General features: G+C 45.7%; 3 protein-coding genes across 13 annotated transcripts in view; 2 read left to right on the top strand and 1 right to left on the bottom strand.

Moving 5' to 3' along the window:
• KIFAP3 (kinesin associated protein 3) overlaps positions 1 to 20,575 on the bottom strand; it is a 66,338-nt gene extending 45,763 nt beyond the window's left edge. For all 3 annotated transcript variants that reach the window (XR_001874974.1, XM_017815862.1, XM_017815863.1), the window contains exons 1-10: positions 20,475 to 20,575; positions 15,675 to 15,806; positions 14,320 to 14,474; positions 13,145 to 13,200; positions 12,511 to 12,652; positions 11,272 to 11,371; positions 10,384 to 10,508; positions 9,819 to 9,917; positions 8,939 to 9,117; positions 6,604 to 6,766 (exon numbers count right to left, since the gene is read on the bottom strand). Coding sequence is in view for 2 of the 3 variants with exons in the window: in XM_017815862.1 (XP_017671351.1) it covers positions 6,604 to 6,766; positions 8,939 to 9,117; positions 9,819 to 9,917; positions 10,384 to 10,508; positions 11,272 to 11,371; positions 12,511 to 12,652; positions 13,145 to 13,200; positions 14,320 to 14,474; positions 15,675 to 15,806; positions 20,475 to 20,506 (1,183 nt within the window). In the remaining variant the exon portion in view is untranslated. The remainder of the gene's footprint in view (positions 1 to 6,603; positions 6,767 to 8,938; positions 9,118 to 9,818; positions 9,918 to 10,383; positions 10,509 to 11,271; positions 11,372 to 12,510; positions 12,653 to 13,144; positions 13,201 to 14,319; positions 14,475 to 15,674; positions 15,807 to 20,474) is intronic.
• Positions 20,576 to 20,755: 180 nt separating this feature from the next.
• METTL11B (methyltransferase like 11B) lies at positions 20,756 to 51,242 on the top strand. Of its 4 annotated transcripts, none has more exons than XM_017815916.1 (5): positions 20,756 to 20,959; positions 22,993 to 23,065; positions 42,588 to 42,763; positions 48,155 to 48,404; positions 50,342 to 50,616. In XM_017815916.1, the coding sequence occupies exons 2-5, from the start codon at positions 23,011 to 23,013 to the stop codon at positions 50,614 to 50,616; spliced, it is 756 nt and encodes a 251-aa protein (XP_017671405.1). In that variant the 5' UTR covers positions 20,756 to 20,959; positions 22,993 to 23,010. The 4 variants fall into 4 exon arrangements, with proteins under 4 accessions (XP_017671405.1, XP_017671406.1, XP_017671404.1 ...); XM_017815917.1 differs by having other exon boundaries at positions 22,987 to 23,065; XM_017815915.1 differs by lacking the exon at positions 20,756 to 20,959 and adding an exon at positions 35,251 to 35,468 and having other exon boundaries at positions 23,000 to 23,065.
• Positions 51,243 to 59,918: 8,676 nt separating this feature from the next.
• GORAB (golgin, RAB6 interacting) lies at positions 59,919 to 139,096 on the top strand. 6 transcript variants are annotated; one of them, XM_017815888.1, is made up of 13 exons: positions 59,919 to 60,081; positions 61,371 to 61,484; positions 77,784 to 77,829; positions 78,316 to 78,456; positions 115,937 to 116,469; positions 116,874 to 117,005; positions 119,383 to 119,574; positions 122,903 to 123,103; positions 123,620 to 123,716; positions 130,722 to 131,076; positions 132,860 to 132,961; positions 134,683 to 134,823; positions 137,368 to 139,096. In XM_017815888.1, the coding sequence occupies exons 9-13, from the start codon at positions 123,650 to 123,652 to the stop codon at positions 137,828 to 137,830; spliced, it is 1,128 nt and encodes a 375-aa protein (XP_017671377.1). In that variant the 5' UTR covers positions 59,919 to 60,081; positions 61,371 to 61,484; positions 77,784 to 77,829; positions 78,316 to 78,456; positions 115,937 to 116,469; positions 116,874 to 117,005; positions 119,383 to 119,574; positions 122,903 to 123,103; positions 123,620 to 123,649; the 3' UTR covers positions 137,831 to 139,096. The 6 variants fall into 6 exon arrangements, with proteins under 6 accessions (XP_017671377.1, XP_017671378.1, XP_017671379.1 ...); XM_017815889.1 differs by lacking the exons at positions 59,919 to 60,081; positions 61,371 to 61,484 and adding an exon at positions 77,017 to 77,033; XM_017815890.1 differs by lacking the exons at positions 59,919 to 60,081; positions 61,371 to 61,484 and adding an exon at positions 77,633 to 77,650.
• The last annotated feature ends 3,164 nt before the right edge of the window (positions 139,097 to 142,260 follow it).

Genomic DNA, 142,260 nt, shown 5'->3' with positions numbered 1-142,260 from the left:
CTTTTTACTGTTAAGTATTAATTTGCCCTTGCAATATGCAAAGAAACAATTAAAAGCACTGAATTAATCAGTCACATATTGTAAGCTCCACAGTCGAAATACTGGCTCAGGGGATCCTTCCCATTCATCAGTTTAGCAAATTCCAACCACTTGGTTCCCTCATCTTTAAATTGCTGCCATCCCTCCACTCCTGTCCTTGCTGCTGCCACAAGCATTTTGATTTTCAGTCAACACGCATGAAGTTAGTTTCTTTTGTTACACCAAAGTTATCCTCTTCCTTAAAAAGGCTAATAACACAGCTGAACACACACATGCACTTGTGACCAGCACACCGCAGCAATGAGCTTTCACTCACCTGAACAGTCAGAGCCTGAGTGTTCAGATTAGCAAGGCTCCACCTGTAAGAGCTACAAAATGAAAAAACACTGTTTCCAATTTTGGACAGTGTTAAAAGAATCAGAAAAACTCAGATAACAGATTTCAAAAACTTGTAAGTTTATACAAAAGTATGTCATAAATTTCAGTTCTTCTTTCTGGATAATTCACTACAACTTACCAGGAGCAGAAGGTCATATAGTGAAGGCTTTTACCTGAAGGTTAGTTTGGCTTCTATTTCTGCTTCCAACACAGTATTAGCAATACTGATGTGTCTCTACTTTGAGTTCTATAGTTCTCAAAAGAAGAAATCAATTTTTCTTTAAAGTTTGCTGTCTAATCCACAGTGAAGGTATCTAAGTAAGTGCTGGGTTTTAAGACACATTGTGTACCCAATACTCTCCTTAAGTCACTCAGACATGCCAGGTCCATCTGCACTTCTAATAAGGATTTAGAAGTTGAATGTTAAAAGACGTTTTTGGTTTGTGTTTCTTTTGGTGTCAGGGTTTTTCTGTTTGTTTGTTTTTGAGGGTTTTTCTAAGCCTTGGCCATACTCACCACAAATGATAAAAAAACTACCATTAAAATAAATCCCTTAATAATTACTGCTTTCCAACAGACTGGTCCCTGTAGTTGAACTGTTACTTAATGTGCTTCAGCCAGCCTCTACTATAAAGGAATGGAGACACCCCAGGCAATATTCACACAAGTGGTATTGGAACCAGCTGCTGCAGAGCCACCTTAGGAAAAAAAAGTTTCTCAATTTAATTGGGAAAACAGGAGGAAGCATAAATTTTACTGCCATTAATAACTTCAAGCAATCCCGATATGACTTTACCTCACCCTGATGGCTGGACATGTGCTTTTTGTTAGGGTCTTTGCCACATCTGACCCTTATTGTTTGCTCACTTGATCAGGTAAGAAAATGTATGTTTCTTTATAGGATAAACGAGGCCTATTAAAGTCAGAAAAAACACTGCAGTAGCCTATAAGAAGCTCCATTTTTCAACAGATGTGTGAAGCTCCATAATAAGTTCATTACAAAAAGGCCAAGTGAACTCATAAAGAGAACACATCTACTTTAAGCCTTCTTAAAAGAAACTTTCATAAAAGGAATGGAACATTAAAAACACACAGCACTCCGTTAATTAGAGAGCAAAGTACTACTTGGCTCTTTAAACAGCAGTCAACATATAATCCAGCTTGGCTGCACACCATATCAAGACATGGTTGTTAAGAAGCCCAACATACAACTGTTTGGCAATTCTTTGATTGCTCATTAAACCTAACTTGTAAAGAATGGAAAAATATCAGAGGAATTTCAGCAGTTCTCAGAAAAGATTCTATCAATGAACCCAGTAAAGACAGACTCCTCAGTGAGGACTAACTCAGACTGTCAAAGTTACCCTCTGCTCTGGCCATCTCCAGCTTAATTAATGAACTGAGAGAAGTCTGACCTACTTTGGAGTTTGCAAACTATTGCACAGCCCTTGGATTTCTGTGTAAGATCAGGCAGCTACTGCTTCTTAGTGTGCTGGTATTAAGTCTTGGAACAGCAAGACATTAAAGACCACCAGGCTAGGGTGCTCTCATGAATAAAGCACATAGGCTGGGTATGTGTTGAGACTGGCAAAACTATGCTGTTGCTACCTGGGACTGACCACTCTTTATTTCAGAGTGTTGTATAACAAACACTCATCTACTTGGCTAAACACAAACCCACAAAGCCAATTTTTTTTCAGCCACTGTACTCTGTACTGGAAAACACCACTCGAGGTGTTCCTCATCACCTAAAATCTTTTTGAGATTGACCACCTTGGCCCTGTGTGGCACTTTCACAGCCAAATGCACAGCCCTTCTGCACCTGGGCACGATTCACAACTGGTACTGTTCTGTGACCTCTTTTCAGCTCACTAGTATCTGTGTTCACTCAGCCTTTCATTTTTAAAAGCAGCTGGTCATTTCAAGCAACCAAAAAGAGATACTCATGTCAAACTTCCAAACATAATGGGGTTTCAATCTTTCAGCATGGCTTGCACTGGAAGTGAATGAAAAGGAAATGGCATTTCAAGACAATATGCATTCAGTACACCTAAGAACTGTCCAGCAGCTCAGAGAGATGAACACACACATTAGAGAAATGATTGTTCACTGCATGGAACCAAATCTACTCCTCTTAGTCTTTGAGCAGCAGCACAGTGCCACAGTAAGAGCTTTTGCAACATTCCCTATCACCTCCATCCGTTTGTGAGGGATAACTGACTGATGAGTGGACACAGAAACACGGGTACTGCCCACCACACATGTGCTGCCAGGAGCTGCTTCTGAGCTGGGGTCCACCATGAAGAGTTTGCAGCCTGCCATGACACACACAGCAGCACTCAGCTGGTTCTGCTGGACAAACTGCCTGCTGTTGTCATGGAGAATGGGCAACTATTTGTCTCACTTCACAAAGGCTAAGAAACCATTCAGACACAGCACAAAATAGCACCCTTATTAGAAGAATGTGGATCACAAGCTGTGCATATATTTAAGAGAGCAGTACTAAAAAAATTTGTATTTGGTTTGGCCACTTAACTGAAAAACTAAGTGGATTTGGTCCAAACAAGAGTGAGGGCTTTTTATTCTTCCTTGCAGACAATGTTTTCTTCTGTTTGCTGCCAGGGCATTTACTTTAGAAACCAATCACACATCCAGGGGAAGAATAATGAAAAAGGGTAACATTTCCCTTGTGTCCAACAGTGGAAGAACATTTCCAGGGATTAAGAAAACAGATTCACATCTTTCTTTTAAGTTCAGCTCTATGTTTCCCCCTTTCAGTGAGAATATTTTCAACAAGCAGATACACTAACCACCAAACTCTATCGTATTTGAAGCAAGTCACTCCTCTACACCACTTCACTTGAATCAGGCTATGCAAAGCAAAATGAGAGTACTATGGAAGTGAAGCAAACCTCCACTGAAGAGTCCATAACGTGCTGCTGTGGTCTCTCCTTTCCAGGTGACGACTGGAGGGCACTGAATCTGTGTTTTCCACATTTCAGGCAAATGTCTAGTTTAAACCACTTGGTGAATTCACAAGAATTCTCTCACCTTAATCCACTAAAGCCATGCTTCACATATACTGGCACATAAAGCATTCACATGGATTATGTATAAAAAGGAAAGATCATTCTGTAAGCATGATTTCTAAGTATTAAAGCCATAGTACAAAAACCATTCTCTGCAAGGCCGTGGTGATTCAACACTTACAAGGTTTTCTCAAAGAACAGAAATCACACAAATCAACAAAATCTCTTTTCATACCTCCTCAAGCAGCTTACATATGGAAGAACCTGAATACAGCAGATTGTATCTCATAGGCCTCCAAAGCACTGCTCCAGCTTCTGATCCTAAGTCTGAAGCCAAATTTCCCTCAGCTGCACAAAGCTCTTTGAGATTTAGGGCATAACAAAGATCAGCTGTAGTTGATTCATTTGGGTGCCTGGAGGGCACAAGAGGAGTCTTGTCACATACAATACTTCAGACTTGTGAAGAGAAGCCACGAAAACTAGCAAGTGGTGTTGACTGGCAAAGCTACATGGGGAAGCAGGCATTGGCACTACTAAAAAGAAAAACCTAATTAAAACAGAAACCAAGACTAAGCAGAATTTCTCATGACCATCCTTTCAACAGCAGCCTCAACACTTTGGAGTGCAATGGAAAGAAGATGGTCCTTTTCCATTATATCCATGGCATACTTACTCCATTGCTAATAGCTCAGCAGAAGCCAGTCCATCCCCTCTGCCTCAGACTCCACCTACATTTAGGGCCTTCCTGCTCTTTTAAGAGCATTTAAGTGTCCCTTGGGAAAGCAGCACATCTTCCAGAACTGCAGCCACCTCAGTGCTGAGCCCTAAACCATTGCCTGACAAATCCTGACCTTTCATCTTTGCGATCCCAATTCTCCCCTTAAACACCCACTAGACTTAATTTACACTCATCTCAAACCCCAGTGCTAAAGACTCAAAGGCAAAGCTTGCACAAATGCTGAATTTCAGTAGGCTGAGTCAACAAACTTGGCCTCTTGGCATTAAGAGCTGTAGGGTGACTTGTCACAGCTGTTGTGCTGTGTCAGCACTTCGAGATGACCTGCAAATGTGAGCCGAAGGTACTGACTTAAACTTTCTTGTTTAAGACCCAAGAAACCTGTATAAATGGGGCATCTGGCACACGATTTTCTTAGTATTAAGGCTGCAGACCTCCCTCAGACAGGACACCAAAGTGATGCATTTGCGAATTGCTTGAATCACTGTATCAAGAAAAGTTTCACAAATCACACAGATGGCTTAAAGAAACAAGTAATAGACAATATTTCTACCTACACTTCCTCAGCACACCACAAAATAAGTATCAAGCAATTCTACAGGGAGAAGCTGGGGCAAACAGCACATGTCTCTGTGCAAGGAAAAAAAAAAAAAAGGATGAAAGACTTCCAAGTCAAGGAAAGAAAAAAAAAACCAGGAAGTGCACCTTGTGGAAGTACCAGTAGAACTTGCTGTAGATTGCCCCAACGGCCACTTCAGGAATAGATACAATTTTGGCAGCTGGTTCTTCTGAGCTCAACAGCCTTCCACAAAGGCCTACTTACAGCTCCAGGAGAATGGCATTTGAAAAGCAATTCTCCTCTCCCCATTAGAAACAAATAGTAGGAAGCAGATATTTAACTGATGAATTCAGACTGACTCTAATATTAAATGGGGAATGCTCATTGGAAGCAGGAACTTCAGTGATTTGTCTCCTGTCATTCCTGGGGTGACAAGCACCCAGAAGCCCCAGCCTTAGACCACAGCACTGGCTGCCATAGGTAAAAAACAAAGGGACAAATTCCTGCTCCAAGAACTTTACAACCCATGGTGAACCAAAACACCCAGTCAGATCCTCTCTTAAATGAGAGAAAATATATTTCCTCATCAGCTTCCAATTCTCAGTTCACTTACTACCAAATAACATTTTCTTGAGGATAAAAATCATTAAGAAGAGAGATTCCAAATGTCAATTTTCAACCTCCTAGCTCAGCCCAGAGGGGGTTATCAAGTGCAAAGATGGTTGTGGGGCAGAAAGCATAAAAAGATGTGAGGCATTTCAGGATGTATCAGGTAGGTGTTGTATTAATCACCAAGAGAAGTAAGGTTTCCAAAGCAGTGTAAGCTTTCATGGTATTCACTGAACAGCAATAAGGCCACGTTGAGGTTGAAGGTAGAACTGAGGAGGCAAACCATTTTAAAAGACTATACAAAGCTGGGGGAGAAAGCTCATCATAGATTCACTGTCGCATTCCCCTTGTTCCAAACAATATCTGGATCCACCATCTGCACTGGCTTTAGCACATGCCAAGCCCAACATATTTCAGAAAACGTCTTAGCAATGTCTTGCATCAGGGTTTCACACACTTAGGGCTCCAGAAAACAAGATCCTCTATTCCCACTCAGCAATCCTTAGAGCCAAATCCTGCTACAAATTTAGTATATCTACCAGAGTGGCCTCTAGGTAGTATCAGCCAAAGAACACACAAGGAGCAATAAAAACTCCCTCCTTAGAACTCCAGCATACAACAATGATCAAGCTGGACTATCCTCTGCTTCTTCCAAACTCCTTATTGTCTCCATGGCTTTCCCCTACAGACAACAGAAAGTTTCCCTTGTAACCAATATACTCACGTGATCTTAACACAAGTTACAGACTGCCAAGCTGTAAGTCTAAAAATCAGTACTGCTCAGAGGTGGAGCTGATAAGGCTGGGAAAGTTCTGATTTGTTCAGACAATTAAAGTTACAAGTATCAAGCTTCATTTAAAAAATTATGTGTATATATATACACACGTATATATAGCTTGTATCTCCATCAGCTAAGCTCTGTGAAGGTGCTGCCTATTTTTCCTGGGTGCTCCTTCAAAATTACAAACATCACACAGTTTTCAGGGAGCTACTGAAGTTTTTTTTAAAGACCAGAAGACTCATTCAACATTTTAAGAGAACCTAGGAATAAATCCACTGGAAATCACATTATTTTAAATTTCCCTTTAATCCTGCATCTGACAAGATGATGAGAATGCTAAAAAGTTGGGATTAGTGAGGAAGTGCCTTGGCAGACAAATGTGATGTAGCAACTTTTAGGCACAGCACATCATGATGTAAACAGCTTCACTGCCCCTGCTGGAATGTCTGTGTTAGATCAAAAGAAAACATACCTAGAAGTGCAGTGAGTTTGGGAAGCAAACCAACATGTACCATTTTACTTCTCAGGCCTGTGTCAAAGGAGAGGTTTAATAAGAGTCGAAGAGTGATATTCAGCAGGTCTTCATGTTCACAAGGTACCATTTTCACAAGTTTTTCAATAATATCCATTTCAACCTGTGTATCAAGAAAAAAAATCCATAATCCACCCAAACTTTGTCTTCAATATAAAAGCCCTCTCAGCATGTTATATATTCACAAGCATGTGTATGCAAATACAAATCCAATTTGTAGCCATAATAGTGACTGCCAGTGCATTTCCATCTGAAGTAGTTTTGCTTATGCCTTTGCGGTTGAAGTCTTCTAGATTGGGTTACTGGGAAATGTTGATTAAAAACGTTTTTTCAACCAAGCAGTTCAGATGTCTTGGAAATATTCCTCACAGTTGGAATACTGCAAGAATGTGGTGAAGACATCACTTGCAAAACTAGACTGGGGTGGGAGAACTCATTTAAATTTAAACACAAGCAACCCTGGAGCAACTGCCATTAGAGTCAAAGAGAGACCCAACTAAGAAAGACAGAAAATTGGCATCCAAAGAGAATCTGAGACTTTTCATTATGAATTTCAAATGAACCCCTAGACAGAAGTTTGCATGTGCTCTCAGAAGAGGCATGTTGCCCTGTGTGTTAATTTAATAAAAGCATGAAAGTCATCTTGAAACATGTATCACTCTCAAATTAAAAAGTGGAATCCAGGAACTGAGAAGTGGTATCAGTTCCTGAGATCATGTTCACTTTACCAGCCAGAAAAGACATCTGAGCATTGACTGGCAAGACTTCAGAAAGTTTTTATCGTGTTCTAAGCAACATTTCTCTGCTTTTTTTTTTGACATAATCTTTTAATGCATTCATTTTTTGTTTCCCAGACCCTTCTTTGGCCAGAAGGAAGCACATAAAATTACTTTGCTTTCTTCAGACTTCTGCACGTACGTAACTGGTCTTCCAGTTATAAATACGCACAGAATAACACTAAGAAAAGAAACTCAGCTCTCCCCACACAGCATAGTGCAATAACCAAACAACTGACTGGATGGCTTTGATCAAAGACAATCAGATAGCAACAACTCCTACCTCACTGCTTTGACTTTCATATGGCACTTGAATACCACAGGAAAGAATGTGCTATAAATACACATGGATTATTCAGTTTTACTCAGAATCAGGTGCTGCACAACTAATCTGTGTTCATTTGGCCTTTGACATCTTTGTATTACTGTCCAATATAAATATCAGAACACCTTCTCCTTCACTGGTAGCTTTCCTTAATAATACTGTGGAGAAAAATGTATCATCTTTATTATCAGTAAGGAATGCTCACACACCTGACCTAGAACATACAAACCTTTCCAAAACTATTAAAACTCTCTGCAATAAAATAAATTCAATGGAATGTAGAGAGTGGGCCAGCAAATCAGAGGGCTGCAGAGCTAATTCTTATTTTCTTAATACAGTCCCATATATAAACAAGGGAGATACCTCTTGTCTGCAGCGTTCAGCACACATGCATGCAAAGGACACTTACAGTAACAAAGATGCAATTAATTCACTATTCCTTTTAAACAGATCTTTTCATCTCACAATCCACATGTACCATTAATCTCAGATTACCTCTTGGATAAGGAAAATTTATCACTTTTGTGTAACTCCATTGGCATAAAGGCACACAAGTGAAATCGTGTATCTATTAAAAGATCAGTAAAGGAGATACTTGGCTAGAGCTTAAAGTCACAAAAAAAAAATCATGCTAGAGTTTCAGAAGTGTAAGACTTCTCTAAAAAAAGGCTTATGAAGAATACCACTGCCTCTGTTCTCAGAAATTACTGGTAGTATGAAGGAACAGCTGTGAGGGTGCCTTTGAAGACCAAACTGACCTAGGAAACAAGTGAACTCATCGAGCAAGCTCCATAAGGACAACCACCTCTCTTTCCAAGACAACACATGGCAGAGACAATAATATGTTGTCAAAAGAGCATAATTTGGGGGCAAGATCATTGGCATCACCACAAGTGGGGGTATTAGAAGACTTTGGGGTGTTGGCTTCAAAATTTGGAATTTCATGTATCATGTTCTGTGTTTGGGATGACAGTTCTTCAAAAATGTTTGCAGTATGACATGATTGGATGTTGTGCTGGTTTTCTTTTACTCATTTTACGTGTTACAAAATAGGATAAACAGTGTTAGAGATATTCAGGGTGAAGATAGAGATGTCTTCCTCTTCCCTCCACCCACACAAAGCTTTCAGAACCCCAACCTTTCCAGCATTGCAGTAGAGTGCCACAAGCCTTACCATATCATTTTTGTTCTCCATAAAAATGCTGAGTTTCTTCAGGAAAGTCACAACGAGGATAAGCAGCTCAAAATTATCACGATCCAGTGCTTTCACCAGCATATGGACAATGTTCTTGTTTCTCATCTTCAGCTCAATGCGAGTGTCCTCAGCAAGGTTTAGGAGCAGGTAAATGGCAACTAACAAAGGTCAATATAAATCATCCCAAGAGATCAAAGACAATAGAAGTAAACAAGTCTCTGTATACAAAGTAAGTGCTGAAAACAAGACCTTCAGCAGCATTCTGCTCCCTTCCCAACGTATTTTGAAGGAAACTACCATGAATGCCTTTTATTCCTGTTTAGAAAGCATTAGTTCTAATAGTGGCTTTGAAAAAAATAAAAATTAGGAGCACTAGAAGCTATTTTTTTTTTATTACCATTCTGATAGGAATCATTAAAAAGCCCTTCTCAGGAAAGGTTTGCCACTCAGATAATTTCAATCTAACATTAAGTGTATTTTAGTACAAAAACTGGGAATTAAATCCATTCAACTTGAGTCAGATACAGGCTAAGTTAGGCAAAGTCAAAAAACCCCAAATCAAACGTACAAAACCAAAATACTCAATTCCTGCCAAACTAACATCATGAGCAAAGAAAAGCTGAGTGGATCACTTTTGCTACTCTTCCTCTAAGACTGACAAACCACTTCTAAAACTGTTAACATAGTGTCAAACAATCTGATTTAGTGCTCATCTTCTCCCTGTTCTTTGGCAATGCTCTTTTCACATTCATCCCCACGTTCAGTATGTTTAAGGCATCCTGTTTATAAACAAGAATCCAACAGAATCCCTTAGCCATGTTTACCAATAAAAAAATAATTTGCTATTTGGATTTGGTACCTCTGAGGAGCTGTTCCTGCTTGACAACCAGCCCTTTGTATTTCTTATAAGTTTTCTCATAGTCCTTTTTCAGGGTTTGATTTTCAGGATCTTCATCAAGTGAATTGCAGAAGTTAAGGAGTTTAAAGAAAAGTTACACAGTCCAGATGATTAATGTCCTCTGAAGTGTTACTGAATCAAGTAAAAAGCAAGAGATGTATGCAATAGCCAGTGTCAAGACACTATCTCAGCAACAGCCTGCTACACCATAATCTAGGGCATGATTTTTCTTTCCTTCTAGCCCTGGATGTATTACATCTTAATAGGCAGCACAAGTGTTCCTAAGACATATTGCTGATAAAATAAAACATTATTTTTCTTGTGTTGCTTTAGTAACTTCAGCTTAACCTCTTCAGCATGCCAAACTCCTCACTCGTGGTCTTTTTTGTATCTGCATTTATATTTTGCACTTTCTAGTAAATTGTACTGTAACAGAAGTTGCAGTATATTCATCTCATATAATCCAATACCAGTAATCAAGACAAATTAGAAGCCATCAAGCTACCCCAGAACATCAAAAGGATATCAGCTTTCTTCTTTTTAGCAAGTTCTTCCTGCCAAAGTTCATGTCTCTTCAGTTCATGGTCTATGATATTCATACACAGAGCTCCAATTTTGTAGTGTGTGATAATTCCATGAAACTGAGAAAAACTACATTGAAGAAATAATACTTGTGAGGAGTAAATGCAAACAACCCCATTCCCGTTTTGACATCTGTGGTAGCAATGACCCAACACTGCAGCACATGAAATATTAAAAAAGGCATTTACTGTTTGCCCCATTATAATACTTCTCTATTGGAAAATTTTTTTAAAACAAGAACAATTCCTGAAAACACCAATATTTTTTCAGACTTGTAGAAGGGCAAGGAACAGTTTGTTGTTCCAAGTCAAAACAAAAACGCATTCCAGTTTTCACATGTAAAGGAAAATATTTTCCAATCAGCCCTGCTTTCCACACTGTAAGTGCTTCAGAACACCCTCTACTCACCAGATCCACAGCAGAGATCTAAAAATCAAGTTGCAATGAAAATTCCATTTGAATTATTTCTAGGCAGGGCATGCTGAAACACTGGCATAGCTGACTAGGAGCAAGCACTCACTTTGGTTTTGAATACCATTTCTGCCCTGGAGGAATGCTGATGGAAATCACAGGTGGCAGCTCAGCCACCTTTTATTTCTGACAGGAAACTATGGATCAGAATCCTTATTAGTTTCTTCCCAGCTCCCTCACACCCTGCCTGACCGTGAGGGTTCTTTTTGCTGGAAGTGATAAAATTGAGGCACAAGTGTGTTTTTGACTCAGCAAATGTTTTCCCTGTTTCAGTGAAGTTTTGCAGCACAGAAAACAAATGAAAAGCCACTAAGCAGAGCTAAGTTCCTTATGTCCCTATATACAGGGACTCTGCACTCACCTTGAAAAGCAGAAGAAAATATAAATTATATTGGTAGCCAGTTCGATGCTTTGTTTCCAGTCTTCTCTCAGCACTCTGGCCAATGCACCCAGGGCAGTTTCTGAAGGGAAACAGGATTTAGATGAGCATCAGCATTTCAGCTCCCTCTCCTTTTGTCTTGTGAGCCTCAGAATCTGAATACACCTTGTTCTACACCTATCAGTTTTCTAATGGAAGATTTTCACAGGTATCTCACTTTACCATGTACCACTGCTCACAAATTCTGTTTGGAGACAATACGAAAGTAGGGAGTACCCTGGCTGGTCATCCTGTCACAAACCCTGAGAGATGGCAACAGGCAAGGAAACTGCAACCAAACACTGAAGTCATCTGAGATACCACCAGCCTTCAGATCTTGTGGCCTCTGCCAGCTGTCTGTTCCATACTACATTGTATCCCCTGTCTGAAACACAATTTTCACTTCCAAATCCCCTTTACATTCTATCTTGACAGACAGTATTTCTTATCCACCTTCCTATTTATTTTTCCCCTTGAATCAACCTCATATTATGTAATAATTCAGTTTATATTTTTTCTTGTCTTATTTCATCTCACTTTTCCATTCACCTTCCCCATCTAGTCCCTCTTCACACATACCACGTTACATGATCAGAATGAGAAAAGCAGCAACTGGGAACATTAGGCACAAATATTTGCAACAACACAATGGGGATAAGCCATTATTTGATGGCTCACCATTCCCCTCCCATTCCATCTTGCTTGCTGACATTGCAGGATGGGCATGTACTGAAGTCATCATTTACTTGAGGAATGTGAGGGTATAAGGGCTCAGCAAAAGAGACAAAAGGGGCAAGGAAAAAAAATTGCAAAATTAACTTATGTCAGCAAGCAAATCCCCTTTTCAAAGCAAGTTTTCTGATCTACAGGATACAACAATACAGCCTCATCTCCAGCAGTAATGCCAGCTGAAGTTAATTTAGCATCAAAATAACTAAGATGAGAAAAAACAGCTGAAGTTTATTGAGGGCAGGAAGACCTCAGTGTTAGGCCCATCTAAGAACAATCTGAGCAGCACCCATTTGTAGAGATCCAACTGGGCTTTGACATGTATGGAGAAACAGAGCTTTTCAAACTAGAGAAAACCCAAACTAAAGGTGAACTACTTCTCCCTTGAAAAGAAAGCACCACAAAATTAACAGCACAGTATTAAGAGACGTTACCACTGGGTTTTAAAATTACCATTTATAAGCAGCTCTTCCAAATTATCAGGATTCCTGGCCAGCTGCAGGATGAGGGCAGAGCCACGCACCTTGTCAGGAATGTCCTCATACAGTAGCTCAATGTACTCATCCATGTCATTGATATTGGCAACTTCATCAATCTGAAAGCAGTCACAAGCAAGGGTTTCACAGAGAGAGATGGCAATTCAACACCATCAATCACAGCGTTACTCAATCACGAGACAAAAGAGCACACAGCTTGGAGTTAAGATCTTAGGAAAAAGTAAAATACAAGTTTAAAAAACCTCAACACATCCAGAATCACTGCCAATGAACACCAGGAAATCTGAGAAGATTTAATTACTAAAAACAAAGGATGCTCAGACACGACTCCCTGAGTCCTGTCCGATGTTCCAGACCCCACTCGCTGTCCCGCTGAGCGCTATACTTGGAGGGGCCAGTATGCAAGTCAAATATTTTACCCTTTATGGAGATAATTTTTTTCCATTGTGCATTATTTCCAAACCAAGCTCTTTGTTTAAAAAACAAGAAGCAAAAAACCCCCAAGAATTCAGCATTTCCTCTCCCCTTTCATAACTTTTTACTGACGCAGCACATGGGGTTTGCATTTCACTTTTAACACCAATATTTACCTCCGTTCCTTCAAATGGGGGTGGATCTTTTGGCTTACTGGATTTCTCTTTCTTTTCTATAAGGAAAAAGACATGGATGAAGTTACATTACAACATTCACAGGTGAAAAACATACCCAGTGTTCTGGTTAAATCATCTGGTTAAGCATCCTGGTTAAATCAAGCTGACCTGTCAGACTAACACAGGTATGTCAGGTTTCTGAAGCTGAACAGCTCACAGGGGGCAAAGCAGACCCTCAGATGACTTTTGGCAACTCAGACTAAAGGATCACTTACAGCCCCCTCAGCTGGGGAGACCAAGGGTAATAAACCTCAGTGCAAGCCCAGAGTGACAACACTCACTTCCACACTGAGATACCTTGGCAGTTTTGATTCTGCCTGTACCCTGTGATACACCAAGATATGTAGACAGAATAAAAGAGGGTAAACCACCCAAAGGAGTTACAATCAAAGCATACATAAAACATTAATTTTTCTTTTAAACTTGTCTCATAAAGATAAGAACTTGAGAACAAAGCTCACCATTTCATGGTTGCAAGAAACCATAGGTTGCAAGATAACCATAAGGTTGCACAGGATCTGATGTTAAATATGAAACTGTCCCCTGAGCAGAAAGTTTAAGGTATAAATAGGACCACCAAGATGCCAGGAACTTAAGAGGACAAGATGAGAGAAATACCCCAAGCTGTTTGCTACACTGTACCAAAGCTTTTCAGGCTCTGAAACTCTTCTCTCCAGCTTTACAGAGATTGCAAATTCAGCCCAGGAATCCTATCTACACTTGCAAGAGATGCTGACAGAGTTCTTCTAGGAAGATCCTCAAATAGTCCTTTGATGTCACTGCGAGTGCAGATTCAATATGAAGAAGCTGCACCAAATAGCAGAACCTGCACCTCTCAAGTCCTGCTAAAGCTGAAGGCAGCCTGTAAGAACCATCAATACTAAGTTTAACCAAAACAGTAAACTTTCATTGTTAAAAAGACCATTTCCTCAAATCTCATTCCAAGGTGGTAATTTTTCCAAGTGTGATAAAACCATACATCTCCCTCACTGTCATTGTCTCCAGAGAACTCGAACATCAAGCAAGTCAGGATCTCAGCCAGAAAAACCCCACCCAGTAGTTGTTCAAGGCTGAAGCACCCCAGCCCCAAGCTACTTTGTTGCTGTGTTATTTACCTTTTCCTGCTGAGGCATCTCTGCGGTTCTGCAGGTAGTAAAGCAGCTGTTCTACCTCCCCCAGTTTGGAGGGGTGAATGAGCTTGCACTCTTCAACCACCTTTCGAGCCAGGGAACCAATGTCTGTATTTGCATTAAGACTCTTCAGCCGAATGCTGCAACACAGACAAAAAAAATTAAAAACTGAAAAGAGACTTATCTTCAGTTCTTTGATTATGTTTACACAGTCATGAATTTCTCGAAGCAGAAAGGATCCTGATACACCCGATGCCTGTGCCTGTCTAAGTGGTGGCTCTCGGAACTCCAAACGGCAACTAACTGTCAAACAGATTTGACAGAGCATAACTGTCCATCAGCCTTCAAGCTGCAACATTAAATGCAGCTGTCTGAACAGATCCCTTACAACCACCTCTAAACTGACACTAAAGACAGTAACTGATTTGCAACATACCCAAAAACAGTGCACAGGACCACAAAGGAGGACTGCACACAAAAACAAGTCCAAAATGAGAAACAGTTCTGGGTGTTGACTGCACAGGAAAGTTCCTTTGCAGTGCCTGGAGCCTCCCATAGCTCTGGCAGAGCTGCACCCAGGTCCACAAGCAATGAGCAGTAAGAAATCTCTGTGGGCACTAACAACAGGATGGATCAAAAATGGAATTCCACCACATCACAGATGCAACTTATGCTGATCCCTCTGAAAACAGATCAACACTTCCAGTATCTTTAAAAATTTGAGACAACTTAAGGATTCTCTTTTTTTCTTCAATTATTCTTCTTCTGTGCACTCACACAAGGTCTTTTCCAACCTTAATGATTCCATGATTCTAGAAAAAGTCCAAACTTGCAGCTTGGAATCAAGTTATGATAATTCTCTGGGCTTTTTGCATAGTAAATGTTTTACTGCTCTTAAAAGAAAACACCAGGCAAAAATAAAATGCAGCTACTGTAGTGAATTCATTAGTGGGGAGGCAGATCAAAACAACAGGAGAGCAAACAGCTGGAGCATAAGGCTGGCAGGAAGTTCAACAATATTACTTGCTCCAACAGGAACTATCATTTGAGCAGGAACCAATCACCTCACTTTTCTCTATCTCAAGTGCCGATCACGTAAAATGGGAGTAATCCCTTTTCTTTACAAAACACCTTAAAATACAGGGATGAAAACTAGTGTACAACATGTGTTTCAGATGTTAACCTTCCCAGGCACATGTTACTTTCTGGCTCTGAAACCCAGCACTAAGTTTTATAAAGATTAAAACCTACTATTTCTTAGAGGTGGTTGATAGTTTTGAGTTATTGAATCCACGACTGTGAAAGCCAGAAAAAACTATCAGATCTTGCTGTGACCTTACATTTTCTGGCATTCCTTGCGTTCCCCCAGCATGGGGTCTCCCAACTCTCCCAGAATTGTTGCTTCCACTTCATAGTGGACAATGAGGGCTTTCTCAGATGGGTGCACATCTATGTTGCCTCCTTTTACCTTCCTGCCATAAAGAAAAAAGAGGATTAGTTTAAATTAAAAGCTCAGAAAACACACCAGAAATCAGTAACAATGACCTGTCTCCTGTTCTATTCAGACACTGAACTCAAGCCCTGCTCTCCTTCCACTGTATTTCTTTTCACACTGCAGTACCAAAGCCTAGTGCCAGGGCATACTGCCTCTAGTGCATACAGACACATCCAAGTCACTGGTCAAGCCTCAGTCACAGAAATGAAATTAAGAAAAGAAATCAAAGGTTTAACCTGTTCCACGTTGCTCAGCTCTGTTAAGGAACTACAGTGAGGAAAAAAAATGCATTTCATCGAGGAGGTGAATTTCCCAGTGGATTCCCCATTACCTTGTCAGTATTGACAAATCTTTGTCTAATGGCATTGATTTAGTGCAGTCATTTATAACCAGATTTTTTTGTCACTCTCTTGGTTAACTCCTAACAGTTTAAAATCTACCAAGATTGAATTACAAACAATTCAAATTTCAAATCAACTGTTCTCTCCTGAAGCACACACCTTTTTGCTCCTGTTCTTCACCTCCTTGTGTCTTTGCCAGGCTTGAATACAAGATCAACAGCTGCCCATCAACCAGTATAAATCAAGCACGTCTACCTGCCTTTCTCTAGCTACAGAAAAAAAGTATTCTCCAGGATATGGATGGGTATGCCAATGCCAAAAGGGCCTGTCCTGCTCTCTCCTCCTTTATGCCAGCAACTCTTTATGCCACACAGAGATAGAAGAGCCCTGAGGACAAGGCATGGACAACAGGCCATAAAGATACACATCGTTCCTGGATTCAAGCAATGGCAGAACCACATCCAGAGAATTCAGTTACAAATCTCTTCTTTGGTGGTAACACTGATACTTGTCCCTTTTCCACTTGGTATTGCCAATCCAGTCTGTTCAGTCACCCCATAAACCAGGCTGCTAAAACACTGCAGATTAAAAACACCTCTAAAATGCAGGTTTGGTTTTTGGAGTGGTGGTGGGGGGTGTTTGTTTGCTTTGGGGTTTTGTTGGGGTTTTGGGTTTTTTAGACAGAGCATGTCAATAAACAGAATTACAGGTGGCTTCACCCGCAGTTTTATCAGCACCCATGGGACAGCAGCGGGCTATGGCACAAATGAGACAGCAGCAACTATGAAATTGGGTCAGTTAGATCAGGGAAAACTACTTCAACCTCAAAGAGCTGGAAAGGTTAGCAAATCCAGATGCAGCCTGTAGGGTAACCACTCTCATCAGAAAATGTTTGAAATGTGTCTCCATCTACCCAGCTACTAAGGAGGCCACTTTCCCTTGTGCAGAAGACAACTGCAAAAAATACCTTTGTCTTGAGATACAGCTGCCCAAAAACCCCACAAACCACAGAAAGGTCTGCTGTGGGAAATGTCCAGTTCAACTGTAAGGACTGCAATTACAGGGCAAACAAATATATCTCACTGCTAAAGAGCAACATCTTCCACGAGATTGCAGCAGAACTCCTTTATGACCTGAGATATTTTGAAGAACTGATTTTTTTTTCCCTTTGACAGTACCTTGAAGCAGATGCTTCATTACAGTATGCTCTCTGTTTTCATGAGGTCCAAACTTGCATGGTAGAAAACTTATGGCAAATTCATTTCAAAAGAATCCAGCTCTCACTCCACACTCCCAAATATATTTCTGACATATTCAGACCTACCAGGAGATCACAACTGCAACCACTCCTGACAGTCAAACCTCTGGTAAGTGACAGCTTAGAAATATTTACAGATATAAAGGAAAGGATGGGTAGAGAATAAGTGGGCCTGAAGGAGCCTGGTAGAGTTTTACAAGAAATAAGCTGAGCTAACAGCTCATCATTCCCAAAAGGATTAGATCTTCCCATGATTCCCCTGCTCCTGAGAGTCACCTTGGGGTTCAGCATGAGGGCTTGTCAAACCCTTTCAGACAATTCCAGCAATGCAACAGGAAACTCTTCATGTTTTGGGCAGAAGTTTTTCAATGTGTGACAGTGCTTTACAGAAAAGGAATAATATTTCTTATCTATGATAAGGGATAAAGAGGAAGGAGTGAAACCTTCTCTTTTTGGCACCAGTAAACCACTGATGAGCTTAGCAAGGAGCAGAGCCTTAGCCTAAGACTGCTTAAACGGTTTTAGCATTTCCCATATTTAATTTTTTCCTTAAGAGGGACAGATGGATAAGCTGAAGAACTTACAGCTGCAGAGATTTTCTGCCCTCTCCCACTGACAAACACCCTCGCTGCTCGAGCTATTTCTGAGCTAATGAAGTCACAAATCAATATGCACTCAAGTTCCCTCTCCAAAAAATCTTACCTTGTGAAATGCTTGAGGACCTACACTAAAATATACTGCCCAGCCACTGAAGTTGTTTTTCATTTGGAAAACACCCCATTCAGACTGTCAGCATCACAAAAAAATATCTTTATTTATAGAAACAACCCCTCCTCCACCCTCAAATCAACAAACGTTTACTTTACTGATTTTTTTGCACATCCTAAGTCTGTAAGTCACTTCATAAAACATTTTAAAATGCAGACATTACTATAACTGGTAGAAGCAGCACTGCACCAGGGAGCTCTCATGCATATCAGCCCATCCTTTCACTTCACTGCTTGCTTTGTCAACAAGAACCCAGTTCTGTTCAAGGTTTAAAAGAGAAAGGCCTTTTCTACAGACAAAAGCTGGGTTAGCTGAGCTCACAAGACCAAGGATCAAGTGTTAATATCCTTTATTAACTAATTCCTTCAGAGGGAAAAAGCAACCCCAAACTATCCGAATTAAAGTGGGACAAATTGCACACGTGGGTAACGCTGAAAATGCAGTAACAAACCCCAGGAAGTCAGACTTGGTGGGAGGGGGAGTGCTCATGGAGGATGACAAAGGGAAATAGGGATCAGAGGAGTACCAGATTTGCACACCAGCCCAGTCACAGCAGATATTTTTTGGTTTGTGCTCCCAGAAAAGAGAGAAAACTACACTTGTTGCAGGGATGACTACAAAACAAAGATTCCTCTAAAATCACAAAAGATGGCACAAACTGAACATGCAAGGCTAAAAACAGGCACTACTCTAAAGTTACATCTATTTACTTAATTAAAGGTGGACATTTGATTTTTCCTCATTACAGCAAACAAATGACAGAACTAATGTTCAAAGATTATCAAGAGGTTTTTCCCCCCCACCGTTTCTAATTATGTATCTTAATATGTGCCTCATGAGGGGGGAAAAAAGCAAAACCTAGACAGCTTAAACAGCAACTTCTGCAAATACTAAGAACTGGAAAGTAAGTGTAAAAAAAAAGAGAAGGCCAGGAACTCCACAGGATTCAAGACGTGATGAAAATCACCTGCATGACCACAGGAAGTGACACTGTTCACATATCACGTCTGAACAGAGGCCTACATGGTCTGGCATCTTCTGGGATTTATTCACTTTTGCTCTGATACAACTGAGAGAGATCAACAACAGTTGCCAGCTCAGGCCCTGTTATTTAGGCTGACTGGTCTCACTGCCAAATAGACAGATAAAGGCACCATTCATTCATCACATCTTTAGCACCAAACCCAGATCATACACTTTATATACCATAGCTACCTCTCAGTTCCATCCTAATTCCCAAACTATTCTGTTCATCCCATCCTATCACCTCTCCCTCCCAGTCTGCCACGGCATGCTCCAACATCTCCTCCAAATCAGTTAATCTCTCCCAGCTGCTCCCTGAACCTGGCCTTACTGCCTGTTATCCCACCCCTGACCCCCCAGTCAGCCACCTGCCCCATCCCAACCCTTAATACCCACAAACCCTCCCCACTCACCTCCTAACAGCATCTGTTCTCCTCCCGACTTGCTGCCACCTCAGTACACCCCAAATGTACAGCATAAAATGCCACCACAGCCTTCCTCAAACCAGAGCATCCCTTCAAACTGCCACCTTCCCCGAACCAGGACCCGTCTCACCACTCCTCCTACCCTCACTTTATAAACTTCACTCATCCCTAACCCAACCTCCCAGTCCTCATTCAAGTCTCCTGCCCACCACTCTGGGGCAGGCTAAGGGGGGGCTGCCTAAACAAATCTATCTCCCATTCCCAAACCGAACACCTTACGCCTCACACCACAACCTCCAGCCACTTTCTAAACCAGCCACTCTTCACCCCCAGTACCCTCCACCCACCTCATGACCTCCCCTCTCAAAACACACTCCGTAGTCACCTCCTCACCTATATCCTCCCATCCGTTCTCCAAGCCAGACCCCAGTACCATCAGCAACACCTCTGCCACACACCCCATCACCTGCCCGCAGCCCAACCCCTCACTCAGCCCCCACCAAAAAGCCTCAGCCCCACACGCCATCGCCCCCCACAGCCCCTTCTTGCCCCCCAACCCACCACGCCCCACTCACCCCCCGGCACAGGCTAAAACACCTTCAGTCCCACGCCCTCGGCTCCCTTGTACTCCCCCAGCCACAAGCTCCCATCCACCCCCTCGCAACACCCTGCAGCACCTGCGTCTCCCACCCCACCACCTCACCCCCCGTACCCGCACCATACACCGCCCCCTCCCAGCACAACCTGAGCCCCACGATCCCCTTCCCACCCCTCCCCCAGCACGACCTGCCGCGCCCCGGCCGCACAGCGCGCCCACCCTCCGCGGTTACCTCTTGAGGTAGCGGGCGTCCTCGCCCTGCATGGCGGCGGTGCGGGGGCCGTGAGGGGCCGTGGGGGGGCGGCCCGGGCAGGGCGCGGCCCCGCGCGCGGTGCTCGTTACCAGGGAGAGCGCGAGCCCCGCCCCCCCCCGCCCCGCCCCGCCCCGCCCCGCCCCAGTCCGGCTCGCGCGCGCGCTCTGAGCACGCGCCGGCGGCCCCGCGCGCACGCGCGCCGCTCCCCCTCCCCTCCTCTCCTCCCGCGTTAGCGCCCCCTGCAGGCGCGGGGGAGGCACAGCCCCCCCTCACGGGCTCTGTTCTTTTGCGGGCGACGCGAGGTGAACAGAAGGGGCTGTTTTCCCCCAAAATATGCACGAGAGTTAAGTTTCTGAACTCGAGACGTTGAATTTCTGAACATCAATACGATCAGCTGTCGTTCAAGCTGGTAGAGACGTGGCCGAGAGTAGGAACTGAGCCGAGCTCAGGTTACACGGAGGCAGTTGGGTCGGTGACCTTTCTCCCGGATGAGCCGTTTCTCCTCACAAATGTAATCTCGAGGCTGTTGCCATTGTTTTGCTCTTCAATTATATATATGCAGTTTATGAGCCGGTTTTCGTACTGGGTGAGGGCATGTGGTCTTGGAGCATTTTAAGTTTTCCAGGATTTTGGGGTTTATCGCTGCTGGTAAAAGGCGGCACAGAATCCCGGAATATGCTGAATTGGAAGGGACCCCACAGGGATCATCCACCTCCAACTCCTGGCCCTGCGCGGCGCTTTCATAACAGCCCTCCTTCATTCGGTTTTCTTATTTATTTATTTATTTAATGCTTATTATTTTGAGATTGACATGCATCACTGGCATTTCCTGACAAGTTATGAAATGGGCTTTCAGTTAATCAGTGTGTTGGTTTTGTTGTGAGGGATCCTTCCTGATTGCCTCTGTGTTGTTTTCTTGGCACGTATGTCTTCCTTCACTGATACGTATTTATATTAATTAATATTAAATTATATTATAGAAATATTAAAATTTATACAATTATAGAAAACCAAGAATTGTGGCAAAGTATTAAGAATCAATACTTAATACCTACTGATCCTCTGGAAGACTAAAAGCTTTATATTTCATAATCTGTAACCAAGCAGAATAAAATATTTTGCGGTATCCAGAGCGTGCCCTGCCTCTGTTTGAACAGAAAATGGAAAAAGATAGTCCCCTGTGAAATATAAAGTGCTACCTCAGAGCAGTGCATTTACAAAACATTCCTAGAACATAACACCTCTGTTACTGTCCTTATTCTACTTTTTATCACAGTAATATTTTCTATTAATGACTGTCATAAAGAAAAAAAGAAAATATATATAACTACCTGATCAGAGCGATAATTCTTCAGTGGTTTCAGCAGGTCTCCAGATAAGCATAAGCCAAACATTAAACTTTGAAGCTTTATAAATAGTCTGATATTTCCTGAGTACTAGGTACCCGACAATCTCCATTTATTTCACTGAGAATTTATCTTAATTATCTGCTCACATATGCCTGTGAATGGAGAATAGTTTTAGACACCTATGGAACGCAGGTCAAAAATGACAAGATGAGAAGGATACAAAAGAATGTGAGACCTGAAAAATATGAGAAAATGAACATTTCTTGCAGTGAAGTGTGCCACGATGTTTTGGGCTAAAATTGGCTGTTTGTCAGGGCCTGGAAGGACGGCAGAGCCCGTCTCAGCCTGACAGAGTCCAAGTGAAACACTTCAGTGACTGAGCCACCAGCACTGCCAAGAGCAGATAATTCTGTCGGTCGGTGACAACCCGTTGATGCTGGGTTTAGAAAACCACATGACATAAACACCAAAACCCATGTACTGCATGGTGGGTTCTTTTAAAATTAAATTATAGGACAAATGCTGCCTCAGGTCTTGTTCTACAGCCTCGCCCTGAGCTGCTGATGCTGCTTTGCACGATTTCTTACATCCCTTTCCTTACAGTGTGATGAGGTTTATGGGGTGGGACACTGGAGATCCCCTCAGCTGCATGTTAGAAGTATATGTGAGGAGAAAAAAAGAGAGGGTGGTATATGAGGCAGAAGGTGATTTGAGTTGCAAAGAGAAGCTGGAATGTGCAGGATTTCTGTTTTAGTTTTGTTTGGGTGTTTTGTGGATGGTTTTTTTTTCCTTAGAGCAGTTGTAAGAAATACTGTTCTGGAGTGAGGTAAAAGAAAATATTTTATTTTAGTGAATGTATATAAAGAAGGGTGGAAAAGAATGGGAGTTGCAGAGAAGAGCAGAATAGGAAGAGAATAGTAGAGGAAGTTGGGTGAGAGGAGTGAAGCAGGTGAGTAAAAGCAAGAGGAAAGACAACTGTGGAGTAGTCTCAATTTAAATATACAGTAGAGTAAGTGTAGATGAAAATACTAACAACATTTCTATTCCTCGTTTTCATTAAAAAGGTGAAGACCCTTTTTAATGTCAATGACAAAGCACCATTTTCTGCAAAAAAATGAGATTTATTTTTCTTTTTGGTTGAGGTGCAGACAGATGTTCTTAACCAGATGGACAGAATACGCTGTGACACCAAGAAACAACACCCACCACTACTGTCTCATGGTAACTTGGTTTTATTTCTTCCCATTTGTTCTCTTATGACTGAAAAGTACTGATGCTAACGCTGATTTTGAAGTTTTCATTGTCTTCAATGAGGCTTTGATGTACAACAAGACTGCATGTTGAAAATGCATTGGGTCTGATTGCTTTTACTGTGATCACAGTGAAAACAAAATTCCAACAAAATAGCCAACACTGGTTTTCTGTAGCAAATGGAATTGTTAAAGTGTAACAGACTAATCTCTGTCTCGTGGAATTAAGAAATCAAAGCAACCCTGAGATTTGTAATCTCTCCATCCTGGCTCTCAGGAAAAAAGAATTGGGTGGTTTTGAAGGGAAAAACAGTGAACGTGGGATACTTTTCTAAACCTCGTAAAATGAACTCTGCATAAAACTCCTTAAGGCCCTTTATTAGCTAAAATAAAGTACAGCAATCTGAGAGGATGACTTTCAGGGAAACATGTTCCTTGATTAGACTGTGCTGCTCAGGGGGGGATGGAAATGCTGTTGTTCTGATGTGCTGTCACACAGTAAGTGATTGAGGGATGGAGGTAATAAACCCTGGGCTCAAAAGTTTATGTTGGAAGGAAGAACTGAGACGAGGCAGAGCAGAATCTGATTTGCAAAGGGGAAAGCCTGACTTAACTCTTCTGGGTGAAATTAATCTTGGAGCACAGACCAAGGTGGTTCTTGAATGCCTTTTTGATCAGCAGTGACAGGGACATGGGCACAAGAGAAGAGCGTTTTCAGCCCGACGCGTGATCGCGCTGGGAAATCCCGGGGGCGTTTTTTATCCTTGGACACGAGACTTCACAAAAATTAAAACAGGGATCTCTATGGAGAGCACGGCAGGAGTACAGTACCCAAACTCAGCTGCAGCTGGGGATGTGGCAAACAAACCATCTGCACAGGCTTTCAGTGCCTGACTTGAGGCTTGAGGGTTGCAATTTGCAGGAAAAATACCAGTTTACTCATGTCCTAAGCAAGGCTGCTCTAAGAAATATGGGAAAATATAAAATATACCCTAATGGTGCTACAATTACCGTTTTTCCCCTTAAAGGATCAAACCCATGAGAGGGAATTTTACTGGGAGGAACACAGAACAACATGTTGTATATTTTGATAGAATCACAGAATCATTTAGGTTGGAAAAGACCTTTAAGATCATCAAGTCCACCAGTAAACCTAACACTGCCAAGTCCACCACTTAAGTGCCACATACAGCCATCAGCATGTTCTGCATGTGTATGTTCAGTATGTATGGTACACCAGAATCTGCATATTTCATTTCTGCTCATTTTCTGGCAAAAACAACCTGAAAAGGTTAAATATAAAAGTGTCCATACAAGAGCGAGCAGATGGGCTCTCTCTGCTCATACCATCTTGTGACCCCCAGTGACAATGCTGGAGAGTTCTTGTGCAAAATCCTGATTCTGCTGAAGGCAATCAGAGTTTTACCATTGACCCCAGTAGGGACAGAATTTCACCTCTTAATGTTTATTAGATGCAGCAGGCAGAAACCAGACTTGTAGCTATAAAGGCTATGACATTTTATGGTTCTGACTCTGCAACCACTCAAGCACATGCCTAATTTTGCCACAGTAATAAAGTTAAGCACCAGCTTAAGTGTTTTCAAGGAGGGGTCTCCTTTACACTTGAACAAGTCTATATTTGATCATAAATCAGGAATTCCTCCCCTTCCGCATCTCTCCCCTTCAAAAGAAAAGGATTCTGCATGTGATCATCAAATTCTTTCTGCTTTGCACAAAAATAATTGCCTTTTTTCAGTTTTTGTCAAAAAAAAGCCAAGGGAGAGTTAGAAATGAGTACTTCAGCTGAAGTGGTGTCACTGAGGTGACATTTGACTTACAACAAGTTAGTAATTTCAAAGAGATTAAAAAGGGAAATTTTCGTTTCTCAACAATTTATTCTAAATATTCCAGACAGTGGCTGTTTCCTTTAAAAAAAAAAAAAAAAAGATTTTGCACAACATTTTATGACCAAAATAGTTTTCATTACATTTTTGAACTATCCTGAACAATGCTGGCCTTGTTCTTCATATCAGTGCAAATCCTGCTCCTCTTGCAGGCTGCAGCATTTGTGTCTTTGTTTCCACTTACTTTTAACCAAAGCACACAAGAAATGTAGCAGAATGAGAAACAAGGAGAGGCATTTAAGCTGGATGAAATCAAGCATAAAATTTCAGTGGGATAGCACTTAACACGTGGAATAACCTTAGGATTTACGAGTTGATGCTTCTCCATTATTACCAGTCTTTACATCAGGAGTTTAAGAAAGAGAATGTGGATGAATGTGCAGTAAATTCTTTCACAGGTTCTGTTCTAATGCTAATTTGCTTTATTTACATTGTGGAAGGGGAGGATGATAAGTCAGTTTTAGACTCATTGGGAACCCAAGCAGAGGGTGTACTTCTGTTTGATTTGGTGCACTTACCCCTTCACCCTGCTTGGTCTTCCCAGAGCTATCTGAGGCAACATGTCTGGGGTGGAAACTGGAAAAATGTACATAACAGAGAAAATGTGACTTATGTGCCAGTCAGCTGGGAGCAGATGACAAGATGGATGCAGGGAGTGAGGGCTCATCATGGGGGCAGTGGGTTTCCCTCACAGTGAGCAAAACTTTAAGGCTGTGCTTCCTTGCTGCCTGCACCCCACCTCCTACTCCACCTAGGCCATCAGTTCTGGGTGGAATATCAGGCAAGATACCTTTTCCTGAGGAGCTTTCCAAGTTATCCCTGACAAGACTGGATGTGACCTGCAGACAGCCTGACTCTGGAGCAGCGTGTTCCAGGTGTTGTCCTAGTGTCCCAGCACAGGAACAGGCAGAGGGATTGCTGGCTGTGAAACCCAGTGAAGGAATGGCAGGAGAGCGTATGGGGCATGGGGAAGAGACTGTGTCTGAAGGGGATGGGGATGTTGTTCAAAATCAGGTGTATGGGGCAGGAGACCTGAGAGGTGGAAGGGGACCTTTCTTCACCCTCCCAGTTGTACTTTCCAGGAGTCTGGAAGGCACTGGGGGAAGGAAGACTTGGAGGCTGATCTAGCTGGCCCATGGGTAGGAAAATAGGAGGGCCCAGGAGTTCAGCTCTGGTAATTACTAGTCCTCAGGAGCTTCTGGGTTACAATAATGGAAGTTTTACAGTGCTGTTGAGCTGTGTGTTGCAAAAACAATCCTTCAGCTTTCAACTAATTTAGTTACCATCTGTAAGCAGTTTAAGCAATTCTCCTTTTTTTGCTTCCCCATTTAATTTTGCTGTGTATGCTTTTTCTTCATTACACCTCCTACATGTGCATCTGTGCAGACACACAGGTATGGAACTCAGGATTTTCCATAGGACAGGAAAACACCGTAGTCACTGTTGTGCTTTGTGGGCAGAACAGGGTAATGCTACATTACTGTAGCCCATCCACAGACTGGAGGCATTTTACTGGGGGGACCTCTGGTCCCTTCCTACACCAGTGTATTTTACAAAGTCCCAGAAAGAGTGGAATAGATAAATAAAAAGTGCTTTATCTTGTGAAACTCTGACCTTGGCGTTTGTGTAGATGTCTGAGTTTTATCTTGTACAAAACTCGATTTGCTACTGGATTTCAGATTTCAAAGTTAACATAATAAAGTTGTCCTTAGTTCACCCAGCTCTGGCTAGGTACTGCTTCTCATATGGTTCATAAGATTTCCCTGGAACCCAGGGGCATATCAGTTGTCGTGGCAAGAGGTGAGTTAATTAGTAGCATTCCAACGTATCCTGGGCTTTATTGGCTAGTAGTGAAGAATCCCAGAAGAAGGAAAGCACTATAATTGTGCCAGATCCATCCTGTGTTTCCTATAGTTTCATTCTTGAATTTTTTTCATATATGTTGTCTCAGTGCCAGTGCTCATGGTCTCTGAAATTAAAAGCATTTCTCATAAAGGGGATTATGAGATTAAAAATATTGCTCATAAAGAACACATTGATCCTCACTGGGAGGATGACAAACATAAAACCATCAAATTACTGATGTCACCAAATAAAACTAATTTAGGAGATAACAGTGCATTTTTAAACAAATAGTGGGGATGAAGTAGATTTACAAACTGTAAGAGCTTTCCTTCCCAGTATGCTCATTCTTCATTTATCATAATAAGAAAACCCCTTAAACTTAAAGTTAGTCTCATACAAATGTCACTTGCTAGCTTTCTTGCTAATCCAGAGGAAATATTATCCTAGTGGTCCCTGAGGTCCAATGTCTAGGTGTTGGATACATGATAAACTTACTTGAAGCTTTCTTAGTGAGATATAGTCCTCTAGAGACAGCTGTGGATTTAATTTTTCAAGCCTTAGTACAACCTAACCTCTTAAAAATAAGATTTAAGTTTCCCTTGTCAGGTCACTTAAGAGTTTCTTCCTTTATTTTACTTTTTCTTTTTTTATTTCCCTCCTCTGCCACTTGCCCAGACTCCTAATCCCCAGCCTCTGGAGAAAACACTTAACCATCTCGAACTTTTCATGTCTTGATTATTTTTTTGGTTCCAAAAGACAACACACATACATTTGGCTTTTGAATGGTTCTAGTCTGAGAGCTCAGATAGAAAATGTTAATAAAAAGAAGCAAATAGTTTCCAGTCTTGATCATTCCAATTTCTGCTTCGGTTCTGAACAAAGGTGGGTTTTGCAAATTTGGAGCCACTCCTCTCAGTAAGAGCAGTATTTCACAAGAAGAGGCGTGTTTATAGTCTCTGCAATCCAAGTTCCTGTGTGTTTATGCTGTCCAGGAGTTGGGTTTAATCTAATTTCCTTGCCCCTTGATACTTATTACTTATTTTTTCAGACACTGAGTTTAGTGTTCCAGGGCGTGCACAGCACTGAACTGCTGAGCTCCTGATCCTGTGAAACTCCACACAGCTCAGACACAGGTTAAGGACAGAGGCTGACCAAGCCAGCAGTGTCACACTGTATCTGGAATGCAGGGGGTATTATTCTCCTGATACTTTTACTGATCCACAAAAAATGCTGTTTACAGCTCCTGAACCTCTCTCATTTCCCTGGTGTGCACACACCACACAGTTCTGCCAGACCCTTCCTTCTCGGGAGCTAAAGGTGCAAGAGGTCTTTCAAGGTCACTTGTCATTTGTTCCTTACAGTCAACTTTTCTTTTTTCCTTTCAGCTCATTTTGCTTTGGCTTCCTCAGGAAATTAGTTTTATCTTGCCTTACCCATCCATGCATTCATCAGGTCTCTTCTCCCTCTCTCTGATAACTTCATGACATGTTGGCCAAGTGCAGTCACCACTGAAAGATGTGCACAGTCTGAAAGTTAATTAAGTTTCTAGAGGTTTGTGTGCTCTGGCTGCCAGGTAGATGAGAGAGAGAGACCTGTGTTAGGGACTGCACTGAGGGAGAGTTAAGCAGAGTTCATTCAGTTCTTTGGCAGCAGTGAGGGGTCAGTCCCTCTGTGCACACTCACCAGACAGACAGACAGACAGCACAGATGAACAGGCTGGCCAGGCTGGCCCAGAGCAGCTCCAGACTGGCTGCAGCACAGGCAGTTTCTTGTCCAGTGTGGATCTTCCAGGATAGATGGCAAGTGAGAGGAGGCATGGGGCTTGTTTTAGGTAGGAGCAGTAAGGCACAAATCTGAAAGAAAAATCATGTGTGGCTCAAAGAACAGCACATTTTCCAGTTCAGTTTGAACTGTCCTAACAAAAAGGATGTTCACCACCAGTGCCATGTGTGAAATGTGCTGCTGTTCCAGATCAGGGAAATGCCAGTCCGAGCCAACAGCAGGGAGGGATCCACAGAGCTCCAGATCTGAAAGTCTGGATTTTAACATCTCAGCCTCTCTAAAAGGACAGACATATTGCAGAAGGTGAAATGATCTCTCCAGTGCCCACAGCCCTTCTTTCTACAGATCTGTTGTTACTCCTTTCGCTCTCTTCTTGCCCAGGTTGGAGTTTCTCTTTTGTCATGATGTTCACACTCTGCAGAAAGGCTGTTCCCTCCTGGCATCACCACTGCCATGTCACATCACTGGGGTGTGCCCTGGTATTCCCAGGATGGGAGGCTTCATGCCTGTGCCTTCTAAGAGCTCAGGAAAATACCTGGTCTGGCTCTGTGCAGGAGCAGCATGGAAGTGCTAAGAGCCAGCCAAAGTACATTTCCTAGCAATGGATTTAGGCTGTTCCCTAGGCACTGCTGCCAGTGGCTGTCAGGCACAGGATAACTGGCCAGTAGCTCTTTGGTCTGAGCAGATGGTCAGTCATATGCCTTAGGTAGGAAGGATCCAGCTGAGAGGAAGTGGAAAGGCATGTTTTTTCTGGCAGCGTTGTGTGCTGAAGGAGCTTTGATGGTGTGGGCTGCCATCTTTCCTTTGCTTTGGAACTGAAAATAAAGCCTTGAGAGACCTTTCACCAAAACATTTCTGGCATTTGCATGCCAGAGCTGAAAGACATTAATGGTAACTTATCTCCCACTTGCCCAGTTCTCCTATAGGCTTTACTGTATTGCTTCTTGTGCTGTTTCCTGAGTGTGCAACATCTTCCTTATCCCAGCTCACCAAACCACTATCCCCTCCAGTCACTCCTTAAAACTCTCATCTCATGTGCAGTCCACAATGGCTGAGACAGCCAGTTTCCAGTCCCCCTTCCTCCTTGGTTAGGGCTGTGCCTGCATTTGAAACAGAGCTGTGAAGGGATATGAACTATGCACACACGCACACACAAGGCTACAGCTGACTTGATCCTGCATTTCCCAAAACCCACAAGCCCTGCCAGTCAGCCAGAAGGAGATTTTTGTTAGCTTTATCCTGTGCTTGAGCCAACAGAGGGCAATAGACTCAAAATTCAATATTGAGAAGAAATGCTTTTAAAAGATGCCTCTGAGCAGCCCAGCCCTTACTGTATGTGGAGTCACATATCACAGCGAAAGGCGGCATTCCACGCTGGACCTAAAACCTTCTCAGGCTCCATCAATTAAACCACCACATATGGGGTGGAAGAGACTCAGCAAGGAACTCTCACTAGGGTTCAATGAAAACCAGATGTTGTGGGCACAGCTGTCATGCTTCTTATCAGGAACAAGAGAGCAGCTCCTGCTGCAGTTTCATCAGGAACCCTGCCCTTCCTTCCCTTCAGCCCCAGCACTACTGAGAGTCCCTAACCAGAACCAAACAAAATGCTCGTGGCCAGAGCGTGCAGGAGTCCTCCCCAAATATTGCTATTTACCTTGGCATACTGTTTGTGGATCTCCAGATCAGGGTCCTGCTGTGACTGTGGCTGTGCTTGGGACATGAGGAGACAGGCTCCCTCTCTTACCTAAGAGGGGCTTCTCTCACTCCCTTTAAAAAGTAATTTAGTGTTGGCACCAGAGCTAGAAGGATTGGAGGAAAAGAAGTCTGTATTCCCTCCACAGGGACAGAGCTCTGGCCAATTTCATTTACATGAATTATAATGTATTTACCCATAGGGCTCACATGCTGTCTTTAGTTGCTTTAGATGGAATTCCAGATTGCTAAATTCCAATTGTGTAAATGATAACAGATTGCTGCTGTGACTGCACCCGTGAAAGCGCCTGGGAATTGTGCAGGATATGCCCTGAAGGGTGTGAGTCATCCTGACCTACAGGCAGTGAACTCTGCTTTGGAAATGTGGTTCAAAGAAAGGGTTTCTCCTGAGACATCAGCAGTCTATCCCAAGGTTGGGTCTTTGCCTAAGGACCTGTTTTGCTCTGCATTTCCTTGGGTCATTTTTCACAGAGTGATTTTGCAAGACTGATCAGTCTGCTGGTGACAACAACATTGTTCTTGTTTGCCCTTGTAAATGAAAGGCGGAAACTAAATTTACCTAAATTTGATTACAAACAAACAAATAAAAATTTGAAGAAGGGAAATAGCCCTGCAAACAAACAAAACATTTTGTTTGGCCTGAAACAGAAATTTTTTTTCCGGGTGAGAAAAGGGAAATATTTCAGTTTCTCATCAACCCAAACCACTATTTTTTGTCAGTTCTACAGTCAACTCAAAACCAAATTACTTTCATAGTAATACTTTTGAAAACTGCTAAGTCTAATTGGACCCATGAGCAGAGTTTAGGTGGGTGAGGATTGTGACTAAGAAAGTCAGACAATTAATGCATCCATTGTCATATTAGTGTTTTCCAGCCTGACACCCAGACATGGGTGTTCACTGTTGCTCTGAATAAGCCCCCGAAGCTGCAGCAGAACAATCCAGGCAGCAGCAGTCAGTTGTAAAGGTTCCCACCTGCCACCCAACCTGCAGCTGTTCTTCTCTGCCCTCACAACTGCACGTGTGCTCTCTGCCTGTGCCTCTTCTGTCAACATCATCCTGTGGTTCTCAGGAACTTTTAAAGTCTTGTTGTCAAAGATAAAAAAAAAATTACTTGCTTTAACCACATCTATTCCTGACAGCATATGCCAGGCATGAGTGTGAGGGAGAAGAATTAATAGAGGCCTTTTTAAGGTAAGGAGACATCTTACAGCAATTCTGATGGTTTGTCCATGTGGAAATTGGATTGCATACCAGGTGTTTTGTAAGCAGAACACAGTAATTTAAGGGCAAAATTGACCCTTTGTGATCTGTGTGATATGTTGAGCTGGTGCACATGGTTTTGTTTTTCGTTGCTGTGCAGTTGATGTGTTTCAGAAGTGGTGTGTACAGCTCAGCTCTGCACAGACAGGTGGTTACCTACTAATGCAAAGGCCAGTACAACTTCTCTTTAAATACCCCGATGCTCCAACAACCAGATCCACCTTGGATCTTGCACGACTCATCATAAGCCATCTGATGCCTTATTTTAAACCTGCTGCTCTCAGGCAGAGATCAGCTAAAGGTCTTTTAACGAGAAGCTGCTCTAGCTGAACCTTTATTATAATCCATGCTAAACCCTCCCTAGAACTGCCTGATCTCACGGGGAGGAAGAGGAAGACACACAGAGGAACTATTTTATTACCCACATAAATACAAGCACATTCTTATTTTAGACTAAAAGCTGTTGAAGCCAAGGACTGTCATGCATTATGGATGTGTAGACTGTTATTTTAGTGTAGGGCTTCAGTTTGTCCAGAGGTCCAGATTCTCCACTGTCCCTCCTACCAAGAGGAAGGCTGGCTAGCTGGCTTCAACTTCAGGAAAAGCTAAATAGCTGTTTTAGAAGGGTAACTAAACTTTTCAGTAGTGATCCTACAAGTAGCATGGGTGCCAGCATGCCCATACTCAAGCCCCACAGTTCTTGTTAATGTAAATGTGGGGCATGTTGTAGTCCTGGCATTGTTCACAGTTTCTGTGAACTAATCCTATTTTTTTCAGAACTGGTTTTTTTTGACACATTTGTGTTGGGTGGTTGAGAATGGTGCCATGGAAAGACAAGTGTGGATGTGCCCAACCATCCTTATGGGTTTTACAGTGTCTCATAAGAGCAAGGCTCACCTTGCTGAGTGACACCAGGATGAGACCTGTCTCTCTACCTCATCTACAGTTTTGATGCAATCTTTGAAATAGTTCTGGGATCTGTTTGAGATAGAGAGGCTTAAATGTTGATTGGTGGTGGGGTAGTAAAAGTCAGCGACAGAGACATACAAAACATGATTGTTATGCTGTTTTCCTAAGGAACGTGGACTAGGAAGAGTATGTTATGAGAAGATCACTAGCAGGGCATTAAAATTACAGAGAATGCATTGTTTTGCCTTCATGCTTCACATCCTCCTGGCACACCTAAAAGCCGAGGCCCGCGTGGACTTCCTGACTGTCAGAGCTATGGGGATTCCTGGGGCTGTGGTCCCAGAACCCTCCATAGTCCTATCCCACCATTTGACTCCACTAGGACACGTCAGGGCTTGGGCTTCATGCTTGGAGTCACTGCTGTCTCTAAGCAGAGGGGTCACTTTGCTACACAATAGGCATTGCCAAAACTGCAGCCATGACAGATGTGAAACATGGTGTCAAATGCTGAACAGGTGGGTCCTGACACTTCTAGGGGTGTCTTTTGTAAGCTTGCTTTCCAAAGCATTAACGTGCTGTCTTGACACATCCGTTCCTGGCACGCTGACTGGTGAGTGGCTGAAAATAGATAAGCAAAGGGAAAGGGTCAGATCTGTGAGAAAACCAAGACATGCACCAGGATTGTGTTTGGGCCCAGATACTTCAGAATTAGTTGAAGAGAGCCTGGTTTCTCTGATAGATACATAACTGGGAGGAATTTTGAGACTGAGTTATTTCAAGGGAATTTCTAAGGCTGCAGGAACATCACCCTCTGTTCAAGGAAGGGCTCAGACTCTGGTGCAGTGGCACTAGAGCTGATGTAACCACCCCCATGATCCCACTCTCTCCATCCCATCCTCAGCTGCACATTTCTGCCTTCCTCTTGCATTTCCCTGGCAGTTGTAAACTCTGCACTGAGCTTGTTCATAGTGCTAACCAGACAAAAAAAGCCTGGAATGTCCCAGCAGACACCTCAACAAGGGAATATGCAAGCAGGAAGGAGTGGAAAGGTAGAAACATATCTTCCATTACTTAAATCACCTTTGGCTGTTGTGGAACCCCCTTGGGCACACCTCTCTGACAGGATGAAGCAGGGAGAGCTACATTATTGATAAGCCCACTGTGTGTTGTTGTTGGATGGCTCCCTCCTCCACATTGCCATCCCAGGTGGCTGCTCCAGCCCCCGTAGTGCAGCACATGACAAATTCCCTTGCGTCAGCTGTGGGCTGGATTGGGGAACTGATCCCACTTGAAAGAAAAATAAGTATATTTTTCTGAATAAGATTTATTCATTGATCTGTTCACCAACACATTTGCACAATCACGTAGACTGGAGCAGCTGGGGGAGCATGTGCCAGTGCAGTTAGGTGAGAATGAGTAGTACAGGATGGTAGTTTAAGGAAACAAAAAAGGCCGGGGTGGTTTTGCCCCTAAATACTTTGAATAAGTAATATCAAAGCAGAGAAACAGAGATTGACTGCTCCAAGAGGAAACCTGTAGCCAAATTACTAGTGATTTTCCTTGGTAAAGGCTGGGTCATCCTTATGCTGCTCTTAGAAGCTTGATCAGATATTTGTCAGGAGGTTGCAGTACTGCTCAGGACATATGGCAGCCCTTTTGTGTTGGAAACATCCAACTTCCTGACTCTGTGTTGCTGCATCATAGTTTGCTTACACTGCAGACAGCTGGAAAAACAGCCTGAAAAAAAGAAGCACTCCTGGGCACACTGTGTGGAGGTCAGTGCAGTCAGTACAAAGTCCTTATCCCCTTGCCAGGTACCTTTGCAACTCCAGAGTCTTGAGGCTGTACCACACCAAGAGCCTGAACTGCCAAGGGACAAACAAGGTTTTGAAGCAGTACTTGTCTCTCCTTGTCCCTTGAGGGCCTGAGCCTCCTCGGGGATGGGACATACTTGTGGTATGCAGCCCCCTTTATGTAGTGGCCTGAACCTGCTCTTTCCCAGACAAGAAATTTGTCCACGTTTGTCAACAGGAAGTTTATCTCCTTTTGTTCTTCTGTGTATTTTGTTAACTAAAGCAAAAAGCTCTTATCTTTCCCTGATTTTATCATTCCTGTGTTGCCAGAAAGGTAGTCCTTCCAGGTAGTCCCTGCTGATGAGGTAGTCTATATGATTTAACCAGATTAAATGAGCCCAGGCAAATTGTAGAAAGTAGCTTGCCCTGTCACACACAGTGACAAAGCCTGAAGCTGAATCTGTTGCTTTCTCTTTGCTTGCTATAATCACAGTTTATTAGGACACAGTTTGTGTAGAGGCACGTCCGTGTTCTGCCTTCTGGCCTTCCTGTTGACTGAGGAACTAATAGTGAGGGAGACACACAGAAACAAAACCACCCTGTGAGATATAAAAGAGGGAGATCCTGGATAATATCTGAGTTCCTTTGAAGTGAAGGATGAATAGATTAGGAGAAGTGTAATTGAATTAAAGCTACTCTTTCTTGGAGTAGATATACTTTTACCCTGGCTAAGCAATTTCCTGGGTGATTTTTTTTCCCACTTTCCAGCACCTGCTTGTCTCAGAGGGCGACACTCCACAGCTTGCTGTGAGCCAGTGCCAAGAGCCAGCATTTCTCACTCCCCTCGCCCGCCTCCGCCCCCTGCGCCCGCTCTCGGCACACACCCCGATATAGAATGACAGCACATTGCCACAATTTAAATGACACTGCCTCTGCCTCTTCAGCAGGACAGGTCCTGCAGAGAGCACCAGCCACAGCAGCTGTCCACCCTCACAAAACATCTTCATCATGGCGTATAAAGCAGCACATTTGGCCTTCAAGTCGCGCTGGCACAAGACCGACGAAGAACTCTGTCGCCACAGCATGTCCTTTGTCTTGCACAAGGCCATCCAAAATGACTTCTTTAAGTGTTACCTTTATCTGCTGGAGAAGCTTCCCCTGGGTGAGTAGCCAGTGGGCAGGAGTGTCTGTGTGTGTGTGACCGTGCTCTGGGAAGGTGTATCATGTTTTATGGTAGAGGGCAGACACATTAATGGCAGTAAGTGTAGTAGTTTAGAGAAACCCAGAATCGTTTGGCACTCTCTCTCTCTCAGCTCCCTCTGATTTAGTACCCTGTTGTTTTACCTTAGTACTCCAGGAATTGTTAGAAGAGGGCAAGGGAAAGACCAGAGTGAAAGAAAGGTTTGGTGTCTGGCAGACAGTTCCTTTTTTTGTCACCGTTTGAGTAAAACACGCTTTGACCTGTTTGGAACTTGGAAGGACAAATGCAAAACTAGCAGAGCTGACAGGCCTTACTTTCTGTTGCCTGATACATGTTTTGTTGTCATTCTGGGTGTCCTTAGCCCTGTTGTTTGTATTGTTTTGGACAAGCACTTGGAAGGTAATGATTTAAATTTTTTTTCAAGAGTCTTCTTTACCCTGATCTCTGCAGCAGGCTGTCTAGCCTAAAGTTTGTTCTCTGAGAGGAAAATGCTTCTAAAACATTTGTTTATAGACAAATTCCAGTAACAGCCTCTGGTACAGAATACCCAAGACATTTTTTTTTTTTAAGATGCAGAAAATGTATGTTCACTTTTTATGAAAATTTGACCCTGAACAAGAAAGAAAATTTCCATAGGATAATATAGCTAAAAAGTAGATTTGACTTGAGTCTGTATTACATTAGCAAGTCATTCTGTTTTAAACAGAATTATTCAGCCTACACTCAATGTCAGAACTGTAAGAATTTAAAGATGGAAAGGATGAGTCTCTGCATCTGTTAAACTGCTCTTCACAGTGAACTCTTGAGAGCTCCTTCCTAACTGACTGATCCGTTTAGGTGAGAGGATTATCTTACCTGGTTGTGTGAATGATACAGATCCCAGTGAGAACTCTGCTCAGGAGGGTAGAACTCACTAGTCCTGTAAAGAGAAAAAAGCATTTCTGTTTGTTATCTTAGTATTTTGATGGGGCTTTTTCAATGCAGCAATATCTGCAGCTATTTGAGATGAAAGGTGGAAGATAAATAGCTCTATACTTAGTGGTAGGTAGCTGTGAATGATGGACAGGAAGGAAAGATGTAAAGGAAGAGAAGTCAATTACAGGTCCATGAAGTCTCATGAAGTCTATGAAAATGTTATTCTTTCATTGTTTTGAAAATAAACACAACATATTAGAAACTGAGCAGGATTTTCTACATTGTTAACTGTTAGTGTAAGTACCAATAGATCATTTTAAGGTTAGAAAATACCATTATGACCATCTAGCTTAGTATTTCATGTAAAAGTTCTGCATTCAGCTTGTAACTTATGTCTGGGTAACAGTATGTATTTATGAAAACAAAAATATCCTGGTTTAAGGGCTTCAAATAGCTGAGAGTCCATCAGTCACCATTAAGCTGTTTCCAGGCCTAATTGCTTCACTCTTGTAAAACTATATTTTATTTCTTGTCTGAATTTTATTTGAATTTCCATTCCCAGCCAAGAAGCTGTGTAAAATGTTCCTATCAGACTAGAGATCCCCTCTGCCAGGCTTTGCATGCCCTGACTCATTGAAACTTCACTAAAGAGCTTACAAGCCTGTTGCCAGCTTATCCAAATTGCTTTGGCTCCATGGAAAATGGACTGTGAGCCCAGGCTTCCTGTGAACATGCCATATGTGTCACTCCATGGTTATTGTCACGAGGGAAAAGTGGGCATGAGGACAGGTACTGTCAGGTAGCTCGTGCACTGTGAATACACATCCAGGGAACTTCACAACATGTCAGGACTGCCATGCAGAGGCACCTACATAGGCTGGAGGAAGGAGACAGTGGGAAACTGGTACCATTCAAATTCACTCAAATTCAAAGCCAAATGCCAGGCCGTGTACCTGGAAAGAAAAATAGCAGCACCACAGGCTGGGCAGGGACTGGCTGGGGAGCAGCCCCACTGGTTGGGTTTTGCTGGGCAGCAACTGAACGTGAAGCAGCAGCGTGTCCTGGCAGCAGAGGCAGCCACCAGTATCCCGGGATGTTATAACAAAGGCATGGCTGGGAGATCAAGGGGAGTGATTATCCCCTTGTCTGCAGCAGTCATTGGACCACATTTGTGGAGTGTTGAACTCCCGATGCAGGAAGTGACCTGGAGCAAGCTGGATGGACCTCCAGGGTGGTGGGGGAACTGGAGCTCATGCCCTGTGAAGACAGACTAAGGGAATGGGGAATGTTCAGCCAGAGGGGAGACCAAACATCACCTTGCTAGTACCTACAAGAAGATCATGAAGAAGATGAAGCTGAGCTCTGCGTAGAGGCAGGAGGACAAGAGACAGTGGCTATAAATCAAAATAAAAGTAGTTCAGACTGGGTATAAGGAAAAACTCCTTTTCTGAGAGGACAGTCAGGCATTGGAACAGGTTGCTTGGTGAAGTTATGCAATTGTCTGTCACTGGAGGCTTTCTAAATCTAGCTGAATAAAGTCCTGGGGAACCTCGTCTGCTGTCATGTCTGTCCCTGCTTTGAGCATAAATTGGATTAAATCTCCTGAGGTGCCTTCCAACCTGGATTATCCTGTGATCCAGTGCTGCAATGGAAAGGACAGAATGTGGCAGGTCTGAACATCTTTGCAGAATGACATTTTCCAGTTCAGTTCAAAGTAGAGCTGAGCAGAATGGAACTGAACTTCTCAGGCTTCAAGACTAGATCCAGATATCTCTGTGTAAACAGTATATTAAACAACTAAAGCAGCACTTTAGTCGTTTAGCAGAAGACTGTGACCTAGCAGGGTAGTTAAGCATGTCCTTAACCCTAAGCATGAATAATAATGCTGAAATCAAGCCTCACATTGAATCTTGCAGTGCTGCCCAGGGTCAGCAAGGTACAAAGCTTCCTTCAAGCTATGCTAACTCCATGCTCCCCCCACTCCACTGCCAGGTTCAGTGGTGGAGCACTTTCAGTCATGTTTACTTAGGAGCTGAGCATATCTGGTATCACAGCCTGTTAAGAGAAACATGTCACTTTTACAGACCAGGGTAACATTTATAAATAAAAGACATGAGTAACTTTAGGCCCTGGTCCAACAATGTACTTAAATGTGTGTGAGTGCCCTTAAGCCCAGTGGACTTTAATGGAGCTACTCAGATGCTGGAAATTATGCACATGTTTACATGGGCTGTGGGACTCGGTGCCAGTGGGGTGAGATCTGCAGTGGAAAACTTAGATGATCCATCCCTGGAGACAAATATTCCTGTGTGTGAGGCACGTGTCTGTAAGTAAAATCTGCTCTGGGGGCGGGATGATGTTCATCCTCTATAAAACAGAATTTACATGGTTCTTAGACCACAGCTGAGAGGTAAATTCTACCCTGCACACAGATAACTATTTTTCAACTGATGCACAAAGCAGATGTTGCATTTAGAAGGGAACACTCAGCCAAACTGGAATTAGTTCAGTATCTTGCAGAAAGCAGTTGGAGCCACTAAATAATGTTCAGAAATAAAAACTTCAGAAAAATTACTTGCAGCATTTACTTCTGCCAGGGAAATTTAGCTGAGTAAGCCCTGCAACCAGGAACTGTAGGCCAGTGTACTGCAGGTTGGGATTGCACCCGAAATTCTTTATTAAGTGGTTGGTTTCTTTAAAGATTTGGACCAGATGCACTGGAATACAACATTTTTAACTGATCCATAAGGAAATATTAGAGATAATGTTTTGGACTTTGCAGGGCAGAAGGCTCAGGTGGGTTGTGTCTGTCTAGTTCACGCATTGGCATTCAGCTGTAGATCACCACTCTGCATCCAGACTGTGTTTGCAGTGACTGAAAATTATTAATGTCTCATGACTGGAGTGACCTTTAGGGAGCCAGTTCCTGCCCTCAGCCTGATTTTGCAGTGGGTTTGCTTTAACTGTCTCCACTTGGGGGACTTGCCAGCAGATTCAGCCAAGGGACAACTGTGCCATGGAAAAGGTTTCTTCTTACTTTACTGGAAATACATTTCTAACCTTAAATCTTACAAGTTACCTGCCTTAACACAGAAAACCTCATATGTTAGACAGCTGCCCACTCTATAATGTCTGAGAGCCTCCATCGTCCTATCTTGCCCTTGCCCTACTTTACAGAGTTCATTGAACTCAGGCTGTGTATCTGTAACAGGCCTCACAAGTATTTCATTTCCTGATGCACAAGATAGTCCCACATGGGTCATGGAAAGGGAGATGCCTCTGGCTAGATAGGCCCTGTGATGAGGGGGAGACATGCTGGAGCAGGGCTGCAGCACTGAGTGCCACCAAGGACTTGTAGTGCCTCCATGCACTTCTCTTTTGGGGTAGATTCCTGCAAGCTGCAAAGCTCCCTCTCCCTGTGGATCTGCTGCTGGAGCTGCATGCCAGGCAGAGCTTCAAGGCAGACCAGGGGGGAGGCTGATTGGCTGTGTCTGGAAAATTGGGTTGTGCATTGGGAGACTTGGCAGTGCTGCAAATTCCTGAAAGGGAGGAGTAACACTGAGGGAGCAAGAGGTGAAAATCACCTCTAGAAATCTCACACTGCGTGAGTGAGACTGTGGGTCCACAGGAGAAGACTTTGAGTACAGTGCCAGTCTTTATGTTAGCCTGTGTCCTTGCATGCCCTCGGGTGGGAGACGTGCATAAAAAGATCTTTGCACAGTTTCATGCGTGGAGAAGCCCCTGTGGATGCTGACCCAGAGCTGGTTTTGGATGCCAGCACGTAAGGCAGGGCTCTGGGGCCCCAGCTGGCCTGGGAGGAGCTGCAGTCAGCTGGTGTGTGCATGCAAGTCCCGGCAGGAATCCTGCAAGCCTGATACTGGTTCTGAGTGAGAAATCTGAGAGCACACACTACAGATCTGCTATCCTGGACAGCATATCGTCCCCATGTGTTGCCTCGGGTCAGGCTCATGTTTTGAGTAGAAGGACTCTGAATATTTGTTGTTCATGCTGTCCTGTTGTGCAGACAGCCTGTAAAAGCCTTTCCCTTCAATTTAACAAAATGGGATAAATCACTGTCCCTTGACAGGTCCATTAAACAAGCCCTGGAATCATCACTGGACTCTTACATGGAAGATCTTGCAAAGCCACCATGCAGGGATTCAGTTCTGTTCACCAGACAGGCTGGCCTCTGAAATGGAGCAAAAGGAGACACACAGAAGACAAGATGTTGCCACTCCTGGGGAAAGATGGAGATCACTTACTGGAAGAATCACAGCCACCAATGGAGTCCTTTTCCCAGGCTCTGGGAACCACCCTGGCCAAGTTGTGCTGGGGATTGGCTGCTGCCCCCTTTGTATTAATTTCTTCAGCTAAATGGTTTCTTCTGAGTATGTGAATATAATCAGAGTGTGTAAAACTCTCAGGTTTGACCCTTGCTGGGCTCAGTGCTTCTTGTGGTATAAATTTCTCAGGCATAACATAAATGTGTAATGGATTAAAGCTTTAATAGTATCCGTTCAGCAGTTGACTTAAGCAGGTGATGACAAGAGGGGCTGTAATGCTGCTTTTGTTGGATGAAGGATATGCCGGGCATGCTGCTTATGTGTAACCCAATAGCACTATTCTGTTAGTGGTCCTTGGTGGTAATTATTCCCCATCCCACTTCCTTTGTCCCCCCCCTCATTTGCCTCCAAAATGTCATTCTCCTGCTGAGGATGGGCAGGCACACACTTATCATTCCCTGCTGAGCTTGCTTGCCCTCAATAAATACATTCCAGGCTTATATTCAGGGCCTCTGGCCTAACTCTCATCCCCTGTGTGGAGGGCATAATTCCTGCTCCCCAGCTGGCATAAGCAAGGCATGGCCTGTTCAGACCCTTTCCAGCAGTGATTGGCAGTGCTCCTGGGGAAGTTTAAAGATGCAGTGACCAGGCACTGCTCCCTGGCCCTGCTGTGTGTGCAGTGGCTGGGAGATCTCCCTTCCTCTTGTTATTAACCCAAAAGGTGTTTGCTGCTGGATCATTTCCAGTTCCTCGAGCACACAGGGAACCTGCAGCAGAGCTGGTCTCACACTGCAAGGTGGTGCTCACAAGGAATTGTTCCCAGTGTGACTCTATCCCTCCTTATTACTTGGCATTCTCTGTCAGGCTCGCAGTTGTGTTTGTGTTGGAAGGTCTGTCATGCACACAGGAAAATGCCTGGGCACTTGTATGTGCACGTGGGATAGTCAGAGGGGGTGGTTTCCGAGCAAATTTTATAGCCTGCCTTAATCCAAACTTCTGAGCTGCAAAACACAACTGCTTTGGATATGCTGATGCACAACAAATATAGGAGAACCCAGGATGCAGAGGATAGACCTCAGCTTTTTAAAAGATAGGGGGAAATAGCCCTTTAGCCAGCAAAGCTCACGGGTTTTAATAAAACAAGCTTTAAACTACTGATTGCTTTATATTACCATCAAAGTAGCCAAGCAATGAAAAGAAACATCCAAGCCTCTGGCACACAGGAACCTTCCAGTATATCACCCACTCATTACCTTGCTCCTTGATCTGTGACAGATGAAAATTTAGGACTGTCTCTCCTAAATTCTCTCCCCTCCTGTATACCTATCTAGGCCTGAGACTATCATCTGTGCCTTGGTTCAGCTTACTTGCAGTGCCACAGGCTGTACAGTATCACTAAAAATAAACCAGAGCAAGTGCCTCATTCATCCACTCTCCTCTTGGTGCACTCTCTGTGCAGCTGTCAATGGCTGGAAAGCATATCTGGAAATCTGCACAACAGTGAGGTTTGTGATTACAGAAATGATGACTCTGGATAGCAATAAATGCCACCCACAGCTTTTCCGGGAAAATTCAGACTCCTTGCTCTCTTTGGTGTGTGTGTTCACTTCAAACTTGAAATGATCTTGCACTGACATGAACACATATAAGGATGACAAAAGTGCCCTCTGAGCCTGGGAGGCACTGAATTTGCCCAAGAAAGACTGTGTCCCTTCAAGGTCTCCTAGGGTTAAATCCAACACCTTTCCTTCCACCGTTGCTTCAGACACAGGTCTGGTGGTTTGAAGGCTCAACTTCAGTTCATACATCTTTGTCATTGTGCCATTAACTAAACCAGAAATATCTGTCATTAACAATAAAATAGTGATTTATCTGCTTGCAGTGAAACTTTATGCTTTGACAAGTCAAGTCATCAATGGGGAGATGCAGTTCTACGCCAGGGCCAAGCACTTCTACCGGGATGTGCCAGCCACGGAAGAGGGAATGATGGGAGACTACATCGAGCTCTCCAACACAGACGTTGAATCCTCCAGGGAATTTCTCAGGAAGTTTGTTGGGGTGAGTCATCTAATCTCATCTTCTGCAAGAAGGAGTGGTGATGTGTCAAAATGACATGCACAGTGCCCAGTCACATCTGTTTTAAATGGCTCCAGATATGCATTTTGCCTGTTCTTGCATCATTATTTACCTGTTTCACATCCTTTTGTCTAAAGCTGCAGTGAGGATTGTGCAAGGAGTTCTTAGGGGTGTGTTTGAATGGAGGAGTAATTCTCAGTGCAGGACTGGGACCTTTCATGGTAAAACCCTTGCTGGCTTCAGCAGCAGATTTGTCTGTGCAAATTCCTGCAGTCCATTTGGGAAAGTAGCTGAGACTAAATGCCAAGTTTCTGGTTTGACTATTTGTAGATATTTCTGAGAATGCTGCAACAAAACCCAGCCCTCCCCTCCCCATTTGAAATATATAGAATAGGCTACACATTAGCAAAATATTTTTTCTTGAACATTCCAGTGTCACTGAGGACCATTTCAGGCAGATTACTAAAGGTCTGTAAACATCTTCAAAGGTCTGCTTTGACCTGAGTTGCAGAGAGATGCCAAGTGGGATTTTAAGACCAACATCACTTTGATCCTTAGGTTTCTAAAAATCTTGTTCGTTCCTAAACGTGTGTTTGGTAATCTGAAATTCTTTAGAAGTGTGGCCTGATGGTTTCCTAACTGCCCTTCCCTCTTCACGGGGGAAGAGCCCACTAAATTAGCTCAACAACAGTATTAGATGCTACAAAATCCACAAAACTACAGGAAAACAAATGTCTTAAGTCCTCCTGCTGACCAAATGACTAGTTCTGTATGATGCTACCATAGATCTTTAATTTTCTGCTCCAGTGTACAAATTTGGGATAGCCAGATGACCTTTTTTAGCCTTAATGATCCACTGGGGAAAAAACCGTTCAATAGGTTAATTAGATGTTGTGTATGGAGAAAAAAAAAGGATACAGTTGAAATGGATTGGGATGGAAAATGAGTGTGGCTTAACACAAAATAGAAATCCTGCATAGCAAGTGATGGCAAAGTTTGCTGTACCTGATAGAGGGAGGCTTTTGGAGCCGTGAGCCAGCAGAGCACAAGTGAGCAGCTACGTTTTTTTTATGTTAACAGTCGTTTGTGTCAATGCCAATGCAAAAAAAAAGGCTTTTCAGAGCCTCAGTGCATCACCACGCTTTCTACACACACCAAATAAGATAGAAAGGAGGTTCAGTGAGGAGCTGAACGTGATGGTGACATTTCTGAATGACATTTCTGAAAATGGCATTTGCAGAAAAAACGAAATGCGGTCGAGGCACATTCCTTAAATTTTATAGGAGACTTGTTTTAAGGACATTTGTGGAATTCAAGTGGTGCATAACTGTGTGCTCAGGGAAGGATTTCACGCTTCCTAGACATCACATGGAGTTGGCTCCCTGAGCGGCAGGTTTGTATCACACTCTTACACTTTCCCATCTCCAAGACCCAAAAAGGAAAGAAGTACAGTCTGTAGCAGAGTTTCACATGCCAAAGAGAAGTCATACCCAATGCATCAGGTGTGATGACAGATACAGAATACTCCAGAGCAGAACTCCTATAATTAGCCAGGGATAGAAAGGATACTCTGAATGGCCAAGATCAAACAAGGAAAAAAAAAAAACAAAAAAAGAAACAGAAAGGAATCTGCTCGTTTTGCTTATTTTGCTGATTTAATTTGTTAAAGCTTGTCCTCTGTTGAGGTGCAGTCAATTGGTTATGTTACTCATGGTTTATTTTCCTTTCTCACTGCTGAAATTTGAATCCTGCTCCACCAGATACAGATATTTACTGGCTGTCTGTAGCAGTGACTTTATCCTAAATCTGATTTGAGTTATGTCTTACCAAGTTTATGGCTCTATGAAAAGGTGTTTTGTCCAATAAGGTGATCAAGATAGAGAAAGCCCAATCTTCTGCTTCACCCTAATATAAACTATAATTTCTTTTTAAGAGAAGTTTAACAAAATTGGAAAATAGGAAAATTAATTTCAGATCAGCTAAACAATTTTTTATTGTTTTACCCTCTGAAGAACTTTTCCCTTTGTTTTCAAGAGTTCAAGTCAGTTCCAAAATAAAAAATGCTCTTTAGAAACGAAAAGTTGACAAGTTTGGTTTCTTTTTTCCTTGAAAGTCATGAAAAAGAAGTCTTTTGACATTTTCAACATTCTTTCCCATGTTCTTTTGGCTATAACTATTCTCTAGATTTGAAATACCAGTTTCACAGAGAGTTTTATTCTTCAAAAACTTTATATTCTGGCAAAACTAGTGCTCCTTGAAAAACAGTTGCCCGGTTCCACTCAAATTACCCCTCTTGAGTCAGTTTGGCTGGTGTGGAAATGCCACACAGTGACATTTCCCTTCCATGACTGATGTTGCATACCTTCAGGTATGGCATTTCTTAGCATGATTCTTAGCACCACTGTAAACTGAGCTACAGAGTTCTGTACCATTGGAGAATTTATCTTGCCTGGGCACATGGAAGGAATTACAGAAAGGACTGAGAACTTCACTTATATTTTAGCCTGTCTCCCTCCCAGGCGAGTCAAACGGAGTTGAAAGTGCCACTGTGCTCAAGTTAAGAGGTTTTATGTGTGTGTGGGCAGAACTCAAACCAAGAGCAACATGCCTTGAGCCAAGAGTGCTGTGCAGACAAGCTCCAGGCTGTCTCAGGTACAGCCCTACATGAAGGGTTATCAGCAGAGCTCCAGCCCTGGATATTTATGGCAGTGTGTTAATGCCAGGTAAAGCCTTGATGTCCACACAGACACTGTGTTTTCAAGTGCCTAATCCAGAGGTAGTGAGTAAAAAAGAAAATAAAGAAAACAAAGAAACCATTAATTCAGGAACAGTTGTGAGCTATAGGTGTGTAAAATAATACAGAAGGAGGTTATGTTAACTTTATAGCTCCCTTTCTGCCCTAAACCCTTTCTCCCTTTCTAGCCTCCAGTTCATCTGCCTCATTGGTTACTTGCTGAATTAAAAGCTTCTTGAAAGTGATTTTTCTCCTATTTGATCAGGATAATGGAAGAGATGTTGTTGAAAACATGCTTTTTTTTGTTTTAATTTAGAAGGAAAACTACTATGATTTTTATCCATTTCTTGAGCTCTGATTTCCTTTTTATCCTACATACCTACATTTCCTTCCTGCCCTTCCAAGACCTGGAGTAGCATCAAGAACATATTCCACAGCTCTTTTATCCCTAAGGAAATTTTTGGCCATCCTATTTAGCTTTACAGAAGAATTTGTGGGTGAATATGTGTCCTAAAGGGTGGTGATTCTGTGGGGAGGCAGGTAGTCAGAGGAGCAGTCAGTCTTAAATTTTGAAGCCTGTTCTGGCTTACAGTTCTCACTTATATTATTTTTTTTAAATAAAGAGTCTGATTTTCAACTCAATTAGACTTTTGGGAAAATGATTGCCTTCCAAAGAAAATGTTAATACTCCGTCAAAGCCCTGAGCACTTCCAAACTGAAAATATATTAGCTGAACATGGAATTATGTCAACATTTTCATTACAAACGGAGCCGTGGTTTTTCACAAGGCTTCTCAGCTGACTGCCTGATGCTCTCGCTCCTTTTCAGCGAAGTGTGGGATCGAACTTCATCTCCCATGATTGTTCCCTTTCCTTCCTCTCGATGGCAAACAGAGGTGTGTCATCAGAGGTCCTTGCTGTGACATATCATGGGAGATGAATTCCCTGTTTTGAGTGAGCTGCTGTGATTGTAGATTCTCTGAATCACAAATGTTGAGGGAGTTACGTGGCTTTTTGTCGAATTCTGGCGGTTGTTTTGGTAAATCCTCCCAGTTTTCTCACCAGGTTTCTCAGAGACTTTTACATGATCAGATCACTAGACCAGCATGTGCCTGCTGGCAAACAGTATGGAAAACCACCTTGTAGAGATCCAAGACACAGTTCCTTCTCCTTTCATGAGCTCCTTGTTACAGCTTAGTCTGGTCCTCAGGAAAAGCCACGTGCTCCTAAGTGCAGCCTGTGAATGAGCAATGGCTCCCATTTTCTGGCTACCTACAAACAGGTAGTCTCCAGAGTCCTGTAGGGTTGAAGGCTTGTGGACTCTTGCACACATCAGGAGATTAATCTTCCTGGTATACAAATTGGGACCAGCAGCCCTGGGGACTGGTGAGAGCCCTTGAGATGCCTGTGCTCTTTCTACAGTTACTCCATGTAATCGGATGCTCAGCTGGGCTATTCATAGTCATGTCATTGACAGTGCTGTCCTTTGACCTTAATAATCTACTGAATTACCCACTGAAGCAAGGCCAGAAAAGTGTGAGTTACATGATTTATGCTTGATCATTACAGAGGGGGTCTCCCAATAAGTAGGAAGAGCAAGACTTTTCCTGGGCTTATTTCCTTTCAGAGCAGTGAAGTTGCAGCAGGGACTTTGGCCCATAGCTTTCACTTCAGCTCGGTTCCAGGGGACAGGGAAAAGGTGTTTACATTTGCTTTTAATGTATTTGTTCAACAGATAACTTTGGCCAGGGGAGCTCCAATCCCACACTCAGTGCCTGTGCAGACTTAGAATTTCTGTTTTACAGGACAACAGCAGGCTCTTAAGAGCCTTTTTATAGCTAGAATGGAAGCTTTAGGGGTGAAATACAGCTTTCATTATAAAGCTCCTTTTACAGCACTTATTATTTTCTCATCGCCTTAGCCTTTGTACCATGTTTTTTCATGTCTGATCTCTGTCCAAAGATGACATTTATGAAGAAAAAAGGAACAGTTAAGCAAAATCTATTCAATCATCTTTCTTGTTGCTATGCCTAAAAGAAATTCTGTATATGCTCCAGCCAAAACTTTGTGAGCTGTCACACATTACCTACCACTCCAAGATCTTTGTTCAAACACAGCTTGTTTTAAGAACTGCATCCCTGATCCCAGGGATTTTGTGTATCTGCAGAAATGTCTGTGGGAACCTTGGGAGTTCTGTGCTGCAGAAGTTACTGCTTGCATGCACTATTTGGGATATGCTTCCTTTTCTGTTAAGCCTTTACAGGGCTCAGAATGAGGCTTATCTAGCCATGCAGTCGGCTGTCAGGTGTGAATATTTGAAGTTGCAAGGACTTTACAAGGAGCAGTGGATCCTCTGAGAATGCAAGGAGCTTCTGAAAGACTTTTTCTCTTCTTGTACGAAGCAAAAACTTAAAATCCAGTAAGGAAATCCCCTCAGCAGCAGCCTGGGAATGTGGCAGCCCAGCTCGGCTCACACAGCGGTACCCAGGGCTGGATTGATTCTTACCAATCTTGCAACAGCCCTGCAGAAAAAAGGAGACAAGATCTGGTGGGCTAAAGGCCCTAGTGGATAACACAGTTGCTGTGATCTTTCAGGTGTGGTGTTTTTCAGATTTCAGATTCTTTTCTCGTGTCCCACAGGGGGTGGGGAAGGCCGGCACCAACCGCGCCCTGGACTGCGGCTCTGGGATAGGTCGTATCAGCAAACACGTCCTGCTGCCGGTTTTCAAGAGCGTGGAACTGGTGGATATGATGGAGAATTTCCTGGCCGAGGTCCCGAACTACCTGCAGGGCAAGGAGGACAGAGTAGAGATGTATTATTGCAAAAGCCTCCAGGAATTCACTCCAGCCCCACAGAGATACGACGTCATCTGGATTCAGTGGGTTTCAGGTTAGTTCAGCATCATTCATCCAGCCCCACGTCTCAGAGAATATACAGCCTGTGCTCAAGTTTATGCTCAAGAATGGTGCAGCTGTAAAGGGAGGTTCTCAGACTTTTGGGACTGCTTCCTAAAATATCACAAGAGGCTTCTGAGAGTTCCCCCAAGCCACGTGCACACTGGGTACAAATTAAGTGGTTTTTTTCAGGTGAGGTACTGGAGGAAGGTTCCTGGAAAGCAGCCTGGATGTTAAGGTGCAGCTGAGGAGGAGGCCTTATATATGGGTTTTCTTGAGCAGGAATCCTGCTTCTTACTTGCCCTTGCTGCAGACAGATACACCAATGCCTGTAAATCAGATCATGTCTTATACATGCACTGATACTTATTAAACAGATTCCCTTAGCTATGTCCCACAGCAGACTCTCCTATAAGAAATATCTGATGTTTCTGCTGCAGTGAATATCCTGCAGCATTTAGAGCAACAGACTGGCAATCAGATAATGTGAGCCATGTTTCTTACATGTGTAAGAAAGAAAATAATTTTTCCTAGCAAACTTGCTGCAGAAAGAAGGTTTTCTCCTAATCTGTGGATCAAAGTGTCCATGATGCATTTGCAGCTGGCAGAAGGCATTATTTTAAAGGACAAGAGGACGTCTGAGCAACTCCTTTTATCCAAAACACTGGAGATAGTTTCTTGCTAGACAAAAAGAAAGATAAAGGTAGAGAGATTAGCACAGGAGATGGTTTTATTCAGGAACACTTACTTGTCCTTTACACACAGTCTTAAAGTGTAATGAAACTGAGCTGCTTAGAACAAGTCTTTACAGCTGTACAAGCAAACCAGTATCATTTTCCTTTGTGTTTTTGCTTTTCTTGAATAACGAGTCATTGCAGTAAATGTAGCTCTTGTCTCATCTTTTGAGCAAATCTGAGTCAACCTGAGGATGAATGAGCTCAGACCTGTCCCACGCTCTGCTGGTCAGCTTTGTGTGCCTTTTGTTTGACATAGACACGTATCTGAATCTTCTTCCTCCATCAAATTCAAGGAAATAGTAATTATCTTAGTCATTAATCCATGTTTCACACATGAGAATTCTCATTTTGATCTTCTCTGAGCCCTACACCACTGTCCTCAGCATAACAGAAGTCCTGATCTTTGAGAAGGAAGGATAAAACCCAGCATCTCCATAACATATTGAAAAAAGTACTACTTATAAATGTATGCCTATATGCAGAAATCCCAGAAGTATGGAGTAGTACAAAGAGTTCAATTAGCAGGTCTTGCATTCCTCGTTGCATCTTTGATCCAGAACTCCATTGAAGGGTACATAATGTTACACAAAGTCATAGAGATTTTTAGCATTAAAAGACAGAATGGATTAGTTATTACCTATTTGGATTGTCTGGATTACCTGTTAGATTATCTAGTTTGACCTACTCTATATCACAAACCATTATATTCATTTCTTTACCCTTGTACTGAGTCACTAGTTTGTGTTCAATTAAAATATATCTTGAGAAGTTCAACCACTTGATTTGAGGTCTTCAAGAGGTGGTAAACACCACTTCTGTTGGTAGTTTCCAATGGGTAATTGCTTACACTGTTAAGCAGTTGTCACTTATTCCCAATATGAATTTGTCTGGCTCCAGCTTCCTGCCACTGATTCTTATTATGGCTTTAACCACCAGATTAAAGAACCCTTCAGCACCCAGTATTTTCTCCACTGTCCACATCTGTTGCTACTACTAACATGGTTCCTAAATCTTGATTTGAGTTTATATCTGTTGATCTCATTGATTTGCCCAACTTTTCGTAATTAAATCTGTCGGGACTAGAACTCCTGCAATGAACAGAGTGTGGAGACTCAGGTCAAGGCACCATTCTGATGTGTACAGGGGGGGGTCTGGGTGGTTACCAGTGATCTATTTTCCATCTTTTCACCTGTAGGATATCTGACAGATAAAGATCTCCTGGAGTTTCTCATCCGGTGCCAGAATGGCTTGAAGGCTAATGGTGTTATCATTCTCAAGGACAATGTAGCCAGGGAGGGCTGTACCCTGGATTGCCTGGACAGCAGCGTGATCCGAGACCTGAACATCCTCCACAGCCTCATTGAAATGAGCGGGCTCACCATCCTGCGGGAGGAGAGGCAGGAGGGATTCCCTGAGCAGTGTGTCCCTGTCTGGATGTTGGCCATGCAGAAAGGCCCTGGCCATTCCTGATTGCCTAGTGGAACTGCAGAGACTGGACTATGGGTGAACCACTGGACTGGGAAGAAGAAAAGCATCTGTTGGAATACTCCTAACCATGCACTGCTGCTGCTGCAGCTCTAGGGCAGCAACTCCTGAAGGGTCAGGAGAGAATTACAATGGAGTCAGCTTCTCCAGGGAATTGTCTGCTTCTGAATCCTGCCCGCTTCGTCATTCTTTCCATTTTTAAAAGTCTTTCTAACAGCTCCTTGTTGGATCTCTCTTTCATTAAGGAGTCAATACTGGATAAAACTTAACTAGTAGAAAATAATTAGGTCTGAATTTTCTGTAGTTGCTAATACATTTTGGAGTGTTCTGTATGAGGTGTTAAATAAGCCTGGTTTTTACTATAGCACTTAAATCTTCTTGGAATTTAAGAGGGTTGTGTCAGATCACTGAAGCAGGAAATTCAAATAACTTCTTGGAAAACTGAACCCAAATTTTGACTGTTCTCACTGTCTGTACTTTAAAATATTTAAACCAAAAATCTAAGGGAAGTTTTATCTTTTTGTTGGCATCAGCTATGCAGTTAATTTATTTTTTTCATTTCTGTCAATTTGGACAATAAACCAACCTGGTTAATTTTCCATTTTCAGGAACTACTTCATCTTCCTGATGTTTCTGCCACAGAACAATAGTGGTGCATAAGGGATTTCACACTCTGGGGGAGAACTTAGCTGACAAATATATGCATGTTTGCATTGAAATTTTGTGAAAAGCTTGCCCCACAAATTACATTCTGGAAAATATTTTTTTCAAAATGTTCACAGTGGAAACCACTTGAAAGCTTCTCTTTATTATTCATACCACTGTGCCTTTCTTTCTTTCCCACATTGGGAACAAGTCTGGCACCATATGCAGAGCTAATGGGATTTCATGGGGCGTTAATAGTAAGACTATAAGAAGAACTAATACAGTATTGTATTAATTAACAGCTGTGCTAAACTGCAGAGGGTGTTAGTGCAACCAAAAGCTTCTATGATTTATACTCAAACAGCAGCTGTATAAGCCTGGATTTGAAAACACTAACACACATCCCATCTCCTTAAGGCTCACAGAAATTATACATTAAACCTCTTGTCCTCTTCACTCAGGCACTGAAAATGCTGTAGGAGGACAGAGATTTATTTTGCAAACAAATTCAGAATTTGAAATTCTGTTTTCGTTCTGAATAGAGGCAGGAAGGGAGAATTTTGAAATTATTTATGAAGGAAAACCACAAAACCACAGTTTTTCAAGTTGATTAATTTTTTTTTTTTATTAAGGCAAAATAAAATATTTCTTTTGAATTGAACATTTAAAATAAATTGCACTTAAAATGTTATTAAGGCTTGTTCAAAATTTTAATGGTGATGTTAGAAAGAACTGTTCTGACTGTCAGAATTTTTATCACGTCTTACTCCCCTAAAATGCAATTCCTGCAAAGCTTTTTAGACTTTATAAAGAGTTGCATAATGACAAACCTGCGTGTTCTGATGGAGAGGAGTTCTATAAAACATCCCTCACATGACTGTAGGCACAACTGGCTGTGTCAAATACTGTCAGCTGTGTTAGATTAACTAAAAAAGAAGCCTGAAGATATTGAGATCGGGGAACCTCTCAGCTGGATTTTAGTGCACATAGCCATCCTTTGATAACAAATCTCCAGTTTTGATTTTAATTGCATAACTCATCTTCTCCAGCAATATGGTTGCACATGCTGAGAATTTCCAGTTTATGGCAGAGGGCTTTCTGCCATCAAATCTTATCCTGTAACTCTGCTGTTTATGTTCCATTGCTAATTGTAGCATTAAGGAAAACCACCCTGTGATTTGGTGAATATTCTGGTGTGTCTTATAGCCTAGAAACCCATAACACAGATGCTTCTGGGATGTTTTGGCTAATTCTTCCATTCTGTTTAAATGGTAATGGACACAAATTTAGTATGTAAGATTGTTAGAAACCTCAGGTGAACACTTGCATTCTGGAATTGTCCCCAGAACTAAGGGCTGCACGTTCCCTTTGAGCCACTTACATTGCTTTCACTCTGCCAAGGCTGCTAAAAACTGATGTGGACTTTGTGTGCATGTGAGTACATGCAGATAGTTGAAGGAATCTTAGAATCATAGAATATCTTGAGTTGGAAGTGACCCACAAGGATCATCAAAGTCCAGCTTCTGGACACCCCAGGAATCCCACCCTGTACCTGAGAACATTGTCCAAACACTTCTTGAGCTCTGTCAGGCTTGGTCATTTGTCTTTTCAGGAAAAGGTATCAGTCCTAAAATTAGTAACACTGGTTAGCAGTAAGAGGAGAATATTTTAAAGGCCTCTACATGGATTACAAATTCATTTGTCCTTCACCCTTTTTTCTTCCAGCCAGAGACATCTGCCATGGTGCAGAATACTTGGACTGCAGGAGATCCTTGTACAGTGTCTGTGCCAGGCATAAATTAGTGGTGCTGGTCACTGCAATGGTGAGAGAACAGCATTGTTGGAATAGGGAAGTAAAGAATTCTATACAAATCTAAACAGCTGCCACATCTCACAGGGCAGAATAAATCAGCTGGTCATGTACACACCAGAGTGGGTGCAGTTCAGTAATGAGAGATGTGGTTCCAAGATGGATATAGAATGCACAGTGGTTTAGGATGAAAAGCAGAATATAAATGACTGGTGTGGTTACCAGTGAAATACATTTTTCAGGGTAAAAATGTTCTTCCTGTGTTTTTTATATCTTTCCTATTTGAATTTCCAGAATGCATATACATAAACATATAATGAAAATTGGTTCCCTTAACTATGTGAGAAGAGAGAAAAGTAAAATCTTAATTTAGTAGAAAAACCCATATTTCATGGTTTCCACATTCCTGGAAATTAATGTTTCATGGCTATGTTACTTCCACAGTAAAATAGTAAAGCTTTTCTGGTGACATAATGAACCTCAAGAGTAAAGAAACACAAGCCCTTCAGGAGCTTAAATGCATGAGATTGCTGCAGACTTAATAATATTTTGATTTCCTCCTTTTCCAAGGTATATTTTTATTCAAGAACTCCAAATCAACTAGTTCAGGCCATCCTTTAATTTGGGGAAGGGCCATTGTTGGCTTAAAAGTTCAGGCTCTCTGCACTTTACCATAGTATATAAAAATGATTCACAAATTTCAAAGAGAAGATCTTGCTTAGAAATCATCTATGTATCAGTTACTCTTTGATGCTCTGCCTCAACTTCCAGGTTATTTAAACCATTAATTTAAAGAACGATCATCTGATTGCAGAGGGAGTTTCAATCCCATTTGTTTGGTGCTCATTTAAGACTTGTTCCCGATCTTGATGTCACCAGAAATTTAATCCAAGATCAAGCCCCTGTCTGAGACAAGGTTCACAGAACACTGAGGGTCCTTCAAGCTCAAGTGCTCATCCACCACTGACAGGTGATGAGGGAAATGCCCAATCTGTCCTTCAATGAGACATTTCTCCCAGGCAACCACTACTCAAGTAAAAGCTTGGCCGAAGCACGGTAAATCCTGATTCTGCCGTGCCACCACCACTGTGGTGTCCCCAGGTCAGGTCCATTGCTCCTGCTTACCTTTGTTCATGACTACAAGCCTTCTTGCAAAAGAGATGTAGCCCCCAAATGCCACTGCAACCCAACAAAGTGTAGGGGAGCAATTGTTCCAGCTGTCTGAAGAGCCATCCCAGCCGTGCAGCTCCAGCAACCGCCAGAGCTCAATCTGTTTGTGTTCCTAAGGCAACTCAGGCATTCCAAATGGACTGAAACAAGAGCCTCCTCTCTCTCCAGTGGCTGTGCAATGACAGCCCATCCTTGTTACGACCAATTCAGCATCTTCACTGTTAAACAGGAATTCAGTGTGATCTGAGCAGATCAAAACTGGAAGAAGGCATGGACTTGGATAACCAAACACCCACTAAAAACCAAAGTCATAGTACCAGGACATTGCATTGATGGGAGCAATATATCCCTGCCTAATGCCAACTGGCAAAGGCTTTACCAGTTATTCCACTGAGTGCCTGAGTACCTTTGTGCCATCCACTCGTTTTTCCCATTCTCTTAATCCAGACTCCCCAGAGCATTTACAATGGCATATCAGCCAGTAGGGCTGTCCAGAGGAACTTGACTCTTACATGTAATTAAAACCAGTTGTGCTGCATCCCATCCTTCTTCTCTTCCTTTGATGCTTCTTCCTACTTCTTCCAAGAAAATCCTGCCTCCACTTGCCAAAAGTGATTTGTTCTCTGTGGACATCACCACATCTCACTGAAGTAAAGCAGAGTACCTTTGATTTTAAGAGGAGGTAATTCTGTTTATCTGAGAGCAGTAACAACATGCTGTATTTCAGACATAGAGGTTAATACCTGTCTTTTCCAAATGATGTCAAGTAGGCACTCCCAGGCCATTGTACCAAACAAAGCTCACGTTCTCATCATCACCATAAATAACAATATTTATATGGCACTATACATCCCTAGGCCTTGAAACATGGTTTTATTTCGTTCAGGATAAGGAAACTGAGGCACAGAAGGGTGATCTGAGCAGCATTACAGCTTTACCCAAGTGGTGGCTGTGAGTGATTAATACCTGTACAAACCAGGCCACTAAAGGAACTACAGAATGTTTTTCAGGCAGACATAAACTGATTCTGGTTGTGCTTGGAGCAGATTAAAACAGCACAGTAATGGTTAGCCTGCTTACTAGGCCAACCTGGAATGTTGTCCAGAGAAGGCTCAGGCTGAGCATTGTGCTTATGAACATAAACAGCTTCTGGTCCTTTCAAAGCATTGGAAGAACAACCCAGTGTATGCCTGCGGAAAAAAACAAAACAAAAAAACAAAACAAAAAAAAAAAACAAAACAAAAAAAAAAAAAACAAAACAAAACAAACCAAACAAACAAACAAACAAAACCAAACCACCAAACAGAAAATTGGTGAAAAGTCTCTCTTCCCTGTATCTCTCCTCCAAGAAATGTTGAATTTGCAGGCATTTCAGCCTGTTGTGGTATTTTCAGACTCCTGAAACAAAGGTTTTTAGAGGCATTTGAAGATGCAGAAGTCCTCTAAGTTCACTGTGGCTTAGCAGAAACCTTTTGGTGTCTTTGGATGCCTGTAAATCTCTGAAGATCTCACATGTAGGAATCTCAGCTTCACACAAGACTGCATTTTCAGAATTTTCCAGGAGGCCAGATTTGAAAGCAGTTAAGTGCCTGCCAGTGGAGGTGGGCATCTAGAGGTATTTCTGAAGCATTTGGCCAATTCAATCAAAGTTTAGCACTAGAATGTCTTTGCAAACCCTTCAGGGGAACGTAGGCATCTTAGGTACAAATAATCTCACTTGATCTAGGACACATAAATATAGATGGCTCATCTAAGGTAATTGTCTAGGCTCTCTTTGCAGTCAGTGGAGAAGAACACTCATTCATCCCATTCTAAACAGGTGTATTAAAGATCCAAGCAATAAAAAAGTCCTTCTGAAAGCTCCATTCAACTGTGCCACTTCACAGGGACTTGAACTGATTTGTGGGTACATTATGCCTGATTGTGCCCCTCTCCCTAACCTCTGACAATGCCCTGTGACCGTAAAATCCCGATTCAGAGGCTGCCACTTCCAGATCTCTAGCAGAGATTCAGTGTCACTCATGCCACAGGTGCTGCCAAGCCTCTGCCAAGTGGTACCCAGCTCTTTCTGAGCAGCCTTCCGTGTGCAGATGCAGCCTGACACTGCTGGGAGCAGCTTCAGTTCCCGCTGCCGTGGCTGCTGGGGCAATACTACAGAGGGGAAGTCCTCCCATACTCTTCCCATAACAGAATAACAAACAGCATCATCAAGTCAAAAATCACAGATCTTAGTTTGGAAGATTCCCCTCTGGGTGTACATACATGGTTAGCCATTTTACACATGTATACAGATATATGTGGAATATATGCAGTTTGTACTGGCCAAGGTGACCTGTGGTCCATGGAATATGTGTGGCTTGCCAGCTTTTCACAAGGCATCTGCTGCAGTGGAACAGGGACAGCTGTGTAATCTGGATCCCCAGCCACACCAAGAAACTGTTTGCCAAGGGAACTGTTGCTGGATCAGCACTGGATGTCATCTGCTCAGCCTGGCTCCAACCCAGGACTCCATGGCAAATCCCTTGGGTGACACCTGCCATGTCTCGCTTGTAAAACCCACTCAGATCTGTCCCAGCCTCTTTGAATTAATGCTGCTTGTATCTTAAGCCTCTCAATCATGTGAGGATTTTGTAATGTGCTACACAGGATCATCTAAAATGACCTTAGGACCTTGTGGCTCCCTTCTCTATGGCTGCACACGATCACAGGGTGCTCCAGGGGTGAGATGCTTCTCGCCTAATTTGGACATCTAAGAGATACTTGTATGAGCTTAAGGTAATTGTCAGGACTTCCCATGATTGTCAGTGGGGAGAGATCAGCTCCTCCCAGAAGGCTTCTTCCCTCCTGCAATGGTTATCCCATATACTCAACTGTAGAAGAAGCCTACAGGACTGTCTTAGGTCCAGACAAGTAATACTTAGGTGTTTATAGGAGTTGAGATGAATTTCAGCTCCAGTGTGTGGGAATTCCTGGACCCTGCTGTGAGACCAGTCTTCAGTACATTCTGTTCTTTCTCCCACAGATGCAGAACTCAGAACTACAGCCCCAGCTGTAAAAATCTTACAACTCTGAAAGCCTCTTCAGAGGTCCAAAGTGAAGGTTGTTGGCAGTGACTCCATCTTGGAGCTTTTAGCATTTTCCTTTCAGAAGGTACAGGGACCGAAACTCCTGAGAACTCTGTGGAGTACAAAATCACACTGATGTTTGGTTGATACCTCCCTCAGATAGACATGATGAGTTTCCCGAGGGGTGCTTTTTGCACTCTGGATTTATCAGTTTACCAATGAACCAGGGCTGACCTTCTGTTGGGTCTTATTAAATAACACTCTGATTTTATTTATGGATCAGCATGTGAGTGCATTGCTAAATAAACAAGTGACTTCTCCTAAAATGAGGGTACCATTGGCCAACTCTTAAAAATCCAACCCATAAAATAAACAGACTCCAGGAGTTACCTGTTACTCCTGGCACTGCAGTAACTTCAAGGTAACAAGAAGTCAATAAACCCCCATCAACAAAATCCCCACTGGGATCCTGGCAACTGAGACTCTGAAGCAGCAGTCATCAAGAGAAACTAAGTGATTCAGTAAAACATTAAAGTTCCCAGAGGAACCGTATTTGGGCTGCCTTGATTTGGTGAGAGAGGCAGCCCTGACCACTTAGCAAAGGCAAAATGAGGGCCATTGAGGAGGCTCCTGTTGGATGGTGTCTGTATGTCTGTAGAGCCACTGATGTGGTCACAGCCTGTGATTAGGCTGTATTTCATCCCTGACTGTCTGGATGCCAAGGCAGAAGGACTCTGAGCAGAGAGTATTTTCTCACCCTAACCCAAGTCATTTCACTGCTTCGGTAGGATTCTCTGTTCTCAGACTTGTAGATCCTCAGTTGATGTCTGGTAGTGCCTTCAGTTTGCAGCATGCAGCAATTCTGATCTCCATAGGCAGAGAAAACCCTTGGCCCTAATGTAGATGAGACCAGGAACTAATAATTTCTTTTTTTGGGCTCTTTCAGCACAGGCAGCTTTATCCTGTCTCCATCAACAGACTGCAACCTCTACATCAAGGAGAGAAATATCACCTGACAAAAGATGGCTGAGCACATCGTGGTGATCCAAACCAGCCATACAACAGCCAGGACAGGTGTGTGTACCGAACAGAAAGGATTTAGGAACAATGGACTGCTTTCCATCACTGCCTTCTCAGGTAGATATATCTGCTTACAGTCAGGCTTTTATGTCCTCCAGCATTTCAGCATCAGAGCAGGCTGTAATAATTAGTGTATACATGGATCCTTTCCACCCCACTGGCATGTGGGGAAGGACTAGGTAGCTTCATTGCATCTATGGGAACCCCAAAAAGCAGAGTACATTCATCTTGTCTTACTTCAGCTGTTCAGTCCAGTGGGTTGTTACAGCTGCTTAATAATCAGGGAAGCAAGGCCAGTACCTCTGCAAGACACTTCCGTACATCCAGTGCTACTGGACAAATCTGACATTAGGAATATCCTGTCTTCCACTTCTGATGAGTGATTTGGCCTTCAGCTGGGACCAATGTTAAATGAGTTGGATCTCATCTTGAGGGAAGAGGGGCCTTAGAGAGTTGTATGTGTTAGAGCAGGGAACAAACCCAGCTCTCCTGAGCCCAGGCCACTGAGCCATTGTCTCTCTTATTTGTGTAAACCGAGGGGATTTGGGTTTCCAGCATGGTAAACAAGGATTTAACTACTTCCTCCCTCCTCCCAAATAACTTTCCCTGAAATTAACGTGGTAAAGAGAGCCCCTGCTCTCAAAAAAGCCTTTCTGCTGCGTGTTGGTTTTGTAACTGATCCTCTGCTTGAAAACAAGCAACTCACATTTCTGCTGAAAACAACCCAAGGGAACATCTAAATAATAACATTACAAGCAGTTTTATGTCCTGCTCTACTGGGTCTTGTGACAAAAGAGTGGACACCCCCCCGTGGATGGGTTTGTAATCCTGTGGGATAAAGAACCTGTGGGGCAGCTGGCAGCACACAGCAGCACAGAGTGCCTCGCTCCCATCCAGCTTTGTACCCTGCCTGGCTGTCAAGAGTGGACAGAACAGCCTCTGGCTCCTCAGGAGCCAGAAAGAAGACAGTGGCCTCATGCTGGGCATGTGTGAAATGCAAATGTGGTGATGTAGGAAGCAGGAGAGTTGACAGGCTGGACTATTTTCATCCTCACACACCCTATTGTAATAATGGTTTTCAAATAATGACATTTCAGGAAATAATCATCTTGTGTTTTTAGTTAACACCCTTTAAGGCTTAATTCCACTGTGGAGGTTTAGAAAACTTTTCTTTCAAAATGAAAATTCTCACATAACTCGAGAATGCAGAAGTGGGTCTAACTGGCCTTTGCAGATTGTCCTTCCTTTCTGTCCCCCAACAAATAGTGCACACAAATAGCCTGATGTATCCATAGAAGCACAGGGGCAGAAAACAAAGATCAAGACAAAGGTGAGGAGGAGGCAGAGTCACAGACAAGAGAAAACCAGGGACCGTGCTATTCCTTTTTCCTGGAGAATAGCAAGAAGCCTGCTGCCTATCACATGGTCTAGGACTATGTCTTGGAACTGTGCCTTCTAAATGTCTTTACTTAAGGTTAGACCTAAAAGCACGAAGTAGCTTACAGCACTTCCATTCATAGGTCTCAAAGGGTGCAGTGCAGAGAGAAGCAAAAGTAATCCGTCCTGAGGAAGGGAAAACAATAGTCCCAAGCATTGTATCACTGAGTAGCCAAGTTGGGAATCCCTCCTGAGTCAGTCCTGCCTCTGGACAAAGCTGCTCCTTCCTTGTGTGTACAGCAGGTAAGTTTTTCATAGGCTAGGGCTATGTTTTCTTTGGGATGCTGTGCACCTTTCCTTTACAAGGGAGCTGACAATGACAGCATGCAACCAGCCCTTGGGCAGGGCCTCACTGTTGCTGGAGGCAGAGCAGGGCTTGCAAGGAGAGTCTCTTGGTATGGTAGGACAGGAGTTCCAGCCAGGCCAGCTGAGGTGAAAATCCTGCACAAATCCGTATGAGACACCCTTGCAGCTCAAGACATCCATCAGCTAATCCTCCCTTTGGCAATCTCCCCACTTACCCCTTCCATCAAAGGAGCTTGGATTACAACGGCTGGTGTCCTAATGAGTGAGGGACTCTGAGGAGGATGGTTTCTCCAGGACAAAAATAAAGTGCTTTGCACTGTCTTGGTCACGTTGCCTCTTAAGAGAACCAGGCATTAAAAACCTGTTACTGAGCCTCAGGAGGGAGGTGAGTACTCACCCAGGGTACACACACAAGTTGGGGCCGAGGGAAGCAACATGCCCTGTCTCATGCTGCAAAGCAATCCTGACCTGAACTGGGCACAGAATGTTCATGTCCCACTTTGCAGGTTTTTGAGCCGATTGTGAGAGCAAGGCCCTGGCCCTGGCCATTCATTGTCACTACAGATTATGAGAGCAAGGCCCTGACCCTGGCCATTCATTGTCAGTACAGATTATGAGAGCAAGGCCCTGGCCCTGGCCATTCATTGTCACTACAGACCTAGTGGTGTTCTTTGGCAGAGGGAAGGTGTTAACTCACGTTTACTGGCCACACTTCCATTTTTGCTTTCTTAAATTCCTGCCCCACCCAACCAACCGGTTTTGATGATTTCCTGATTCCCCACATTGCTCATTTCTCTTGGTTGTGGAATGGCCCCTCTTTCACCCTGGAGTTCACTGCACTGTGCTGCATAAACGGTCTCCGCTTGTAAGGTTGTCTACTTTGACGTTCCCTGCTCTGGAGAAGCACATTTGCAAGATGGGTTTCCCCCATTTTTTTCCAACCCTTAGAAGTGTGGCTGTCACAAGAAGGATGGTGGAGTAGGGCGGTCTCATGTGCTGTGACAGAGCTGATGTGCTTAGAGAGGGATTTCCAGTTTCTCAGTTCTTCTCATTGCTTTTTCCCCTGTAACTGTTGGAACAAACTGCCCATGCCCCTCTCATCAAAGAAATGTGAAGTTAGCAAGAGGCCCCAAATACATTTCCTGGCAACAGGACAAAAGTAGGTCTACTGAGAAGTTTATGCAAAGAGAATATTTCTGGTATATACAGTTGTGTCTTGTTCTCAGATGCCCACACCAAAGCAATTACCACATGGGAGATGCTGACTGGCTGGAAGAACCTGTTCATTCTGGGTCTGTAATGGAGTCTGTGAGGAGCTCAGCTTCCTGGTATGGAAGAAGGTAAGTGTGTGTGAGGAAGGGAGGCTGGGCTGTGTTTATTTGGGAGGGCAACCTTTCTGGGCTGGGAGCCTACTTTTTAATTTATTTGGTGGTCCAGGAAAATTCATCACATCACATTCTTCAGCTCCTATTTCCACTGAGGTGGTTACATCACCCCAGAGCCTTAGCTGACTTACAGGGATGCAGCTGTATAAAGTGCAGGCTGGCTGTCTCATGATGGCAGAAATGTGGTTTGTCCCTAAGACAAACAGAGTTGCACAGGAGAGGTAAAAGTTTGGGTCCAGCCAGGGAAACGCAGATTCAAAGCCAACTCTGAACTTAGAGCCAGCTCACAGTTGTTTTTTCCCATGTCTGCTTTTACCCCACTCATGGGCTCCTCACAGCAGATCCAGAGACACATTGTGGCCTCTATGTCCCTGCAAGCACAATGGTGGCAGTTTTTGAGAGATGCTCAGAAGCAGTACCAGGGTTTTCCAATGATAACTCCAATGGTCTAAGAAACATTTTGATGGTCTGGAGTCGGAGGGAATCTTGACTTCAGCACTGTATTTCACAAAACAAGAGTGAGGGATCAAGGCCTGCAGGAGTTGGGGCAAACACTGAGACACAGGGTTGTGAAAAGTGCTGAGGCCTGAGGAGGGTAGAAAGGGAGAGCCCTAGAGGGGGAAATTCCATGGTAAAGAATCAGTGGCTCTCCCACTCACATACTCTCTTTTTGGTATCATCTCACATGCCAGTGTGAATACAGAACACTTGGTGTTCTTGGGTCACAAGCCCTTGCTCTGGCATGCCTGGGTTCAGACTCTCAGTGTGCAAAGGGATATTGGTGTATTTACTCCTGGAGTCTCACAGCACCTCTGAGAGGTGTCCAAGTGTTTCACCACCATTTCACTCAGGGCAGTGGAAAAGCAGTGCAGGGAGTTGCCTTTCACAGCAGAGAGTGCAGCAGTGTAAAAGAACACTTGGGGCTGCCTGGTGCTCATCTCACTGTGTTCTCCTCCAGATCCTGCTGCTTCCTCTGCAGAATGCTGCATCTGCTTCTGTCTCATGTTTCTAGTCTATCTTTACACCAAAATCTTAACAGCAGTGTAAACTGGCATAATTGGTTTTGATAAAATGCACCTCCAAGCTCCTGCAGGCATGGATTCTATTTCCAAAAGTTGAACTGCTCCTCCTGCCTTGCAAATCAGCCATACACTCAGAGAGTTCATAAATCCATGCGTGCTCTTTAAATGAAGAAATCAGGAGGATTTTTTAGACATTTTTAGGCAAAAGTTCTCTATTTTTCCTTTTTTTTTTTTTTCCATGCAGCCTCCTTGGTAACCAGTTAAAACAAATTCCTCCAGACTGTAAACTAGAGATAGTGGAGTTCGCCTTTAATCTCAGTCCGCTGCAGATCAAGTTACCTCTTAGAAATTACTTATCCTGGCCAAGCAAATGAATTGGAATTGATGTTCTTAATTGTTTTCTAAATTGCTGTTCCCCACTCCCTTCCTCCCCTTCTCTCCACACAGCTGGTTTACATCAGAGTCTAGTCTAATGGGTACTGTCACTCACACAGGGGGTGAAGTCATGTGGTCATAAAAGAGAAAGATTGGGGGAAGAGAGGGAAATACCACCCAGTGCATTATCTGGCTGTGACACACACAAACTGAATAGAAATAATTCCTCCTAGGGGGCTAGTCCCAACAATGGACACAGTTCTGTCTTGGGCTAGAAAAATGTAGAGACTCCCTCTGCTCTCTGATACTTGTTTCTCTCTCACAGAGAGGGAAGATGGTTCAAGTGCTAGTTTGGGACACAGGAAACCTGAGTTGAAACTGCTGATTCTGCAGCAACCTCCTTTGTCTGGTTTTCTGCAAGTTGTTTTGTTTATGCCTCAGTGGCTGCATTTGTAATAATAATAATACAATTCCCTTCCTTTCTCCTCAGGGCACCAATGGTGTTTCATTAGTTGTATCTTACAAAACAGCTTAACCTGCTCTACATCTCCAAAAAGTGCCCCAGTACTCCCTGTGTTCACATATATTAGTCTCCAGCTCACTCAGAACTTTCATTGCAAAGTCTTTGGACTCTGGGAACATTAGACCAAGACTAACACCAGAATCCCATCCCTCCACATCCTCTAAAGTGGGCACAGATCTCAAGTCTTAAGTAGGACCCATCCCCTGAAGAACTTTTGCTCATATAAAAATCATTCCTGCATGTGAAATGTGTGCAAACAAGCTGTTCTGCCAACTTCCTTGTCCTGCCACTGTGATCCTTCCCAACCTATAAATGACCAATAATCCCAGTTTTGCTGCCAGCAGTTTTCCAGAACTCAGCTGTTCCCCTATAGACCTTATAATTCCATGGACTGGCAACTGGTTTTGGCTCATCAGTCCATTCAGAGTAGAACCTACAAGAGCAGAGGTTATCATCTTCTTAACCTCTCCCAGAAGGTCTTTCTTGACAAACAACAGTCTATCACTCTCATTACAATGTCGAGTCAGTTTTCTGAGGGAGACCAGGGATTCAGAGAATTTGCTGCTCACATGAAATTCTAAAGTGCCTGCTGGAAGAGCAGCAGACTCTTGGATACCTGTTTGTAATATCTGAGAACACTGTGTAGAATAAGTCCAAGAAAAAATGGCAGGAAAGGAGGAGTTTCATACAGAATGAGTTAAAAAATCACGCTAACTGATGGTAATGGTGAGGAAAGCTGACTCTTACAAGGGTGGGGATTTTTTTCCCTCCTTTTCAGTAAGGAAAATATAGATTGCTTGGGTTCACAGCAACACTGCACACAACTATCAGGTACCAGACTATTGCTGACACTAGAAAAAATCACATGCCTTTATTCTGCACATGCTGGCCTGTGGGAGCTGCACATTTAGTATCCTTCACAACTGGAAAGAGACTCTGACACTGGCTGACCTGTCCTTACAGTCACAGCCACACTGTTTAAGCAGCCTTGTTTCCCAGGAGGTGTAATTCAAATAGTTCTGGTGATCCATATTAACATCACAGTGCAAATCTACCTGTGACAAACCTCAGTCACATGACTGGGAGGTGTCCTGCTGTGGTTATGGTGTTAGAAACCAGAGGGGATGAATTTTGCTTTGCTTTGATGTCCTGTAATTAGTCATCTCTGAAACAGGTAGGGCCAAGAGCTGGTGACTGTCCTGGGAGGGAGAGAATGAAGGTGCAGGTGTTGGGTGTTGTCAGTGAGGTTTTCAAAAGTGTGAGTGTGAGTGAGGAGCACAACTCTCAAGTTGTGTGAATCAGGTATACCTAATTGTCTCAGTCTGGGATTCATTCAGCTTTCCAACAGCCTAAGTGTCCAGTTCAAAGCTGGTTTTCAGAGATGTCTCAGAGCTTAGGGTAGCGAGACATGAGGCTGATACATCCTGTCCATCACAGGCACTACTCTGGTAGGTCGTTTGCCTCTATCACCAGTCACAGGAGTTGTCCCTTATCTGGTTCTGTCAAAGTAATCCAAAAGAGCAGATGTGGTATTGGAAGTGACTGAGTATGACTGTGGCTCACAGGAGAATCACCTCTAGGAAGGGGTGGCCACAAAAAGGTGTTGGTAGGCAGTGGAGTCCTTCTTCTTCTTTCATGTGTGGGCACTATTTTGCAGTCTGGGAGGGAAAGCAGGCAAAAGGTGTTTAGAGAAATGCTCAGGAAGGAACTGACCTCATCACAGCTTCCTTTTATCATGGGAAGATTTTTCTAGCTCTTGGACCTACAAGCTGAGAGCTCCTGTAATTTGCAGTAAGGAGCAATCTGCCACCAGCATTTTGCTGAAGAGGTGCCAGGAAGAAAGGAACCCAATGTGCTTTTTCCGTAGCAGTGTGTGCTAATAGCAGGAAGGAGAAAAAACTCATTTATGCCAATGAAGCAAACAGATGTGACCCTTAGATGGTGCTACCCTTGCTGACATGAGGTACTTGCTGACTCCTTGAATAGGCCCATTCAAATCAATGTAACTGCTCTTGGAGTGAGGCTCTGCTCAGTGTTAATGAAGATGTCAGAATCTGGCCCACAGGGAATAAATGTGTTGGGCAAGAAGGGGCTCTTTTATAACCTCCTTCCTAGAACATGTTTGGAGGCCTAAATTTGCAGCTGGTTCCTATCTCAAAACCAGGCCAAAACAAGCCCCCCCCCACCAGAAAATGCAAGCGTGCCCAGACTTTTGGAAGTTCAGCTCCAGACTCAAAAGTAGGCCCGATCCAAGGCTGATAGACTCCCACTGACCTAAACAGACATTTGGCTTCAGTCTCCACGACTTGGGCCCATCCTGACACAAACGAATACACCACACACCAACACTACTGGCGTGTCTGGGCCCATGTCTGTATAAATATGATCCCTTTCCCCTTTTTTTCCTCTTGCTCTAACATTTTTTTAGGGAAGGAATTGGTCTCAGGGAGGCATAAACTCCCTTCTTTTCCATCCCTGATTGAGTATCAAACTCCTCCGCTGAGATTTCTCCACGGAGACATTGGGTTTTCCTGGCAGGCAGGGTTGCAAACTACTCAGCGGAATGTCTACAGCTCTGCAGCTCAAGAGGAGCCAGGAGGCTGGGCATCCCAGCCAAGGGAAATACTGCTGTCGTCCCAAGAACACTTTCATGGAGACTGAGGTGCATACTGGATTAGAGGCGGCTAAGCTGGGTTCTTGTGTTTTTCTGTTGGTTTCCTTTTTTCCCCTCGAAAATGTAAAGCACGGGGAAGAGAAATCCACAGACGAGAAATCTGGGGATCCTTGTGGATGTTGAAAAATGTGGTTTGTTAATGGATCTTTTTACTTCTGGTACTTCTGGCTTGTTCAACACATACACACACAAACACACATACAGAGAATAACTTGGCAAGCTCGTGTTTTCGTGGCACAGCACCAGGAAATGGGAGTTCCCCTCCCAACAGAGAAGATCAGGGCAATGAGGCAAAGGTGGGGAATCAGACCCAGCCTGAGTCTCAGTGGAGCGCTGGCCTGGACAACTCTTACACAAATAATCTCCAGGAGCTCTGAACCCATGTTTCATTGTGGACACAGACAGTGCTGTAGAAAAAACAGACTGAAATTGCTTCTCTTTCATGGCATCTGTAGCGTAAAAACGGTTTTCGTCCAAGACATTTGTGGTCGGAAAATCCTGACACCTCATAAATTATCTTAGAGGCGCAACAAAGCTTCAAAAAGATGAAACTCAATGCTGAGGTCAGCAGGAATTTTTTTGCATCTTTCTGCAGTGAAGGAGCGTTTTCAGTCTCAGGAAAACCACCACAAAAAGAAGCAGCGAGAAGCGAGAATATTTCTTGGCACGAGAGCCTCGGTGCTCAGGGGAGTAAGGCATCTTCTGTTATTTATTTCTGGCCACCTCTGTGTTCACACATCATCAGATCATGATCCAAGGGACCAGAGGCAGCCTGATAGTGAGGTGGCTGCTGCACTTAGGTGACACTTCCAGGTCCGCCCAAACACTCAGCCTAACTACCTGTGCATAGTGCTGGGGGCTGCATGGGTTGAGCACCTTCCAGGACTGGTCTGACAGCACTTCATAGGTGAGGTGGGTGCAGGATAGGGCTGAAGTGCTGCAAAACCACAGTCGGCTTCAGAGTGAGGCTGCAGAGAGTGTGGAACCGTGTTGCGAGGAGTGGTTTATGGTCTCTAGCAGCTCATACCCACAAGAAGTCAGTTGGCATTTTTTAAAGCTGTTTTCCTATTCCTCCTGACTACAAATGCAAACCCACTGCTGGAGCTCTGGCTGCCCTGCTGTGTGAGGCTAAACAGGCTGCTTAATCCGTCACACCTTCCCAAACTATGGCTAGTCTGAATGAGGACAACTGCCTAGTAGTTCCCTTTGCTCCCTGCTTGAATATTTCTTCTTTGTTACACAGAGGAGAGTTTCCTTCTTCCAGTGGAGAAAGAGGACTCTGGGGGCAATGTCATACATGGCCTTTTTCAACACAAGAACCTCTGCAGATTTTTAGTCACCACTTGCGGTATTGGGGTGGCACCCAACTGTCCTCTGCAACACCTTAAATCCCGTGTTGCTCAAAACAGGAAAATCGAGGTGGTGTTGGAAAGGAGAACAGAAACTTGATGTCAAGGATGGCCTGTGGTTCCCCTGTTGTGGTGCGTGGCAGGAAGGATGTAGCCAAAGCCAGTTAGTTCAGGAAAGAAGGGCTTTTTTTGCAGGGTGAAAAGTGGAAAAGATGTTTCTAAGAAGTCAGAGACTCTTGTCTCTGTCAGGAAGAAATCATCTGTCCCTGTTGCTGCTCCTAACTGTGCCATCCTAATCCATGGCTGGCCTTGCCCTGCAGTGCTCCTGGCTGGAGGTCTGGGGTGCTGCAGGGTGCTGGAGTTGTGCCTGCAGGCTCGTGAGGGCTGCCTGGGAAAGGCAATGCCCAGGATGTGACAGCCAGCCCTCCTGCAGGGTCCCAGAGCAAGGGGGGAGCTCCCAATGTAAAGCCAGTTTTGCAGGCAGGGACAGTGCCCACTCTGGGACAGATAGTGAGTTTTTGGGTCGTTGTTTATCCCCTTTACTGACTAGTCATCAGAATGGCTCCATTTAATCTGTAGAATTTTATGCATCTTATTTTGGAGAGTGAAGTTACAAGCTAAGATATGAACTGCTCTCCATTTCTGTGGGTTGACAAAACTTTCAGTTTTAAAACTTCTCTCCATATGTTGAGCTCTCCAAGTCTCTAGCAGGATCTGACCTCCCTGCCCACTTAGTAAATCAGTGTTTTCCAAGGCATGTAGAACTGATTTTATGGCAGCAAGATGCATTTCACTAGATTTATGTTATTAAACTGGAGGGGGGGAAGCCTCCTTTTATTTGGGGCAGTCCTCGAGTTTTATAGGCTTGTTTGAGTAAGTAATTATTTTGGTAATGCTGGGGCCTCCTTTATTGAATCGTAAATGCATCCTGAGGGCTCTCAGAATAACAAGCAGACCTTTCCCTGAAAGGCTATGGATTGCCCTGATTAGCAAATCTGAACATTAGTAGTTTACTTTGTGATTAGCTTTGCTGCTGAGAGCTGCCTTGGTTCAATTCTCTGGGACTACTCATAGGATTAAGCCTTGTGTGTAAATGTTTGCAGGATCAGTGTCACAAAGGGGGAAAAAAACCAACCCAAAAGCCGTTTCTTTGGAAACATCCTCTCTGACCATGTTAGGAAAAAGGATCAGATAATTGGGATCTTTATGATGCTTATTATAAAAAATGTTTTGGAACTAGTTCAAGCACCAATCAGAAACCACATTGTTCCACTAAATCACTTTCAGATGCCATTTCAGATACAGAATACAATTACTCCTAGTTTAAAAATATAAATGTTCCCTTCATAAAACACACACACACACAACTATTTTAATTTCTTTTATTTTTATCTGTCTTGGCTGGAGTTCAGGCCTTCCACAGATGATCTATCAACAGATTTTGTGCCATTTCTTTCTGCCAGGCCTTGTGCAGAGCCCACCATATGCTACAGAAATGAACGTGGACATGAGGACTTTACATGCAAAAGAGCTCTTGCACAAGCCAGGGGGCTGGAGGCCCAGGCTTGGATGTCTATGTGCTTAAGAAATAAACTCCAGGCAAAACCTGGAACAAAGATTTTGCCTGAATGCTGCATTAAAAACCCACCCGAGATGCCTGGAGGGGTTCCTGCCCCGTCACTTTTTGTTATTGGATAGCTGTGGGGTTTTGGGAAGTAAACTCCCTTCCCTACGCCATGGCTGCCGCCCACGTGCTCTCCTTGCTGCTGGGGGAGCGTGGGGACCATCTGGGATGAGCTCAAACTGTGGGTCTGGCCCTGTTGATGGGGACCCACCCGCCCTCCGTGCCGTTCATGTGCCAGCACACACTGAGGCACCGGCACACAGGGAGGTGGGAAAAGCTGGAGAGGGAAAAGGCTGTTGCACTGTGGACTGGAGGGGCCGGGTACCCTCTGATCACCTGGGGTTGGCACAGCCCCTGGATAAGACATACCATTGGCAGACACAAGCATCTCCTTCCTTCTGAACCCGCAGACAGGCACCTCCGGAGGGTTCCTCGGCCTCTCTGTAAGGTGTGACTCATTTCCTAGGAGGGAGCATTCCTGCAGAGAGGTATGGAGGGAGCCAGAATAACAAGAGCTAACCCCAGGCCTTGGGGAGGCAGAGGGTTGGAAAGGGTCCCAGTCGACCCAGCAGCAGCCCTGGGGGAGGTTCCTGAGCCTTGAGCTCTAGTGGTGTAGCTGCTGGGCTGCACCAAGGACTTTTCCACCTTGCCAGAACACCATGGGAACTCCAGGTTGGGACTGTCTGGGGCATTGCTAATGGAAATCTTTCCTTGTTGTCAGGAAGTCCTTCATTGCTGCTGAAGTCCTCGGGAGTGGTTCTGTTTTGGTGAGTCCAGCCACGAGTCTGCGGGAGCGCAGCCTGTGCTCCTGCCAGCCGGCTGCCTGGTTTTCCAGGGCTTGGGGCCCCTGTGCCGTGTTCAGTCCTGCTGTGGGACAGGAAGCCCACAGACACTCTGAGTGTTGCCCCAGAATCCAGACAAAGCCCCCAGAGATGCCAGACCCCAACAACCTGGCAAGAAGCCCTGGGAACCTGGGATCAAAAAAGGGATAACAAGGCTTAGGGACGCTTGAGGATGCTGCCATCTTTCAAACACTCTGTGGGCCATCCTTTTTCTTTTTCTGCGGAAAGCAAGGGGATTTCTCAGCATCAGGGCAACATGAGGATCCTGAGGGCTGCATTTTGGAAAAAATATATGGAAACATTATCATACTTTCCAAAACAAAAGATGCTGAGGGGTTTGTTACTAAGGGAAAATTCCTCCGCTGGTTTTGGAAAGGCTGAGATTTCTGGGTTTCCTTCGTGCCGCTCGTGGCTTCTTTGGGAGGGCTTTAGTCCTGACACTGAGAGGAATGGCATTTGAACTCAGTGGCAGCTCAAATCCAGTGTGTGAAATCCTGGCCCCACGGAAAGCAGTGGACTCCCAATGACTTGCACCAGCAAGTGAGATCAGGAATTCGGATATGCTGTGTTAGCTGACATTGCTGGGGCCTCATGGTGCAGCAAGGGATCTGCTCTGAGCCAAACTCTTGGCAGGCATGACCAAAGACCACTTGGCTTCCATGTCTGCAATGGCTGGGAGGCAAAGTTTGAATGGAGAACAAAGCCATTTCTGAAGAAGGGATGTTTAGGCTGATGCACAAGTTGTGTGTGATTATGCAAAACCTCTCAGGTTTTCTATTTTTCAAGGTTATATTCCTTGCCCATCTGATTACAGAAAAGTTTCTAGCACAGTGAGTCAACTGCACCTGAAAGCTTAACAAAACCTAGAGAAATAGTAAAATTGTGTCACGTTTCTTGTTCCTTTTTCTCTTTTCCTTTCTTTTCTTCCATTTTGTGCCTGCTTCCTGATTTCAGTAGTGAGGTTTGGAGGCACAGAAAACTGCAGTGGGAAGAAAGCCAATATTGTTTGGGCAGATGGACTTAAGCTACGGTATCAAAGGTGCAGCCTTGGAACCATTTATGACCAGAATTCATTTTCCATTCACTCTGGTGGTTGATCTTGAGCTCTTCTGCACAACAAAGAAAACTCAATTCACCTCTTTGGAGGTGTGGAAAACCAAGTGTCAGTAGTTATTAGCAGCAGCAGGACAAGTGCCATAATTCTAGGTGTGTGCCTCTTCTGGGGCTCACTCCTCATTCCACGGTAACATTGAAAATGCCAGAGGAAGCAGGAGCAGCAGGGGCAGAGCTAATGGGCTCCAAATGGTGCCAGAATGCCACGGGTGAGTTTCCTTGCAAGCTGCCCATGGAGAGGGCCCGTCAGCATGCACCAACAGAGCCATATTTCATCTGCACAGGAGAACCTGGGGTTGTCCTGGGAGGCTGCATAAGAAATGAGGCTCCATGGTCGGTGCAAAACCAATAACAAATAACCACGTTCCCTCCTAGCAAGAGATCGGAGCTCGGGGGGAGGAGAGCTGGGACAGGCACAGAACAGCAAAGGATGTTTGTTAGTTCTTCATTGTGCCTCTTAACCAAGCATAACCAACCTCACCACCATCAATAGGGACTGTGACCATGGAATGAACCCACCTCCGGGACCAACTGGGCATTTTTCACTAGGAGATTTTTAAACAAGACATGTTATTTTTTTGTGCAAACATTCAAAAGTACCTGTTTTGAGTATTTTTTCTGGAGAAAAGAAAAGCAAAGAAAACCCAGTCTTTCCCCAAAATGAAACATTTTCATAACATGAGAAAGTCCTGTTTCCACGGTTTTCAAGTGTTCTGAAATTTTGTATTTTCAAATATCTTTTTTTAATGTGCCAGAAAATCAGTGTCAAAGTGGAACATGTGCTCATATATCTGTCAATACCGTTTGATTATGAGAAGTTTGTTTTTAAAATATTACCTTATCACCAATATGAAATGTTTTTATCCACTCTTTAAGAGCAAAGAAATTCAAAATCATAGAAAAAGCTCAGGATCTGGAGGACCAGAAAGAAGAGGAAGGCAGGTAGCAATGAAGAGAAACAGAGAAGACTTTAGGATGGAAACAGAGGTCATTCAGTGAAAATCCACCAAGGATATAAATGGAGGAAAGCAGGATGAAGCTGCTTGCAGAATAGATTCCCTGGTGTGGAGAGGTCCTGTCTAGGAGGAAGGCTCTGCATAGTTCACAGGCCTTAATCCAAGTTCAAAAGGCTGTGCAAGGATGGTGATGGCAAGGAGGACAGGGATGAGCTGAACACTGTGTTGCTTTTTTTGGATCTAAAAGTTTTATGCAACCTACCATAAAAAGTAGCAGTGCTAAAGATTTTTTCAAAGCCTATGTGTCCTGGGCTTAGACTGTCATGTACCACTGAAGAGCTGATCCCTAACTGCTCCTACAGGGCTGCAGGAGTGGGGGATTTGTGTGCCTTCATTAGCAGCATGAGCAAGACACGGAGGCCTGGAGGTCTGGTTTCCATGGGGTGGTATCAGAGCTCCTGGGTTCAGGATGTGCAGGGAGGGCTCCCGGAGCAGGCAGCGCTGTAGGCTCAGGAAACCTAAGGATCACTGTTCCTGTGCACTGCTGGGAGCCTGGAGAACATCCAGAATAGGGGCAGAATCTATCTTGCAGCACAACGACTTCTCCACACCCAAATACCAGGCAGAGAAGGAGGATGAAGATGACTTGCTTTACTCCCAGCACCCCTCCTACCCCATCAGGCAAACCTGTCCCCAAGGGCAAATTGTGCAGAGCCAGCTGCAGCCACCCCCTCTGCAAAACATCCACGGTGTGGGGTTTCAGGCGCTTGAAACCCACCTCTTGGGTGTGCTCCAGTCTTGAGTAAACACTTCAACGACACCGAGGAGGTCCCTGCCTCTCAGGCAGCACGAGCCAAAGTGATAAAAATTGAAATAAAACTCTCAAAACAAAGGCAGAGAAAAGAGGAGGAAAATGCCGTGAGGCCCAAAGGGCTAAGGATGTGGGTACTGCTGTGCTTAGTTGTCTTCTTCCTTGCCCCGCAAGGAGGAATGTTGTTGGGACAGCACTGCTGTCTTTTGGAGTGTTACTGGTTGGGTTTTTTAATAATAATACTTTTTTCTTCCCACAAAGCCAACAGGCAAGTAACATAAAGCAAGTGGAACTGCGGTTCTGAAGCCGGGAAAGTCGGAGATGATCCCTGGCTGCAAAATCCAGATCTGGGTTTTGAACTCCCAGTGTAGCACAAGGCCGTGGAGGCCTTCAGCTGGGATGGGTCTGCTGTGTGCAGAGGGGGTGAGTGGCCAACTTCAGAGTCAGGTTCAAGTTTGGATTCTGAAACACACCTCCCTCACAGAAAGTTCAGGGTCATTCCCAGAGGCTCAGGAGGGAAGAGCCAATTCCAGCCCTTCTCCTCTAACAATTCATCTGAGCACCTAATGAGGAAAGCCGTCTTTGTGATGACAGTTAAATATGTGCTCAGGCTCATTCCTCAGTCAAAGGTCTACATTATATTGGGTTTAAATTATTTTTGTACTGTGGTTGCACCCTGGTTTCACAAACCTTGCAGGCTATTCTGGATTGGAACACGGGGTGAACTTCTAAAGACTGTTGAATTAAAGCAGGTAGATGTCTTCTCACAACCTGCAACCTTGTTTCCGTTTTCAGCCTTGAATCTGCACCACTGACTTGTCTACAGGGACATGAGAGGCTGGGAACATCTGGGAAGGACACATAAAACAAAAGCTTTGAGCTCCAATAATCACAGCAAATCTGTGATTTCCTTGTTTTGAAAGCTGGAATTCTCCCCAAACCCATGGGCTGAGTGGACCATCCATCAGGTTGTTGGAAAGGAAGCAGTTAGGATTTGATCAATATTTCAAGCAAATCAGGGAGGTCGATTAAAAGTGAGCTCTTAGAGAGTGTTCACATCGTGGGTTCTCTGCAAAAGAGATTGCTCCAAGCTCTTGAGCCAGGAGAAAACGTTACAAGTCAGTCATTCCTTCTCATCCTCATGGCCTCCACGGGCATATATTTGAAGGGCATTTCAAGAAGATGGAGCTGGTACAGACAAAGGAACCCCAGAGTCTGTGATTGACTCAGATCAGTGAAAGGAGTGCAGTTACTGGGTAGGAAATAGGGTCCATGAAGCACGTGGGGATTTCAGACACTGGGATTTTTTGCAACATTTATTGGAACAGACAGGCTAAGAGCACTGAGGGATAAAGGATCCCAAATCAAACAGCCTAATTGGTCTCAAATGGAGTGACTAAGGAACTCTCTCTGTTCCAAAATGGGTCAAGTTGCATTTTAGAAGGAGATCTCTGAAATTTGAGTGGGAGGCCTGGATAGGAAAACGAATGGATGAACTCATAATTGACATGGATTCCATTATGGCTAATACCTGTGTCAGACCTGCCACCGAATATGGCCTGCAAATCCAGTCTGGGGGAATTCCCTTTAGAGATGTGACCCAGGTGAAGCAGACTATTTGCCATGAGCTTGTGAGGAACTGAGACTTTAATTGCAAACATATGGCTGGGTAACTTTACAGCAAGTGAAAACTGGGGGATAGATAGAGACCTGCTCTGAAACAGATGATCCAGGAAGGCTTTCACTGTCTCCAGTGATGGGTTTCTGTGCTCTCATATCACTTTATGCTGAACAGAAAACTGTGAAGAAAGGAAACATGATGCAAAATACAGTGTTGGCACAAAGAGCCCTGTGAGTTTAGGAAGAATGATGGTGAAATTAAGTTCCCTGTGATTTTACTTTGACACGTTTCCCTGTTTGTGTCTTTTAAAAGGCAGCAGTATGATCTCCAGCTTTCTCCTGTCCTGGAGATGTGTCATGAACAGTTGTGCCTGGGGCCAGTTCCAACCTGAGAAGGTGGCCTGAAGAACAAGATCATCACTCATTTGTGATAGGAACCAGTGTGCTTGAATTGCCTGTCCTGGTGTTGAGTAGGCAGGGGGAGTGCACTGCAGCAAGGGCGTGGACACCAGCTCCTGGATCTGATTGATTCCACGGACAATAGGGAACACCTCTCCCCCCACATCCAGGATGAGGATCAGCAAGGTGGATGAGCATAGGTCATAGAGGACCAAGAGCCCAAGCTCAAAGCCAGCTCCCATGGGAAGTGGGGAAGGGCCCTGTAAAGGCTGCTCATCAGTATTTGCCATTGTTTTTCACAGCAGCGTGATCCCAGTAGCACTGTGTCAGAGCTGGCCTGTAGCACAGGCAGCCAGATCCCAAGGAAAAGGGAGAGGCTCCAGAGCTTTCAGTGCACTGAAGGCCTTGGGAATGCAGACTGAGTGTTTCATCTTGCCTGTTGCTCTCTCTCCTGACTGTCCTGAAGGTTTTCCATGCTTTGCAGAATGTCTTTAATACTAGGAAGTGCATGTGTGTTCATGCTTTCATCTGGCACCTGGAAGCTTGTCTTTATGCATAATGAAGGGTGAAGAACTATTGTCTGTGTGGCTGTGAAGGAGCTGAGGGGAACGTGGGCTGGCATCCATCCCAAGAAGAGAAGGGATGAGCTCAAGGGAGTTTTCTTCTCTGAAAGTGTTTTTGTTTGTCAGGTGACCTTGAGAGAAAAAGAACTTAGCAAGGCAAAGAGTTCCTTTGTGGCTAGAACAGGAACTAGCTGGGTCAGTGGAGTTTTGCTAGGTTGCACAGCATCTTCTGAGTCCTGGCTTGGGAGAAGCAGCTCCTTTGTGTTGCAGATGGACTGTCCATGGAGAACTTGGGCTTTTGCAGCACTGGAGGAGTTTGACTCCTGAGTTTTGGAGGCCTAAATTCTAGAGGGAATTGAGGAAGGTCTGTACTTGCAGTGGAGAAGGGATTTCTCCTTCGTTGAGCAGGCATCCAAATAAGGTGAGCAACACCTCAAATGTCAGCTGGGAGGTTGGCTTTTGGAAGAGGACCAAAGATGAGTTTGAACAAATATGGCAACCTGGTTTTGTGTCCATAAGTGCACTTTTCCATGTGACCTAAACATTAAGGTTTGAGGAGGCAAAGATCGTAAGTAACTTACAGACTAATTGCTGCTTTGTGATGATGTTTAGCAGTTCACGTGGGCCAGAGCACCAATTTTGGTCAGGATAATTTTTTTAAAAGCAATGTCTGGAACATCTGTGGCAAAGGCTCTGGTTGTGCCGTGTAGTCCCGAGAATGAAACCAAGAAAAGTTGGGTCTGCAAAAACGGAGGCATTTCACAGTAAATATTCCCTAAACCAGTGACCACATGTCTGAAAAGGAAGATTTATGCAAAATGGGAAGGGAAGTTGCATAACAGCACTCTGTAATAAAATAAAAACAGTGATGTATGCACACATGGACACACACACTCGTTCCAGATAAGATCAAATATCCAACACTCCAAAGCTGAAACACTTCTATTTACTTTTCTCCTTACGACTATGATATATAATTTTTCTTGGACTGACAGTTCCAGGCAGAAGTGCAATTCTATTAGCCACTGCTGGGGGTGAGTTCTCTACTTTGCCTATACCAGTGGATGTATCCCAGGTCTTTCCTGCCTCTAACTCTTCTTGCATATCCCAGTCCTCCATTCCCTCAGGTCCTGCTCTCTTTGCTTGATGCATCCCTTTCCAGGACACTGGAATGCATCTCCACTTAGATGTTCTGTTGTCAGTGATTTTAGCAGATAACACAGAGGTAGAGATTGGAACAGAACAATAGTGGGATCTGTTGGAAGGGAGGAAATGCAGAAAGGAGAGAGAAAAGGAGGCAAAAAGATAGACGTGGAAGAGAGGAGAAGTGAAAAGGGGGAGGTGAAGAAAGAAGAGAAAGGAGAGCAAGGATCCGAAAGAATGACAAATTACTCCTCTGAGCTGTGTTGTATACTGCATAATTTACAGTAAATTGAAATATTGTTAATCTATAAAGGCTGTATTGTTCTGTTTTTCTCTTGGCCAACTACTGCTGACGTAAGCAGCTCTGGGCTGAAGAAGTGGAGAGCCTTGAAGAGAGCCTGGTGCCGAGACTGGAGCTGGAAATGGGATTTGGCCTCTCCTACATAAAGACTTCGAGGACTCAGGCTTAGAGGAACCCAGGGAATGTGAGGTTGTTGGGCAAGCTTCTGGAGCTTTTAGTTAGTGCTTCTTCTACAAAAGCTAATAAAAATGCATCTTTAAATCTTGTCCAGGAAGATCTCAGAGCTCTCCTGCAGAGTTAATATGCCTAACAGAGACAGCTTAGTCATTATAGGATAAGGCATAGTCGTGCCAGGAGTTCATATATCCTGCAGGCTTACTCCGTGATATGTATAAATGTATGTGTGTGGTTATATGTGTGTGTGTGAGTGTGTGACTGTGTATAAGCTTATGCAGGTATCTGTTTTCTCCCAATAATTCAGTAACTCTGCCTGCAGCTTTGCAGACTCCAGGATCCTGGCCAGCCGGAGCAGGAGAGGCTGCCAAGTCCGTCAGGTTGATGGAGCCAGCAGGCTGCTCCACCTGACTGTCTGGAAGCATTCTTTTGCTCTCTTGGGAGGTTCCCAGCACATCTCCATTTCCTCTGAAAGAAGGTTCACCCACGACTGTCAGCATCCATGTCAGGGCTTCTTTCCGTGGGTGCTGCGGCTGCAAAACCCAGAGATCTGTGCCCCTCCTTAGCACTGTTTTAGCCATCTCCCAGCTGCACAAGTCCTGAAAATCTCCAAAATGTAGCTCATGAAGCAGGTGAAAAGACACAGGCTCTTGGCTTGTTCATAGCTTCTTTATAGGGATAGAGGGGATGGTCTTATTAGGAATTCTGTATATCTCACAACCCGGTGAAGACAGTAACAAAACATATTTTTCTGTTCTTTTAAAGGAGAACTTCCTTGTCAACGACTGAGAAGATTCTGAAGAACTCAAAGGTATGTGAGGAGGTAACAAGGGGACAGCTAAAATGTATATTATTGTTCCGTTTCTGTGCTAATCTCAAGAGTGATCATACTGAGAAGGTAAATTCTTTGCTCACAAGTCTCTGGTATTCAGGTGCCCTGCGGGAGCAATGCAAAGACACAGGAAAGATTTTCACCACTTGATCTCAGCATGTGGCTCTCATCTGGTGCTGTGCTCTGTCTGCTCCTTGCCTGGGACAATGTCAGAACAAGTGGGGTTTTCAAAAGTGATCTGTATAGGGGAGAGCAAACACATTCCTGTTTTCCTTCCTGCCCAAACTGAACAGATTTCTCCAGCTGCATCTCCCCTTCTGGGTCCTCCTTCCACGTAGAGGGGAAGGATGGTTTTTCACAAGACTTGGAAGCAGAGGCTTGCACAGCACTTGCATTGACAGGTCTGTAGCCCTGCCCTGCTGTTTCACTGCCTAATGGATAGTGTTGTCTCTCCCTTTGTTTGAGGCTCGTTTTACACCTGGAAGTGCCATCCTAAGTGCGTGCACAGCAGTGAGGTGGAGCCCTGAAATGCGAGTGGGGGACAGCAGAGAGGTGGAAAAAAAGCACCAGCAACCAGCCCAGGATGTTCAGTGAATCCATGAGCAGGTACCCTCAGCGTGTGCTTGTGAAAAGGGCAGTGCAATAGCAGAGTAGCCTCAGTGGTTCTGGCTCACTCAGGTCTCTTCTACCTGTCTCTTCTACTTGACATTAATGTGTGAGGTGTTCACCCTGCTCAGGAAGTCCATCACTTTTGGTTCAGCTCACTATAGCTTGTCATACAGAAAAAGATATGCAATCCATGCTCTTCTGCTCTGAGGCTCCCAAACCATGGCAAAGAACCTGACAACCTTCTTTATGCCTTTTGGAGCACTTACACTTGTATTGTTCAACTTTGAATAGAGAGTTTTTAAAAATAGTTGCTTCACCAGACCAACTACAGACTTTTATAACCTTGCCAGCCAGCCATGGATTCTTTTCTCTTTGGGTTTCTTTTTTTACTTATAACAAGAATTCAGGTACAGAAGAACTGCATGTAAAAAGGAGGTGAGGATTAGTGGAGAAGCAAATGGAAGATTTTTTGTTTGCTTATGTGGAAAGGGAGAAAAATGAAACAGAAACATGGGAGGTCTTCGGTGTAATGAATAATAATAATTTCAAACATATTTTCTGAGACTTGAACAGTATTTATATGCAAATACTATCTCAGAAGGTAGTGGAAAAAAACCAGTTTTCCTAATATTGGCTAGGAAACAAAATTTGCAGTTCTGGAAGATTTGCCATTTCCATAGGAACCAGATGAGATGAAGTAGAAAGACTTAACAGAGGTGATTAAAAAGTATTTTATACTGAAAACAAACTTTCTAGTTGAATGACATAAATTACATTTAAGGGACCAAATGTCTTTCTAGCAAGTTTTAAAAAAACATGCCACTATCTGCCCTGTGGTAACTGTGTGTTAGAAACCCTTGGAGAGCAATGAGCTCAACTGTAGAGCACACCCTTGGAGGAACCCCATCTTTGGGTGGCACTCTGAGTTGGTGTAAATCTAGTTTATGCTACCAGAATTCTGGGGTTCTGTAAATATTTAAATACATGCAAAAAACCCCTGCTGTGCTTCATAAATCAAGAAAGGATCTTCACTAATTGACCCTGTTCTGAACAGAGGTTGGAGGTGAGTGATGTGGGCAGAATGCTTCATCCCACTGTTTGGTGTTTGGGAATTTTAACAAGAGAAATAATTATGGATGATATCCTACATTAAAGGCTTGCCTAATTGTGCGTTTTGTTTTAGTTATTTTAGCACTAATAATTCTGTGGTTTCTGTGCTCACCTTCCCAAAGAAGGGAGCCATCACAAACAAATGAGCTGCTTCCTCTGCAGTGCTATTTCTGTTTTGGTTTATTAGTGAGCTAAAAACCAGCTTTGATCTACCCTCCAGCTTGATGTGTTATGAGATATTTTCATCAAACTCTGCCCTCAATTGAACTCATATTAATCTCAGTAAAATTAATGCAGATATATGTTCTTAGAGGTTTCTGGACAGTCAGATGGGATCTTGCAGTCAGATCTCGCTGGTGTGAGTTCAGTGGACATCACTGCAGGGACAGAGACCTAGCTATAGAAAATCCATTGCAGGACTGGGGCATAAGAGCAAATGCATTTGGCTTGAAGCACAATTAATGCGTGGCTAAAGTCTGCCTGTATGTGTTGGTCCTTCTCCCATTGATGGCAAAACTCCCATGGAATTCAGCAAAGTGAGATGGAATCTATACAGAAATTATTTTTCCCAGAACAACTTTGCAATAACCAGTGGATTTGCAAACTCCTCACTCTGACACATTGAAATAATTTGGGACTTTCATTCCATTTTGCTTTAATTGGACTTACACTACATCTGACTCTTCCGAAGTGGGTTGCTATGCCTAAAATATGTGCAGGCATGTTTGCACTCTCTGAGGGAACATGGAGGTTAAACTGGAAGGTGAGGTTATGTTAGCAAAGATATTTTCTTTTTATACTGCTTCCAAAGGCAACCCTGTTTTGGGCTCACCACTCTGCCTTGACCGCTCTGTGCCTCTCCACACCAAATCATGCTGGGATTTGATGATAAAGCACATCCTCTTTCCAGGAGCCAAGCCAAGCCCTACATCCTAACTCACTGGTGTTCTGGTACCTTAGGCACTTTGTGGTTAGAAGGCAGACTGCAAGTGTGGGTATGTCCAAACCCTCTGGAGGAAGGGAAGAAATTTCTCACAGAGCTGCTGTTGCCCATTTGATTCCCAGTTCCTTTGTTTTAGTGTTTCTTGGGCTGTGCCAGCTGAGACAGCTCTTAGCTGGAGACCAGCACTTGCAGGGCCTGATTTGGTTCACGTCTTCTATAAAAGTTTTCCATCTCTGACCAAGGTATTTCACATCAGGGTAAAAATGTGAGTAAATCAGAGCTGGCATCTATCCCAGACATATCAATTCCCTTAATTCCCTTTTTCCTGTGGCTTTGGGACAATCAAAATAGGGAATGTTTCCATTGCTATACCTTTATGAAAGTACAATATGTGAACGCCATATCCTGAGTGCATCCAGCCTGTTCCCTTCCCTTGGTCGTTACCAACTGCGCAGCTTTCCCTGGCAATTATGTGAAACGGAGCACTGCAGCGGAGTAAATCTTTTGGCAGGGCTTGGCTCCAGGGAAGATCAAAACCCCCAGCGTGACAGCTAATGAAACAAGGAGAAAGAAGATGGAAGCCATCAGTCCCGGGCGGCCAACACTAACACGGTCCGAAGGCAATGGGAGGTGCCAAGGTGTCTGCTTGCGAAATTCGGAGACAGCTGGGGGAGTTGGGAGAGAGGGCTGCACTGAGGCCAGTTTTCCTGGCAGGAAAAGCCGTTGACGACAACAGAGGAGCAGTGGAGACAACTCATCCTCTCTGAGAGGACACATACTGTCTTTTTTAAGATACAGGACAAACTGGCATTATTCTGCATCCCTGGGGCAATGGTTCTTTGCCATGGAGATAACCTGGGTGGAGTACACAGAGCGTGGCCTGGATCCAGGGGTATACACTGAATGCACAAGAATTGCCAGGACAGGGGGGCATGAACGGAGCTGTGCAGAGCACCTGGTCCCCAGGGGTGGCAACTTCAGTGGGTAAAGGAGTTAAAGTCAGAACTTCTGCAGCTTGAGCCAGAAGGCAGAGCAGAGTCAGGGCTGCCTGTAACGAGCCTGTTTATCTCTAAAGTGTTTCTCAGACTCTGATCCACAGGCCTTTGGTGGTCAATAAAACATCCAGCAGTGGCTCATGAAACAATAGTAAACCCTCTCTCCTCCCCTCCGACAGCCACAGAAGCAAGGATGCAAACAAAATGGGAGGAAATAAGAGCTACTATAGATTAACTTTGATTCTGTGAACTTTCAAATATTAGTCTTTTGTTTATTTGATTTGATATATGAAAAATATACAAGTTGGTCTTCGGATTATTTTTTTTTTATCTGAAAAAAAGGTTAATCCTTGGACTTGAGAAGTTTGAGAAATGTGGCTCTGAGGGTGCTATTTTTGGAGCCAATTACAACAGCACTGAAATGTTGAAAGATTCCTTTTGTTTGTTGAAAGATTAGGCTGAAGCCCTTCAGTCTATAAAAGAATAATAAACCTTAGCAGGATAAAATCCTTCATTGCAATGAGGATACAAAAGCCACCTCAGAGTGATACGTGGCCTGGGCAGAGGCACAGGGCTGAGAGGGCTGGCACTGATAATTACTAGAGCTATCAGTGCCCAGAAAAAAAGACTGAGCACTTGCTTCATTCAGCTTATACAATCTCATCCTCCACCTCCTGCCATCATCTAGAGCTGGTTCAGTAGCGTTTGCAAAATGAGGTGCACTTACACAGTGTGCCCAGTCCCTGTTAGAGTCCTACAGTCTTGTATGATCTGCTCTGAAATGAGCTGTTAGAATTAAAGGATTGGCAAATTCACGTTTCCTGAAATCCTGGAGTGGAAAGGAGCTCTAAGTGACCTTCTCTGCCTTGCCAGTATTGTCATCTGGGCTTTTTTGGGCTTGGGGACCAGGCAGTGTTCGTCTTGCAACTGAGTAGAGTTTGCTTTCCAGATAATCCCACTTTGGCAAGCATAGTTTCTGGATTATTAGTAAACCACCTTGTGAGTGTTATGTAGCTGTGCCTGCCTCTGATTTTGTGCATATCCTGCACGTGCAGGAGGGTGTGGCTGAGCTGAGGAGCTTTCCAAGGGAATGGTAGGATTGAGGAGAGGTAGGCAGTCCAAAGTGCAGAGACTAACTGGGAGAATAAAGCTGCAGGTAAAGACCAGGCATGCCTTCGTCTTGTCTGCCTGAGGCAACACAAATTCAGCAGTGGGAACTGCCAAAAGCACCTCCTGTCAAGGGGTAGGGGGAGTGTGTGACACAAACAGCAGGTGACAACAGTGTCCTGGGTTATGGGCTGAGAGCCACTCGTCTCTGCAGTCACAAGGAGCAAGAACTTCTCAGCCAGTGAACCAGCCTGAGGCCTGATGGGCAGCAGTGGGTCGTGTCCAACAATCTCAGTCATGCTGTTGCTTTTGGAAGTTTTGCCCAGCCCTTTCCCTCCCTAGCTGAGTACTGATCCTGTCATCCCAGCCCATTCTCCTGGGATGCTGCATTACCTGTCACACTGGAGTATGAGTGGAGCACTAACAGAGCCTGATAAAAATCACATGGTGCCTTTCACTGTTGTCTTAGCCAAGTTTCAATGTGATTAATCACACTATTCCTGCCTAAAGTTCCCCTCATTCGCCACGATTTTAACTCCTTTCATTTCTGGCTGGTGCGCTGCTGGAACAGCCCTGTTCTCATCTGTTAAATGCCTCAGTTTCGCCCCAGAAAGCGCCCCCTCTCCATAGCAAATGAGGTGATTCCCCTGTGTCTCTTATTTCTTCCCAGGACCGTGGTGAGGATTAATAAGCAGGCATTTGCAAAGCGCTCTGTGATCCTCTGAGTGAAGGGTTTATACGAGGGTGAGGAGTTGTCCTTAACAGAGCTGGGGTGTGTGACCAGGTCAGCCCACAGCTGTACGAGCCTTTTGGGCTGTCAGCGAGCACGGCGTGTCACGGGCACAGAGAGGGGAAGCTGTCTTCATTCCCCAGCCACGGCCCGGGAATATCTCACATATCCTTGGCATCAAAGCTTGGCTTGGCATGCTGACAGGGATGAATATCCCTCAGCACTCAGGCTGGGTGACGGACAGCTGGAGTCCATGGCACGTTCAGGCCTTATGAAATCAGCCTCACTGGGGTTGGTGAGGTGGAAGAAAATCCGCCTGCCCTTGGGTCTGTGAATTCAATGGCAGAGTGGAGGGGCTTTTGGACAATGGGGAAGAAAAAGAAACTCTATAAAGAAAATGATTTCTACCCCAGGTAGCAATTCCAGCAGAAATGGAAAACAAGTCTAATTGGAAAGATCCCTCAAACTGAAAAACATGAAGCCATGACCAGCTCCTGCTCATGTGATGTCTCTGCAAGGCTGTTTAGGGCAGCTGTTCCCACCTGATGTAGCCATCCTGCATCCCTTTCTCACCTCTGGGCTGGTGACAAACTCAAGCTAAGCAGGTGATGTTTGGATGGCTGCAGTTCTGTGGACAGGTCCTACTTTTATCAGGGTGTAGGGGTGGTGCTCCAGAAACACTGGAGTCACTTGTCTAACTGACCTTTCAGATTTAGAGGATTTGGGATTTCAAAGTGGTCTGATGAATCAGAGCAGACTGTAACTTCCTGCCACCTCTCCTCCTGGTGCCAGCTCAGCACATGGAATCACACACACGAAGGCAGGGATGTAAGGCCAGGGCTGTCTGATCCACCCTCTTGAAGACAGCAAAGCACAGCCCTCCCTGGGTGACAGTCAATCACCTCAGCAAGGAGGAGCCTCGGCCAGAGAGATGCGGGATGAGTCAGACACTTTGCCAGGGACTGGGAAATCAGAGCGGAAGGCAGGGGTTTCCAGGACTCAGATTAATTGCAGGGAGGGGGCTTTCATGGAAGAAGGAGAGGTCAGTTACACTGGATAATGCCTTGGCTTCAACTTCTCTAGGAAGCTGCAGCCCAGAAGATGTCTTTTCCCTGGCAAGCAAGGGCCAGTACAGTGACACCCTTCCTCCCGGCCTCCACCCTCTGTAATGCAATCATTAAAAAGGAAGATTATTTTTTCTATGCCACACATTAACACTGCAGCTGCCGGAGCCGTGTTCCCGTGCTGGATCCGTGCTGCCATGGCAGATCAGCAGTGCCATGGGGGAATGTGCCTGCAGCCTTGGCTCTGCTCCCAGCTATGGGAATGCAGGGTTGAGTGAATGGGGCAGCACCGTGTTGGACCCAAAAACTGCTGTTCTGGAGGCAGCAGCAAAGGGTGGGAGCTGCCTCTGCACAGCTCACATCCCTGTCCCCTTAGCTCATAGCTTTTGAGCTCTGCCTCTTCCACTGGGCTCTTTGCTCCCCTGTAGCCTTCCCTGTCCTTTTTATCACTGCAGTGTGTCCAGGCTGCACGGATCAGACTGGGAATCTGCTCAGAGTTGACACCACCCCATGGATGCTGCCGCTCAACCCCTGGCAGAGTCAGGCTTGCAGAGCAGCGAGGTTTGAGTTTCTGTTTTATGGGGCTTCCAAAGGCGTGAACCAAGCCTAGCTACCAATAACCAGCCAAGGGAATCTTCCATCTTTTTCCTGACAGAAGATGGAAGATTCACCCCCAAGGATTGAAGGCTGGCAGGGGGCTCTTCGGAGAAGCCCACTCTCCTCCTGCCTGAGGGGAGCCAGGGGAGAAGGTACCTCTTGAAGCATCACTTGGTGACCCCATGTGTCTTGAATTTCTCCACTCTGTCCCAGCACTCTTTTTGTGGAGCCCAGAAGGGGTATATGGCTGGGTGGATACTACTGTCCCCTAAAAGAGCAGCTGTGCATGCTGATCCCCATGTTTCATTTCAAGGCAAGCTCCTCTCCAGGGCACACGGAAATACCCTAAAACCTGTGGCTATGGCAAAGCACTACATGGCTACTGTGCAAGCCCTCCACAAAGAAATGAGATTCACCCCTGACCACTGGCCCTGCGGAGAGCTCCTGGAAACACTGCCAGCCTTGCACCAGTGCCTCTGAGGGGAAGCAGCTGCAATTGTTCACCCTGTGCCCAGAGCTCCCTGGGCAGCAGCTGCTCAGCCCAAGTGCTGCCCATTTTGTCATGTGCCATCCATCACGCTGGAGGGATGGGCAGTAATGTCATTGTGGATACCCCTGGTGTGTCACAACCACTGGGACTCCTTCCATGCAGTTTCTTGGGACTCACTGCAGGATGGGCAAGGGTGGGAGCCGACTCCACAGCTGCTTGTGGCAAATGATGCCACTTTCATCATCAAAGCAGGACCACTGGCAGCGTGTGTGGGGATTAGCAACAGACCCTCTGCTTGGCCCAGCAGCTTCATGGCCTCCCACCTCCATCCCATCGCCTTCACCAGCTGTGTTTGCCTGAGCTGTGCTGCGCTTCCCCAGAATGAAACAGGATCATTGCAGTCTTCCTGGACACAGCCACTGGAACACACAAGGGGATGAGGACCCCATTCCCCATCTCCAAGTGGGACAAGGCAGCGGTGCGAAAGGGTTAAGCCGTGTTGTTGATTGTCACATGGTGCTGGGAATGCAAAGGGAGCTAGAGAGGCAGCGGCACATCTTGACTGCACATGTGGCCTCTACCACAAACACTTCAAAGTGCTTCCCTCAGACTGACGGAACAGCCTGACGCCGACTGTAAATGCCCTTGACACGCAGAGTGGAAAATATCAAACGCTCCGGCGTTCCCCCCGAAACACGGCCTGTTTTCGCTGGGGAAGCCTTAATGAACCTGCGCGGGAGAGGAGGGAGGACAGGAGGTGTTACGGGTGGTTCTCATTTAATCTGTGTATGGGTACATGCCAGCTCGGGCAACTGGACTTAATCTGAGGCAAATCCAAGTGCTCAAGGACATTTTAAAAGAGGCTGGGACATCAGCTTGAGGCGGCTCTATGTCAAGATCCCACCACACCTTCCCCCCCACCCTGCTGCCTGCCCCAAACTGTGCCAGGAGGAACAAAAGGGTTTCCAGGCTGGAAGTTTCTCCCTTTTCTCAAGGAATCCCCATCTCCTCCCATCCCTGTGATATGCCTCTGCTCCACCACCCCCAGTCCTGAAATGCCCACCCTGACCAAGTGCTTTTTGCAGCACTGAAATCCTCCTCAACCTTGGCACAGAGCAAACATCAGAGGAAACCTCATTGCTGCCACATCCTTCTCCTGGGACTGTGAGATGGAGCAGACCTCTTTGTTCCAGCTGCTCTGAGCAGGACAGGCCTCTCCTGGGACACAGTCCTGCCCCAATGGGGAGGAAAAGCCTTGAGGATTTCAAGGGCAGATCTCAATCCCCGGTAGCATCATGGAGTCACTGGGGGCTGTCTGTTGTAACCCTGCCTGGGGCATCATCTTGCAGTCCTGGTTGGGGATCTAACTGGTGGCTCTGGCCACTGTGGCTGGGCAGATGACATCAGCCAGCAGTGTAAGGGAGCAAAGCCCCAGAGCTTTGAGGCCTTTTCTCCAGGATGGACGTCAAGCAGGGACCCTGATGCAGGGAGAAATCGCCAGGTTCCCCTTGCTGTATGGAAACCTGCAGGCAGAGGACAAGGCACTGCCTGTGCTGGTAGAGATGACATGAGGGACTGAAGCATGGCCAAGATGACCAAGAGCTCTTGACCCTGAACCAGCAGCAGAAAGACCCAAACAGGCCCCTTCTGATGGCCCCTTCTGACTGTGATTCCCGCAGACTTAAGGGGAGTATGAGCACAAGTGATGGCAGTGGAGCAAATGTACTCAGACAGACAGAAAACTTCTGCCCAGCCAGATGCAGAAGAGGGGACAGAAAGACGACGGGCCTGTGTGCGGTCTCCTTGGCTCCAGCACAACACACATCACCAAGAGGCAGAGCAGGGCTCTGATGACTGTAGGCAGGGATCCATTGGTTATGACACATTTGGCATGAACAAAATTGCCTCATAAAATACTTCTCAGATCAGCAAGAACTTGAGGGATCTCAGGAGGGAGTTGAAGGAGAGGAAAGTTCAGACGATCGGAGGCAAGACCCCTCCTTGCATCTTGGAAGCAAAAGCAGACAGAGGAAGGAGACCACCAAGGGGCAAAAGGTGTAAAATGTAGGTAAAATGGAGGTGTTTCAGGTCATGGAGCATCAGGTCCACTTCCTGAGGGACCGTGTGAGCTGGACCACCTCCATCTCTCTGGGAGAGCAACCAATTTTCTGTATAACAAACAAGGTAGAGCAGTTAAGAGGGTTTTAATGGAAAATCTTTGGGGAACAATATTAAGAGGATAAACAGAAGACGTAGGCGCCACCATAAACTGCTGAGTCCTGGCAGCACAAATGTTAAAAAGCAAACCCAGAAGCCTGGGCAGTAAACAACAGGAGGTGGAAATCACCACCAATGGCACAAGAAGTGAATGGCTTGGGATTTCTGAAACCTTCTGGGTGGGTTTACCCACCAGTAAGTTGTTGGGGTACCCTCCATTTGATAAAGATGCTATTGCCTTCTGTCATGTTGTTGGCTTTTTGGAAGGGCGGGAGGTGGAGTGCTCGCTCTCTGGTGGATCACAGGAGGAGACCTCGAGGGTGGCTTGGCTCGGCTGACTGCGGAACACGCCGGGGAGTGTGAGGGGATGGTGCCCGAGGCAGTGGGAACCTGCTCCAGGGGAGCAGGCAGCGAGGGGGATTGCGTCCGGCACTGGGGATCCTCCCGGTGCCGCCAGAGCCAGCGGGGGATGGCAGCCTGGCACAGCCGGGGTCCTCCTGGGGACGGCAGCCTGGCACAGCCGGGGTCCTCCTGGGGACGGCAGCCTGGCTCAGCCGGGGTCCTCCTGCGCCGGTCCCCGCTGACAGATAAAGACGGATTGATCGCTGAGTTGCGGATTGATGGCTGCTGTCAGCTGGTGGCCTGCCTCGCCAGCCAGGGAACGGAAGGAGACTCCATGCCCAGTCCCTTTAAAGGCTTTTTGCCTTAGGATATGATTTATTGTTAGAAAACAAAGGATGTTTAAGGAAAAAAAAAGCCAACACAAAATAAAACATCTCAATTGATGAAAGCTGTCTTTGGTCCCCAGTGGCTCTTTCCCCTCTTGTGAGCCTGGGAGCAGAGGAGGGATTCATCCCCCTGCCAAGTAACCCCAAATCAGCTTCCTCTGCCTTTTAGGTATGCAACTTTCTGGTCTCGTGATGGGCAGGGACTCCATAACCTATTCCCAAGCTGTCCCCCTGCCAGTGAGCATGACACTATGTGCAAACACAGAAAAGCTCTGACCAGAGCTATTTATATGTGATGAGGGACTGGCTTTTTAAAAGCACAGAGGTGCCCAGATCTAGCCCCCGGTTCTGGAAAAAGAACAGCTTCCCTGGGCTGAAAATAATTAGGAGTACAATTAAGGAGTGGAAGGAATTATTTAAAGAAAATTGAACAGATGATAATCGGGGAATGTTTGAGGCTGTTTTGTGAGATGCTGTAAAATCAGTGCTGTTCTGGAAGCCTCAATGCTGTTTTGCAGAAGCCAGCCCAGCTAAGAGGGAAGGTGGAAACAGGGGGGTTGTAGGTTTAGCATAAAATATGTACATAGATAAATAGCATTGTGGGCATAAATATGTGGCACTGATGTGCATGTTAATGTTAATGGTAAATAAAAAAGGAGGAATCTGGTAGTTGTGAGAAACTGGGAAGAGAAACTAAAGGTAGGAGTGAAAATCCTCTTGCCGCTAAGGTTAATGATGATCATTTAAATGTATCAAGAAAAGCCAAATCCTATAATGACATCCCAGACAATAACGGGAAAATATTCATCCTGTGTGTAGGAGAGATGAAGTTATTTGTTCAACATTTATTTTTCTCTTTGGAAAGAAGTAGAATGACATGTCCATACTTTATGGAGATAATGAAACACTTTGTATTCTACCAGTGATGAAGCTGAATGTTGAACAGCAGTGATTAAAGTTAGACATTCTGCAGGATCAGATAACTTGCATCAAAGGATAAACAAATTGGCCCGAGAGCTCTATGAACCATTAGTGTCGATTTTTAAACAAATCTAGGAACTCTGGGGAAGTTCCAGAGGACTGGGGGAAAAATCTAACACCAGACTAATAAGGCAATAAATAAGATGGGCCATGAAAACAAGTGGTGTTTGGCAGGACATGGATCCAGAAAGACTGATCATAAGAAAAACCTTTATGGAGCACAGTCCATATGGACTCACAGTATGTTGCATAATTAACGTCAATCAGCTGCAGTTTGCAGAAAATAAAGACTTTTTACTGTTTGTGAGGGGGTAATAACCTTAATTGACAAGGTGGCATCATCCATGTAGGTTTTTTTGTGATGCTTGGCTTCCATCAGCATGGCATCTCAAGAAAAAAAAAAAAGGAAAAAAATGATCCCTGTACAAAACGAGTGCCATTGGGATTTGGTTTTATGGCTCTATAACCGAGTCAGTTGGAAATTTGGAGATAACTGTCTGGTGGGGTTGCTCCTTATGGGACCAGCCAGGGGTCTGATTAATAAGAGTGTTGCTCATTGCTGGAGGAGTGGACAGTGCAGACAGTCAGGAGAGGAGTGAAGCTCAGCATGGGCAGGCAGGTCCCTGAGCTCTGTCTGTGCTAACCAGCCCTTGTGTCCTGGTCCCCAGCCCCCGCAGGGGAGGGAGCTGTTGCAATGCGCCAGCATTCCCATCTGGGTTTCCTCTGTCTGCAGACTGAGGCTCTGGGGTTGCTGGTACATACCCAATCTGGAGCTGGGATGCAGCCAAAGCATGCCTGTAGATCTGAGATTTGGGAAGCATTCTGGGATAACCTCATCTAGGCACAGCTTGGGTCCCTCGGCCAGGAGGACTCTCCTCAACAGTATGTGTCTTAACCCAGCTGCACTCGGGGTCTTCTGTAGCTGGAAGGTGTGACCAGCTGGAACCAACTCAGATCCTCAGAGCAGCGCAGCTCCTGCAACCTCTTGTGCTCGTGAGCTACAGGATCTGTCATCCAGAGCAGAGGTGTGTGTGATAGCGAGCTCTGTCCATCCTTCCTGGAGCTGCCCTTGCAGTTCCAAACCAGCTGTTCCCAGTCATATCCTTTCAAGTCACGATAAGGATCGTCTCCATTCCAGTGCCTGTGACAGTCTGTCTATTCCCTTCAGCCAAGTTTCCACAACAGTGGTGTTTACAATCAAGTGCTCACACCCAGAAACAGGCTAAAAGGCTGAGACAAACACTCATGGATGCCGATAGCCCAGTTATTCCAGCTCTATTATTTTCAACCTACTGTGTTTTTTGGAGTCCTGAATCTTTTTCTTGAGGGTTAAAGACCCCCTTTAGAAATTTCTAATCTGTATGTGATTGCTGAGCATATATAAACTCACATTCCTTATTCACTGTAGGAGTAGCTTGCAGTGTCTTGATTCAGTGATGGGGCACAGGTCATAGCCCCTGGTTTAAAACAGGGAATTGCTGACCCTGCAGGGCATGGAGAAGGTCAGGCTGGGAAACAGCTCAGGTTTTACCCTGAGCCTGGGAGCTTTCAGAGGTCTGATGTTGAGACAGCACTCTGTGCTCAGCTGGGGCACATCTGCCCACTCTGAGGATCAAGTGCAAGGGGAAAGTTGGATCAGAAGGCAACTAACCCAGCACAGCATCTCCCTGGGGGTGACCTCCTTTCCCCAAGGAAGGGCCTGGCCCAGAGCAGTGGCATTTCTGGGGCTTGGTGGCAAATACTCTGGCCCATTTGTGGGGTCAGCAGGACAGGAAAACAAATTCCATTTCCCTTGGCGAGCTGTGTGCTCCATAACTCAGGAATGTGAACCACCACATGTTTGGCTGAAAAATGATCGTCTTTAGGAAGGGAACAGGTCTATCATGGTAAAGGAAGGGAACAACTCAAAGCATGACATGCAGAAATGGCACCTCAGGGCTTCAGATTTGTTCCCTGTCAATGCAGAGGAAGAAAACTGACCTAGACACCATTGAGGTTGACAGGTCTTAAATTTAATCTGCTTTAAAGGCAAGACATGACCCTGTTCTTTTGCGCTGCAAGGCTGCAGCTGTTTTACCCATTGGCTTTTCCTACTCTCTGGCCACCTCGCAGCCTCTCCATCAGAGCAGAGAAGTATTCCTGTCTGTGTACCAACAGTCAAATGTGGGCTTCAGCTGGGATCCTCCAGGCTGAAACCCAGCCCCAGGAGGGGGCTGTTGCCAGAGGATGCTGTTCCTTCCAGGACCTGGCTTCTCTCTGCTGCACAGAAGCCTATCTCCAAGCACTGGGCTTTCCTGCCCAGCCATCACGGAGGTACAACAAGGCCCCTCCATTCACTACTGAGACCCCAAGAGGAAGTCTCGTTGAGCTGGGTTTTTTCAGAGCCCTCCCTCACCCTTCCTCGAGGCAGGCACATTTCTTCCCGTTTCATTTTCCTAGAGCCCCAAGCTGGGGGTTTATGGGTTGGTTTGTCTGCTGTTGCTGCATTTGCCTTTTTCTCCCTGTTTGTTACACATCATGAGGCAATTCTAATTTCAGACCATGGCTCCTGCAGCCAAAGCTGGACTCTCAATCTGCTAGGAGCCATCCCAGGATTTACCACCCCCATGGTCCCAGGGGGATATTGCTGGAGGTCTGTACGATGCTTAGGGACCTGTGGGTGAAAGACCTGGATTATGGTCCCATGGGGCCCCCCAGTTACTGCAGGCATGAAGAGTACCTGGATCATACTGCAGCCACTGGAATAATGATGGGGTTTTTTAGTTTTACCGGTGGAGCCAAAGCCTTGAAGAAGAAAAGGCCCTGCCAAGCTAACAGAACACATCCATCTTCCTGGTGAAGTGAACAAAAAAGGGTTTCAGATTAATCGATCTGCCCCAAACAAAGCATTTTGGTTTGGCCTTCCCCATCTCCTTGTCTGTTCCCCTATTGCAACTGTTTGGAGCTGGGATCTGCTGGATTCAACCCAAAGCCACAGAGGGGTCCAGTCCACTTGAATCAGTGCTTCCAAGCAGAAAAAAATCCCTATCTGAAAACTTTCTTGTGCTTTCAGGTTCAACTGCTTCCCCTATCATGAATTTCCTCCTTCGGCCTTGGTCCAAATACTTGAGCTCTGCAGGACCTTTGTTTATTTGCACAAGATGCTCTTCTCTTTCAGCACCGATTGTTCATCAAGGCAAGGACTATATTTAATCCGTGCCCTGTGTTTACACAGTTGGCTGATGTGTTGTTGTGAAACCGTTGATTGAGGCCTGTTAGAAGACAGGGAACGCTCGGCACAGACGGACTTTGTGCTTCATCCATCTGCCAAACACCAACCAGCCTCTGCTGTTTCAGAGACTCGTGATCCGACCGACTCCGGGTGCTGTCATGGGGATGGAGAAAGACCCGTCTTCTCACTCAAGGGACACTTCTTGCCAAGCCTGGAGGCAGTGCTGCTTCCCAGTAAAATGGTTGTAATAATGTTTTAGCATGGGCAAAAGAAAAAATAAAGAAAGAAAAGACCTCCCTAAACCTTGTTCAAAGGGCTGGTGGAAATGGAGTCATGGAATTTTTTGACAAATACAAAACAAAACACAGCCCAAGGCAGAAACCCAGCATGGAAAATTGGAGCCCAGTTATAGTCTGGCAAAATTGTAAGTGAAGAAACTTCTATTTTCTTCTATTCTATTCCAGTCCTAAAAACCTGCCTGATGTCCCTTCCCAGCTGGGAGGAGGGAGTAGGTATGTGATGGGTACTCACCTCGGAGCACAACTGAAATATGTTTGCATTCATCATGGGAATGAGGATACAAGAGCCCTGGAGAGCAGGAGAGCATGAGATGTTCTGCAGGGGTCAGAGGCCTCATGGAGGAAGCGGGAAATGAAGAAACACAAAGTCTCAGCTCTGGTTCAGCCACTGATCCCGTGGTACCAAGGGAAACATCAGAATTCCCCTTTCTGCCTTCCATCCTGACTGTCCTTTGGGCATGAACTAAGGAAAGGACCTTCCTACCTTCCTGGGCTGGTTTGCAGAGCCAGTGGGCAGGTGGGGTGAGAGGAGAGGTGGGGTGAGAGGGGGTTTCAAGTGTGGCTGCAGCCCCGTGTGCCTCTGTGTCCTCATGCAAAATATGCACTCTGTCCCCCGGCACATCAAGAAGGGACGGTGGGGGCTAAATACTGTGTAAGGGTGGTGCCAGAGGGGATCTGCTTAGTAAAGCCAGGAGGAAATGTGATTTATAACTATAGGGAGATTGAGGGACCAATAATTTTCCCTTCTGGGATCTCTGTCTGGGCATTGCTGTGTGCTCACGGTGAGTGGGGAGGGCTGAGAGTTGTGCAGTGCTGACACTGGCAGGATCACCTACTTACCTCAGGCCAGGCTGGCCACATCCTGCTTTCTCCATCTGGGACATCCCCAGCCAGTGACTCAGGCCCTCATGGATGCATGTCTGAGCCACTTCCCTTTGGCCATCTGGGGAGCATCCTCTCCCAACAAGTCATCCTCATGAGGCCGAAGTACCCTGCTTCCTTTGCCATCAGTGCACCTTGGCAGCTCTGCTTCAGACACATCCAGACATGGTATCCTTGATGTCCCCATGGCTGTGTACAGAGCAGGGGGACCTTCAAAACTGCCTGGACTGGGGAAGGTGAGGCAGCAGAGAAGGCGTGGCTCCTGTGGATGGATGCACAAATAGGTCAGAGGAGCTGGCCAACAGGGAAGTCTGTTGCTGCAAGGGGCCCAAGTGAACCCAGCTGAGGCTCATATAAAACTTGGTGGAGGCCATTTCATACATTGCTTGGGTTTGTGTCTTGTGTTTGGATAAATCTGGACTGGAGCCAGCACACTGCCATTTGAGTTACTTCAAATGCTGCAGCATATGAAGATGAAAACGAGTTATCAGTCCCCTGGCTGTTCAGGCCCTGGGAATAGCAAGGTTTTGGAAAATAAAGGTAGGAGCCTTACTTGCAGTCTCACCTTTCTTAGGTACCAATGTCCAGCTCCACAAACACATGTTAGAAGTCCATCTCCTGTGAGAGACTTTATGGACTCCCTTGATTCTGGAATGAGCTCTTCCTTCTTTTTTTGTTTGCTTAGGATATTTGTTCAGCATTGTCCTGTCCAGCCAGGAGGACTGGGCCATTTCTTGGTACTTTCTTGACAAAACCATCATTTAGTCTCAGGTACCTCCACGCCACTGGTATGAAGACAGTGGAGTCTGAGTGCAGACATACCAGAAGTGATCTGATTCTACCTGGTCTGGATGGAAAGGGACAGACTGCCAGCTACAGGGCCTGGACAGACACACTGTGGTTAGAATAGTCTTGATTTTCAGATGGCAACAGTATTAAATGTGTGTAAAGCAGACAGACTGGTGCTAAAGTACTTACTAGGAACATTAATACACCATGGACCACCCTTCCTCATCATATGATGTGGTTCTGTCTATAGGCAAGACATGTAAAAACAATTTAAAATTAATTTAGCTTTTAAACCTTTTAAAAACATATAAACCCCCCAACCTTTTGATATAGGATTGGGCTGTTTTTCCAAGTGGGAAAATGTTCACATCAGGATTGATTTAATTTTTTTTTTTTCCCTTTTAAATCATAAACAGTCCTGGTACAAGAAACAGTAGCTGTTATTGATTAAAAGTTCATTTGCCTTGTCTTTGCTGATGATTGATATTTGGGAAGGAAGGATAGAGGAAGGGAAGGGTGTTGTACTTTGGAGAGAAAAAGAAAATGTGTCACATGTTACCTGCATCTTAGAATAATGTTAGTGTTGGAGGGCGTATTATCCTGAAGAATAATAGTTGTTTTAAGGTTCAGTAGATCCTGGTCCTTTTTACATGTGTGCGTGTGTGCTTTAATGTGTCGGACGCGCCCTCTTTAAATAGCAGTGGGATGCAGGAGGGGAGCGAGGCAACTGCAGTTCCAAATGGGATTTTTATGGCCCGTTGAAGGAAAGCAGCTACCCACGGGATAACACCGCGCCGTTTCCAGTGGCAGATTGTAAAGGCTTCCTTTTGGGAGCACGTGTGCCGCGCTGCAGAGCAGGGGGAGAGCGCAGGAGGTGCCACAGCACCGCGGGATGCTCAGGAGCTGGGAGGGTTTGCCCGGACACCTTGGAATTTTTACTGGGGTCCTCAAACTCCCCAAACTGGTGTGACAAGCTGGGGGTGCAGGATACAGCTGGCAAGCTGCCCAGTCACAACCTGGGAAGGGATGGGGTGGGGGGATTGTGGCACTGGTTCCTTGTCCCAGGGAAGGTGGGCATGGGCACTCCCATTGCCCTGGATGAAGCTCTGCAGGTGATAAGTGGATATTCCACAGGTTTTATAAAATCTGTGATCTTCTGGGAATCTCTGGTTTCAGGCAATTTACATGGAAACCACACCAGGATGCTGGAGGTAGAAGACCCCTTTGCTCTGAGGCGTTCAGAGGACTTAGACTCAACGGGGCATGAAAGGCATTTCTCAGTTAAAACATTTTCCAGACAAAGGGGATTGTATTCAGAGAAGGTGAAATTCTGTGAATTCATCTCCATTCCCCAAATTGTTGAATTGGGGAAGAAGAGAAAAGGCAAATGTTTTACTGAGATGTTTTCAAAGCAGAATGTTTCTGAGGTTTTTTTGTCTTGGCCCAGTCCTTGATTCCAGGACCTCCTTCAGTTTCAGTAAAAAAATAAAATTCTTAAAAAAATATTTAAAACATCTGTCAAAACACCAACTTCTCAGTAGAACCGAAATCTGCTTTTTCCAAGACTTCATAATTTGCTGAAAATATTTGTGGCAAATTTTCTTCCCAGCTTGTTCCCAGTGCTAAATGCTTGTGAACTGGCAGGGCATGAGCACACCGTGATTTGCAGAGCTCCTGGGCGGCTTTTCCCAGCACTTCTCTGAAGGTGCCTCAATGTGTGAAGAAACTGTGGCAAAAAAAAACAACAACGCAAACCAAAACGCAACAGACAACAAATTTTCCAGTAAAGGAGCGCTGGGGTTGCATCACATGTACTTTCAGGCTGATCTAATGGAAATTTATTGATTATAAATAGATATGTGATATGATGGGAAAGTGGGACTTGTCTCTATCAGCTTGACTTGCTCAAACGTTACAGACTTCATGGAGATGTTGCTGTCTCAAGTGCTGGTCACATTTAAGCTGTTTGGGGTGACTTGCTGCTCTCTCCCATGGCAGCAGGGAGCAGATCCTGGATGATATGTGGGGAGACGGCTCTGTGATGACCCTGACATGCAATGCCCCGTCATTAGCACTGATTTACACTTCAGCACAGTGCATGACAAACAGTGAGTAGCCCAGAGGGAGGCTTTAACCTAAAAGGGCAGAGTTAGGGGTATTTATAGCATTAGGTGAAGGTAACTTTGACTTGAGCTGATTCATTACACCTTGTCTAAAAATTATTATGTCCATAATGCAGAGGCATCTGACTTTTTATTGCATTTTCCTACATTTTGAATTTATTTCAAATGAAAAGGGGAAGGCACTCCTCTGTCTGACATGTGTGGATGTCTTCTGGCCCTCTACCTGCTTTCTTTACATCCTTCTGATTTTACTGCTGGCTTTCCCATACACAATGGGCCCTGCTACTATTCCCTTGTCCTGGGAACCTATCCTGCTCTTCTGAAGCAGTTTACAGTGTCAAGAAGCAGAAACTCATCTGAGCCCCAGATACAGAGCCAGGGTCCCTCCAGGGACCAGGTTTGCTTTCCCACCAGTGGCATCAGACAAGGGGGCAGATCCTCTGCTGCTAAAATTGATTATTGACAGCAACACAGCCATGCTCATTTGTGGGAGAAGGGGCTTGGCCACATCTGTTCACAGGCCTGAACCTCTCCCAATTTATTTAGATGATGCAAAATCCCAGCCTGCAGGGGTCCAGGGTCTGGGATTTTTCAAGTAGGACAGGTTGGACCAGAAGAGCTTGGGAAGACCCCTCCCCTCCACCTCATTAATGACTTGTGTTGATTACCAATAACTCTTTGCTTGGCCTGGCATCATCCCCAGTGCCTTTCATCCCACAACACCGGGACTGTGTCCACAGTGCAGTGTCCCTCTGCATCCAGGACTGCATCCTTTTCATCCACCTATCCAGCCACTCCCACAGAGACGAAGCAAAGCAAGGATGAGAGCTCCCACCTGGCAAAGCAGTCTCAGTCCTACAGGCAGGCAGGGGATCTGGGCAGAAGTGACAGGAGACAAGTGACACAGGCAAGTCACCCCCTCTGCAAGGCATCACCCCATCCCTGCCCTGCACCCGAGGGGTTGGCACTAACCCTGACCTTCAGGGACATCATCCCCCAGCTCCCTCCCTCCTTCTTCTCCGAAGGAGATGGAGTTCCAGGCTCTGCAGCACACCCACCCTTGCCAAATCCCCTCTCTGATGCAGGCGTTCCTAATCATGCATAAATACGGCGGTGGATATAGCCGTCTGTGTTGCTCCAGAGAGAGCCTTTGATCCTGGATTGAGAGCTCATGTTTCAGGTGTTTGGGCAAATCAAAAGTACAAAATAGAAACTCCAAATTGCCTTGTAATTTTTAAGAGGCAGATCAGGAAGACACTGCTTGCTGGATGGGGAACAGATGTCTCCCTGACGACTTCACCACTGTCCAGAGCTGGGAGGGAGCACAGCTCCCTTTCCATGGGTGCCTGAGAGCAGAGAGGGTGGGGGTTTGGGGAATGTGTCTCAAAGCCCAAACTCCTCTCTGGGGAGGGGGTAAGTCTGTCTCTCTCTGTTCAAACTCCAGCTTCCATCCAGTGCTAACCCTGCCCTCCTCCTTTTCACTTATGGTATTTGGGACTGCAGCCTATCAGCAACATGGCAAGCCCCTTTCCCCAGGGGCTTCACCTGAGAATCAAGTCCCCCTAGGGAGTAAATCAACTCCCTGTGAAGCAGGTGGGGTTGGCAGCTGGGTGGTCCCTGAGCCAGACAGCAGGGAGAGGCTGATGAAGCCACCTGAGGGATGCTATAAAAGGGAAGGGAAGAAGCCCTGCTCTCCTTTAGCTGGAGCAGCAGTGGGAGCTGGGAGAGGGTGGGGTGAGGAGGGCTAGCCAGCATCCCCAGGGAGGGGAGCATCACATTTAGGGAGCTTATGGCTTATTTCCATAATGTGTCATATTGTGGGCTTTGCTGCTCTGGAAGAGGATACCGTGTTTAGAGATGCTCTTGTTTGTAAGCTCCCTCCACCAGCCACAGAGGACACAGAAGGGGCACTGCCTTGAGGCTGCAGATATGTGAAGTGAGAGTGCACTAAGAAGGTAAGCTGGCTGCTCTGGAGGCAGAAAGTGACTGAGGTGATATACCTGGGCCCTATTACAGTTTGTTGATTGTCCCCCATGCCAGCAGGGGTGACACAAGCTGGTCTCTGGATGGTGCCCAGGAGCTGAGCCTGCTGAGCCTCCGGGGGTGAGCCCAAGGCTGGCAGCCAGGCTGGGTACTCCAGTGAGCATGGTGCCCAATTCCCTGTGCTTTGGTGCCTTGGCTGGATCTCCAAACCACTTGAAAGGCATCAGAGCTGGTGCTCGTTGCTGCCTGAGTCAGTGGAGCAGGCAAGCAGGAGCCTTGAGGTTGGGGCAGAGCCTGTGAGTCACAGCTGCTGGAGCCACTGGGGAAGCACCACGTGCCAAGAGGACTTCTGACAGAAAAGAGCAAAAGCTGCATTTGACATTGAGAGTAAACCTGAGCAGGGCCAGGCCAAGAGGTTGCTTAGGAGATGGGACAGTTGTGTTCTTTCCTGAAGGCTGGTGACCAAGAGAGGTCTTGGTGTCTGGACAGTCCTGAGGTGCCTTAGTGTTGGTGTGGGGAGGGGTTTCCTTATCCTCTTCCTCCCACTGAGGTACTGCCTTGGGCAGGTGGATGCTGCATCCATGGGCCTGGCCCTTCCCAGGCAGAGTAAACCAGTGTTTTGGAGAGAAATGGGATGTGGGGGAAGATTTTTCCAGCAGTAGTGGTTATTTTTCTCCCTTTGCCTGAGGCTCTTGGCTGTGCCATGAAAAGCCCAGGTAATTCCACAAGACATGAGATGCACTGAATAACCCAGCACAGAGCAATGGTGCCTGAAAGCTGGGACTGGCCCTGCTGGTGCCAGTGCTGATGCTGTGGGTGGCTATGAAGGTCTGTGAGGAGGCAGTTCAAGGCCAAGCAAGGGGCAAAGGTCTTCTATGCTGGGGTTGGATTGTGGACAAGATGAAGGGGGAAACCAGGTCCTTGGATTGGTGTTGACTCTGGGAGAACTGGTGGCATTCAACACTGGGGTCCCTGGATGGCTTTTAAGGATGTGTTGGGAAACCAGTGGTGGAGGCTGGTCCCAGAATATTCCTGATTATATCAAAAGGGTTTTGGGGGAAATTCCTAAGCTAGGCTGGAGAGGAGCACCATCAGCTGTGTCCCCAGTGTGGTACCCACTGCTTGGTGTGTTGGACAACTTGGGCATATCTTGCCAGACCATGGCATGGTGAGGAGACCCTCTTTTCCTAGTGTCCTGCAACCCCCCAGCCAAGAGAAGTGTTGTGTTGTCTGGAACCCTTGGAGCACAGGATGGATCTGCTCATTCTTTGGCCTTCAGCATCTGTGATTTATGCGCTGGGCAGGAGGTCTGTCACCGAGAGCACAGCTTGGCCACGATCCCCGGGCTGGGAGCAGACAGAGCATCTCAGCCATGCCGAGTCTGACCTCAGGCTGATGGCTGCCAGCTCCAGCACCGTGTTTGAGACTTCAGGGCCATGTTCCCCTAAATCCTCCCAAGAGTGGGGAGGGGGGTGTGGGATGTGATGGGACAGCTGCTGTCAATTAGTCCCCTCTGCTAAATTGCCTCTGAGCCCACCCCCTCCCCGAAAGGCAAGCTGCAAACCCCTCTGAGTTTATGATCTGTGAGTTCATGCAGCCTCCATTAATTTTATGAGTAGATTTTCCTATATCTACTCTCATATATCAGCCCCAGGAGCAGGAGGTGGTGGCGGCGGGGGAGATGACGTAAGCCCACTCTGACACACAGCACTGCTGGGAGGGAGGTGTGTGAGCACCAGTCCTGCCTCTGTCAGTCTTCCCCCCTTGTCCCATGGCTGCAGGGAGGCTTTGGGTCTCCCCATGCAGAGGGGACACTTCTGAAGGCCCTGTGGAGGAAGAGCAGCTTGTTGCCTGAGGAGCACTGGGAAGGGGCACTTGATGCTATGGGGGTGAGGGTGCTCCTCTCTGGTGTCCCCATCCTGCAGAAGGAGGGACTATGGAAAACTCTGTCTCTATTAAAATCTGGATGAGAAATGGGAAAAGACCATAAATCACTCAGGAAAGCAATAGAATTGGGAACCCAGAAGGCACCAAGTCCCAGAGCACAGATCACTGAACTAAGCCCCCTCTGAGCTGGGCCAGATTTTGCTCAGCTAATGGAGTGACTTGTCCACCCTGTGTCCATGTGGCTTTAAAAAGATTGAGGTATAGTGGGAAGCTGGGATGTTGTGTTGAGTCTGGGGTGTCTGCAGGAGGTGCAAGCTGAGGACTTGCCATGGGAGCCAGATGGGTGGCACAGGTTGGTTTACCTTCCTTGGAAAACCTTGAGACCCTTCCCCAGTGGATAATGAGAAGGGGCTGGAAAAATGCCCCTTTTCTGCTTTAATTTGCCTAGTCCAAGCATTGTAGGTGCCCCTGGCATGCAGGGAGTGTTAACCATGCCCAGAGCCCCCAGGGGCAATGGGCTGCCTGGGCAGAATGAAAGAGGGAGAAAACACCAAAGAGCTCCCTATAAATTTGTGGGGTAATTGGCAGCATTGCACTTGCAATGAAACCCAAGAAGGAGCTAAGCCCTCAAACAGGGGAGAGCTTTGGGAGGAGGGTGCAAGGGAGCCTGTTGGAAACCCTGGTTGTATTTCAAGCTTGAATTTTCTTTTGCTTTCCCCTGGGGACCAGCTGCTTGTGAGGCTCCAGCCCAGGTGGGATTTGTTTCCTGTCCTGGGGAGGAGCAGCTGGGGATGCAGGTGTGGGGACCCTTGATGTGGGTCCTATGCCCTGGGAACTGCCAAAAAAAGCCCTTGTCTGAAGCTTTGATTTCTCAAATCACTCCATGTCTGAGCAGGTTAATCCATTAGTGAACGCAGTTTAAAGTTTTGGGGCAGTAATTTGTGCTGGCCGAGGGACTGTCACACCCTAGGGCTGCCAGGAGCCTGGGCTGGGCACTGGGGCATCTTATGGGGCTTTGCTTCATGGTCTTTGCCCAAGGCAGCTCCAAGGTGGTGTGGAGCTGCACACCACTGTGTGCAGCTGAAGTGAGTCTGGCTGTGTCCTGGGGCTGTCAGGCTTTTTCCAGTGGTTCTTTGTTTCCACTGATTACGAGGGTCACTCTCAGTGACATTTTTTGATGATCTGGTCATTCTCTTTGAACAAAACCTGACCATTTTTGTTCATCTCGCCAGTGCTTTGTGTCTGTTTCCCAGTTGGCAACATTTGGGAATTTTTTAGCAACTTTCTGTTGAAAGACTTCGGGGATTTTTTTTTTTTTCCCCAGGATCAATTCTGCAGTGGAAAAATCCCATTTTTCAGCTACCTCTGTGCATTGACTCTGACAGAGCACCCTCTCCCAAACCAACAGTAACCAGACCACAAAAATTGTTCTCAAAGAAGCAATTAAAAGGAAAGAAAAAAGGCACCGACCGGGACCTCTTTTTCTTTCTATATTCTGAGAAAGCATGTGAATTACCCTGCTTCCAATTCTTCCCAGAACATCGTAGTAATGTTACAAATTTAGCCATAAAGCTGCGGTTGAATTATAGTTATCATTGTAAAACAATAATAACTATGCAGATACTTATTATGGTGCATTAAGTTACAGCGATAGTAAATCTGTCATAATAACCATGGCAACTCTCTCAGCCGCGCAGTCGGGATCCGCGATGTGATTGATAAAATCTGCTGAACTCTGCCGTCTTACCCTCCGCAGAGCCGCTGCACCGTTTTATTGGGAACGGGGATTAAGTGATGCAAACCATATCTCCCCGGGCACTCGTTTGTTCCCTTCGGTTCCGTGAAGCCCCGGAGACGAGGCATTAAATGCTCTGTCAGGGGGGACCGGCGATAACCGCGGACCCCGGGTGAGACTCGCCGCTCCGGGAGAGCGGTTTGCAGGATGGGCTCAGGCTGAAAGGAATGGGACAGGGGGTGGGTTTGGTTTGCTGAGGGCTTTTTTGGGAATGGCTGGTGTTTGGCTGGGCTGCACGGGATCTCTGGCGTCTTGGCTGTTTTGGGTGCTGGCGTGGGCTCTGGGGCCGGCTGCTGGCCTAGGGGTGGCTTTGCTGGGGATCTGTACCTGAAAGCAGAGGATGGACCCCAAACCAGCACAAGTGCAAGAGTTTTGTCTGGAAGATGGTAAGCCCTCCTTTGGGCTGGAATTGGTTAATGGCACTGGGCTGTCCAGGCCAGAATTGGGAGTGTGCCTGAGGCAGGTCGGTGGCAATGGGCTGACTCAGGCTGTGGTCAGGCTGGAGCACCCAGCGCAGAGAACTTGCATAGTGTGGCTGCTGCTCTGACATGTTTTATGGCCCTGTGTCATCTTACTCCTGGTCCTGTCCAGCCCCACCACTGCCAGAATAGGCCACAAGAAAGGCTGTTCTCATGAATTTCCCTGACTTGTTTTGGGGCGAGGGAAGATCACACTTTGTTGGATGCCTCTGGGAGCCAAACCACAGCAGCTCCTTCCTAGTTTCCATCGACCTCATGCATGTGCAATCTTACACAAATGTATGGGGCAATGCCAGGCAGGGGCACCGGTTTGCCCAGGCAGGGATGTGTGTGCAGGCATCAACAGCTTCCAGCACATCCTGGTCCCATCTGTCCAGGCTGTGACAGCTTGGAGAGACCCACCTGCTGGCTGTCCCCCTCTGTTCCACGATAAAGTGAGGCATTTTATCCTAGAACAGACTTTGGGTTCATTAACCTGGTTCCCCAAGGACTGTGTGGACACTTGCTCTCTGAGGCTTATTTCAGATAAGCATGGCAGAGGCTGCAGTTGGCAGAGATGGGGGAGACAGCAAGTTTCTGGGGTGATGGGAGACTGCCTTCATGCAGGGTAAGGGGCTCCTGAGCCCAGCTCAGCTCTATCAGCCAGCAGAGAAGCCACACAACTGTTCTGGGCTCTCCTTGAGCTGGCAATAGGCTCAGGGGAGCACTGGCATGTGCTGGTTGCTGTGCCCGTGGGTGACACGGCCTGCCTGGGGCTGAGGATCCAGGGCTGAGAATACACTGGGGAAGAGCCACTCTGCCTGCTGGGCTGGTTCTTGCTCCCTCATCCCCTCCTCTTCCTTGCCAGTGCTGCCAAAAATGGGCATGTTTCTCCTTTTGTCATTTTTCCATTGTAAGGTTTCCTGCTGGGTTAGGAAAAAAGGCTCATAATTTGTCACTGCAATACGGATTTTCTGGCCGAAGAAAAGCCCATTAAGGTCTTGCAGAGTATAGAAACCCAAGTTTTGTTGGGAGTGTTTATATTTTCTAATTACTCACAGATGACTCTGATTGTGCCAGTGTGCAGCTGGGTATTGGACTGTAAGTGCTGGCTGATTTCTGCCCCACTGGTTTACTGGCTACTCCATGCAAGTCTGCCATTGTTAGAGAGTCAAAAAGTTTATTTGGAAAGGGAGGAAGATGCTGTGAGGTGCCAGCCTTACCTGCACAGTGATCCTGCAGGATGCTTTTGGTGTTTGCTCCTCTCCAGCCACCCTCTTTGTCCCAGGATGGGACTGCCCAGGATCTGCTGCTCTCTGAGTGCAGCTGTTGTAGGTCAGTGAAGTTGCACTGACTGATGTGAGGTAACCCCAGCTCTTGCCAGGGAGAGAGCTGGCCCTTTTGAGGAACATTTACTCTTCAAAATATAGCAATCAAAAATTCCTCGAGGAAAATGTTTTATTCATTTTTGCACCCCAAGTATTGGGCCAAACTCCCCTTAGGCTTGCACATAGTGCTGGGGGGGATTTTCCAGTGCTTCAGTGATTTTATTTAAATATTATTTTGGGAGAAATGTGTCTCAGTGTAAGACAGCCTTATCCATCCTTTTATTGAAAAATTTCCCAGCCCTATGGGAAATCCATCTGGATCCCCATATGTGTCAACTTTCAGAATGAAGGGAATAGCTGGAATGTTCCCATCTGAGCACCACGCCTGCCTTTGCTCGTGCAGGTGAGTGGATTCCAGAGGTTGGCAGAAGCCCTGTGGAGCAGAGGTAAGGGCTGGCAAAGGATGGTCCAGCAGGATGGATGTTCCTGATCTGCAGCAGTATGAAACCTTTTCTTCTGAGTCACGCTGTGCTTTGCTCCCAAAGACCCTCTGCAAACATTCCTTTGGACTGCTGGGGTCTTTTCTGTTTCATGTAAGGATCTGTGGACATATTTTGTTTGTTGCTGATTGGAAACTTATCAGTATAATGACACAAACATATGTTTTATAGGTTGCATCTTAACACTGTTAAATGGAAATCTGGTATTTACTAAAGGTTATATTAACTGTTACTGATGACTATTACAGCAAATGCTGACATAATTACTGAACAAGGGCCATTTTAAATTGCAGGCTCCCTATATATGCCACTGTGCAATACTTCTCTCTAGTACTGAACTGAGAAAAGGGACTTCAAGTATCCAGACCCCTTGATGTATTTATGTGGCCAAAGGTATGATGGATTTCATATGTTGCAAAATCTGGGCTTTCATTTAAACATAATAACTGGGCTCTCCAGGTTGCCAGCTCTGCTCAGTGCCCTCATTCCCCCTTACCTTGATCATCAGGAAACCCCCAGTAGCCAACACACCTTTCTCAGTGCCTGATCACAACTTTTATTGAGTGATTTGGGGGGGGTGGTGGTGGTGTTTGTTTTGCTTTGCCCAAGACTGTAGACACTGTCACAAGGGCTTTCAGCTCTCAAGTCAGCTTTCCAGTGCAAGGGCACAGAGACATGTGCCATGGACAGGGGATGTTGTCACAGAGTGGGATGGCCTCATTCTGCTGTCACCATGGGACTGTTTTAGGGTTGGGATCATCCTTGAGGTGAAATGTGTGAAAGTGGGGTTGCTGTGGCACTTCTCTGTCATGGTACCCTCGGAGCAACCCCAGTGAGATGCTGCTTTCCATTGGGTCTGATGGGGAGGGAGGTGAGGAAAGCTGGAAAGGTTTGGTATGTCAGGAGAGCAGACATTTGGGAGCTTGTTAAATTGGGGAAGGAGGGAAGAATATTGGTTTTATAAAAAGGAACTTTAAATGACTCAGGATGCAATAAAAGCTCCATTTCCAGCTGAGTAGATTGGGTTACACTTTGGATTGTGGAGTTGGGGGGAAAAATAATCCTATGCCTCTCGTTTGGGTGTGTGTGCTGGGATGTCTGTGCAAAGATGGGGCATGACCTTCTCCTGGGCTCACAAGGGCTTAGGGGGAGATGAGATCTGGGGTTTGGAGCTGGTCTCGGGCTCTGTCCTGCTCCATCCGTGCCCAGGATGGCACAGAGCAGCCTCCGATGGCTGCTTATTAAGGAATGTGCCTTTGATGGTATAGGGCACCTGGGAGCACTAAATAATAACTTATAATGGGCCAGATAAAAATAAAGACTCATTTTGTTCTGGCTGTGGCTCACAAATGGAAGTTATCATCTCTCTGGCTCTCCAGAGGGGCTGGGAAGCCTTTGCTGTCTTAGCAGTATGAAACCTTGGGTTGCAGGGTGGGAAATGAGGAAGGGGCTCAGGTCTTGTATGCTGGGGTTTCAAAGCCTTGAATCTCTGCTTTGAAAAACTTTCTCCCTTTGCGGCTCTCTTGGGGGAAGGTGGATCTTGATGAAGATTCTGAACTCTGTGCTGAAGTTTCTCCTCAGGGACCTGTGGTGGGACAGCCATTGTGGGTACCTCAGTCAGAGCTGCAGTAGCTGTGTGGGGCTGCTCTGCTTGGGGAGGTCAGGGAAAGCTGCTTATCCCCATGGGTTTTCTGGCTGTGGGATAGAGCAGATGACTGAGGCAAGCACCATCCACCCAAGCAGCCCACCATCCATTAGGACACCTTGCCCAAAAGTGATGTGGAGGTTAAGGCTTTGCTGGTCTTGTGTACACACCTTCCCTGTGGGGATTTCTTCTTCAGGTGGCCGTGACAACTGGCTGTGGGTGTCCTTGGCCAGCCAGAGAGAAAAGGGTTGCATGGAGCAGCAGCTCAGGGTGGGGAGGGAGTAATGGAGCAGCCCTTGTCACCACAGGAAGGCATTGTTGCTTCACTGGCTTGGGAAGTCCTCTCGGACCAAATGAACCACGAAGGGGAAAGGTCCAGCACAGCAGTGTCCTTACAGTGTCCTTATCCCAGCCCAGGGAAGGAGCATCCAGTTCCTGCTACCCCTAAGGTACCCCCAAGATGCATTTAAACCACAGCTCATTGTGTGCATGCCAGTGCTGTAAACTCGTAACTCACTGTGCTTATTGTGCTTCTAGTCTGCTTTCCCAGGAAAATGAGTCCTGCCAACAGCTCTCTGCCTGTTCTTCCCTTTTCCACCCCACAATTTGTTTCCAGATTTGACTCAGCTGACAGTAAGGCGACAAAGGTGACAAAAAATCATATTTGTGAGAAACAGGAGGCAGTGAGCAGGGTGGTGCTGGGGATGTCCCCACCAAGGACAGGCTGGTGTGGGAGCTTTGTGCCCATCAAACACCAAAGCCCAGGAACCTGTGCCCTGTGATTTCAATCCCTGGGCGTTCTTGGGGCTGGGAAGGGATGCTGGGCTGCTCTGCCTCTGCAAAACACAGCCTGGGGCATCCACATAAGCACAGGCAGGTGCTGTTTGCTCTCAAGGTGGAAATAACGTTAGTAAATCAAGGGGACTTTACTGCCTTTAAGTAAAGCTGCTTCCCTCCCTGCACCCTCCCCTCTGGAGAAGCATTAAGGGGTAGGGAGCAGAGCTGCAGGAGAAGAGGACCTGCTGGCTGGGCTGCAGGGTTAGGCACTGCCTGCCAGCCCTGAGGGCTTGCTGATTTAATATTTCTTGCATCTAATAGGAGCAAAGAAAGGCAAATAGTCCATGAGGAGAGTTCCACAGCATAACCTATTGGAATAACAGATGGAAATATTATATTTTTTGAAACATTCTTGCTGCAGAGCCTCCTCTTTGAAGTGTGTTTGAGCAGAACACATCGTGCCAAGAACAGGGGGAAAAACTATTCATGTCAGCAGAGCTGGGAGCTCAGGTGTCCCAGATGCTGCAGAGCTCCAGCTCTCTGGACCACTTCACCCATACCAGGCAGGAGATGAGGGTCTGGCAGGACCTGTCCACTGCAGGCAAATCTGCCAGCTGTGCCCAGGTGAGATGGTGAATATGGGGGTTTCCAGAGCTGTTATTCCCCAAGAGTGGTGCTAATGCCCTGTGCTCACTTGCAGCACTGCCCAACTACATTTGCACTTACACTTTTTTCTCACAAATGATGAATGATTTTGGGGAAGGGAAGAGCATCAAAGGTTTATGGAATCTTTCTCCAAAAACATACAAGCATAGTTTTTCCTTCCACCTGATGCTCTTGTTCTTGGAATGAAAAATTTCATATTCATTCAATTTAGGGGGAGTTAAAGAGGGAGTGTGGCACCCCCAGGGCTCTGCCTGAGGATGTGACATTAAGGCAGAGGCTGTGAGGAAGAGGTGAAGAAAATGGTGGTGGAGGAAGTTTGCAAGAATCCAGCAGCACTAAGGGAATGGGCAGAGAGCTCTTCAGCTGGGAAAGTGCCCCATTGCCTGGCTGCCACTGGGGTGGCTCTGCAGGGCTGGGGACACCCAGCACAAAGCACCCAGGCTCAGAGCAGAGGAGGCCCATCTCACTGGGCACCAAGGGCACAGCTCGGTCTCCCCAGTTAGCAGGGAGAGCTTTGGGTTGGAAGAAGCTTTCCCCAAAACATGCAAGAAGGATAAAACAAGGTCAAGCAGTGTGACAAAGTTCTCAGGTCTGTTTTAAGAGTTGCCCTTGGGTCAATAAATACCATTGTGATCTGCAGAAGCTTTTTCTGAGCCCTGGCTGTGGAAGAAGGTGGTTCTTGGTGCTGGGCTGGTGGGTTTGCTCCTGAGGTGCTGGTGGGGGGCTGCAGCACACCTGGGTGGCCCTGGCCTGGAAGCAGGTGTCCTGGGGGGACTGTGCTATGAACACAGCATCCTCCTGCTCACAGCTGTGTGCTTGCTGCCTGCTGTCCTGGGCATGGCTGGCAGAAGAGTGGCTGTGTCCCCTGCACCAAGTGAGTAGGAAAATGGGGTCCCTGGGTGGGAGAGGAACAGGGCAGTGCCTTTTCTTGGGCATCATGAGTGGGGAGGGTGATTGTGCTGGGTGTGGAGAAGCTGCATTGCTCTGGCTTGTCCCCAGCTCAGCCTGGCCAAGCAGGGCATTGGCACTCCCCAGAAATGTTTTTCTGCCTCTGAGCAGACAGATGTGACTGTTCTTAGAGCTGTTGTGTGCTATGGGTAAGTGGAAATGTGTAGATCCCAAAGGATGCTGTGCCTCCAAGGGATTAGCAGGAGAGGCTGGCTTTGCACTGGTGGATTTCCTGAGTTGGTCTGGCTGTACAACATCAGGATGAGCATATGTGGGTCCTCTCCGTCACGCAGCTTCAGCATGTTTTCTCCTCACAGCACGGAGCAGCACTAGCTGCTGGGGGCCGTCCTGTGACAGCAGGCTGCAATGCCAGCCCGTACCTGTTTGATCTCGTGGTGCAAAGACGTGTGTGTTATGAGCTTGTGATAAAGTTCCTGTGATAAAGCAGTGAAGATGTGACAGCTCCAGACAGGCCCCCGCCCCATCCGCGCTCTGGGATACAGATGTTGGCCGTGCCACTCCACAGGCTGATGGTGGATGTTCTCGGCAGAGCTGCTCCAAGAAGAGCATTTAGGACTTGCAGGGGTATTTGGAAACTTGTTTACATTCTGCTGGGAAGTGAAGTTCGGGGTGCTGTAGGGCTCTCACCAAAGGGAATCAGGGTGTGAGAGCTGCTTGCTGAGTTGTCCCAGCATGGCAGCCACACATCCTGGGTCCCCCTTGTCCTTCCAGGGGGTAGACAGAGGAGCTTGAGGAGTGTGGACAGATTTCCATTCCTGGCCTGGGCTATGGTGCTTGTGAGCAAAGGCTCTGCTACTTCAGCAAGGGAATTTGATTTGGATGAGGCTGCAGTGTGTGTTTACTCAGGGCTTTCCCTTCCACCTCTGACTCGCATTCTCTCTAAGGGATGGGGAAACTGAGGCACAGAGACTCACCAGTGTCCCTGCACTGCCATTGGGCATGGAGCACAGAGCCCATGGAGCAGTGTCCTGCCCTTGGTTCAGTGAAAAGAAGTGGCTGGACACAGCTCCATGAACTCTATGAGCTTCCCATGTGCTCCATGAGCTCTCGGGCAGCCGGAGCCATCTTTGCTTCTACCGGCCTGATGGCAGTTCCGCTCCTAATAAGTTAATCTGATGGGTTTTGTCATGAGCAAAACAAGAAATCACGTTTTTAATAATAAAAAAAGGGTCCTGCATCTTGTTAACATCTGGAGTTCAATCATTTCTGTGCTCAAAACTGTGGAATGCTTCAGCACAATATAAATCTTGCCACTTGCTGTACATGGGCTCCAGATGGGGAGGGAGAGTTCATGTTCACTTGTAATGCAGATGGGTGCTGGTGGCTCTGACTGGAGCTGCCACGGTGTGTGGATCTCCTGATCCTGTGCTGGGTGATGTTGGTAAACCCCCCAAATGGGATCTGACAGTGTTCAGTGCCAGGTGTTTGCATCTGGCATGGCAGGGTTGTGTTATAGTGCTCTTGTGCCCATGGTGCCCATCTGGAGAGGGGTGAGGTCTCCCCATGGCCCAAAAGCTTGTGATGCTGGAGGCTTCTCAGCACCATGGAGTGATGGAGCCACAGCCAGATGCTCCCATGGGACCAAAGCAAAGACCAGGCTGGGCATCTCCAGTGGGTGATGCACAAACTGCTCCCAGGACCCAGTGGCAAGGCAGGAGCTGTGTGTCCCCTGATGGGCCGTGGCTGTGGTGATGGGACCCTGAGCCCCAGTGGGCTTGTCCTGTGCAAGCATTCCCACCTCGTGTTGCACCCAGATCACTGATCAATATATTAAATCCTGGAGCAGAGCTGTGGGATGCCTGGCTGTTGACCTAACATCAGGCTGAGAATGAAGCATTTATCCTTGCTCCACTCCTTTGCCAGGCTCTAATCCAGATCAGTTCCTTCCCTTTTGCACAGCAACTAATTTCCTTAATAATCTCTTGATGTGGGGTTTTCTGAAAATCTGAGCATACCCATGACACCATGAACATTTTTAATGAAAGCAGAAAAATTTACTCTCTCTGGAAACTTAATTTTCACTAAAAAGGAACTTATATTGCATTTTTGTTCAAAACGAAGATTTTTGCAGCTTGAGACCAAAATTCAGTGGTTTTTTTCTAGTTTTTTTGATATTTCAGACAAGTCAGGCAAATTTCCACAAAAATGTTCAGGGTTTTTTGTTGGTTTTTTTTTTTTAAAAAAAAGCTGCCTTTGAAAAATGACCTGCTACAAACTGTTTAGATGGAAATTTTTCAAGCAGCCACAGTCAGGGTATTGATGTGAGAAAGGCAGTGGCAGAGCTGCAGGCAGGAATAGGAAATGTGTGCTTGGAGAGTTGGGGAAGTTCTGCTCTGCTTGTGGTTTTGTTGGTGTTATAGGTGAAGCGCAGCAGTTTGGCCTCTCCATGTTTTTAGGGGTTTTGGGGATGTCTAGAGTGGAGACATCCTGTTGTATCGCAGAGGTTGGTTTTCTGTGATAACATGAAGGTTTACAAACCCTGATACGTAACGTGTGTGTCCGAGTCTCTTCAGGAAAGCCACTGGCAATGTTTTTTTTAAGGCACGCGTGTACTTCGAGACCCTGCCCACAAAAGTACATAAGCTCTTCATTTCCATTAAAAAATGTTTGCCTAAATACCTTCTGAGGGTCTGGGTTTTGCCAGCTGGTATCTAGGTCTTATCTGTTCCTTCAGGCATTTAGATATCTTTAAGCTGCCTGGCTCTCAGTTCCCAGTGGCTTCAGAGGAGAGTAGGGATGTGCCTGCTGGCTTTCCTAAATAGAGATGCTTTCCTGGACCAGGGCTAGATCAGTGTTCTTGGTGTGGCTTTGACGGATTACCTACAGCTCTGACAACCCCCTTCCCCCAATTTCCATCACTGTCTTATTTATGGGGAAATTGAGTCCAGGCATATGAAAATCATTTTTCATTTTTATCAGTTTGGCTGGAAAACTCAATCTGCTCCTATGCGAGGGCTGGTGCAAATTCAGTGCTGCTCGTAGGCAGCTCTTGGTCAAGAGGTGAAATGAGGGGCTTGAGGCTGGATTACTGCATAGAATATTAGAATATCTCATGTTGGAAGGGACCCACAAGGATCAACGAGCCCCACTCCCTGCTCCTCTCAGGACTAGCTAAAACTGGTGTGCTCCATCCTGCTGGATGGGACCTGCTGTGTTTTTCAGGTGGTCTGGAGAGTGTTTTGGGATCTACGTGAGCTGAGATCACCCATGGGTTTTTAAGCAATGTGTTTCCCTGTGTCAGGCTAAGTCTGCAGAGGAAGTTTTGGAGATCTGCTTTAACTAGTGTTGATTAATGCCAGGATGATGGTAAGGAGGGTATGTGTGTCCCTGCCACGTGGAGGGAGGGTCCCAGCACCTTGGTGTGGGCCTGGCAGAGGTGACTCTGGAGATGCATGAGGCGGCAGGTGTTGGTTGCCAACACAGCCAGACTGGTACACTGGTCAAACCTCACCCTTCAAAACTCCTTTTTCCACCCCAGAAGGCTTGACTTGTGGCAAAATGAATGCTTCCACATAAAATGTCAGGCCTCTTTTTGAAAAAAGCTCCAGTTTTAACTGAAAAACCCAAAAGAACCAAACCGGAAATGAAAATATTTGGGCTGGAAAACATTCCTTTCCCAGAAATTTTAAAAAAAAAAATCAGGCTGAATTGTTTTGCTTCCCAGGTTTGTTTTTTTTTTTCCCCTGGGAAACCATCTACCCTTCATTTGACAGAGGAAGAAAGAGATAGGCAAAATAAATCCATGGCGATCTCAGCCAAGCTGATCTGGGGGGGATATTCCTTCCTGACCTTAAAATCAGACATCTGGTAGCCCCAAGTACTTACAGGATGCTCACCCAGCTACTGGGGTGGTTTTGCAGCACCCCAGGACTCCACCAAAGTCCTTTAACCACCTTAGCTGTGAGGGAGAAGGGAGAAGATGGATAGGAAGTCATCTCCTCAGGATCAAAGTCACTTCAGGCTTAAGAAGCAGGGATTAAAGTTTTACCCATGGCTGTCCTGGTGTGGGTTTGTTGCTGACCAGGCTGTGGCTCTTTCATGCTTTGATAACCCAGTGAGGAGGAAGGGTCCTGGTTTCTTCCTCAGCTCTTCTAGTGGAGATATAAAAGGCAACTCCCTTGGTTTGCTTTTCCCCTTGTCTATGGTTGAATAACTGTTGATGTTGTTTGCTAAACAAGAGCGCCGGTGGCAGAGGAATTAGAAGAAATCCCTTCTTAATTGGAAACAGTGAGTCTGTGTATTTTTTCAGTTGTCTATTTTGGGCCTTGTAAAATTAAAGTTATTAACTGTAATGCAGCGGTTTCCAGATTCCCACAGCCCTTTACAATAGCAGGGAAATTCATCCCAGGTCACTGGGAGCCTTTAATGAATACATTAAGGCTTATTATTAAAATAAAGTACTTGCAGCTTTATGGGAGACATCTGGCAAGGATGCTTGTCTCTCTGAAGGCTCCCTGAGTGTCCTCTCCCAGCGTGCACCACGTTTGTCCCGGCAGAGGCTTTCAGGAGCTGTTCCCCACACAAGGATTCCCACAGGAGGCTCTGGGAGACAGAGAGGGCCTTTGCTGTATGTGATGGAGGGTGGTTGGGCCAGACCTGCCCCTGTGATCGCTCCACTGATGTCTCTGGAGCCGACCAGCCCCTTGCTGGTGCTGCAGGTACCGGTGTGAGCCCCGCTGGGATGCTCCAGCTCAGCAGAGCAGATGCACCGGGGTAAAGCTGCTTCATTCACCAGGGTGATGTGCAGGCTGAGCCGAGTCTGGGCTAATCCCAGGCAGGGGGCGAAGAGACTGGGCAGAACCAGCTGACCTGGCACAGGCAGGGTCAGCTTGGAGCCAGCTGCTGGCCAGCTGTGCTGGTGAAAGCACTGAGCCAGCAGGGTGCTGCAGCTGATAAGGGGCTTGGTATCGCCTCCGGTGAGCTCACTGGTGTGGCTGCACCCATGCGGCGCTGTGTAGTTACATCATAAACCAACTCCTTGGTGCTGCACGGAAAGCTGGGAGCCGAATCCTTGGGGTTTAGGGCCAGAAAGCATCCCAGGCTCCCTGGGCTGGCACCGATGGGAGCAGGTAACTCGCAGCCAGGGCGTTCGCGTGCCGATGAGAGCGAACCGCGGCCGGCGGGGCTGCGAAGGGGTCTGGAATGGCTGTGATCTTATCGCTGCTTTATCTCTATCCAGCCTTGATCTCGGCAGAAAGCGGGGCCACGTGGCAGTAATTGTGTTAGGAAAACAAACTAATCTCCAAAGGGACAGAGAGCAGCTGTTGGGCTCTTGGTGCTATCAGGGAAATGGATGTGGCCTGCCAGCTTGCAGCGCTGTTCTGCTGGAGCAGGGGCCAGGCAGGGGATGGAGGGGGCAAAAAAGGGATTAGAAGGAACTTTGGGCTGCCAGGCGAGACTGAAGGAGTGTTTGTCGTGGCATAAGCTGCCCAGTGTTACCTGCCCTGCTTTGTCAAGAAGCCCTTTGCTTGCCAGAATGTTTGAGAGGCATGGTCTGGTGGATCAGGTATCGGAGTAGGGAGAGCCAGGTTTAACCTTGGCAGATCCCTTATCACCGTCTGCCTGATGTCTCCTTTGTGCTCTGTGTCTAGTTGGGCAGCAGGTTTGCAGAGCTTTCTCTTAGTGTTCTCCATACAAGACTTGCCCTGTGCCCCAGGCACCCCAAACCCTGCTGCTGACTGTGGCTGAGCTGCTTGTCCTCCCTCCCTACCCCACTCCCACTTCTTCAGTCTGGTCTGGGAGTGCACAAGGTCTAGCTGGCAGGGCATCACTACAGGCTTGAGGACCTGGAGAGATGGAAAAAACTCTTGGAGATGCCTCTGGAGATTGGGCTGCAGCAGGAGGAGCCCTCCTCTGCAGCCTTTGCCCAAATTTGCAGGGGAGAGGAAACATGCAGTGGTCAGTCTGGTTTGGAGCTGGTTATCTCCTGCAAAGCCATAGGCAAGAAATTAATTACAATGATCCTACAACTGCTGTGCTTGGCCCTCCCCACAACTCTTCTCTGTGACTGTGTCTCCAGCCCAGGAGCTCAGGCAGGAAAACACTATTTCCCCCCTAAATCCGGAGTGTGAGTATCTTTGGGGTGGTGGAAGACAGGGAGAAAAGCAAGTGGCAAAGGCAGATCAGCCCCACAGGTTACACATGAACCCCCCCCCCCCCACCTCCCCAAAAAGCTGAATCAAGCCCCTGGCATTGAATAACCCCAAATTTGGGGAAGGTTAAAATCCACCTCTGAAGTGTCTGGCTCCAACCCAACACAAACATTATTGTTGTTTCTGGATTATGTAGTTTAGCAGAAAAGAAAGTCCTATCATTAAGTAACACCAACAAGATACACACTTGTGTCTTGTATTTAGTCTGTCCTACATACTCTACTAAGGCTCCAATTGACTTGAAAAATCAAAAAAGCCCAGAATTACACAGCTCCCAAAAGTTTTCCTGAAAATAAATTTTTGCCATGTTCTGCCCTGCAGTTAATTAAGACTTCTATTAAATGTTGACAGGAGCTTGATAATGTAATATGTTGCAGCAGGCTCTGTTCGTGGTGTTATAATTATGGCAGTAAAACAGTTTCCATTATAGCCCTTCTTTTCATAAGCTCATAACTTTTGAAAACATTCACTTTTCAGGTTGAAATTTTTGCATGCCTGGCCCTTACCCAGTGGGGAATTTTTTTGGAAACTCTGAGAAAAAAAAAAAAACATGTAGTCTTTTTTGAATTATGGGGGAGAAAATATGAGCTTTTTTCAGCTGGAATATAGGTGAAGGGGAAAAAGGTAATGACATGTTTTTTCTAAATAGATGGATAGTAGAAGCATGTGATACCTGATGCTTGCTTTGGAAATGGATAGGCTAGGCTTTGCAGAGTGCCTGGGGCATGTCCCATCCAAAAAAAAAAAATCCTATCTCTGACTTAAAAGCCTTGATGAAGCCAATGACAGAGCCTCAAGAGAATCCAGTTGTCACCCATGAGAAGTGACTCTTGGTTGCAGGTTAAAAATAGAGGTTGATAATTAATAACTCCTTCCTCCTGGCAGCATTTTTGAGGCACTGACAGTATTTCTCATCTCTCCTGGGGATGAGGAGTCAGTTCTGAAAAATTTTGTGAACTAGAAAACCAAAGGGTAAGATCTTTAAGGTCAATGAAAATATTTTTCTTTGATAATTTCAAGCTTCCTGTTTTGATAGGTTTTTTTTCCCTAGAAGCAGCTTAATTCTGAAGAGAGAAGACCTTTTCAACTAAAACCCTGGGATGTCACTGAAGGAAATGTAAAAGCCAAACATTTGGACAATTTGGAAACAGATTTGAAGGGTTTTTTCCAAGTTGAAATAACTGTCTGAACTACCCTTGCCTGCAGAACATTAAATGGGCATTTTCCCACCAGCCCCTTCCCAAGCCCATTGCACAGGGAGTTTCCCAGCTGGCCTGTGTTAGACAGTGGATAGATGCAGAGATGGGGCAAATGAGGTGGAGCCTCATTGGCAGGAGCAGCCTGAACCACTGTGAGACTTCACTGGACTCATGATTTTAATTCTCCCAGGGCACGAGCGCTGTTTGGCTCCAGGATTTCATCTTCCTCCTCAACCACCACCACCATGGTCCCTCAGGAGGCCTTTCAAAGGCATGTGGGTCCCATGGGACATTGAAGATACAGCTGACCTTCTATTACAGCCTTCAAAAGCATCTAGGATGATTAAGAGTCTACCTCCTGATGGGACCTTTAACCACATGGAAGGTGGGATTTCAGCTCTTAAATTGTTTCTGTGCTTTTGAAATAGGCTTGTTGTCTTTGTTGGGGCTGGTTCTTCTTAGTTGCTGGCAGTGGTCAGGGAAGGACATGGGAGTGGGGTCAGGCAGGAGCACGGCTGGAGAGCGATGCCTTTGCAGCATCATGTCCCTTGGTGACACTGGGCTGCTTTCAGGCAGAGCTAAGAGAAAAGGTGTCCTGGAGAAGGATGTAGAGGATGAATGGAGGCACAGACCTGCTTCTGAGAGGTGGCAAATGCACTTTGGCAACACGAATGACTGATAAATCAGAAATAGACTGGCTACTCTCAACCCCCTTGTCTTCAGCAGTGGATCAAGGGATGTCTAGCACTAAACACAGTAGTTACACTTTTTTTCTCCTCTCCAAAGCAGGGCACTGGCTGCTCAACTTGGTCACGTGTTTATGTGTGGCTGCACATTCCCCACCCAGGGCTGCAGAGTTCCCAAAGGCCAGCTGGGTTTTCTGCAGCTCCTTTCCCAACCCGCCGCAGAAGAGACAACCGGGTAAGACTGTCTGTGTGGCACAGGGGTGGGTCTGCAGGCTGTGCTGCCCCACGTGAGAGGGGCCAATGTCCTCCCCACAGTGCTGTGCACAGCCCCTGGCCGGCCTGGCTGCTTTCTTTGGCGTGGCAGGAGCTCTGCTTGGCTCTGGCAAAAGCTGTCTTGACGCTGATGTAATCGAAATCCAGATATCACTGGGGGAGGCTTATCTCCAAACATGCCCAGCCCTGGAGCCAGCACCCCCAGCACGAGCCCACTGCCCGAGGCAGCGCCAGGAGGATTGTGTGGCTGGTGTTGAGTAAGTCAGCTCAAAATGATGGTGTGTAGGCATGCTGCCAAGACTTGGAAAGGAGATTAGGGCTGGAAAAATTTGCCTTGACTGTCAGACCCAAGGGTCTTTGCTGACCTGGAGCATTTGTCTTTAGACTTTGCTCCCTGGAGCGTTCCCAGAGGGCTTCCCTGTCAAGGTAGGGGTAGCAAGAGGGATATGCGACCCAAGTCCTGCCCAAATACCCTCTCTGGGTTGGCTCCAGTGACTCCAAGGAGCCCCAAAGACAGAGGCAATGGAAAGCTTGTTCTAGGAAGCAGACCCAATTTGTATCCTTAATTGGAGCCAAGGGGGAATGTAGGCTTTCGAGTAGGATTGAGGCCAAATGTACATACCAGAAACAAAAGAGAAAAATTCTCCATTGATTTAAAAAACAAAACAAAACAAAAAAACCCTTAAATGCTCAAAACTTGCTCATATTGAGTTGGACAAAAATGGGATGAGCAAAGAGGGATCAGAAGGTAGGAAATTACACCAGTGCTGCACATGTTGAGAAACAGGTTTAGTCCATAGAGTGAGATGTTCAAAAGTTTTGTGAACACTATGAACACCTTTGGTAAAAAATACTGCAGTCATGGTGTGGTGGAAAGGAGCTGCAAAAGGAAGAATGTCAGAGAGGTTACATTAGGTTCAATCAAAAGGTTCAATCTCTGGTGTCCATCCACAGGCAGCAGTGACTCCCTGGGGGTGGAGCATGTGGGATGGAGCGTGTATGCTGTGATCTTTAGAGCCAAGGGTTGCACCTGGCCTGTAGTTTCCAGATAGTTCCCAAAAGACCAGCCTTCTTTAAGCGCGAATCCGTTCCTCCTTCATCCCTCCATGCCATCCTCTGGTGTCAGATCCAGCAGGACCCTGTAGGAGGCAGTCTCTGGATTTGTGTCACTGGCAGTGGCATGGTGCTGATTTTCAGCTCCTTACCCCAAATTTCCAGCAGGAGTGGAAGAAACTTCAACCAGTGCTGTTCTCAGTGGGTCCATGTCAGCAGTCTCTGCACTCCTGGGGGGTTTGTCACTGGGTGTTTCCCCTCATGGTGTCAGGCTGCTTGCAAGGAACTTGCTGGTTGAGTCTTGAGTATGTGCTGGTGCTGCACCTCGTGGTTGGGCTCAGACTTCCCTGCTCTCCCACTAACCTGCTCCTTCCACCCCAATTGTTTTTGCAGACCGCGTCAATAATCGAATGTGCAGAGGTAGCAGGGCACGGATCTGTGTCTGAGCCCTGCTCACATTCAGTACCCCGAGAGGGAAGAGAAGTGGGGGGGAAGGCTTTTATCCCCTTTTTAAAAGCAGGAACATGGGATGTGCATTAGGCTTTCTTCTTCAGAGAGTATTCCTGCCTTTCTCCTCTCGCAGCTGTCCCTGGACGCGCGCACCCCGCGCCCCTCCCCGCGCATTCCTGCACAAACCCCTTTTGTTCGCTGCCCTCAGCCAATATCCAGGCAGCAACAGCAGCCCAGATGTTCCCTATCAAACTCCGAGCCATGCCAACAAACTTTGGCACACATGAAAGTGCGCTGAGGAATGGGCCTCCGCAAATACCGTTTCTTTTTTTTCCCCCCACCCCTCCATTCCTGTAAGTATTTTTAAATGTTAATGGCTTCCACGCCGGGACAGCCGGCGGGGGGCTGCCAAGCCGGGCTCGGGGGCGTCTGGCAAATTAGTGGTTCAGGTATCCCCGGCGCCTCGGCGGGGCTGTGCTGACCTTGAGCCCCTGCTCTGCTTTCCCCAGTGGCTTTCCAAGGCCAGGGCTGAGCCGGTGCTGTGTTCCCGTGGGCAGTGCTGTTTGGAGGCAGTGACCCGCAGCCCAGCCCGCGGTGGGGAATGCAGGCAATGCCTTGTGGGCGATTTGCTGTGAGTCTGTTTTCTCCTCGCACTGTCAGGGCTGGTTTGTGACGACCTAGAAAAGCACAGTTCAAGATGCTGCGGGGGCTGAGTGGCCCCTTTAGGCTTGGCTTTGCCACAGTCCCAGTGCTTGGTGGGTGTGGAAGTGAGTTGGGTTTTTGGCTGGTGTGGGATGTAGTTTTTCCTCATCTCTTTCTCAGCATCTTCCCTGCAGGCATTTCCTGCCGCTGTCATTCAGCTGTGAGCCCTGAGTCATGGTGCAGATGGAGCCACTGTGCTGACCAGGAGCACTGTGGGCACCACAAGCTGACAGAGGTGACCAGGAGGAGCAGGAGCTGAAGAACAGCCTGGCCAAGACTCAGCTCTACAAACCATAATCGAGCTGGCTTTGGCCACAGGCAGATGGGTGAGTGCACAAGTGAAAACTTTCCTCTGCCCACATGAGTAGAAAATCTGCTTCTACTGAGTAAAACACAATCCTCAGGCTGTGCATGGATATGCTTCAATGGAAGCACCCTAATGTTGCACCCTGATGTGTAGATGTGGTTACAAGCTGCTGCAGGTGGGAGCTGCCACCCCTTTATGCTCTTGTGCAGGCTCAGCTCTGCCCTTTGCTGCAGATGTTTCTCCTCCCATCTCAAACAGCAGAGCCATGTCCCACCTCTCCATCTCCACCACTGAATCCCAGGAGGTCAGTGCCAGATTTGGTACCTACCACCCTAACTGTGGAGAGACAGCCTTGGAGAGGAGACAGCTGAACAAAGCAAAGGCCCTTTTTGACAGAGATCCATTCTCATCTAATTTAAACGTTTGTTTCAGCACCAAGGCTCTTCAAAGACTGCCTGAACTCCTTTTTACCCATCCACTATAATGGCAGCGATTTATTTTTTCACTCCTCTCTCACACTGAAAAGATTGAAGCATTTTTACTCAAATTAAAAACAAAAAAAAAAAAAAAAAAAAAAAAAAAAGAAAAAAGAATTCCTATCTGGATGAAGACCAGGGCTTGCAAAGTTTCTAGGAAGAGTGGTGAACCTCTCTTCCTGGCAGTGTGCTTATCTGAGATCATCTCCTTGAGGAGTTTGCCAAGATTTCCACAAGAAGGGATGGCACATTGTCTGCCTCCTCCTCTCAGCCAAATTCACTATGAGGTCCCAGGGGAGGGAGAACAGCTCAATTCCAGCCTGGAGTTGAATGGAGAGGAAGCAATGATTTTGGAGAGGTTCAGAGGAACAATTAGTAATGCACTCAATAGCCAGGAGTGCGGAAGGGAGAGGAAAGGGGTTTGCACAATCCAAGCACAGGAGACAGCTCTGGCTACAAGGACATGCTCTGATGGGCAGCAGTGAGCTCCTGTGGAGGGGCCTGACTGGGTGAACTGGACTGGATGAGGGCAGGAGCCATTTCCAGAGACATCCTCCCCATCCCCAGGCTTGTGCCTCTTGCACTGGTGACAGAGATCCTCAAAAGACAGTGTCAGCTGCACCCTCTGTATCCTTGTCCTGGCCGTGGACCTCGGAAAATAAATGCAACCTTTGAGAAAGGGTTAAGATAAAGAGGTGGTGGAAGAAAAATGGTCTGAGCCGATGAAAACCCCCTCTCTGGAGGGAGAGAGAGAGAAAGGGGAAAAAGACTGTGGTTAGTTTTTTTACAATGGATTTGCAGAGACCATTTCTAGAAAGTGGGAGAAATTGAGCTCCAGTCTCTGGTTCCCTTCATTAAGAAGGGAAGGCGGCACCACTGAATTTGCCATTAAAATAGTAGTAATAATCGTAATAAAAAACATAGCCCCCAGATTATCCTATTTTAAAATAAAATAAAGTATAAAATCAAGAGGTAGCTGCCATTTCACATGTGGTCTGGTTTAAATCCTGGGAGCAACGTGGCCCCTGAGATCTAACCTGTTGGAGTAGATTCCCGCTGTGTTCAAAGGCAATGGCAAACCCTTGAATTTGCTTTCAAACTTGGGCTGGGGCTGCTAAAGTTTTTTTGAAGCCCTGAGCAAGTTGAGGAAGATCTTTTCATGATCAAGCAGTCTGTGGGAAAAATATATTGGTAGGCTTGCATGGAGGGAACAGTTTGGGATATGAGGCAAGTCTCTCTCCAGATGCTCTCTGGATTGTTTTGTGGCTTATGCAGAAAGTCTGCAATCTTTGGGGCTTCACATAAAACCTGGAGGACAAAGGTCTTTCCTGTAAGCACAGACAGAGTTAGATTCCCCAAATGAGGCCAATTTCAGCAGTTGATCTTCATTTAACACTCCCAAGCCAGATGAAAAATTGCAGACTGAATCTGACCATGTGTACTTCGGAGGGTTTTCTAGTTGCTGGTGCACAGGTGTTGCTCCAGGGAGGATGCAGACGTACCCTGACAGACACTGGCTCAATAATCCTGCTTTTCTGAGCTGATAGTCCATATTGGATTCAAAGGCAATGCTGGCTTAGTCTCAAAACTCAGGATATCTGTTTGTCCTCCCCAGTTCATCTTCAGTTTCTCCGTTTGTGAGCGCATTGCTACACTGAGCACGTGGACAGGGATTGCAGAGCCTTTTCTCCTGCTAGGAGAGGGATCTGGAAACAATTACAAGCTGCTCATGCTTAATCACTCGGGTAAATCTTAAATGCCTGTCTTAATATTTTGCAGGACTGAAGATGGCATCTGAATTTTTGTGGTGTGCAGGTTACACAGCAGAGCACACAGACTTTGACAGTTTTGCTCTGTGCATGTTTCAGGGGTCCTGAGGACCCCACAGCTTCTATGAAATTCAGGTACAATTTCAAAGGAAAACTAAAATACAAAGGGGGGAAAAAAGACCCCAAAGTATTTGCCTGATATTTGTACAAATTGTCAGCTCAGTCATGTTCTTATGAACCTTTGCTGAACCTGACCATTTGTATCTCAAACTGAACAAGAAGAGAGTACTAAAAGAATTTAAAATATAAAAATAAAAAATGAAATGCCCTGTGAAAATGAAGACAACCAAAATAACTCACAAATCCAGGCTGAAGTCAGTCAATGACAAGACAAAACAATAGAAGTCCTTCTTTCCTTCCTTAAATATTGAAATGTTTCACTTCGGCATTTTCAGGGTGAAGCAGATTACTTTATTGAACATCATTTAGTTTGAAGCTTTCTTTTTTGTTTTTATTTTCAATGGACTTAAATTTAAAAGGAAGTGAGTTGTGTGTTTTTGCTTGACTTTTAAAAAAGATTAAATAGTCTCCAAGCAAACCAGAATATTTTGTTACTGGTCAAGCAAAATGGTTTTGGTTGACCCAAAATGAATTGAGATGTTCTCATTATATTAAGTCTTTCCTATTCAGCTCAGTTCCAAAACCAGAATTTTCCACCACCAGAAGAAACCAGTCATCCTTGTTTTCACCTTCCTGCTGCAGCAGTAAAGGTCTAATTTGGGTTGCTCCTGTTTTAATCAGAGCTTGCTTTATTAACCTCTCTATTTACTGCAGGCTGAGGTCTGTGATATTAGTGTTTGTAGCCAGGGTGTGGTACAGATCACTCTCCAGCTATCTCAGATACCTCACCAAGGAGCTGCTAAGCCTCCCTGGCCATCAGCCTGCTTATTTACAGGCTTTATAGCTATGGTTCAAACCCTGCCAGTGACACCAACACTTGGAAATCATCATTAGTGTGTGGCCCTAGTAAGTCTGTGGGTGTCAGCTGGGTGTGCAGTCATGGTAGTATTCAAAAACTAAAGAAAACACTCTCCTCCCACAGAAACCGCTGAAAAACAACTTCTACACAAACATTGTGAAAGGCAGCAACTGACTGGTGGGGAGGACTTTCCAAAGCCATGGAAGGAAGTTACCTACTAAAGCCTCGATAAGAGCTAAGCCCTCTTAACTCAGCGATCCTTTGAAAGCCTCCTCCCAGCCCAGCCTCAGCGAGGAACCCTTCACTGACATCATCCATAAACAGGTGGGGGTTTATATCTCTTTTGTGTGTGCTTGTTACAGGGAGAAAGCATCCACATTCCCTGAACTTTATTGCAGGAAAGACACAATGTTTCATCTTAAGGACTTCCAAATCGTTGCAGGCATTGTCTGTGGGGCGGCCAGTGGCCAGGGCTGCAGGTGGGAGCAGGTCATCCCTCGGAGCTCTCTGGGTGCTCTCTGAAGCACAGGCCCTCCAGACATGGGGCACCACAGGTGCTGCTTCTTCAGGGTGATGCTGGAGTGCTGCACCCAAAATTGGCCGTGCTGTCTCAGAGCTCCTGTTTATAGTGCTGAGGATAACCCGGCTAAACTTGGGCTCCCTTCACCTCTCAGGCAGCTGAGGGGATGCTGAGGTCCTAACCCTGCACATCTGTCTGTTGTAGCTTAAGTGTTTGCAGGATGGGGAGGGGAATTAAGATTATGTGTGTCCTACAGCTTGCTGGTCTCCAAATAGGTTCCTTGGTTGTTCTTTTTTTTCTTCTTTATGTTTGTGTTACAGACACCTCCAAAGACCCTGAATAAGGAGGAGATGGCTGTGCTCTGGACAAGGCTCCACAGAGAAATATCTGGTATCTTACTGCAAGGATGCAGGAAAGGTGAGAGGATGGCTTGGTTTGCAAATAGGCAGGTGCTGTCACACATCCTTCTTTGGCACTGAACACGTGGCCTAACCTGGTGTCCCTTCAACCACCTGGGCTGAAAACGAGCCAAACCAGTGTGCACTGATTCCATGCTGTGCCTTCACACAAACAACAGCATTTCTGGGGTGCCCTGTGGGGATGCAGCAGGATGGGAGCAGTGTCCCACCCCACTGCCTGAGGATCACCTGCATTTCACTTGCAGAAGGGAGTTGTCTCAGCCCAGTGTGCTGTGTTGCAGTGGTGCAGAGGTGGGAAAGAGGAGGGGACAACATCCTCCACCATGTGGCTTGAGAAGCTGGAAGGAGAGACATGAACTGGCTGGGCTCAGCTGTCACATTGGTGCTGACTGGCACTTTATGGTAGGAAAGTGATTTTCACATCATGTAATGCTCTACTGCAAATACATATTACAAGCAGTGCTGGCTCTTGGGTTTGGCAACCATCTGTCCCTCTGTCTTGCTGTGAAAAGACAAAGATTTCCCACAGAGACTCTTGCAGGGGTGGCAGGAGCTGCACAGCTGATGGCACTGGAAGTGGTGCAGCTGGTGGTGCAGATGTGCATGCCCAAGGGGAGGATGATGGGGCTGTGACAGCAGCAGGACGAAGTGGGAATGGTTTGGGAAGTACCACTGTCATGGGAACAAGGCTGGGAGAGGTGTCAGGAGCTGGCCAGTTCTCAGCTGGCAGCAGCACACCCCAAGGGATGTGGGTTGTCTCTAATGGGACAACATAAGTGATGCAGCAGAACAAGGTCAAAAATGTTGCTCAGCAGCCTGAACCCATGAGGGGTCTGGGAGCCTCCCTCTCTCCTCTGGAGCCTGTGTGGGGATCCACACACCCGGAATCTCCAAAACGTGCATCTTGCTGTCCCGGGGCTGCACTGATCTTTCCTCTGCCTTGCCCAGCAGATGTTTGTTGTTAAAAATACCTGAATGGAGACTCTGTGGTGGTCTTGAGTCAATTCTCTCCACCTTTTGCTGCCCTGGCTCATCTCTCGCCTGAGTCTCGCTTTCTTCTTCACCTATCCACCACGGGCACTGAAAACACATTTCCCCTGTCTCTTTACAGCTGTGTTTTATATATTTAAAGGCTATTATCATGTCTTCTCCCCCACACTTCTCTCCCATCCAGACTAAACAACCTCAGCTCATTCTCTTGAGCGTGTAACAACAATAAGTTTGTTTGGTGAAAACTCAATTTGTTTAGTGCAGTGGTTCTAACCACTCAAGTTATGCCAAAGATAACAAACATTTAGCAAATTTCTCTTCAAATCTTTAATTTTATCAACTGTTTTGACAGTTAGATTACAATTTTTACACAAAGAGTTAGAATGAAAGCAATTGCTTTCTAGTTTTTCTGTATAAACATTTGAATTATGACTTTCACATTAGGCAATGCAATTAAAAGCATTATAGAACTGTCATGAAGTATTTAACTTGGGGTTATAAAAAGTATTATTTTAATGATGTTTAAAAACTATTTAGAAAGTATCTTTTTAAAGTCATTAGCTACAACAATATTTCTTTAGCTATACAAAAACATGTATCAATAATTACTCATTTCCACTTCTTTCACTGCTCAGCGCTGGTTTTCCCAGCCAAAATGGTAAATTTATAATCTTCAGGATATTTCTGGTAGTAATGAAGTTTTGTTTTTTTTTAATTTTACCAGCTTTTTTTTTAAGGTGCTTTTAATTAGCGAGCTTTTATTCCTGTTTAAGATTTTTTTTCATGCAAATAATTTAAGATGAGGAGTTACTACAGAATATTTTTGTCTATGTGGAAAAATGAGGTGAGAAAGACTCCAAAAATGTCAGTAGGAATGTTAATTGTTTGGTTTTTTTTTTTTTAAGAAAACATTTATATTGCACGCTGAGCTTTCTGCCAGTTCAGATGTGATTTTCTGAAAGCCTAACTCATCTTAAGGGAAAAGCTCAAAAGCTGAAACAAGAAAACATGAGGTGGGAGCCTTAAAAGCCGAGATGTTTGTAGGCTCAGCTTCAAAGCAAACATATCACTGTAACCAGAGGTGTCCTGGACAAACATGCTGCTCTCCCCACCCAGCTCTGCTGGTCACCAGCCCTGTGTGGTGCGGGGTCCCCGTGGGAACACCTCACCCCAGTTTGGCCGCTGACAGCCCCAGGTACCCTTGGGAAGGGAAAAGGGGTATCTGCAGGTCTGGATGGGGAATTTGCAGCCTGCTGGAGTCCGTGGCAAAAATCAGACAATTTCTGCAGCCCTGTTCTATCTTCCTGTTCCATCCCTCTGGCTGCAGTGGGACTTCGGTCCAGCCCCACAGGTGCCATGGACAGCCCTGAGAGAGATCTGCTGGGAGCACTGCTAGGACATATCCCCACTTTCCCTGGGACCTGAGGAGCAAAATTTGGACCTTTTAAAGTAAAACAGCTGTGAGTTCAAACCACAGCCTTAGACCAGGGGTCAGGACTTTACCCCTAAGGTCTCTGTGAAAGGTAACTCAGAGGAAGCAAAGCCACAGACTTAAAGTTGCTGTGTAAGTCTGCCTCTTCACTAGAAAATGTGTACAGAGCCACAAATCAAAAGATGTTGAAAACCTTTGGTTTATATGGTTTAAAAAGCAGGTTTCTGATGTAGGTTTTTTCACTCAATACCTCTTTATGTAAGTGGATTTTTGTTTCCTTCTATGAAATTCTTACAAACCAAAAGACTGCCTTGGTCCCAGAAATGACAGTGCTGACTTAATCCCACTTACCAGGCAGTGAAAGAGAACAGAAGCTGAGGAGAAGGAATAGTGCTAGGGTTTTTTTAATTCAGTTTTTTCGCCTTACTCCAGAATGAGAATAATTCATTTTCCAGCAGAAACACTGCTTCCATTAGATGTACCTGCATTTTTGCATAACTCCTCAAGCCAGCCCATTGCAGTAGGGCCAGTAACTGCAGGATAACACTGGGGTTACATTCTTAAAGTGTTTCTGGGGTTTGAATCACTGGTACGGTGCTCACACAGTGCCATGGCTCATCTGGACATGGTGGTTCTTCCCAAGCCAGCCTGTGTTATGATCTGGTAAAAGATGGGATAACATCGGCACAAGATACAGTGGATGGATACAGTTTGGATGGATACAATAGATACAAGTTTAATAGTACAAGTTAGAAAGAGGACTAAATTGATTTAGGAATTTTTGGCTGTGTTATTTTCACAATGTTTTATCCTCATGTCTCTTTAATTAGATGTCAGAGTCCTTGGAAGCTCATGATAGGGTCTGAAACACAAGCAGAAGGGAAACTTCCCTACACAAGTCTCACATTAGGGCTCAATCCTCTCCTGGGAAAATGTTGCTTTGTGTGTTAGTGTGACAGCGTGCAGAGCAGTGCAAGAATCAAGTTAAAAATATATTATCTAAGTCGGGGAGCCCCTTGATGGAAGAGCTTATTTGGCTCTTAAAACCCTCCAAAATTTTCAGTATGAAACCGATGCAAATTGAAGTTATGTCCTGGTACAAATTGCATCTGTCCCGGGTTGAAATGTCATCTGAGGTCTGACCCTGAGGTCTGACCTGGGGAGCCCAATTTGCCAGCCTGTGATGACATTTCCACGCTGATTTGGGAACTGCAAGAGAAGAGATGTTTCTGTGATCTGTTGGTGCTCCCTGCTTCTGGAATCACCAGACTCCAGGCCAATTAGACCACGAGAAAACGGATGCAGCAGTCATGGAGGTCTCCAGGTCTGTTAGTGAGGGAGCTCTTGAAGCAGGACTCAAATCCAGATACAGGACTCAAATCCAGCCCCAGATGTAGCAGGAAAGTTTGTGTTGTTCCCGGGGATATTGGTCCAGGAGATGGGAAAGTTTTCTGTTTTCTCTTCTTGCCTTTTCAGCCTGCATTTTAGCAAAATTTGCTTGGAAAACACTTTATTCCTAGGTGGCAAATGTTCAGTGCCATGTTCTGCTCACAGGACTTTAAACAGCCAGAGAACATGGTCAGCCTGTGTTTTCTAAACCTGCTGTTGGTAAATGCTCCATGAAATGACTTCACTGGGCTGTAATTGTTCCTGGAGCAAGCTGGCCCAAAGGCCAGCAATTAAACCTTTGGCTGATGGAAGCTGTTAGCATGGATTGCTGCTTTGCCTATGGCATTCTAGTTAACAACTCCAAACTCTTTATACTTTTTCTATAAAACACGTGGGAGCTCTGTGCCTGGAATATCTGTGGCAGTAAAGTGAACATGGTGCTTCACTTCTGTTCATAGCACTAAAACTTGGAAGAGAAGAAAGAGTCAAAGTTCAAGAAGTATGTGTTTGTACTTCATGAAGCACATTCAGTTGATATCTGTGGGTTTGGTGCAGCCCCTTACTGTGTTTTAGAGATCAGAACAGGTTTAGATTCATGACTCTTATAAGGGCATCTAAAAGGGAATTAGGTGCCCACACTTTGTTGTAAGTCAACCCTTGCTGGGCTGGCCAACACTGTTCCATTGTAAAATTCAAGCTGACACCTGGTTCTGCCATCTGGACTCCCTGGAGTCTGAGAGTGTTTGAGTCAAAGTTGGATCATGGCTCTCCTGTGCTCAGTCAGGTTTCCCAGAGGAAACCATAATCCTGTCTGAAGGGCCACTCAGCATCCCTCTGCCCCAGGCTCATCCAGGAAGGACTTCCTGGATGAGATAACCGTGCTCTCCTCCTCTGCTGGATGCCTGCAACGCTTCTGCTCCGCATCAAGGCCTCCAGCTGAGCTGCAGGTGAACAAAGGTGGCACTTGTGTTCTCCAAAGGCACTCACTGGGCAAAATCCCATCAGAAACACTTAATGCTTGCCAGTTCAGCACCGTCCCTCCCCCCCCCCATCCAGGGCTGGTATTTATGGGATGTGTTAGTCATGCAGGAGCTGCTGGAAGTGCTGCCGCAGTAAATTGCAGTGTCATCCATGGCCATCAAGTTATGGGCTTGCTTTGGGAGCTCCAGAGCTTGACTAATCCCTTACAGATTGGAGTCGGGGAGGGATGTGGTCAGGCACTGGAAATGTCCCTGTTTTACTGCTGATGATGTATTATTGAAGCCCGCAGGCCCCTGGGCTGCTGCAGCTAAGCTGGGGGCTCGTGCCTTTGTGCTCATGGTGGGAAGGGAGCTCATCCACAGGGCCTCTGACAGGATTAAAGCAGCCACAGGAGTTTGGGAGGGAAGGGAAAAGGCTTCTTTTCGTGGATACTGAGGGATGCTGCTGTTCGTTGTGGGATCTTTTGAGTTTATACCTAAGGATGGGAGCGTGTATGTGCAACCTTGTGCATAATGGTCAGAGCAGACTTTCAGAAACATCAGCGTGGGCAAAATAATACTTTTCATTGCTGGCCTTCCAGTACTTAAAGGCAGCTTATAAGAAAAGAGAGAGCGACTTTTTACATGGGCAGACTGTGACGGGGCAAGGGGGAATGGTTTTAAATGAAAAGAGATTTAGATTAGGTATTAGGAAAAAATTCTTCCCTGTGAGGGTGGTGAGGCCCTGGCACAGGTTGCCCAGATCAGCTGTGGCTGCCCCATCCCTGGAAGTGTTCAAGGCCAGGTTGGACGGGGCTTGGAGCAACCTGGGACAGTGGAAGGTGTCCCAGCCCATGGCAGGGGGTGGAATGAGATGAGCTTTAATTTCCCTTCCAGCCCCCGAAGCACTCTGGGATTCCATGATTTCCTCACAGTGGTGTCACTGGAACTTTAACTACACTCGCTGGAGCAGGATTTCTCCTGCTCTTATTTACATTAATTACAGATTATAAATGACCGGGGCGGTGTGTCTGGAGACTGTAATGCTCCCTGAAGTTTGCTTTATTTGGGTGCGGCTTCCCCTCTCCATAAACCTCATTAGCCGTGTTCGGTCACAGGTCGGATTCGATCATCTCAGAGGTCTTTTCCAACCTAGTTGATTCCGTGCTTCTTTACGGCACTGTGTTCTCAGGAGCCCCGGGGCTGTGCCCAGGGCAGCTTTCCCCGGAGCACGGACGACCCGCATCCCCTCGCAGCCCTCCCCTCCTCCTTCCCCCCGCTCACGCCGCCATCTTGCCCGCCCCGCCCCCGCGGCGGCGGCGCGAGGCCCCCGGCCGGGCTGTCCGCGGCGTTCGCCGGCGGCGGCGGCGGGGCAGCCCCGGCCCTGCGCGGCGGGAGGAGGGAGCGCCATGGCCGAGGCCTGGGCCGGCTTCTCGCAGGAGGAGCTGCGGCGGCTGCGGGGGCAGCGCCCAGGTACGCACCGGGCACCGGGGGGCGGCGGCGCGGGGGAGCCCCCCGGGCCTCGGCACCCCCGCAGCTGTACCTGCCTCCCTTCGCCCCTCAGCGCCCTGTGCCCTCAGCCCCTCCGTCCGCACCTTATTCGTCCCCTCAGCCCCTCCATCTACACCTCCTTCCGACCCCTCAGTTCAGCTGGTCTGCCCCCCCATCAAACGCCTGCGCAGCCCCCCGACCCCTCCCGTCCAGCGCCATCTCTCACCCCTCTCGTCATCCTGCCCCTCTCTCTGGACCCTCAGAACCCTTCGGTCGCGTTTCCAGACTCTCCAGGCTCTTGCCCTGCTTCCACATCCCTGCCCACTGCCCCATTCGTGTTCCCAGCCTCCTCTTTGCCTACGTGTCACCTTGTTCTCTGGTTTATGTCCTCGATTTGCCCACCAGGCTGCATGGGACCCTTCCTCAGCCCCAGATCTGCCTCTCCATGATTATCCCAAGAGTTGCCTCTCTCCTGTCGTTCCTCCTTTAGTCCTGCGGTCCAGGCCCCTTATTCCTCCCTCTCCTCATTTAGGAATGCTCATATCCTTTAAAACTCCAGATCCTTGCGCTAGCAAAACATTTCCAGCTTGCTGGGTTTTCCCCCACATTGGCTTTCCATGGCACTCTAGTCGTCTCGTCCTTATGTTGGTTGTGCAGCAGTTGCTTGTCCAGAAAAACTCATTCACAGCTTTTCTGACAATGAGATTTGTTTTTAATCCCGTTTCTCCCTCTCCTGTGATAGAGCTGTTCGAGCCCTCGGAGCAACAGCAGCAGCAGCAGCAGCCTCGCCCCCACACCGGGAACAAGCCTCGGAAGCAGTTGCAGCGGGAAAAAGCCCTCCAGCAGCAATGCCAGAGGCTGGGACTGCAGGGTGGGGCAGCCCCTGTCACTCCGGAGCAGTTGCTCTCTGCACCAAAGCACAAGCCCTGTCATCCTCAGCAGCCAGTGCCAACACCTCGTCCTCCTCCTGCTGGAGATCAAAGGCAAAGTGACAGCCAGGATCAGCAGGAGGAGGTGACACCTTGCAATGGCAGGGACAGTGCCCAGCCCCACCCTGCACAGCCCAGCACCCAAGTGGAGAGAAAGAAAGTGGAATTGTTAGTAAGTCAGTAAAATCTGGGGGTGGGGGCTGTTGCTCTGCGTTGATTCATTCTTTCATTGTGAAGTAAAGTGAACTTTTCTGTGTCCAATTGGAAGGTTTGAGAGATCAAATCATTCCCTCTCCTGTGAGGAAGGACTGAGAGAATTGGGATTGTTCAGCCTGGAAAAGAGAAGGCTTTGGGGTGACCTAATTGTGACCTGAAGGGAGCCCACAAGAAAGATGGAGAGACTATTTGCAAGAGCATGTAGTGACAGGACAAGAGGGAAGGGCGTCCCATTGACAGAGAGTGGGGGTAGATTAGATATTAGGAAAAAAAATCTTCCCTGTGAGGACAGTGAAGCACTGGCACAGGTTGCCAGAGAAGCTGTGGATGCCCCATCCCTGGAAGTGTTCAAGGCCAGGTTGGTCAGGGCTTGGAGCAACCTGGTCTAGTGGAAGGTGTCCCTGCTTGTGGCAGGGGGTGGAATGTGATGATCTTTAAGGTCCCTTCCAACCCAAACCATTCTGTGATTCTATGACCATATTAGATTGCTCTGCATTGGAGCTTTGGTTTTAATCTCTAGTTGGTTTAAACCTGATTGAAGACCAAATTCTGCAGTGTACTCTGCAGAGATGCACTGTGCTGTTTTCAGATAATTTCTTGTGGCAGTGGCACTGCTCATCATGAAGTGCCTGATATGTCTTAATGGTTTATGAAGGTTGGCCTCCAAACTTCCATGCATCATTTGTATTCCCCAAGCAGGGATCAGCAGCTTTCTGGGTGTGGTGAGCCAGACACTGTTCAGCTCCTTTTTGGTGAGGAAAACACCTGGAGCTTTGTTTTGCAGAGACGTTTTTCACGCTGTGAGAGCAAATGACATTTTGCTGCAACAGCCACCTCCTGGATCTGCTGGATTCATCTCAGCCTGGGCGCTTGAATCTACATCTTACTGCAAATATTTCTCTACATGAGTTTTTAGGGATAGGGTGATGAGAAATCTGAAGAGATGTTCTTGTGCAGAAGTGATTGTTAGTAGCTGAGTTACTTGAGTATTTTTAAGCTGAGGGTTCTTCAGAGAGGGCATGAAGAACACAATGGAGTGGGAAAGCAGCAAAGCAGTTTTTTGTTTCTCCTGAATCCTGCCCAGCTGTGTTGTCCCCCCTCACCTGGTCCCATCCTCTGGGGCTGCTTGTATCTCTTAGTAGGCGTAGCTAGGAAAGGGAATCAATATTCTTTCCCTGGTGGCAAAAGTGAATTCTTGTTCTTCCTTGTTGCTGATTTTCATTATGACTTTTATCAGCCTTTCATTTTTATCAGTTTAATTATTTGGGGGCTGTATTGTAAAGCAGGCCTGTGAAAGAATCTGTTTTCTGCAAAAAAACATTTCCAAAAAAGAGGCTGTGTTGGCAGACTGAACAGATGGCAACTTGTAGCAGCCAGTAAGAAACTTGAAACTGCTTCTACCTAGCGGGGAAGCACATCCTTTAAATGAAAAATTCCATCCATTTCTGAAAAAGTGCTCCATGCTCTTTCTTCCAGCAAAGCTGAATTAACCAGCAGCTTATCTGGTTGTGCAGATTTTTGTTATGATCAGCAGATTTCATCTGAAAATGTTTTTATTGCTCTGAATGACTTCTTGCAGGTGATGCTTCTTTCCTTAGAACCGAAGCCTGTTTATTGTTCCTTGGACGTTTTTAGAGTTTACTCCAGGAAATATGATGATGAATATTTGTGTTATTTGGAGAACAGGAAGAGAAATGAACTTTCTGTTAATTTTGATCTTCTTTTCCATGAGCAGGCAGGAGAAATCCCGATGGGAAATCCTCCAGCAAGAGCAGCGGCTGATAGAGGAGAAGAATAAGCGCAAGAAGGCTCTGCTGGCCAGAGCTATTGCTGAGAGGTAACGGGCTGTGCTGCATGGGCTGAGCACGGGCAAGGGGTTACTTTTCATCTGCAGATCTTGATTCAAATGTCACTTTTTCCTCCTCTCCGTGCTCAGTGTGTGCTGCTCCAGAAGTGAGCAGCTGTGAGTGACATCTCCCTTTGATGACAAGTGCTGGCTAAGAAGTTGTGACTAAGCTTTTCACACTTCCAAAGCTGCAGCTCTGTGTGCAGATGGAAAAGTTATTACACAACTTGAGAATTAGCTGAAGTCCTTGAATTTGTTGGTGAGATCATGTTTGGAAGTTGGGATGCTCAGATGCGTATCCCTGTTCTGTTCCTGAATTGGTTTTGCTGGATTTAAGGAAAGTTCATTTGATTCCTAAATTATGATGAGAAACTGTTTGAGCTTTTGACTCTTATGAGTATGTGAAGAGTATTGAAAAGAGAAGATTATCAACTTTAATTTGAAGAAGATACCATTGTACCCCTGGCTGATTAGAAATTATAGCACACGGTCTCATTTGTTGGCTCTTGCTCTTCAGGGGACCAGACTTTAAGGCATTGTGTAGTGATATAGTTTAAGACTACACAGAAGGCAAGGTTTGTAGGGAAGGATGTTGGAACAGCTCATAGCACTGGATCAAGGAAAGTGATGTGAAGCTTTCAGGCTTGCAGTGCTCTCCCAGACGTGTTGTGTTCTGCCCATCAGAGCCCTCGGGTAGCACAAGTGAACACAGCCCATGCTGTGTAGAAGATTCTCTTTAAAGTTCTGAAAATGGTGTTTTCCTTTGCCAGGCAGAGAGAAAACACGAGTGCATTTGTTCTGAGTCACTGTAGGACAGCAAACATGGGTGTGACCATCAGGCTGGGTTCTTCCTCCTGGAAACAAAACCTGAGGAGAGAGAAGAGGACATGGAAAGTGATACCTAGGGAGTTAAATCTGACATTCAAAGTCCTCCCTTGGGCTTTCAGCAATACCACAGGTGTCTTTCCCCTCCACGTGCATCAGCTGGTCTAATGAGAGATGCTGTCACTGCCTGCACAACTAGTCTTGGTTTCAGATACCTACTTTGGCTGTAAAGCAGTGGCTGGGAAGTGTGAATTTGCTGGTGATGATGAGAGTCACTCAGCTTGCTTGGGAGTGAAATCCATCAAAGTTTGCTGCCCTTAGCAACGTTTAGCTTTCAGGACGAGGGAATGAATAGGCTGAGTTGAAAAAGGTTACATAAGGCTTGATTGAAACCCTTTGTGTTTGATGTAAAACTTTCCATTCACTTCATTGGGATTTGGCTGGGCCTTTTGGGAATAATTTTGCAAAATGGAAATCAAGCTTAGGTTAGGTGACTTTTTGGCCCCTACTAACTGGGCTTCTTTGAAAGGGGATATTTGCAGGGCTAAATGCCCTTCCCCTCTCACTTCCCCCCCAAGCCATTTCCTGTTTCCTTACACTGGGAACTACTTAGATACAGCAGCTTCTTGTGTGTTTCCACAGTGAAGAAACACAATCCATTTTAGGCACTTTGATTATAGTCATTACATAATTTTGCCATAGTCCTTTAATAGCAGGCATTTTAGATCCCTGTGGATACTGAAAAAGATCAAAAGCCCTAAACCATAAAGGGGAAACCTTCTGAATAGATCCTAAAGTTGGTTGCTCTGCAAATGAAATGGGGCCTGGTATGTCAAGAAGAGAGGCTTGAAAAGAGGGAGGAAAAAAAGCACATCTTCCTTTTGCAGATCCAAAAGAACTCAAGCCGAAGCAGTGAAACTAAAAAGGATTCAGAAGGAGCTGCAAGCTCTGGATGACATGGTGTCTGCTGACATTGGCATCCTGAGGAACCGCATTGATCAGGCCAGCCTGGAATACTCCTATGCCCGGTAAGTGACAGACAGGGAGGAGGGAACAGGGAATAGGGAATAGCTCTGTCTGAGAGCAGGGAGAAAATGCTGTTTCCTGTCACCAAAGCAGTAATGAAGTTATGTCATTGTAATAACATGTAGTTAAAGCAGTCACAGTCTGGGGGGCTTTCAAATCTTGAGGTAAAAGCATGCTTTTTATTTCCTAGTTTTTCCCTTGGAGTCTGGAAACCGAAGCAGGTTTTCTGACTGCAGAGTGTGCTGTCACGAGACATAAGTAGTGCCTTAACTGTGCAGTTGTCCATAAGCCCTGCTTTATTGTTTCAAGGTTGTTTATTTCTTCTCAGGGGGAAAGAGGTTTTTTCTTGAAAAGTCCTAAAATGAAAGTCCTTTTCAGGCAAACTTGCTTGTTGATGACAGCTCTGGTCCTTTTGGAATCAATGGGACCAATTAAGCTTAAAACATATAATACTGCTGAAGTGCTTTTGGAACTAGGACCAAAAACTGAAGGAAAAAGCAAGCTTTCACCCTTCACAATGTGCCTTTAATCACTCTGGTTCTGATGAGTTCCTTAAATGCAAGAAATTAATTGGAACACCCCATTAGTTGTGGGTAAGCCACAACATCAGTAGATAAACATCGGGATGTTTGTGCAGCCGTTTCCTAAAACAGAAATGTTTGGTTGCGGTTTTGAGTTCACAATTCAATGTGTTAAACGTGCATTTCTCCTTTTGACTTTTGCTACACATTGACCACAGGCCAATAAACATGATAATTAGTCTTTAAAAAATAGCAGTGGTAGCTAAAAAAAATGAAGATTTCTTTAGTGTAATTATAAGTTAAAATATCTAAGATTAACTGTAGTCAGAGTGGCTGATTGCATATGAATACAGAATTTAATATCCTGAAGTGGAAAAGCATTTCAGTGTTTCTAAAACCATTACATGCTCCTGCAAATCTCATACCCAATTTTTGTAATAATGTGTCTATTTGAAATGCTTACTGGCAAAAGAGCACAGAACACGAAGGGCTCTGACATTTGGAAAGCAGTTTTTGATGACAAGAACAAAAGGAGATGCTGGTAGGACAAGTGGATAAAATTTATCAAATTCTTAATGACTTTCATGACCTTAGTCTTTTTGTGAGGGAGGGACTTGGAAATGCAAGTTAGATACTTCCAGTGCTGTAGTTTTCATGTATTGTAAGCCAAAGCCAATTTACTTCTAAATGGTGTCTTTTAAAGCAGATTTTTAGTTCTCGCCTTGTGTTTTAGGGCTAAAACAAAAATCGCTTCAGTGGGTCAAAAAGTGCAATTTTAAATAGTCCTGAGCACATACATAGTTAGGGACATTGGCCAATCGCTGTGGAATTGAATTTTCATAAATATGATGTGAATAATATGTGTGAATTCAGCCCAAAGGTTTAACTGTGCAGACGTTTCCAACATAGTGTTATTAGTTTTTCCATTTCAGGTGCCTGACCTAAAGAAATCTTGACTTTCCTGAGAGGCATATGTAAATGGGCATCCTCTGCCCACTGCAGACACAGCCTTTACATCTGAGTCAAAGTTTTGTGATGATTATATAAAAGAACATATTTGGGAATGCTTTTCTATGTCTTGTTTCCTTCTGTCTCACTAAGCAAAGGATCCTGTCTTTCTGTTGCTTTATAAAACAGCTGGATGCTTTATTCAGCCACCTTACTTACATTAGTTTTGTAAGTGCTCTGTAAGGTGCTTCATGTAGCCGTGCTGCAAAAACCTTTTCCTGATGAGCAAGATTGCACCTATCTGTCTGTTAATTAGAATGAATACACAGATTTACTGATGCAGTGGAAGAAGCATCACTAATGCAGACACCAACCATTAAAGTGCTGGATACTCTCTGTGTGTTAACCTCGATAAATATTTAGAATATTTCCTTTTTGCTATATTTGTCGTGACAGGAAGTGCAAATTGGCAGGAGGTGAGTGTCAGGGGGATGCTTGCAATAAAATTCTACATCTGTCGCCACGCAGAAGTTGTGATCACTTTTGATGTCACGTGCTGCGTCAGTCTCTGCTGCTCCTGATTTTCTGAACATGTCTATGGGTGGCCAGAAGAGTACACTATCCAAATGTCCATATGTATCCATGCTGTGCTCCTTTGAGCATCTGTGTCTGTCGGGGCGTGGTTGGGTTAGAAGAACCCCAAACTGCTGTGCAGTGTTTCGGTTCACTGGGTGGGTGTTCATTACAAGTGTGAAAACTGCAATTTCTGATGGTTTCTTTCTGCTGCTAGTGATGCATCCCTTCGAACAGGCAGCAAAAATGTGTGTTTGTGATTCAGTCTATAGATTTCAGATGAGCAAGTTAACTCTTGGAGTACACAGCAGCAGAGCCTGGAGTGTCCAGAGAAGTTTTGATCAATTCACGCTTATTTTCTTCCCCTTTGCTAACGTAGCAGCACGTCGTGAACAGCTGGCATAACGCACGTTGCATTTCAGGGATGTTTGAAGTGTCTGTCTGTGTGTCAGGCTGTGGAGTGCTTTGAGAATTAACCCACTGGAAATGGTGATGATTTTGCAGGAAGCGGTATGAAAAGGCGGAGTCGGAGTACGTGGCAGCCAAGCTGGACCTCCAGCACAAGACGGAGCTTAAGGAGCACCTCACGGAGCACCTGTGCACCATCATCCAGCAGAACGAGCTCCGCAAGGCCAGGAAGCTGGAGGAGTTAATGCAGCAGCTGGATGTGGAGGCAGATGAGGAAAATCTGGAACTCGAGATCGAGGTGGAGCGGATGCTGCAGCAGCAGGAGGCAGAAGCAGGGAGACAAGGCAGCCAGTCACACAGTCACGCTGCGACAGCGAAGGAGAACCCCACTCCCAGTGGTACAGGGCGGGAGGGCGAGCGTGCCAACCATACTGCTGCTTCTCCTGCTGTTTCTGAACAGGCTCAAAACTCCGGGACCAAATCCCTCTCCAGTATGGACAGACAAACTCAGGCAGTAGATGTGACTTCGGAAAGCTCCCCAGCTTGTTCTGCTACATGACTGCTGGATGGGAGATGAGCCAGTGGTTATGGATGATGTACTCTCTGCAGGCTTGTAGGTTATATCTGGGCTTTGGCAGTACCAGTCACATGCACTTCATTTCCCTTTTCCTTTAATATTGTTTTCAAATTTTAAAGGTGCTTTTTTTTTTTCACAAGACTCCCATTTGGGGTTCACCGTCTGTCATCGTCTTTCCTGGTTTGTGTTCATGTTCTAATGCCCAGCTCTTCACGGGCTTTTATACCTTCCTGAAACAGGACATTTGCGTGTGAACAGTAGGGTTTTTCCAAAGATTTTCAGCCTATTGGTGTCACAGATACCTGTTCTGAGCAGGGTGCAAGAGATAGATATCTACAGAAGAAAAGACCCCTTGATCTGCTTCAGAATGCATTCTGTCCCCTAACATCTGCAATAGGATGTTTTTCTTCCTTTGTATCCATAAGGGATTAGTTTTCAACGGTTTCTTCTGCTGTGAAACCCAAGTGCTTACTTTAATTGCCTTTGTAGATGATACTCTTTCCTCATGGAAAGGAAATTTGCATACTGAGGCAAATTGCAAAGTCAGTTGTAATACCTCATATTTATCACTTTGCCTATTCCTTTCAGATAATGCTGAATCATTACCAAGCTGTACATGGATAGATCTGTTATCTATGAAATCACATCAGCTATGCTTTAAAAAAAATGATGGGTACAGTTTAAGACCCTACAGAATGTAGAAGTAGAAACACACAAAAGAGAGTGTGTTACATTTAAAACTTCCATTGCAAATATTTTCTCTGTTGTAGTTGCCTCGAAGTGCCAATAATTAGCCAGGGATCTTATAGTAAATAATCTCCACTGTATATTGGAAATGAGCCTATTTTTGTATGACATTCAATGCATTTTCTTGCCGGAAAAGCAGGTTTGTACCCCACAAGAAGTTCAGCTGGTTCACTCTGTTGCTGTTGAAAGGCTTTAAAGAGCTATTCCAGGTGGAGAAAGTCTCAGGAATTAGAAGAGGACGTAGGAAAATCTCCCATAGACTGATTGCAGCTGCAAACCGTGGGGAGTTGAGCTCACAGTTATCCGCTTTGTAACATGGAAGTGTGGGAATGGTTCCTGGAATACCTGACCTGAACGTGTCGGTCAGAGTTTATGAATGAGTTGCTGAATGACGCCACCGAGTATATAAATGGGACACTGATTGTCTCTATGGCTTTAACAGTGGAAAAACATGTCACTACATTTCATTTTTATTCTATTAATAAATCAGTGCATCTTGTACGCGGTGTGTTTACTGTTGGTTGTGATATCTGAGACTAATACGTGTATCCAAGACCGTTTTTCCACAGGAGGTGATAAATGGCAGAATCAGATACGTCCTTTGGCAACTCTCTGCCGTGTGAAAGTAAAACCTCAAAAAAGGCTGTTCCAAAACATGGAAATGTATGAAGCAAAGACATGGCAGGATATGGCTTGGCAGGAATCTCTTCAGCTAACTGGCCCAGGGCAGCAGTGGAAAATCTCTCCTGGTGCCTCCCATACACAGGAGAAAGTGGAATAAATATGTTTTCTAGAGAAGCCGCTCATAATTAGGGTTGATTAAAGTTAGAAAACTCCAAAGTAACATTTGAAATACGTATGAAGCATTGCTCTGTGGTTGCTGGTATACTGCATTCACTGGTATTTTGCTGGAAGACCTGAAGCAGAGGATTTGATTTTATTATGAGAAAATTGTGAGTGACTTCCTTTGCTCTGTCTGCAGTTGCAGGACAGCTTGTAGCAACCTGATGATGGTTTTCAGAACTGGATACCAGTAAGTGCAGTAATAATTTAATTGTACCATTCTCTTTTCCATCCTCTGCAGCTGTCCTCAGTTGTTCCTCAAGAGATTCAAAATCCTGTTCCTCATTACAGTTGTGTTAAGCTCGTTGGGGACACACAGCAGAGCTTCTGACAGAAGAGTTGAGTTGCAATGGTATTTACTGGAATCACACGCACTCCATTTTGCATATAATTTGTGGTTCTCTACTAGGCTAAAATGTGGCTAAATTAGTCCTACTCGTTGCACCTCGTTGTCACAGGTAAGATTATTGTCTGAACTCTGAAAATGGCAAAAAATTACAAGTCCAAAGGTCTTTTTGACAACTGCTTAAGAATATGAGTTTCCTAGAATGGAGTAAGTTTATATCCAACAAAATGGCTTAAAAGCTGAAAAATTCTTGTGTACCATCCTGATAGTGCTGGTGCTGTTTCTGCCTGAGAGGGAAGATGCTGTTAGAATCAGCAGGTTCTGTTCTCTGGCGAGTCCCTCGTTGAAGTTCTGGCCAGTTCTGTCTGCCTTTAACTTCTGAGCTTGCAAAATGGAGTGAACTGGCTGGGAGCCACATGAAACAGCCATGTGGGATAACAATAGCAGCCTAGCATTTGGTTGCTCTTGCTGGACAGGGAGCTCAGGAGTTAAACTGTTTGATCTAAGTTATGAAGCCTTTCTGTGACGTGTGATACAAACCACTACCGTGGTGTCAGTTCCACTTTGGAAGTTCTCAAATGTTTTGATGGGTGCCAGTGTGCCGGTTTAACATTCCCCCTGTGCCGGAGCCAGGGAGTCCAGTCGTAATTGTAACAACATGTGTGCTGGTCAGAAATGCCAGGAGATGATTTTGGTGCAACAGAAGGGTTGGGGTTTTTAACTTGTTTTTCCTTGAAGGAAGGAGAACCGTTGGAATTGAGGCTCTCCAAGCAAAAGCCATTTCTCCCTTTGGTAGTGGCTGCTGTGTCTTACAGTGTTTGGATTTGCTGTCCCTGGAGTACACTAAGGGCAGGTGTGCTCTCCACTCCACTGGTGTGTTATATCTCTTCAGAAGAACAGAAAAATAAGAAGTTCAGCACAGATCAAGAATGAATGGGCAGATCTTTCGTGAGGACCTCTTGCACAGGTAGGGGGAGAAGTCTGAGTGTGAAGTGCACTGAGATTGAACACCCCCAGCAGGGAAAATAGAGCAGCATGTGATGTCTGACAGTAACTGCAGGGCTTGTCACAGGGGACTTGCATTCTGCTGTGGCACCGTGGCCATTTCTGTGTTGGACCAACACATTACCATTATGGGATGAACTGGAAAACACCGATGTACACCCCTGTGAGAATGTTACAAAGCACAGTATAATTGTCCGTGTTGCATTTTGGCCAGGATGTCAGGATTAGCACTCCCTCCTCTGTCAAGGAATGTTTAAATGAGCACAGATGGTCATGACTCAGCCTGGGGTTCCCATGGATGTCTACTGCATGGTGTAAAACACTTGGACAACCCCCAATCTGATTGTATATCCAGCCAGATGAAGCTGGGCTCTCAAGAGGTTTGAGCTTGGGGTAGCTTTGTGGGGAGGGACTCAAGTTGTCCATCAGCCATTTGTCTTCCTAATACCTTTTGTGAAGCGTGGAGTTTTTCCTTTGAGCCTGGATCCCACCTGAACTGAATGAGGAAAAACCAATAAGAAGGAAATGTAGTGACTGGTCTAGTGGTTGGGGGTACTGTGTTTCCTGACCAGCTGCATTAAGAACACGCTAGAGAGGATTGCTCATGGAACAGTTAACCTTGGGCAAAGTTCAGGAGCCAAAGAAAGGGGCAGAGCTCCATTGAATTCCCTCCCTTGCTGGGATTCCCTCTGTTCTGTATTTTCTGCTTAGGACAGTAGGATCTATAGGCTTTCTGTTCCTAACACCCTTTTGTCAGGGTTCAAATTTGGATTAGGCCCTTGGGATATGGCTTGTCCCAGCTTGAGGACTGGAGCTTTACCCCACCTTATGTGGGATCTTTGAGCATCTGTGGGTCCTGGGCCAAGCTTGGTACTTTTGTGTGACTCTTTGTAGACACAGTGTCTTGGGTCTCTGTGCTCTGCTCTTGTACATACCATAATTGTGTACAAGGGTTCATGCAGTTACTGAGAGATAGCTAAAATTTTTCTGCAGGCCTGATCCAGCCCAGAAATCTATGCTCAACACTTTGGCATTATATCATGATCCCTTTTCTAATTCCATGGATACAAGCAGGTGTGGTGCATAAAGGGGCAAAGGGTTTTGCCAGTGGCAGTGCAAACAGTGTGTAGATGTGGGCTGGTATTACAGAAACCACATGCTTGTTAAGTGCCCTATTTAGGCTTGCCTGCATGGTCCCATTAAAGCGAGTGTTGGCTCCTTTGATGGGGCACGAGACTGGTTTCCTTCATCATTTCCCCTGATTTATGTCCCAGCAGCAAACTTGGTACAGCAGTGGGGAAAGACCAAGTAACGAGAGACCTTAGCCAAACCTCACCCCCTCGGCATGATAGGACATCAGATCCTTCAAATCCTTGCCTTTGGCAGCCTGTTAGTTACAGGGTTTAAATCATGCCTTTTAAGATGCAGGTAGAGACACTAAAAAGCTTTGGCCTTTCTGAATTAGGGCCTG

The sequence above is a fragment of the Lepidothrix coronata genome, unplaced genomic scaffold (genome assembly GCF_001604755.1).
Source record: "Lepidothrix coronata isolate B3197 unplaced genomic scaffold, Lepidothrix_coronata-1.0 Scaffold52, whole genome shotgun sequence".
In the NCBI taxonomy this organism is placed as follows: domain Eukaryota; kingdom Metazoa; phylum Chordata; class Aves; order Passeriformes; family Pipridae; genus Lepidothrix; species Lepidothrix coronata.
The sequence above is the reverse complement of the archived record's forward strand: the minus strand, read 5'-3'. Positions and strand labels throughout refer to the sequence as shown.

Bases quoted from the DNA above. Each gene is read 5' to 3' on its own strand.
- METTL11B (XM_017815913.1), top strand. From the start codon at position 35,315: ATGGCGTATAAAGCAGCACATTTGGCCTTCAAGTCGCGCTGGCACAAG. The intron at 35,469-42,587 runs GTGAGTAGCCAG...ATCTGCTTGCAG, and splicing joins GCTGGAGAAGCTTCCCCTGG to TGAAACTTTATGCTTTGACA. The intron at 42,764-48,154 runs GTGAGTCATCTA...CGTGTCCCACAG, and splicing joins TTCTCAGGAAGTTTGTTGGG to GGGGTGGGGAAGGCCGGCAC.
- GORAB (XM_017815888.1), top strand. From the start codon at position 123,650: ATGGCTGTGCTCTGGACAAGGCTCCACAGAGAAATATCTGGTATCTTA. The intron at 123,717-130,721 runs GTGAGAGGATGG...CTCCTGTGATAG, and splicing joins ACTGCAAGGATGCAGGAAAG to AGCTGTTCGAGCCCTCGGAG. The intron at 131,077-132,859 runs GTTAGTAAGTCA...TTCCATGAGCAG, and splicing joins GAGAGAAAGAAAGTGGAATT to GCAGGAGAAATCCCGATGGG.